At 44.0% G+C, this 121,896-nt stretch overlaps 3 protein-coding genes across 9 annotated transcripts; 2 read left to right on the top strand and 1 right to left on the bottom strand.

Annotated features, from left to right (window-relative positions):
* Nucleotides 1–14,367: 14,367 nt before the first annotated feature.
* Nucleotides 14,368–78,797, top strand: LRRN4 (leucine rich repeat neuronal 4). 4 transcript variants are annotated; one of them, XM_083730261.1, is made up of 5 exons: nucleotides 14,368–14,573; nucleotides 74,143–74,918; nucleotides 75,107–75,311; nucleotides 76,643–76,780; nucleotides 77,528–78,797. In XM_083730261.1, the coding sequence occupies exons 2-5, from the start codon at nucleotides 74,231–74,233 to the stop codon at nucleotides 78,771–78,773; spliced, it is 2,277 nt and encodes a 758-aa protein (XP_083586387.1). In that variant the 5' UTR covers nucleotides 14,368–14,573; nucleotides 74,143–74,230; the 3' UTR covers nucleotides 78,774–78,797. The 4 variants fall into 4 exon arrangements, with proteins under 4 accessions (XP_083586387.1, XP_083586386.1, XP_083586385.1 ...); XM_083730260.1 differs by lacking the exon at nucleotides 14,368–14,573 and adding an exon at nucleotides 69,489–71,225 and having other exon boundaries at nucleotides 74,201–74,918; XM_083730259.1 differs by lacking the exon at nucleotides 14,368–14,573 and adding an exon at nucleotides 72,261–73,031 and having other exon boundaries at nucleotides 74,201–74,918.
* Nucleotides 16,413–62,839, top strand: FERMT1 (FERM domain containing kindlin 1). Its single transcript, XM_083730318.1, has 16 exons — nucleotides 16,413–16,675; nucleotides 20,074–20,273; nucleotides 21,415–21,648; nucleotides 27,602–27,742; nucleotides 30,557–30,770; nucleotides 31,379–31,481; nucleotides 32,894–33,001; nucleotides 34,517–34,648; nucleotides 36,199–36,248; nucleotides 43,294–43,418; nucleotides 48,911–49,017; nucleotides 51,739–51,960; nucleotides 55,363–55,487; nucleotides 58,893–59,034; nucleotides 61,060–61,787; nucleotides 61,884–62,839. The coding sequence occupies exons 2-15, from the start codon at nucleotides 20,123–20,125 to the stop codon at nucleotides 61,231–61,233; spliced, it is 2,028 nt and encodes a 675-aa protein (XP_083586444.1). The 5' UTR covers nucleotides 16,413–16,675; nucleotides 20,074–20,122; the 3' UTR covers nucleotides 61,234–61,787; nucleotides 61,884–62,839.
* Nucleotides 78,798–81,105: 2,308 nt separating the features above from the next.
* Nucleotides 81,106–121,660, bottom strand: MCM8 (minichromosome maintenance 8 homologous recombination repair factor). Of its 4 annotated transcripts, XM_083730220.1 has the most exons (24): nucleotides 121,509–121,625; nucleotides 119,793–119,953; nucleotides 119,040–119,114; nucleotides 118,360–118,442; nucleotides 116,688–116,837; nucleotides 114,571–114,674; nucleotides 114,037–114,235; nucleotides 113,402–113,487; nucleotides 112,083–112,234; nucleotides 109,923–110,121; nucleotides 105,427–105,457; nucleotides 104,266–104,406; nucleotides 103,585–103,726; nucleotides 101,051–101,246; nucleotides 99,667–99,886; nucleotides 97,165–97,374; nucleotides 95,883–95,959; nucleotides 95,258–95,447; nucleotides 87,699–87,836; nucleotides 86,746–86,875; nucleotides 84,411–84,496; nucleotides 84,112–84,180; nucleotides 83,080–83,171; nucleotides 81,106–81,434 (listed from the first exon to the last, which is right to left on the bottom strand). In XM_083730220.1, exons 2-24 carry the CDS (start codon nucleotides 119,932–119,934, stop codon nucleotides 81,347–81,349), a joined length of 3,000 nt encoding a protein of 999 aa, XP_083586346.1. In that variant the 5' UTR covers nucleotides 119,935–119,953; nucleotides 121,509–121,625; the 3' UTR covers nucleotides 81,106–81,346. The 4 variants fall into 4 exon arrangements, with proteins under 4 accessions (XP_083586346.1, XP_083586345.1, XP_083586344.1 ...); XM_083730218.1 differs by lacking the exons at nucleotides 81,106–81,434; nucleotides 83,080–83,171; nucleotides 84,112–84,180; ... (1 more) ...; nucleotides 86,746–86,875; nucleotides 87,699–87,836 and adding an exon at nucleotides 92,962–94,585 and having other exon boundaries at nucleotides 121,559–121,660; XM_083730217.1 differs by lacking the exons at nucleotides 81,106–81,434; nucleotides 83,080–83,171; nucleotides 84,112–84,180; ... (1 more) ...; nucleotides 86,746–86,875; nucleotides 87,699–87,836 and adding an exon at nucleotides 92,962–94,585.
* Between the last annotated feature and the right edge of the window lie 236 nt (nucleotides 121,661–121,896).

Genomic DNA, 121,896 nt, shown 5'->3' on the forward strand with positions numbered 1-121,896 from the left:
ATCCCTCTTGCTGTTCTGGTTTCTGAGATTCATAATATTTCTTTTCTTGTTTTCCTCCTCCAAAAATTAGGTGCGTCTTGTCGTCTGGTGCGTCTTATAGAGCGAAAAATACAGTACCTTTAGGCGCCAGGCAAAAATGTTCCTCTTTAACCAGATCTTTGGCTGACTGACATCCAATGCCCTTTTAAAATGTGTTGGGGAAGGGAAGGAATATTGGGTTGTTTTATGATGTATTTTGTTTTTTCATATTGTGATTTTATGTTGCAACCACTCTGCAGTGATAGGGCAGTATACAAATTTTAACCACTACAACAATTTCCTCACCACAAAAGGTCCAGTATTTGGGGGCAGGGGGAGCAGGTTTGTTGCAAAATTACTCCAAAACAACTTCGATTGTGCAATCTGGATTTGCTGGCATGCGATTGAATCCCACCACAAGATATCAACAGTCTAGAAGCATCCCATTGTTCCCACTAGCACAATATTGTATTTGCTGGCTGGCAACAACTCTTCCAACTCTGGGACGCGGGTGGCTCTGTGGGTTAAACCACAGAGCCTAGGGCTTGCTGATTTGGAATTTTTTAAAAGGAATGGTTTCACACTGGTTTACATGCTTCCACCTTGGGTGAAGATTGTAAGGTAGAACATGCACCAAGCAATGTGAAAACTGGAAATAATTGCAGCCTTTTTACAGATGATCAGGTATTGGCAGCTATTTGAATTTGTGAACAATTTGCTACAAAGCAGGTATACAAACATCATGTAAATAAATGAAACATAAATTTATATAATTTTTTTATATATTAAAACCAGTGAAGTCATTGGTGCCACATGTTATCTGAGATGGAGAGGAAATATCTTGAAACATGGTCAGTTCAAACAGCACACCTTCACTGCTCCATTTTTGTTACTTTTGATTTCTTATTCCTCATCAAACAAAAAACCTCAGAATGCTACCTTTGTACATGTGGTAAGCAGTGAAATATGCATGCATGTGTATATGTATGTAATGACTAGATTAGAATGATACGGTTTTATTGTAAGTGTGTGTTTTTGTTTTTTGTGTTTTTGTTCTTTTTTTTGTTTTCCTTTTTTGTGTCCTGATTTTTTTTGTTTGTATGCTACAGTGGTACCTTGGGTTAAGTACTTAATTCATTCTGGAGGTCTGTTCTTAACCTGAAACTGTTCTTAACCTGAAGCACCACTTTAGTTAATGGGGCTTCCTGCTGCTGCCGCGCCACCGGAGCCCGATTCCTGTTCTTATCCTGAAGCAAAGTTCTTAACCTGAAGCACTATTTCTGGGTTAGTGGAGTCTGTAACCTGAAGTGTATGTAACCCAAGGTACCACTGTATTATTTTGGATTCAACGTTTGTAATTTTTGTTATAATTTTGCATTGAAATTTAAAAAAAAAAAAACCAAGGGCAAGTCTAGACAGATAATAAAAGGATATATACAATTTTTTTTTTAAAAAAAGAAAGAAATATTCATGGCAGGAAGTTGTTTAATGGAAAGCTCCCCCATTCCACATTGCCTTATCACAAACAGAGCCGGCCCAAGCATGAGGCAAGGTGAGGTGACTGCCTGAGGCAGCAGGATTCACCAGGGCATCAGATCCCAATGTCAAGCTTCCTTCCCCACTTGTTCCTGACGCAGATCTTCCCTCACCCTGTTTTCCCTGGTGAGCAGGAGGTCGCCATTTTGTAGTCTGCCTCAGGCGCCCAAATGTCTTGGGCCAGTCCTGATCACAAACTCCTCTATTTCAGAAGTGGTTTGATTTTGTGGCTTGGGAGGCTACTGTTTCTGAAACTCCAGCCCAAAGACTCCTTGGGCATGTAGAATTAGTTGCACAGTTCCTTGGATCTCAGCCATGCATTCCATGGAATTTAGGACAATTATTGATGTGGAAATGCTTGCTTATTTCCCAGTGTAGGGAAAGGCAGTAGGATCCCGTTGCTCTCAGGCGCATATCATTTGTGTAATAAAAGTCATCACCCTGAGTTATGGCAGAAGGAAGGAAACTGGCTCCATTCTGATCAGTTCTGTGATCTCAGTTTGAATAGTTTCTACCAGAAATCCTAAAGGGCTCAGCAAATATTTGTACAGCGCAGCAGTTCAGCAAAGATTTGCCTTCCTTTCTGAAGCAGGTCCGAGTGAGGGAAATCCCCGACACCTGCAGAATGACTGTATTACTTGTTAAAAGAAGCAGAAACCAAACCAAATAAGGGAATTGTGAATCAGCATTTAAAAAAAGAGGAAAAATATATTTGGCTAAGTGTCTGGGCATGAAATTGAGGAAAGGACATGCACTGATTTAAAAAACACCAGAGAATTAAGATAACGAGGTGTTTTCAAAAGGCAAGAAACTCTTCATGCCAACTTTATCATTGCCCACATTTTCCAGTTTTGTGGTGGTGTTTTCAAAGTAGGGATGTTTTTGGACCTGTAACATTGGCCATAGCTCACTGTCAGCGTTTAAACTGCCTGCTGAAGTTTTACATTGCTCTTAGAACTGAATATGCAGAGAGAAGCCCCACCTGTTTACTTGTTGTAAATGACTTCTATTAGCTACTGTTTTCAGAAGGCTATAGGCTAAAATACAAAGCTATTGTACTACCAACTGTACCATATGTTTATGAAACATGGACTCGAAAGATTCCATCAACAGTGTTTCTGAAAATTTTTACACATCACTTGGGAAGGCAGGCGAACTAATACCAGTGTACTGGAAGAAGCAAGGATCACCATTGTTGAAGCAATGATTCTTCAACATCAACTTCATTGGACTGGTCATGTTGTGCGGGTGCCTGATGATCGTCTTCCAAAGGATCTACTGTATTCCAAACTTAAAAATGGAAAGCGTAATGCCTGGTGGTCAACAAAAGAGGTTTAAAGACTCTCTCAGGGCAAATCTAGAAGAAGAAAAAGCAGTATAAGCACTTGATAACTGGGAAACACTGGCCTGTGAGCTCTCCAATCAGAGAACAGCCTTTACCAAAGGTGTCATGGGTTTTGAAGATGCTCAAATTTGGGACGAAAGGGAGAAATGTGCTAAGAGGAAGGTACACTTGGCAAACCCTCACCATGATCAACTCCTGCCTGGAAACATATGTCTTCACTGTGGAAGGACGTGGGGATCCAGAATTGGCCTCCACAGTCACTTACGGACCCACTGTTAAAACTGTGTTTATGGAGGAAGAAGAGGAGGAGTTTGGATTTGATATCCCACTTAATCACTACCCGAAGGAGTCTCAAAGCGGCTAACATTCTCCTTTCCCTTCCTCCCCCACAACAAACACTCTGTGAGGTGAGTGAGCCTGAGAGACTTCAGAGATGTGTGACTAGCCCAAGGTCACCCAGCAGCTGCATGTGGAGGAGCAGGGAAGCGAACCCGGTTCACCAGATTACGAGTCTACCGCTCTTAACCACTACACCACACTGGAAGACAATCGTACTCAGCTACAAGTGATCACCAAAGAAGAAGGTAGGCTAAAGTGGAGGAGAATTAAATGGCTGCACTGGTGGGTTTCATTGAGACCCCTCTCCCCATCCTACCCCACTTCAGAGTGATGTAATAGTTGATTCATCTTTCCAGGGGACTCTGTGAATTATATCTCTGTGAGGTCTCCTAGCAACTCTCAACACTATTAACAAATGACAGATCCCAGGATTTTTGGGGGGGGGGGAGCCAGGACTGTTTAAAGTGGTATAATACTGCTTTAAACGTATATTGCAGGTGGAACCTCTCTATCACGCATGCACACAAACCTTCCAAATGAGAATTAAAAACTGCTTGTTCAGAAAGGAAATTTCCAGCAGGTCGCTTATCACAGAGAGTCCAAATAAACCTGTCATCTGATAGAAGTCACAACCCACTTCTGAGTCCTGCAGACATTTCCTGTTCCTCTGAACTCTTAATCTCTTGGCATCGAATAAAGATGACATCAGGGCTTTGCTGAAATGTGTGACCTACCAACTGCACACACCTATCCACAGCAATTTCCCAATTTCCCCACCTATCCACTCTGAGGCCCTATTAGTATTAGTATTAGTATTAGTATTAGTATTAGTATTAGTATTAGTATTAGTATTAGTATTAGTATTAGTATTAGTATTAGTACCTCGGGTTACATACGCTTCAGGATACAGACTCCGCTAACCCAGAAATATTACCTCAGGTTAAGAACTTTGCTTCAGGATGAGAACAGAAATCGTGTTCCGGCGGTGCAGCAGCAGCAGGAGGCCCCCTTAGCTAAAGTGGTGCTTCAGGTTAAGAACAGTTTCAGGTTAAGAACGGACCTCCGGAACAAATTAAGTACTTAAGCCGAGGTACCACTGTATTAGTATTAGTAGGCCGCCCTATACTCACAGATCTCAGGGAGGTTCACAATATAAAAACACAAAATACATAATAAAAATAAAAGTAAGAACAATCCAATACCCCCCCCTTTTTTAAAAAAAGCAGTTTCATGCCTCTTTAAACAGCCATGGCTTCAACCAGAGAGTCCTGTGAACTGTAGTTTGGCAAGGATACTGAGAGCTGTTAAGAGATGCATGCGCCCAGCCTATTTTTCACACAGCCCTACAATTCTGAGAGTGGCTATAACAGCCAACCCCTGTTCCCAGGGGTCCCCGAGAACTGTAGCTGTGTGAAGCTGAACAGGGGGGTCCCCTTACAGTATAACTCTCAGCAGCCTTAACAAATTATGGTTTCCAGAATTATTTGGGAGGAAACCATGGCTGGTATTCTAGCGCTCTAAATGTGTATCAGTGCCAGATTTACGTATAAGCTAAACAAGCTATAGTTTAGGACCCCACCCCACAAAAAAGAGAGAGAAAAACCTGGATGTACATTTCCAAAATATAATATAAAAAACAAATAAAATAAAAGCTACATACAGCAACAGTGTTTTGTGTTGTGTACGCTCCTATTTGTTATGTGCAAATGGCTTTAGATACCTGTTAGGTCCATAAATTACCATATAGCATATGTTCAACACAAACAGGGACAATATAAAGGGCCCCATTACTTTCAGTAGCTTAAAGGTAAAGGTATCCCTGACCGTTAGGTCCAGTCACGGACGACTCTGGAGTTGTGCACTCATCTCACTCTATAGACCGAGGGAGCCAACGTTTGTCCACAGACAGCTTCTGGGTCATGTGGCCAGCATGACAAAGCCGCTTCTGGCGAACCAGAGCAGTGCACAGAAACACCGTTTACCTTCCCGCCAGAGTGGTACCTATTTATCTACTTGCACTTTAATGTGCTTTCGAACTGCTAGGTTGGCAGGAGCAGGGACCGAGCAATGGGAGCTCACCCTGTCGCGGGGATTTGAACTGCTGACCTTCCAATCGGCAAGCCCTAGGCTCTGTGGTTCAGACCACAGCGCCACCTGTGTCCCTTCAGTAGCTTAGGGCCTAAATCCGGGCCTGTGTGTAGTGCTGATGAGGCCGAGTGTGCTGGGTTGGTAGAAACAACTTTAAATCAAAGGCTGCTAGACAAAAATAAATAGCATGATTAAGACACTACAGGAGACAGGGGGAAATCCTCACTTGTCATTAGGGATACAGTGGTGCCCCGCAAGATGAACGCCTCGCAAGACGAAAAACCTGCTAGACGAAAGGGTTTTTCTGTTTTGGAGGCGCTTCGCAAAACGAATTTCCCTATGGGGTTGCTTCACAAGACGAAAAAATCTTGCATCCCCCAGCGTTTTTTTTTTTTTTTGTTTTTGCCCTTTTCCTAAGCCGCTAAGCCGCTTATCAGCTATTCCGCTGATAAGCCGCTTAACAGCTGATCGCTGGAAGCCGCTTGACAGCTCTAGCACTAATCCGCTAAGCTGTCAATGGGCTTGCTTCGCAAGACGAAAAAACCGCTAGACGAAGAGAATTGCGGAACGGATTAATTTCGTCTAGCGAGGCACCACTGTAGACCAAAGCCAAAAAACTATCAGTTTCCCTGCCTTCTTTGGCAACTGGCCACTGTAGATGTTCCTTGTCAGTGGAATGTGCCATTGAGCACCACTGAAGACTGGAAGACCATGTAAGTCTGTGTCTGTAGAAACTGACAGCCCTTCAGGTCTTCTGGCTGATTCACGCGGCACCCAGTCAAAGTGACTTATACGCATGAATTCACCACCACAGATGAGACGCCACAGGTCAAACATTCATATCATCCCACAAACAAAACACAGTTCTGCGGGATCAGCTCATAGTCGGCTGTGAGGGAAGGCTGAGTAACAAAGGGATATTAAAATGCATCGATGAATTTTCCTTTGGGCACAAGCTGATAGCGACTGGCATACGTGGCTAAACGGTTGACATGGGCACAGTGACATCTACTGGCCATAATGTGGGAATGCCGTTTTATTTATTTTCTTTTTTGTTTCTCATTCCACGAATCCCTTTCTCCTCCCTTATTTGATTGTGCCAAACTGTTAGGACACACGCAAGGCTATCCAGAGAGGCTCCTTCTCTGTTGTCTTTTCCGTGATTGATGGTGCTGACCTTTAAAGCCTTAAATGGCCTCGGCCCAGTATACCTGAAGGAGCGTCTCCACGCCCATCGTTCAGCCCAGACACTGAGGTCCAGCTCCAAGGGCCTTCTGGCGGTTCCCTCCCTGCGAGAAGTGAAGCTACAGGGAACCAGGCAGAGGGCCTTCTAGGTAGTGGCACCCGCCCTGTGGAACGCCCTTCCATCAGATGTCAAGGAAATAAATAACTATCTGACTTTTAGAAGACACCTGAAGGCATCCCTGTTTAAGGGAAGTTTTTAATTTCTAATGTTTTACCATTTTTTATATGCTATAAGCAGCCCAGAGTGGCTGGGGAAACCCTGGGGTATAAATATTATTATTATTATTATTATTATTATTATTATTATTATTATCATCATCATCATCATCGTCATTGTCATTGTCATTATCATCATCATCATCATCATATTTATTTATTATTTAAAGCCGGATAGTGTGTTGTATTTGAGCTCAGGACCTGAGGTTCCCCACCTCTGATGAGAGCCCTGCAACTGGGCATTTGAGAGTGGCTTTCATATCTCTTTTTTGCACAGGAGAAAGAATAATAATAAGAATAATTTATTATTTATACCCTGCCCATCTGGCTGAGTTTCCCCAGCCACTCTGGGTGGCTTCCAATCAAGTGTTAAAAACAGTACAGCATTAAATATTAAAAACTTCCCTAAACAGGGCTGCCTTCAGATGTCTTTTAAAGAGAAGATAGCTGCTTATTTCCTTGACGTCTGGTGGGAGGGCGTTCCACAGGACAGGTGCCGCTACCGAGAAGGCCCTCTGCCTGGTTCCCTGTAACCTCACTTCTCGCAATGAGGGAACCGCCAGAAGGCCTTCGGCGCTGGACCTCAGTGTCCGGGCTGAACGTTGGGGATGGAGACGCTCCTTCAGGTATACTGGGCTGAAGCCATTTAAAGGTCAGCACCAACACTTTGAATTGTGCTCGGAAATGTTCTGGGAGCCAATGCAGATCTCTCAGGACCGGTGTTATGTGGTCCCGGTGGCCACTCCCAGTCACCAGTCTAGCTGCCGCATTCTGGATTCATTGCAGAATCAAACATTACCCTTCCCAAAGCTACATGGAAGCACAGCTTAGCTTTGGCCTAAGTGTATCTGTTTCCCAAAAGTGAGCAATCAATTTCCCCACACCTCCTTTTTTTTGCCTGCCCCTGGGTATGATGGAGGAGCAGGATGTAAGCCTCCCTGCTGCTTTGGCAAGACCAAGAAGTGGGGGAGGAGGGTGATGGGAAAAGACCTTTTAGACAGGAGGCTCCATGAGATGCTTCTTTCCAAACCTGGGCAACAAGCATCCCTTCCTGGCTTCTCCTTGCATCCTTTCGTCTGCCTCTCACACACATGCCCAGCCAGAATGACTCCTTCCCTGGCTTCCTCCTCTGGCTGGCCTCATCGCTTGGTGCATGGCATGTTTCAGCTTGTAGCCTTGATCAGCAAATAGCAACACCGCTTGCCAGGTAGGATGGCTTGGCGGAAGTTGTTGCCAGCAGCTGGGGATAACCCAGAGGCTTCTCAGGGCTAGCTGCAGATAGAGGAGGGTTTGCAGCATAGCTGTCAGCCGTCCCTTATTTGGCGGGAAACTCCCTTATTCCAGCGCCTTGTCCCGCTGCTGTCCCGGATTGATGATGTCCCTTAAATTTCCCGGGTTTCATGCTCGACTGGCTTGGAAGGAAGCAGCGGCTCAGGGTCCTCCGCCACAAGAGAGAGAGAGTGTGCGCGCACGAGCTGCCGCATCTCCATCTCTCCCTTTCCCCCCTGAGGGGCACGTCGTGAGGAGACGGGTGGCAGCGGGTGGGCAGGCAGCCCCTCTCTTGCGATACTTCCGCCGCGCTGCCAGGGGAAGCCAGAGGTGGTGGCGGCTGAGGAGGCAGCCTGAGGGAGGAGGAAGAGGAGGGGATGGGGGGGGATGCAGAAGGGCGGCGCTTCAGTGGCTGCGGCGGTGCTGCAACCGCCTCATGCCGGACTCGCGGGCGGGAGTCTCCCTCCCTCCCTCCCTCTCTCTCGGGCGGGGAAGGGTCGATGGAACTCCTCGCGCCAGGACGATGGCAGCCCTGACGTGCATAAGCTAAGCAAAATCCCTTATTTTGGCTGCTGATCCCTTTTTTTCGAGCCTGCTGGTCCCTTATTTTCAAATCTGTAAGTTGACAGCTATGGTTTGCAAGGAGATGTAGCCTGCATGCATGAACAGCCCAGATTGGGATGGCGGCTCACAAGCGGTGAGTACGCACATGTACCATATGTAGATAGAATTGAAGCTATCTACATATATAAAATATTAGTGTATACTTATCTCTTTGATTGTTTTTTTATTATTATTATAGCCCATCAATATTTGTATGGCTATTGAGAGTTGGTTGATATGTCTTATAGTTCCTGGTGAGTTCTTTTGAAATGTTGTTATATTTTATTATGGAAACTCCCAGTGCTTGTGAACTGCTTTGAGAAAATAGCATACAAATGTTGTTGTTGTTGTTAAAATGTATATACTGCCCCATACCCAGAGGTCTCAGGGTGGTTCACAAGATAAAACCACAATATCAAAGCGCAAAATACATAATCAAAATATAAACTAAAACAACCCAATAATCACACACACACACACACACACACACACACACACACACCCCTTAGAAAGGCATTGGATGTCAAACAGCCAAAGGCCTGGCTAAAGAGGAACGTTTTTGCTTGACACCTAAAGATGTAAATAAAGTGGTGATGATGAGAATTTTCTTATTTGAGATATAAACTCCTCTGCCAGTCATATAGATAGGAAGCCTGTGGGCCTCCAGATGTTGGTAGACAGTAGCTCCATCTGACCACTGGTGGTGCTGACAGCAGCTGATGGAGTCCAACATCTGGAGAGCCACAGGTGCCCCATCCCTGGTGTAGATGATCCTCTAAAACAGCCTTTCTCAACCTGTGGGTTCCCCAGATGTTGCTGAACTACAACTCCCATCACACCTAGCTAGCAAGGCAAGAGCTCAGAGATCATGGGAGTTGTAGTCCAACGACATATGGAGACCCACAGGTTGAGAACCGCTGCTCTAAAAATCACTTTTTTGAGAATTTGGAATGGGCATCTTGGGAAGATCCCAGTCAGTATAACCAATTCCCAGCCCTGGTCAGTACGACCAGTTTTCAGGCACGATGGGAGTTGTACTCCAACAACATCTGGAGGGCCAACAGTCCCCCAGTATATAGGGTTGCAACCTTGCTGCCTGTACAGGTTCTTCTGAGTCACTGTAACTTCCATGAGATAATATGCATGACTACCCCAGCACCAAGAAACACCTTCAGAAACAAATAGCTGAACAGATAGCCTTGGAGGGGAAATACATTTGTCTCCGACTGTTGGCACACATCTTCATTCCAAGTAACCAAGCAGAACACAGGTGAGAGCATCCAAATCTGAAGAGGTATCTTGACTGACGTTTGGGGGTTACTCAAACAAGGAAAGTTTTGATGTGATTTTAGAACTCCTGGGAAAGGAAGATGCCTGGGCCTTTGCTCACTCCCATAGCCCCATCACAACAGGTGTTAAGATGCTTTCTGGAAAGGGATGTTGCTGCCCCAGTGTCCTGGCCAGTTCAAACCTAGATTTGCAGACCTTCCAAGTGTCCCAATTTTCTGGGTACAGTCCTGGATTTACATAAGCCGTCCTGGTTTCTGATTTGATCCTGAAATGTCCCGCTTCCAGTTGTTGTTGTTGTTTAGTCGTTTAGTCGTGTCCGACTCTTCGTGACCCCATGGACCAGAGCACGCCAGGCACTCCTGTCTTCCACTGCCTCCCGCAGTTCGGTCAAACTCATGCTGGTAGCCTCGAGAACACCGTCCAACCATCTCGTCCTCTGTCATCCCCTTCTCATTGTGCCCTCCATCTTTCCCAACATCAGGGTCTTTTCCAGGGAGTCTTCTCTTCTCATGAGGTGGCTAAAGTATTGGAGCCTCAGCTTCAGGATCTGTCCTTCCAGGGAGCACTCAGGGCTGATTTCCTTAAGAATGGATGATAAATGAAGTCTTTAAAATGGATAAGAAAATCGGTTTTCAAACAAAAAAATCCAAACTGGAAACAGAATTATTAGATACAAAAACAAAAAACCTATCTAAGATGTACAGTTTATTGCTGGAATGGCATACAAAAGATGAACAAGTGAAATCTGTAATGACTGAATGGGCCAGGCACAATATCATGATGGTGGATTGGGAGAAATTGTGGAAAAAAAGGAATTAAATTTACAGCTTGTAATGTAGTGATGTATGGAAGTGAGAGCTGGACCATAAAGAAGGCTGATCGCCAAAGAATTGATGCTTTTGAATTATGGTGCTGGAGGAGACTCTTGAGAGTCCCATGGACTGCAAGAAGATCAAACCTCTCCATTCTGAAGGAAATCAGCCCTGAGTGCTCACTGGAAGGACAGATTGTGAAGCTGAGGCTTCAGTACTTTGGCCACCTCATGAGAAGAGAAGACTCCCTGGAGAAGACCCTGATGTTGGGAAAGATGGAGGGCACAAGGAGAAGGGGACGGCAGAGGACGAGATGGTTGGAAAGTGTTTTCGAGGTTACCAGCATGAGTTTGACCAAACTGCGGGAGGCAGTGGAGGACAGAGGTGCCTGGCGTTCTCTGGTCCATGGGGTCACGAAGAGTCGGACACGACTAAACGACTAAACAACAACAACAACAACAATGTATTAAGAGAGAATTTGATGAAAATGATGTATAGATGGTATTTAACACCAGGGAAGTTAGCAAAAATGTATCATACTCATGATAATAAATGCTGGAAATGCAGAGAAAAAGAAGGAACCTTTTACCACATATGGTGGACGTGCCCCAAGGTAAAAGACTGCTGGGAAAGGATTTATAATAAACTGAAAAAAGTGTTGAAAAACACATTTATTAAAAAACCAGAAGCCTTTTTACTTGATATAGTGGGGGGTGAAATCCCCAAAAAGGATGTTACTTTTTTTCTGTATGCCACAACAGCTGCGAGAATATTGCTAGCAAAGAACTGGAAGAAACAAGATTTACCAACTATAGAAGAATGGCAAATGAAGATGATGGACTATATGGAACTTGCCAAACTGACCAGGAGACTCGGAGACCAGAGAGAAGAGACAGTGGAAGAAGATTGGAAGAAGTTTAAGGAATATTTGAAAAAAATATGTTAATATTTAAATCTTAGAATAGCTTTGGAAGTGGATTTAGGCTGTAGGGTTAGAAGTAGAAGATAGTGTATTTTAAAATAGTATTATTTGCAAGTGATAAAATGTGAAGATTTTTTTGGTTAAAGTAAGTGTGATTTTACTGCTAATGAGGTAAAATGAAAATCAGATAGGGGGGACTTGGGGAAGCCCACCTAACAATCTTTAGAAAAAATAAGGATAAGACAAGAATCTGTTTCTATTGTTTGTTTTCCTGTTTGTTATAAAATGAATTAAAAAATTTGGAAAAATATATATGAAATGTCCCGCTTTTCCTGAGGACACCCCCATTTTCATCGGAGAAATGTTGGAGGATATGGAGTTATGTAGGATATGGAGTTATGTGACACCCACCCTAAGCCAAGGAGATAAGTAACTATATAATCTTTAGAAGACATCTGAAGGCAGCCCGGTATAGGGAAGTTGTGTATTTTTTAAATGCTGAATGTTTTATTATATTTTTATGTATGTTGGAAGCTGCCCAGAGTGGCTGGGACAACCCAATCAGATGGCTGGAATATAAAAATCCACAGATTATTTTCCAGTCTTCTCCAATACGCATCTGGTTCGCTATTGAACTCCTGCCCATAGAGAGAACGCCTGTATTTGCCACTGCTATCAATCCATGACACAGGAAGGTCTGCAGGAAGCTGAATCAACGAGACACCTTTCTGAGCATGACAAATGATTCCATTACCATCTAACAGGGTCCGGATTTGGGAGTTCATGTTAGGAAGCATGACAAAGACCTGAATCATTAACCCAGACTGCATAGGAAACTCCACATTGTTGTGATACGTTTGCTTGTATTACTGATCTCCTTTGAATCGGAGAAAGAATTCCGTCCAGCCACACACATCTCATGTTTACTCACTGGTGACTTCATGCAGACATTTCTGGATTTTCATTGGTTATCCAGCCATATGATCATTTATTGTGTGTTGTTGTGCGTCAGGGCATAACATGGCACTACCATGTTGGCTACCTCAAGCAAGAGATTTGGGGTAGCAAGTATTGGCTTAATTTATTATTGTTGTACTTTGGCTACCAGAGAACGGAAGGGGGGAGTGTCAGTTTGCGTTTTTTAGTACAGAAAGTATCAATCTGATGTGTAGATATTGTTCCTATTCTACTTAATTCTGGAAGCTTCTAGAAGCTTCTCTGTGTGAAAGAAGCTTCATGATACAGTGGTACCTCGGGTTACAAACGCTTCAGGTTACAGACTCTGCTAACCCAGAAATAGTACCTCGGGTTAAGAACTTTGCTTCAGGATAAGAACAGAAATTGTGCTCCGGTGATGCGGCAGCAGCGGGAGGCCCCATTAGCTAGAGTGGTGCTTCAGGTTAAGAACAGTTTCAGGTTAAGTATGGACCTCCGGAATGAATTAAGTACTTAACCTGAGGTACCACTGTATTTGGGTTATTCCTTATGGAAAGCTGAGTACACCTGGCTGAAACTGCTTGTGTTCAGTCAAGGTCATGCTGCCTATAATAGTAAGGCCAGAAGGAGCCTGGGTTTCACTCTCTTTCTTTTTCTATCTCTTTTCTGTCTGGTTTGGTGTTCTGTGTGCTTAGTGTTAAGTTTTAGTCTTGTTACAGTAGTATTTTTCTCCAGATAAGTGTGTGATATATCTGTCAGCTGTTGGCAGTGGGAAAAGGCTCAGCGGAATGATATATTCCTGACATGCAGAGAAGTTGCCAGGCTCAATCCTGTCTAAACCACTGAGCTTCTTGGGCTTGCTGATCAGAAGGTTGGTGGTTCAAATCCACTTGACAGGGTGAGCTCCTGTTGCTCTGTTCCAGCTCCTGCCAACAGTTCAAAAGCATGCCAGTGCAAGCAGATAAATAGGTACCACTGTGAACGGAAGGTAAAGGGCATTTCTGTGCGATCTGGCTTCCATCACAGTGTTCAGTTGCACCAGAAGCTGTTTAGTCATGCTGGCCACATGACCCAGAAAGCCGTCTGCGGATAAATGCCATCTCCCTCAGCCTGAAAGCGAGATGAACACCACAACCCCATGGTCGCCTTTGACTGGACTTAACCGTCCAGGGGTCCTTTACCTTTTACCTTTACCTACCTTTTGTGTACAAATAAATGTGGTTGATTCATTACCTTGTTATTATAGACCTCTGGTAAGGGAACCTAATATGCAGGAACAGGAGAGTAAAAGCAAGTTAAGAAACCCCAGTTTAGTCCAAGGTGCAAAGGACATAATTCTCATGAACATGGTGAGCAATGTGTTGGCGTGCCGGGCAGTGTCTCCTTGTTATTCAGGTGAACAACAGTTGTGGACTGTTACATTGGCCAGTTTCTCTCTCCTTCAGCATCAGCTGTGTCTCTCCTTCTGGTTGGACACATCCATGTGAGGATATAGTGGCCAGTCTGTCCAGGGGTCCTTTACCTTACCTTTACCTCTCTTTTTCCCCTACCTTATCTCCAGGTACAACTGGGAGAAAGAACTGCATGAATTCCTTGAGGAATGCTGGCAGTTAATGTAGATCATACAGAGCCAGAAAGCCTATGTGTCGCAATAAACCTACTGGGCTTTTAAGCTGCCACAAAACTATTTGTTTTTGTTGCAACAACCAGAACTTAGAAATCTGTATTTATCACTGTAAAGTGGTACCTCGGGTTACATACGCTTTAGGTGACATACACTTCAGGTTACAGACTCTGCTAACCTAGAAATAGTGCTTCAGGTTAAGAACTTTGCTTCAGGATAAGAACAGAAATCGGGCTCCGGCAGCGTGGCGGCAGCAGGAGGCCCCATTAGCTAAAGTGGTGCTTCAGGTTAAGAATGGACCTCCGGAACGAATTAAGTACTTAACCCGAGGTACCACTGTATACACCTGAGCTTCCCATAGACCTATCACTGGAACTCTTTCATTTTTTTATAGTGAATATGAATATTTTTTATAATGTGAATATGAAGTCATTAGCTAAGCATCTTGGACCATTATTAGCATAAATTAGAAGGGAACCAACTGTTGTCGAATTAGTGTGGCTCTTGTTTGATCAGGATTCATGTAGAACACCAAAAACCTGTGGCAGCACACATTTGAAATGATAGGTTCTAAATAAAGCTATGTTTATATTTTAGGTAGACATTTGTTTTCCCTCTGCAATCATCATAGGAACAAGCAGATTATTTAGTATCCTTACGGGAAATGCTGTTTCCTCAGTTTAGAATGTATGGTTTTAGTCTGGGAGGAAACATTTTGAAAGTTCTGAATGTATTGAAATTGCACAGCAGCTCACTGCTTAGAATGCAGTAGCACAGCTCTTGAAATTCATAGAAGGATGTATTTATTTTCTGTGCTGTTTAGCCGAAAACAACAATACAGAAGAATAACTTTTTAATAATTCTATATACAGTGGTACCTCGGGTTACATACGCTTCAGGTTACAGACTCCGCTAACCTAGAAATATTACCTCGGGTTAAGAACTTTGCTTCAGGATGAGAACAGAAATCGTGCAGCAGCAGCGCAGCAGCAGCAGGAGGCCCCATTAGCTAAAGTGGTGCTTCAGGTTAAGAACAGACCTCCAGAACGAATTAAGTTCTTAACCCGAGGTACCACTGTATGTGTTTGGGACATAGGAGCCAACTCCTAGATGCAGAGCTCATTTCAGGGCCCCCAATAAAATATGAGGGGGCCAGCCCCCCCAGTCGGTGGGCAATGTGATTGATAGTATGCGTGCCCCACATCTTGTGATTGATTATGCAGGGAGGGGCTTACCTGCCACCCCCCATATTTTATTCAAGTTTGCACCCCTGCTTTGGGGGTTTCCCTCTGCTAGTTTGCCATTTTTGAGATGGGAAACTGAACCAGACGAGGCCTTGGCCCGATCCACAGAGGGGCTCTTCTTGCACGCAACATGTGCACATGGGGAAGTGGAGACCATGACGCTTCCACCATGCGCATCCTTTGTTGTTGTTGTTGTTGTTTAGTCGTTTAGTTGTGTCCGACTCTTCACCCCATGGACCAGAGCACGCCAGGCACTCCTGTCTTCCACTGCCTCCCGCAGTTTGGTCAAACTCATGCTGGTAGCTTTGTGAACACTGTCCAACCATCCCGTCCTCTGTCGTCCCCTTCTCCTTGTGCCCTCCATCTTTCCCAACATCAGAGTCTTTTCCAGGGAGTCTTCTCTTCTCATCAGGTGGCTAAGTATTGGAGCCTCAGCTTCACGATCTGTCCTTCCAGTGAGCACTCAGGGCTGATTTCCTTCAGAATGGAGAGGTTGGATCTTCTTGCAGTCCATGGGACTCTCAAGAGTCTCCTCCAGCACCATAATTCAAAAGCATCCATTCTTCGGCGATCAGCCTTCTTTATGGTCCAGCTCTCACTTCCGTACATCATTACTGGGAAAACCATAGCTTTAACTATACGGACCTTTGTTGGCAAGGTGATGTCTCTGCTTTTTAAGATGCTGTCTAAGATGCTGCGCATCCTTACCGGGGAGCAACAAGCCTACTCCTTGACCCCAGCGCAATTTCCTTCGGAGTCAGCGCGCAGAGAACTGCAGGAGGCGCATTCCTTGGCTTCGACGACGTTCCTCTTCGCTCCAGCCAGACGCTGGGAAAGACCCGCGCGCCTTTCGCCGAGGCGTCTGCAGGAAGCTCCGCCCGGCGCGCTCGCTTGTTCTTACCTGCCTGCCTGGCGGTGCCAGACAGGGAGGAGACTGAGGAATCTCGCGTCCGGGCCAGGCGTGCGTCTTTGCGCACGGGGCCCGACGAGAGCGCAGGTCATCGGCGCATCTGCGCCGGCTCCTCGGGGCCCCGCCGCCTCGGAGGGTGGGGCTGGCGGGGAAGGAGGGAGGCACCTCCTGGGCTGGCGCTGTCGGGACCTGCACCCAGCGGCTCCTCCGGGACGGGAAGAGGCGGTGGCGGCGGCAGCAGCAGCAGCAGAGACGGCGCCCGCCTTGGGAAGGAGCGAGTGAGTAGCGCGTGGATTTGGGCACCATCAAAGACTTATCGGGTGGGGATCTGGGGCAGCCCGGGTGGCCGGGGCTGGTGCCAGCGCGCTCGCGATTTCCCAGGCTGCTTGCGGAAGGGGAGCCCGCGATTCGGAGCAGCTCAGTCAGTGGGAACACCTGCGCCGTTGCTATGCTATGGGGAGTGGGGAGCGCGCGGGTTACTTCCAGAGGGCGGGAAGCGGGCGACTCGAGAGTTGCAGCAGCACGTCTGCCAGTCCTTAGGAAGGCACTAGAGGAGGCCGTGCGCACGTATTGCTGTTTAGATTGTTATTAAAGCTTTTTGCGTGATCTAGAAAACTTAATGTAAACAAAAAACAAATACAAAAAGTATCTGAATGGAGTCCTCTCTTAAAGATAGTTCTTAACGCTTACGGCCCACAGAAGTTAGTAGACCCTCCCAGCTTATATATATATATATATATATATATGTGAGAGAGAGATATGTATATATATACATATACTCTGTGTGTGTGTGTGTGTGTGTGTGTGTGTGTATTTCAACTTATGTACCGCCTTTATCAAACGATCCCAGGACAATGTACAACATTAAAAGCACACAAACACATATATAGGTAGGTGCTTGTAAACTGCTGGGAGAGCTTTTCTTTCCTTTTCAAATGAATAAATATTCCAAGCAGATCAAAAAATATGTATAGCATATCAGAGAATGTCTTGGTCATGTGTTTATACACACACACACACACACACACACACACATATATTTACATATATACACACACTGATATGCTATCCATATTATTTGATCTATTTAGAAGATTTATTCATTTGCATATATATCTCTCAGAGCTGGACTTTAATATGATGCCTTGAGCAAGGACAAAATTTGGTGCCACCACTAAATATTTATTAGTTTCACAATAATTCCTTTAGGCACAGTTTCTTTTTTCCAGATCTTCTCAGCTGGTACTGATATAAATATAGTTGTTGTTGTTGTTGTTATGTGCCTCCTTGGCTCAGCGCCCTGTGCGGGGAAACAACCCACGCTGCCCTGAAGCCAGCGCTAGATAGATAGATAGGTAAAGGGACCCCTGACCATTAGGTCCAGTTGTGGCCGACTCTGGGGTTGCAGCGCTCTTTTCGCTTTATTGGCCGAGGGAGCCGGCGTACAGCTTCCGGGTCATGTGGCCAGCATGACTAAGCCGCTTCTGGCGAACCAGAGCAGCGCACGGAAATGCCGTTTACCTTCCCACCGGAGCGGTACCTATTTATCTACTTGCACTTTGACGTACTTTCGAACTGCTAGGTTGGCAGGAGCAGGGACCGAGCAACGGGAGCTCACCCCTTCACGGGGATTCAAACCCCCGACCAGCAAGTCCTAGGCTCTGTGGTTTAACCCACAGCGCCACCCGCATCCCATGATAGATAGATAGATATAATTGCTTGTGCACTGCCTGAAGAGCTTTTTCTTCTTTTCTTCACGGTTTGAGCTTATTGCACTGATCCTAGCCTGACTGCACTGGCTGCCAATTAGCTTCTAGTCCCAATTCAAAGTGCTGGTTTTGACCTATAAAGCCCTAATGGCCCAGGACCGCAGGACCTCAAGGACTACCTCTCCTCTTATGAACCAACCAGAGGACCCTGAGATCAATCTCTGAGGCCCTTCTTTGTGTGTCTCCTCCACAACACAAGACTGGGCCTTTCCTCTGGTGGCTCCCTTCTTGTGGTGACTCACCTGGTGCCAATCATTACATATCTTTATGTGCCAGGTGAAAGTGCTTCTCCTCCACCAGGTGTTCAGCTGATTAACACTCTATGGCTTTTTAAATGTGTTTGTGAGAAGGAGGTGAGAAGTTTTTGTTTTATTCCGTATTTTGTGTTCTCAACAGTGGCGTAGCCTGGGTTGTCAGCACCCGGGGCAAGGCAAGTAATTTGCACCCCCTAACCCATGGATTTGCGCCCCCTAACCCGTGGATTTGCACCCCCTAACCCTAACCCCCAGGTGTTGCGCCCGGTGCGGCCGCCCCCCCCCCTGCAACCCGCACGCTACACCACTGGTTCTCAATTTGTATTTTTCTGTTGTCAGCCTCTCTAGCATGTTCAGATGAGGGGTAGTCAAATCATCAAATATAATTGATGATGATGAATGAATCTTCTAAGCAGATTAAATAATATGTACAGCTATAAGGATGATTGCTCTGACAAACATGGTTTCCTGCACCAAAATTTCCTTCCAGAGGAGCACCTTAAAAGATTGCAGATATAATGGACTTTCAAGTCTTGAATAAACTATTGGGAGGGGGGAGTGTGTGTGTGTGTGTGTGTGTGTGTGTGTGTGTTTGGAGGGAGGGGAGTGTTAAAGAAAAAGACAAGACCTTGAAAACAAGAGACATCTGGCATATTTATTGAGTTTGATGGATAGCAGGGTATTTTCTTTTGTTGTTGCTGGGTCATAGAGTTCAGGAAAATAATAGTTCATAGAAGCTCATTGGAATTTAATTAGTGGTTCTTCCTGTTTATTGGTGGGGGGAAGATTCCAAGGATTGCTTTGAATGGCATGTATCCACAGAATCTCTCCAAAAAAGGCATCCCCATTGAAAACTATTGAATGCACTTCAGGATATAATATGATTTAATAATAATAATAATAATTTTTATTTATATCCCACCCTCCCCAACCGAAGCCGGGCTCAGGGCAGCTAACAACAATAAAATAATGCAACATTCTAAAATTATTTAATTATAAAATTAATTCAAATCAAATTGATGACAACCATGTTTTTGGTTGTAACCAGTGATTATTTAGAAATAATTACTGTTATTTATTAAATTTGCATGCCGCCCTATACCCACAGGTTTCAGGGCGGTTCACAACATAAAATCACAATATAAAAACACAAAATAAATAATCAAAACAGAAACAAAAATAACCCAAGAACACACACCCCCATCACATTTTAAAACGGGATTGGACGTCAATCAGCCAAAGGCCTGGTTAAATAGGAATGTTTTTGCCTGAAGCCTAAAGGTATATAATAATATAATAATAATAATAATAATAATAATAATAATAATAATAATAATAATAATAATAATAATTTTTTATTTATACCCCGCCCTCCCCAGCCAAGGCCGGGCTCAGAGCGGCTTACAAGCAATAATAAAAACAAGATGAATGATTACAACTTAAAAACAAAAATAAAATACAACATTAAAATAATGGAACATTAAAATATTAAAATATTAATGAAGTATATAATGAAGGCACCAGCCAAACATTCATGGGAATATCTTTAGTTGGCTTCAGTCATCTTGGTCCTAAACTAGGTGAAGTGGCCTTCACAGCCGGGTAAAAAAAATGCCTCTCTTTTTTCCCTTCGCCTCCTTTCTTTCTGAACAGATGTTGACTTTTCTTCCATTCTTGAGCCTCTGGGATTTTCAGTAGCAATATGACTTCGTCAAATGAATATGGTTCCAGTTCCTGGGAGCTCATTGTTGCTATCGATCACCAGTGTGGAGGGGAGCAAAAGGAAAGCACCCTCCAAGTATCAGGAGATCTGCACATTGGAGGAGTGATGCTTAAGCTCGTGGAACAAATCAGTGAGTTCAAAGATATATACTTTTCTGTATATGCACCAAAGCAGAACACTTTGGTTAATTTCCTTATATGGGCAGTTTCTTCAAGTGTCACTATACAACAACTCTTCATTGGTGTTCATGTTTTTTGGGGGGAGGGGATAGGATGTGTCCTGTTTAAGCAATTGCAGGATAAACCCTTTTTGTTAATAAAGGGCTAGATTCAACTAAATAGTTGCATTAGTGGGAGTTAGTACAAGAAGTCCCATTAGTGCAGCAGGGCTCCCGCTACCCCCAAAATTGGCTGTGAGGGGTGGGGGGTGTCAGGAGAACCCCCAGAATGGTGTGCATGGGGAGAAGAGGGGAGATTATTCTGTGCGACAAGCAGAAATGTTTGCACTGACAGAATGACTCAGTAGTGGAACACTTGCGTTCCTCTCAATGCTTTTAATCTTTTGCTGCATTCTAATTTTGTATTGTACGTTTTGTTATGCTTTTAAATTGTAAGCCACTTTGTGAGAGAAGGAGAGAGAGAACTATTTGTAGCAAGTGATAAACAAATATAATTAATAGTAATGCTTGGATGATTGCAGTAGACCAGTGATGGCTAAACTTGGCCCTCCAGCTGTTTTAGCACTACAGTTCCCATCATCCCTGACCACTGGTCCTGTTAGCTAGGGATGATGGGAGTTGTAGTCGAAAAACAGCTGGAGGGGCAAGTTTGGCCATCACTGCAGTAGACGGTCAAGAGATTCCGGCTTTCGTTGATTAACAAGAGCAACAACCAAAGGCTTGTTCTTCCTTCTTTCAAATTAGGCTTTCAGCTGATTGTTGGGGCTTCCAACTGTTGTGCCCCACATGTGGCGAAAAGAGATCACTTGAGGTCAAGGTGACATCATGGGATAGACAGATAGGCAGCCGCACCTACCTATCAAACTTGGGGAATTGGGAAAAATAAGGATCCGGCTCACCAGCCTAGGTGCAAAGTAGAGCCAGGTGGATACATGTTTACATAAGAAGGCTTATAATGGTACCTGTTCTTTCAACTCTGGGATGAGAAACCCGCAGCCCTAAAAATGTTGTCGCACTACAACTCCCATCATCCCTGACCAATAACCTTGAGCAGGTTGTTAATACTTGTGCTTGGTTTCGTTGTTTTTCCCAGGAGTGTCTCAGGACTGGTCAGACTATGCCCTTTGGTGGGAGCAGAAGCAGTGCTGGCTTCTCAAAACTCACTGGACGCTGGATAAATATGGGGTTCAAGCAGATGCCAAGCTGTTGTTCACTGTTCAGCACAAAATGTTGCGCCTTCGCCTGCCGAGCATGAAAACGGTGAGGCTGAACGTTAGCTTCTCGTCTGTGGTCTTCAAGGTAGTTGGAGACATCTGCAGGACCCTTGGTAAGTGTGGACTCTCCAAGACTCTGGGTAGTTATACTTGGTGACCTGAATATGTGCTGCTAACACAATTGTTGTTGTGGTTTAGTCGTTTAGTCGTGTCCGACTCTTTGTGACCCCATGGACCAGAGCACGCCAGGCACTCCTGTCTTACACTGCCTCCCGAGGTTTGGTCAGATGCATGCTGGTAGCTTCGAGAACACTGTCCAACCATCTCGTCCTCTGTCATCCCCTTCTCCTTGTGCCCTCCATCTTTCCCAACATCAGGGTCTTTTCCAGGGAGTCTTCTTTTCTCATGAGGTGGCCAAAGTATTGGAGCCTCAGCTTCACGATCTGTCCTTCCAGTGAGCACCCAGGGCTGATTTCCTTCAGAATGGACAGGTTTGATCTTCTTGCAGTCCATGGGACTCTCAAGAGTCTCCTCCAGCACCAGAATTCAAAAGCATCAATTCTTTGGCGATCAGCCACCTTTATGGTCCAGCTCTCACTTCCATATATCGCTACTGGGAAAACCATAGCTTTAACTATACGGACCTTTGTTGGCAAGGTGATGTCTCTGCTTTTTAAGATGCTGTCTAGGTTTGCCATCGCCTTTCTCCCAAGAAGCAGGCGTCTTTTAATTTCATGACTGCTCTTTGCTAACACAATTAGAAGTATACAAAGATGCATTATATACTGAGTCAATTGTTCCTTCTAACTTAGTACTCCCTGAACTGACTAGCAGCTGATTGATATATTAACATATAAATTATAAAATGTACCACAAAACGTATCACTTATACAATCTTTTTAGACTTCCATCAGCACCTCTGATGATCCACATTTTAACCACTTCTTAAGCATTTCTTATTTGTTTCGCCAATTAAATCCGGATTTTTTTAGTGTTTTGGAGTCTACTGCTATGCCGAACAAGCTTGAGGCTGCGCTTCTCAAGGGTAGAAAATGGCGTCCCGCACCGACGTCTCAATCTCGCTCCTCTTTTTGCTCCTTAAAGGTGCTTTTTTTGGCAGCAGAGAGACCGCTCTATGGCTCGCAGGGATCCTGTCCTCAGCATCTTCCTCTTGAAGCTTTTGGGGGCTTGAAGCACCCTTGCAAAACCCCTGTTTCCCCCCGAAAAGCTGGATTCTCCCCAGAGGGCTGAATCCCTCTTGCAAATTGGCTCCGCGGTAAACCGGAAGTGTGACTAGCAGCAGTTCTGCAGGTTTGCAGACAGGGCTGCCTCCCAATGCCTGTGTTCTGCCATTGACCTATGTCCCTTCCCACAATTGCAAACCCTTCCATATCTTTTGCCTTGTGGTTGGCTTCCCATGAAACCGCTCTTTGCAAAGGATGGAAACAGAACAACATCTGGCTTTGGTAAATTCCGCCCTATGTTGTTCGGTGTGGGTTATAATTCCTAAGGCTGTTTGATGATCTAAGAATGAGCTTTCTGCTTCTGTGATTAAAAGAAAGAGTTGCTTCCTCAGTTATCAGTGTTACCCATATATAGATATTCTATACAGTGGTACCTTGGTACCCGAACCTTGGTACCTTGCCTCGTGAACAAATTGGCTCCTGAACGCCGCAAACCCGGAAGTGAGTGTTCTGGTTTGCAAACATTTTTCAGAAGCCAAACATCCAACACGACTTCCATGGCTTCCAATTGAGTGCAGGTTTCGGGAGTCAAACGGACTCCCAGAACAGAATAAGTTTGACAACCAAGGTACCACTGTACTGTTTGTTAATCCCAAGCTAATTGGATGAAAGCCCAATACAATGGTACCGCGGGTTACATACGCTTCAGGTTACAGACTCCGCTAACCCAGAAATAGTACCTCGGGTTAAGAACTTTGCTTCAGAATGAGAACAGAAATCATGCTCCAGAGGCGCGGCAGCAGCAGGAGGCCCCAATTGCTAAAGTGGTGCTTCAGGTTAAGAACAGTTTCAGGTTAAGAACAGACCTCCGGAACGAATTAAGTACTTAACCCGAGGTGCCACTGTACTTGTCAGAGTTGCTACCATCATTCATTGTCTCCTCTGCATTCTCCAAGGCTTTTCATCCATTCACCTTTCAGTTGCAACTCTCATTGCTCCAGAAAAACCTTTTCCAAGTTGCCAGGGTCAGGGGGAATTTTACAGAGCAACACCCCATGTGGAGCTGTCACAGGAAGGAAATATGGTCCTCCTCACCCAGGGTGGATAAAAATCATAGATTTTTTTTTTTTAATCAAGTAAAAAAATTGGATTTTAAAAATTTAAATCGATTTTTTAAAAAAATCGGATTTTTAAAATAAAATGCCTTTGGAGGAAAAATCTTTCTAAAGATACTTTTCTATTTAAGTTACGTTATAGTCCAAAGGCTATATCATCAGGAAATAAGGATTTGTTTTAAGTTTTTAATGTGTGTTTAATGTGTGTTAAGTCTAATGGGTTTTTTTTTTAAAAAAAAATTATTTAACCACATCAGTTAACAAACATGGATACATATGCTATAATGTTTTATTGCTTTAATTAAATAAATTGTTTAAATTGTTATTAAGGAAATGGTTATTTTTCTCCTTCCAATAAAGTACAGCAGAAAAGTTTTCCAAATATAAACAGTTAACCTCACAATCATTTCGTAATTTCTGTCAACGTATTTCTAAGAGTATAACCAAATAAGTCATTTTTGATATAACTGTAAAAACTAATGTGAAAATTTATTATTCCAAAAATGAAACCTTCATCTGATTGCAAATATTAAGATTATACCAGCAAGAATGAGTCTTTCTGTAAAAAAAATAATGTTTTAAATCAAGTCTTACTGACTTGTGATTTAAATCGTGATTGATTTAAATCAAATCGATTGATTTAAATCAAATCCACCCTGTCCTCACCTGTGCATTATTATTATTATTATTATTATTATTATTATTATTATTATTATTATTTGAATCTATATAAGCACTTTCTGCCCATATACTGTATTTTTTGCTCTATAAGACTCACCTTTTCCCTCCTTAAAAGTACAGTGGTGCGCGCAAGATGAATGCCTCGCAAAACGAAAAACGCGCAAGACGAACGGGTTTTTCGGTTTTTGCGTCGCTTTGCTAGACGATTTTCCCTATGGGCTTGCTTCGCAAGACGAAACGTCTTGCGAGGTCTGGCAAGTTTGTTTCCTTTTTCTTTAAGCCGCTAATAGCCGCTAAGCCGCTAATAGCCGTGCTTCGCAAGACGAAAAAACCGCAAGACGAAGAGACTCGCGGAATGGATTAATTTCGTCTTGCGAGGCACCACTGTAAGGGGAAACGTGTGTGCGTCTTATGGAGCGAATGCAGGCTGCGCAGCTATCCCAGAAGCCAGAACAGCAAGAGGGATTGCTGCTTTCACTGCGCAGCAATCCCTCCTGCTGTTCTGGCTTCTGAGATTCAGAATATTTTTTTTCTTGTTTTCCTCTTCCAAAAACTAGGTGCGTCTTGTGGTCTGGTGCATCTTATAGAACGAAAAATACCGTATGTAAGGTTGGTTGTGATCTACAATCAGCTTTTCAAACAGCCCAGGAACCTCTTTACTTTTCTGAACAGTGTTCCTCTTTTCTCCACCCGACGCTGCATTGCAGGCGGCTTTGGGTGGTATTTCAATTATGGTTTATGTTGTGGGGCAGTTATCCTTTGTTGCATGGAAGGAGCTGCTGTATGCACTTCTTTAGATCACAGGTTCTATCTGTAGAAAAGGGACGCGGATGGCGCTGTGGGTTAAACCACAGAGCCTAGGACTTGCCGATCAGAAGGTCGGCGGTTCGAATCCCCGCGACGGGTGAGCTCCTGTTGCTCGGTCCCTGCTCCTGCCAACCTAGCAGTTCGAAAGCACGTCAAAGTGCAAGTAGATAAATAGGTACCACTCTGGCGGGAAGGTAAACAGTGTTCCTGTGCTCTGCTCTGGTTCACCAGAAGCAGCTTAGTCATGCTGGCCACATGACCCGGAAGCTGTTTGCCGGCTCCCTCGGCCAATCAAGCGAGATGAGCGCCGCAACCCCAGAGTGGGCCACGACTGGACCTAATGGTCAGGGGTCCCTTTACCTTTATTTAGCGAGCATATAACTTAAGTCTAAAGGCATTTTTCACCCTCCCACAACTCTGGGAAGATTTTGGACTATATTTGGCAAGGATACGGAAGCACCTTGTTGTTGATTTAACATTTGATTGTCCCACACTTGTTTGTTTCATTTGTTACGGGTATTGTTCTATGTGTTTTATTTTTATGTACCTTAAACTTGATGTAAAAACGTAATAATAATAATAAGTTATTCCAAAAAAGAAAGAAAGAAAGAATAGAAACATTTTCTCTCAAAAAGGAAAGAGGATATAGTCTAAACGGTAGGGACCTATTATATCCAGAAAAAATCTCATATATATATATACCTTGGTTAATGTGAAGCAGAGATGAATATCAGACAGATAGAGTATACACAGACACACACTAGGATTTCTGCCCCTGCTCGCTTCGCTGCCCCACCTACTTGTCAACCCCATTGCAAACTATCCTTCCCCATACTTAATCAACCCCACTCCCTTTACACTTCAACACACCCACCCCCGGTGAGCAACTTTGGATTTGTTTTTGAGAAGAAAAATGGAATGCACCATTGCAATAAAATTATTTACCGTATTTTTTGCTCTATAAAACTCACTTTTTCCCTTTTAAAAAGTAAGGGGAAATGTGTGTGCGTCTTATGGAGCAAATGCAGGCTGCGCAGCTATCAAGGAAGCCAGAACAGCAAGAGGGATTGCTGCTTTCACTGCGCAGCGATCCCTCTTGCTGTTCTGGCTTCTGAGATTCAGAATATTTTTTTCCTTGTTTTCCTCCTCCAAAAACTAAGTGCGTCTTGTGGTCTGGTGCGTCTTGTAGAGCGAAAAATACGGTATCTATCTTTAGAGAGAGATGAGGAGGAGTGGTTCTGAAACTGTCAAAATGGCAGTGATAACACACCATCTTCCTACTGGTACAAATCTCACAGAGTTAATGGCGTTTGCATCGACACGGCAGCTTGAGGTTGCTGCCTCAACGCAATAAGGCTGTTTTAAGGTCATGAATTTCGGAACGACCGCAGTGCATATCATTCACATCTCCTGTGGCATGTGAATTAACGCGCACGCTCCCCAGGGATGGAATTTGTCACCCCGAGCCATATTAACAGCTGTGCAATTCACTATCTAAATTCCTAGCGCATGACTGTAAACCTGTCTTGAGTGTCACAATTACTATGATGAAAGCCCCAGATATTGCTCAACTGGAATTTGGCTCTTCAGTCTTCCTAACCACAAATAACAGTTATAGAGCAGATAAATTAGTTCAGCCTGCGGAGAATATGTGTGACCAAATTAACTGAATAAAAGCATTGTTTGGCTATAAGACCGTAATTAAAGAAGAAGGGAAAGCAGGAAGCGCCTAATGCAATTGATTGTGTTTTCAGAACACTGCAGTACTTCTGCTACAATATCAGCAGTTGGTTCTATTGCTTGAGTTAACTAAGAAATAAAATTGGGTCAATCATACACATCAGACCATGTTTGTTCTACACATGCAGCCCTGCTGGTCTCATCCCTACACCCTGGTCAAGCAAGCAAGGAGAATGTTCCCATACACTGGGAAAAGGAAAGAAAACAACACACAATATTTCTTGTTTGAATTGCCAGCTCGAAGGTAGTCAGGTTCATTTTTATTTTATTTTTATTCATTTCCAAGGTTTCCCCCTCCCCTAAAAATAACTTTTATTAATATAGAAAATTTGAGGAAAAGAAACATAACGTTTACGTGCTGCCCTTCGGTATAATAAATTTGTCCAGGGAGGATTGCAAAGGAAATATTGTAAGCATAGGCAAGGCTGCAAGAGCTCAACCAAATTTGTCAAAGCTCAGGAAGCACAAATGAGGGAAGCCTTTTCAGCCTGTTCTCATCAAAGATGTTTCCATTTTTACCTTCTGAAACTCCATCCCAGGTATCCGACGGCCAGAAGAACTCTCTCTACTGAGACCATCGGAAGACGCGAAAAAGAAAAAGAGAAAAGACAAAGACAAAGAACCAGTCATAGAAGATATTTTAAATCTGAACAACTCTCCTGTGAGTTTGGGATTGCCAGGTAAATAACCCAACAGACACTACTGAGTTTATTTACTTACTTATTTGGTAAGTAAGGCACTTGTGATCTTTCAATTTGTCACAAGCAACAGAGGAAAGAGAGGGAAGGAATACGTGTTGACTTCATAAGAAGGCTTACTTTCAGTAGTGGGTGAGCATTATGGGGGTTGTACCAAAACCTGAATTGGTTTTTCAAACTGTTTTTTTAGCTTTTGAAATCATGTTTTATTTGATTTTACAAATGGAAATTACCGTAGTTACAATACCAAATACATATCCGTAAAATGAGATTTCTCTGAATCTCGAGACTCCCCCCCCATCCCCTCCGTGGGTCCTATTGTCAACATTTCTGACTGCATATTATTTCATAATCTATGTTTTATAACCATCCATATTGTCCATAGTATTTGTGGCATTACAAGTGAGATTAAAATCCTGCTAATGTTTTCATCTGCTTAAAGTGGTCTCCTAAATAAATTATAAACTTTCCCCATTCTTTCTTGAATTTCTTCTTGGTCTCTGAGTTTCCCAGTCCATTTTGCCATCTTAGCATAGTCTGACAGTTTAGTTTCCCATTCCTCTCTGGTGGGGCCTCTTTCTTCTTTCCATCTCTGGGTGGTTTTTCAAACTTTTTTATGGTGAAGAAGGGCAAAACCATTCTCCACCATCTGCATTGTGACACCCATAAAACTGATAAAGGTAAAGGGACCCCTGACCATTAGGTCAAGTCGTGGCCAACTCTGGGGTTGCGGCGCTCATCTCGCTTTATTGGCCGAGGGAGCTGGCGTACAGCTTCTGGGTCATGTGGCCAGCATGACTAAGCCACTTCTGGTGAACCAGAGCAGTGCACGGAAATGCCGTTTACCTTCCCGCCAGTAAAAGGTAAAGGTAAAGGGACCCCTGACCATTAGGTCCAGTCATGACCGACTCTGGGGTTGCAGCGCTCATCTCGCTTTATTGGCCGAGGGAGCCAGCGTACAGCTTCCGGGTCATGTGGCCAGCATGACTAAGTTCTGGTGAACCAGAGCGGCGCACAGAAACGCCGTTTACCTTCCTGCCAGAGTAGTACCTATTTATCTACTTGCACTTTGACATGCTTTCGAACTGCTAGGTGGGCAGGAGCAGGGACTGAGCAATGGGAGCTCACCCCGTCAGGGGGATTCGAACCGCTGACCTTCTGATCAGCAAGTCCTAGGCTCTGTGGTTTAACCCACAGCATCACCCGCGTCCCTATAAAAACTGGTACCCAAGTCCAAAAAGGCATCAATACATTCTGGAGGGAATCAATGGTCTCTGCAGTAACAATTCTTGCCAGCTGTGCTGGATGACGGCAGTGAAGGCCTCTGAGCATCTTTCAGTCTGTTGAACAAGGAGAAAATGGAGAGAGAAGCTGGTGGGATAACAATCTGTCTGTGGGAGGCTATCTCTGGAGCTGTGCACAAAATGGCCTCTTGAAATTCTCCCCTCTGTGGGCAGAAGGAAAGACTGAGGCTACATCCACACCATATATTCAAAACGCATGGCTTCCCCCAAAGAATTCTGGGAACTGTAGTGTGTTAAGGATGCTCTCAGAATCCTGCTATCAGGATTCTTGTGACCTGTTTCTCCAAGGAAATGGAAAGCTCTTCAACAGTTTCCCAGGGATGGGGGCTCACCATTGGCAGCCTCTGTCACCAAGTTTGGCTTTGTTTATTCTGCTGCTGTTGGCAAAGTGTCCGCCATTTTGAATCCACACCAGTGCCTCAGGCCTAGCATCCTTCTGGGCTATTGGAAGGGTAGGAAATAGTGGCTGCCGAAGCGAGCAAAACACAAAAACCAAGCAAAAAGTGGAGATTAGTCTGCAGTGTAGCCTTCTTTATTTGGGTGGGGGAACGTGACAAAGGAAAATCTCAGGAAGTTTATCAGAAAAATGTTTCCTGAGAAATGGTGACCCTGCTCTAGTTTGATCCTCCCATTTCAGTCTCCCACCAAATCCCCTCAGGATCAGCCTGCTGAAAAGGGGACAGTTGTAGTATGATAGATTGGTTGTCAAAGGGAGTGAGTTTTCCTTGGTGGAATGGGCTCCTCTTCACCCCAGCAATGTCTTCTGGCTTGCGTCACTTATCTCTTGCCTTAGAAGCCACTTACCCTGGAAAGCTATCAAGAGGAACGAAGGAGATTCACTGAAGGGACCTGGCTGGGAAAGAAGGGACACAGTTTGCAGTCTTGGCTAATGAAACACAGTCGCATGGGAGCTGTTGCTCTAGCTGAGTCTCAAAGTGCCTTTCTCAGGAAAGCAAGGCTCTGGCTGATATGAATTCGGTCCTGGGGTACCGGGCACGTGAAAGTCGTCTGCTCAAACCACCCCAGAACAGCCTTTTAAAAAATGGTATTAAGGCTGCCATTCTGTACCCCTTTACGTGAGGGTAATCCCCATGGAAATAAATAGGTCTTGCTTTTGAGTAGACATGTAGAGACATTATGCGGTCAGTAACTGGGAGCACCTAACTCGTTCCTCATTCCTTCACCACAGTATGCTCTTAGCCTTAAATAGACTTTGATTTCTTCAATTTCCATGAGCAGCTCCCATCAGGGATGGGACAAACCTGCACCCCTCTAGATGTCACTACAACTCCCATGATCCCCAACCACTGGCCATTCTGCTTTGAGCTGATGGGAGTTGGAGTCCAGCATCGCCTGGAGAGAGCGGAGTTCTCTATACCTGTTTTATAGAAGGTCACTTCTGAAATCAGCCAGGCTTTAGGAAAAGCCACCTTCCTTGTTTTGATACTGGCTGTGCTGTTGTAAACTCAATTGTTCATCTCCTCTATTTCAGCAAGCCCTGGCTTCTATAGCAAAACCATGACTCCCATCTACGATCCTGTCAGTGGGACACCTGTCTCCTCTGCAGTTGCCTGGTTTGGTGACAGTCCTCTGGCCAAGCAGAGCTGGAACAACCTCGCCTTCAGCCCTTCGAACTGCACACCGGAATCACTTGCCAAAATGTACCAGCCTCGGACTCTGGTCGACAAAGCAAAGCTGAATGCTGGGTAAGAGACTCCTCCACTGGATATCAGGATTAGCCACTTTGGACAAGCCAGGATAGGTCATGAGTGTGTGATGTCCTTCCGTGGGCTTATTATTATTATATCTTTATTTATGCCTTGCAATTTTCCCTGGCAGGGACTCGAGGCAGCTTACAGTATTACAGTGGTACCTCGGGTTACATACGCTTCAGGTTACATACGCTTCAGGTTACAGACTCTGCTAACCCAGAAATAGTACCTCGGGTTAAGAACTTTGCTTCAGGATAAGAACAGAAACCGTGCTCCGGCAGCATGGCAGCAGGAGGCCCCATTAGCTAAAGTGGTGCTTCAGGTTAAGAACAATTTCAGGTTAAGAACGGAGCTCCAGAATGAATTAAGTACTTAACCCGACGTACCACTGTATGGGGGGTTTTTTATGGGGGGAAGGGAGACTGAAAATCAGTGATACAGCCAAAAGTTCTTGATTTAAACCCCGGGATCTCCAGGTAGGTCTGAGAGACAGTGCCTGAAGCCCCGATTGCATGGTTATATGCTTCCTTGTTTCTCCCAGACAACTTGCAAATTAACAGGTTCCTTCCTGCTCTGTTCCTTTGTCTCCCGTCCTCTTTCAGGTGGTTAGATTCCTCTCGGTCACTTATGGAACAAGGTATCCAGGAGGATGACCAGCTTTTGTTACGCTTCAAGTACTATTCTTTCTTTGATCTGAATGCAAAAGTAAGTAACTCTTAAAGAGTCGCTTCCCTTCACGGTCTGTCGTGACTTAGGGCATGTTGGATAAAGATCAACTGCGAGGATCTTACTAGGTTTCCTGTTTGTTCTCTGAGTTTTGGCCATCTGCGACTCATGTAGCAAATGCATATCTACATAAATATAGAAAAACTAGCAGCTGCCACCCCTCCTCGCGGCACTTGCCAACTCTGCAATGGATTCAGCTAACTCATTCCACTAGTGGAAGTCAGTGCAATGACTCCTGCTAGCATCTTGCAAACCCACCCAGGCACCTGCCCCAAATCCGCTCTGGAGAGTTCAGAAAACTGCAGAACATCCCAGGAAGGAGAAGAGAGATGGTTTCTGTACAATCTCCACAGCACTCCATTGAATTCCACCATCTATATAATACATTGCTATCTCCCACAGCTATAAATACCAGTATTATAAATATCACAATGCAATAACTATAACACATTACTAATTTACCATGTAGAAAAACTGCTGTAATTATAATATAAGAATCATAATTTATTGCTTATATCCTGACCAAAGCCAAGCTGTGCTTCCATGTACCTTTGGGAAGGATAATGCTTGATTCTTTCTCCTGTGCAAAGAAAGATGAAAGTCACACTCAAATGCCTAGTTGCAGGGCTCTCATCAGAGGTGCATTTGAGCTCAGGTCTGGAGCTCAAATGCAACACACTATCTGGCAATAATAATAATAATAATAATAATAATAATAATAATAAGTAATAACTAATAATATAATTTATTATTCATACCCTACCCATCTGGCTGCATTTCCTCGCCACTCTGGGTGGCTCCAAACAGAATATTAAAAACACAATAAAACATCAAACATTAAAAACGTCCCTAAACAGGGCTGCCTTCAGATGTCTTCTAAAAGTCAGATAGTTGTTTATTTCCTTGACATTGATGGGAGGGTGTTCCACGGGACGCGTGCCACCACCAAGAAGGCCCTCTGCCTGGTTCCCTGTAACCTCACTTCTCGCAGGGAAGGAACAGCCAGAAGGCCCTGAGAGCTGGACCTTGGTGTCCAGGCTGAATGATGGAGTGGAGACAAGGCCATTTTGGGCTTTAAAGGTCAGCACCAACACTTTGAATTGTGCTTGGAAACGTACTGGGAGCCGATGTAGGTCTCATCAACGTTAATGTTCTACCTATTCTTCATGAATTCTATTAAAGATTTCCACTTATCTTTTAACGTTTTCTCACTCCTGCAACTATCTCTGTCTGACTCAGGCTTCCTTCCTATTAGAAATGCATTGTGTGTTTGTGTGTTGCACTGCTTAGCTGTACATAATGACAGGCTCACTCAAGATGTTGGCCACCGCTGGCTGAGAGCCTTTGGCCGCCTCTGACACAACATGGCCTTGTTTGTCTTCTTCTGGCAGTACGACGCGGTGCGAATTAACCAGCTCTATGAACAAGCCCGCTGGGCCATTCTGCTGGAGGAGATAGATTGCACAGAGGAAGAAACCTTCATATTTGCTGCACTGCAGGTACATACTTGATCCTCAAGTTGACAAACCAGTTTCCCCATCTGCGGCAGGCAAACACCTGCCAGGACACGAACACAATGAACCGAGCTCAGACTGGTTCCCCTCTGCAAGCCCTTTCCTTCTCCTGCTCCAACCCCGCCTCTCTCGGCAGTGATTAACGGGTTGGCTCTTTCAAGCTCCGTTGAGACCCATGTAAATAATTGACAGGTGCCCCCAGTCTTTTACTGCCAAGTAACACTTTGGTAGAACGAATCTAACCACACGAAATGCAAACAAGACCATCCCTCTCAAAGCATTGTTCTATGTTTGCCACTTCCCAGCAATTGGTCATTTCAGGAGGAGTGCTACAGGAATCAGTTTCTTTCTGATGAGAGAAGAGTGTTTCTATACTTTTTTTCCGCTTTGCTTACAACAGTGCAGGCAGAGTGGAAACAAACAGGCAGCTGTCCTGCTAGCCCCTGCAACAGTCCCAGAAAGTGGGAGGCTCCACATTCATTGTTAAAATGCACAATAAAACTATCTGCTTGAAATGTTGAAATATTAAGGCCCATGGTCAAAATATGCAATAAAACAGAGCTGGTGTGGAATAGTGGTTAGAGTGATGTCCCAGGACCTGGGAGATTAGGGTTCAATGCCTGATTTGGCCATGAAGTTCACTGGGTGACCTTGGGCCAGTCACTGTCTCTCAGCCTACCTCCCAGGGTTGTTGTTCGGATAAAATGGAAAGGTAACAGAATTGAGTATTGAGCTCCTTGCAGGACAGGTGGGGTGTAAATATACAATGTTCCCATTAACACACGGTGATTAAAATGGAAGACTTTGGTCAAACAGGAGACTCCAATCTCCTGTTGTGCTTGGCTGTTGTTACTAAGACTTTCTGAGAGCTGATCCAAAAATGGGACAAATCTAATGCATGCATTTTTTCCTGTTTCTTTTTGTATAATTTTTATTACAACCTTAAAATATCAATGATATTTTCCATGGCTCATTTTGCATAACATAAATCCCTTCATATTTTATATAAACGAAACCATTCAGTATTTCCTTATTACATCCATCAAAACTTATTTACACTGTAGAATTTATTAATGCTGTCCACGTTTTCAAATGTTTCACAATTTTCCCCCATATATTCAATAAACATTTTCCAATCTTCTTTAAACGTATGTTCTTCTTGTTCTCTTATTCTATATGTTAGGTCCTCATTCTGCACATATTCCATCAGTTTAAGTTGTCATTCTTCTTTGGTTGGGACTTGGCTCGTTTTCCATTTGGGGGCTAATGAAACATTCATATGCATTCATAGAATCATAGAATCATAGAGTTGGAAGAGACCACAAGGGCCATCGAGTCCAACCCCCTGCCAAGCAGGAAACTTTTGTAATGCATTCATCTTTTAAAAGGACGGCTTCATAAGATTTTGTTACCGGCTCACAACAAATCCCTCCTGGATGTGAAGCCAACGTACCATCTCTTGCTCAACTCTCTGTCTTTATCTTGTAATCTTTCCTGTAGTACCACATCAGCAAGTTGACACTGTCATCGGGGTCACAAGTTTTCACAACCGAAGCAGAAACGGATGAAGTGGAGGCGGCCCTTTCTAACCTTGAAGTCACTCTGGAAGGGGGGAAAGCAGAGAACATTTTGGTATACCATGCACACGCATGCTTTTAGAGGTCAAAGTTGAGAACATTGGGTGGGCAGAGGAGTGGGGTCGGTGACTTGTCACTAAGCATTTCTCAATCTACATCCAATAGGGCAGGTGTGGCCAACACAGGAAACCCTCCAGAAGTGGTAGACTCATAGAGTTGGAAGAGACACTCATGATGATCTCTTCCAACCTCCTGCAATTCAGGAATATGCAGCTGTCCCTTACGGCAATGGTTTTCAACCAGTGGGCTATGGCACCCTAGGGTGCCTTGAATAGTGATCAGGGGTGCCACGGGCAACACTAGCCTCCATCCCTCTTTCCTTCCCTTCCTCCTTTGATACCCTCTCACATCTCTGCCTCCCAAAGGCTTGCACAGCTGTTTGTTGCAGCAGCCCTGGCTACAAGCTCCCCAGGTGAATGGTGCCTTTGGGGCTGGTCAGAGCGTGCTGGTTGCCAGGAGCTGAGGCGGTCTTGGAGTAAGCAAGCAAGTGGGTGAGGGAGCCCAGCCAGGCAGTCCTCCAGCCCTTGCTGTTGGGAATGGACAGTGTGAGGAGGCACCTCTCTTCGGGGCAGGGGGCAGCAGCAGCGGCTGCCCAGAGGACTCCCAAGGAGAGGGGAGAGGAGGCTGAGGGAACACCCCACAAGGGAGGTTGTTTGAGAAAGGGTGAGAGGTTGCCAGCTCTGCAGGCAACAGGTGACATAACTGGATTCCTGAGCCCCACAGGGCTTCCACAGAAAGAATGTAGGTGGTATGGGGAGCCCTGGACTCAAAAATGTTGAAACCCTTTGTCATGCAGGGATCAACCCTTCAATCTTGGCTTGATCAGCACCATGCTCTAACCAACTGAGGTATCTGGGCGTTGGACAATGACTTCCATTATCCCTGTCCATTGGTCATGATAGTTGGGGTTGATGGGAGCTGTAGTCCAGCAACATCTCAGGGGTTCCATTTTGGCCATCCCTGTAATATGGGGACACAAACTGACTCCATTCCAATGACAGTCCATCTCTTGTATGGTTGCAACTCTTCTACTGAAATAAATGTTCTTTTTGTGGGGTGGAATTCAGCTTAAGTGTGTGGGTTAATGCACATGGGGAAGGAGGTCCACTAGCACAACAGGACTTTCTCCCTCTCTTCCCCTCACAAGTCCCCTAAACCTGTCCTGGGCTTCCCACCTACGCTCCAGAACAGATTTAGGGAGCACAGGTGGGGTGCTGGGAAAGTCCTTTGTTTTGCATATGCAACAACTCAGTTGAATCTCTCCCAGTGTGGAGATTGCTCCCCAATTTCTGACTGGCTGAGATTGTCCTAAAGAGAAACTTTTTCTGTCACCTTGCTATGCTCTGGAGAATACCTTTTGGATAGTCTAATTCTCCCAAATGTGAAAAAGCTACCTGTTTGGTGGCATGCTTTTCAGTTGGGATTCGAGATATACCGCAAGGGAATTAAAATAACAACACATGACTTTATAACCAAGTGCATATATATGATAGTATCAGCAAATTACAAGTGCACTGCACTAAAACAATTCTTGACTGTCTTTAGGAGGATATCACAGACATACCAAAGCTTGCAGATAACCTCAAACTATTTAGGTAAGTAAAAAAAGCAAAACAAAAAAGCACATAAAATTTCTTTGTTTTTGTTTTGTAAATCGTAAAATTAAGATACGGGCTGTAATGGACACCAGTTAGCACTGAAAGGTTTTATGGCTATAATTTATTTTAACATTCCCGCTGAGATGCAGAGTGTACCAATGTAACACTATAATGTGATGAATGCCATTAGCCACCTCCGTAAAATAGCTTTCTTTAATCTTTATTTCTTTTAAAGATTGTGCTGTGAACTGGAATGGCCACATGGTTGGACAAGTCTGTCTTGTTGCACTTTAAGCCTTTCACGGTCTAACCTTGTTTGCAGCAGAGACTTCTGTATTCTCACATGGAAGTACTATGTCTCTACGTTCCTAATAAGTGGGACGCAGGTGGCGCTGTGGTCTAAACCACTGAGCCTCTTGGGCTTGCTGATCAGAAGGTTGGTGGTTTGAATCCCTGCGACGGGGTGAGCTCCTGTTGGTCTGTCCCAGCTCCTGCCAACCTAGCAGTTCAAAAGCACGCCAGTGCAAGTAGATAAATAGGTATCGCTGTGGCGGGAAGGTAAACGGCGTTTCCATGCGCTCTGACACTTGTCAAGGTCCTCTATGCACCAGTAGCAGTTTAGTCATGCTGACCACATGACCCAGAAAAGTGTCTGTGGACAAACGCCAGCTCCCTCGGCCTAAAAGCGAGATGAGCAACCCCATCGTCACCTTTGATTGGACTTACCGGTTAAAGGGGTCATTTACCTTTTTACCTTTTATCTAATAAGTGTGGTTAATCTGCATGGCACCTCTTCCATTCTGTCTTATGACTGTTAGGAAGACTGGAAGCTGACAAGTCACATCCTTGGCCCATCTATCTCAGAAAACACCTACACTGACTGTCCACAGCTTTCCAGAATTTCAGACCAGGGACTCTCCTTGTACTACCAGAAGGTGCCAAGAATTGAACATGGAACCTTTTGCATAGAAAGCAGATATTGTGCCACTGAGCCCTTACCACACCTTGCAAATTGCAGACTAGGTTTTTTTCCCTCTTATCATGCCAGCAACATATTTTTCTCTCACTCTCTTCCTGCCTCATTTTTATGTGTGCATTTCTTTTGTGCTTAACATCTCCCTAGATCAGTAGGCTTAAGAAACACCAAGGCTGGCTTCTTGGTGACTTTTTAGTTGGTCTTAAAAATAGAACAAATACTACTGTTGCTATTTTGGATTCCCCCCCCCCCCATCCTCCTAGTAGACCAGGCATAGGCAAACTCCGGCCCTCCAGATGTTTGGGACTACAATTCCCATCATCCCTGACCACTGGTCCTGTTAGCTAGGGATGATGGGAATTGTAGTCCCAAACATCTGGAGGGCCGGAGTTTGCCTATGCCTGTAGTAGACCAACACAGCTAACGGCAACATTTGTCTGCATACTTCTAAGTACAGTCATACCTTGGAAGTCTAACAGAATCCATTCTGGAAGCCTGTCCAACTTCCAAAACGTTGGGAAACCAAAATACGGTTTCTGATTGGCTGCAGGAAGTTCTCGTCAAACCCGTCAAATTCCAGAAATAGTTCGCAAACCGGAACACTCACTTCTGGGTTTGCGGCGTTTGGGAGCCAAAATGTCCGAGAACTAAGCTGTTTGCAAACCAAGGTACGACTGTATATTGTTAAATGAGCATGAATTTCAAGTAGGAGCACCGACCTGTGTCACTATCAGTTGTGTGTGTTGGCGATCAAATTGAACATTCCAGTGACTCAGATAAAGCTTTGCTATTGCCTGTCTTATTTGCACTGGAAAGTCTCTGGCATATTTCTTCCATTGAAGTGACTGATTCCAAATGTTTAATTCTATGGAAAACATAAGATAAGAGATTGCCTATAGCTTTGAACTCTGATTAGAGTGTTTAGTTTTGCTAATGGGTGGCGGCATTTCCCCCAGAAATGAAGCAGTGTGCTTCAAAGGGAATTTGATTATTTTTGAAACCTCTAATAAAAGATCGTTTCGATTCATATGCAAGTGGCAAAGGGCAGGAGCTGTGCTTTCAAGATTAAATGCCAGTTTTCAGCATCAGTCTGTTCCCTGCCTGTCAGGGCAATAGCCCCAAAGGACTTGTGTGAGCTCCTTCAAAGGCAACAGTGCTATAGGGACCCATTTCTGTCACTGGACCAATGTCATTCTTATTAAGACATTCTTTTTTTTTTTTTAATAAATTTTTATTAGGGGTTTTTACAAAATAAAGTACAAAGATAAACAACCTTTCTTTTATCTCAACAGAGTTTCATAACTTCTTTGGACTTCCTCACATCTCCCGCTGCCATTTTCATCATCATAGATTTTTTCCATGCAATTTATCATCTAATTTGCAAATTTTATAACCACTTATTTAAATATAATCCTCTGTAAATTAATTTCTCTTAATCTCACTTTACATCCCATTCCGATCCGATTTTGTGGTGGCCAATTATTTATGATCAAACATCCTACTTAACTTTCCACCAAATCACAATATTTTTGTAAATAAGTCTTAAATTTCCTCCAATCTTCTTCAACCCTCTCTTCTCCCAGGTCTCGAATTCTGCCAGTCATCTCAGCCAGTTGCATATAGTCCATCAGCTGCATCTGCCATTCTTCCAGAGTGGGTAGATCTTGAGTTTTCCACTTCTTGGCGATAAGTATCCTTGCTGCTGCTGTTGCATACAAAAAGAATGTTCGGTCCTTCTTTGGCACCATCTGGCCGACAATGCCCAGGAGGAAGGCCTCTGGTTTCTTAAGGAAGGTATACTTAAATACCTTTTTCAGCTCATTATATATCATTTCCCAGAAGGCCTTCACCCTGGGACAAGTCCACCAGAGGTGAAAGAATGTTCCTTCATTTTCCTTACATTTCCAACATTTATTGTCTGGCACATGGCATATTTTGGCTAGTTTAACTGGGGTCATGTACCACCTATATATCATTTTCATTACATTTTCCTTCAGAGCATTACATGCCGTGAAGTTCATCCCCGTGGTCCACAACCTTTCCCAATCCTCAAACATAATATTATGCCCAATATCCTGTGCCCATTTTATCATGGCCGACTTAACCATTTCATCTTGTGTATTCCATTTCAACAGCAAGTTATACATTCTTGAGAGTACTTTAGTCTTAGATTCTAACAATTCTGTTTCCAACTTCGATTTCTCCACCTGGAATCCTAGCTTTTTATCCTTTTTAAAAATTTCTTGAATCTGAGCGTAATGTAACCAGTCTCGCACTTTGTCTTTCATTTTTTCCAAACTCTGCAGTTTCCAATTATTGCCCTCTTTCTCTATTATTTCCCAATATTTCGGCCATTTGGCCTCCATATTGGGTCTTTTTCGGGCCTTAGCCTCCAGAGGTGATAGCCATCTTGGAGTTTTATTTTCCAATAGGTCTTTGTATTTTGTCCAGACATTAAACACTGCTTTCCTGACAATATGGTTCTTAAAGGCCTTATTGATCTTAACTTTGTCATACCATAAGTATGCATGCCAACCAAATGCATTGTTAAAACCTTCTAAATCTAACACATCAGTGTCCTCTAGAAGTAGCCAGTCTTTTAGCCAGCAGAAAGCTGCGGCTTCGTAGTACAACCTTAAGTCTGGCAGGGCAAAGCCCCCTCTTTCTTTCGCATCAGTTAATATCTTAAACTTAATTCTGGGCTTTTTGCCCTGCCAGACAAATTTAGAAATATCTCTCTGCCACTTCCTGAAGCACTCCGTCTTATCCACAATTTGCAATGTTTGAAACAAAAACAGCATCTTAGGCAATACATTCATCTTAATAGCAGCAATTCGGCCTAACAAAGAAAGCTTCAATTTTGACCAACTGTCCAAGTCTCTCTTAATTTCAGACCAACATTTTTCATAATTGTCCTTAAATAGACTCAGATTTTTTGCTGTTATGTTTACCCCTAGGTACTTTACTTTTTTAACCACAGTTAGTTCTGTTTCTCTCTGAAACCGTTCTGACTCTGCATCTGTCAAGTTTTTTCCCAACACCTTAGTTTTCTGTTTGTTTAGTTTAAAGCCCGCTACCCGACCAAAGTCCTGAATCAATTGTAACACTCTTTTTGTGCTAGATTCTGGCTCTTGCAATGTCAAAACAAGGTCATCTGCAAAAGCTTTAAGTTTATATTGTTTCGCTCCGATCTGAATCCCTTGCACCAACCGGTCCCCTCTAATCAAGTTCAAGAGCACCTCCAGGACAGAAATAAACAGCAAGGGGGAAATCGGGCAGCCTTGTCGTGTCCCTTTTTCAATCTTAAACTCTTCTGTAACCACATTGTTGACTATCAGTTTTGCCTTTTGTTCTGAGTAAATCGCGTCAATCCCATTTTCAAAACCCCGCCCCACTCCCATTTCTTTTAAATTCCCTTTCATAAATTTCCAAGAAATGTTATCGAAGGCCTTCTCCGCGTCTATAAAAATTAGAACTGCTTTAGTGTTAATATTTGTTTGCAAAAGTTCCAAAATGTCAATAATATTCCTTGTATTAGCAAACAAATGTCTTCCTGGGAGAAAGCCTGCCTGGTCTTTATGAATTGTCTCATTTAAAACTCTTTTGAGTCTTCCTGCCAAAACGTCAGCAAATATTTTGTAATCCACATTTAAAAGGGAGATGGGACGGTAGTTCTTAAGTTGTGTCTTTTCAGTTTCTGATTTTGGTATCAATGTGATGAAAGCTTCCTTCCACGATTCAGGCGCCTTCTTTCCCTCCATAATTTCATTGCTGACCTCCATCAGTGGTTGAATCAAATAGTCACTTAATATCTTATAGTACTTGGAGGTCAAGCCATCTGGCCCTGGAGACTTGCCCAACTTCATATTCTGAATGGCCTGTTCTATCTCTAATCGTGTTATTTTACTATTCAGGAGTGATCTATTTTCTTGTGATAGTTTTTTAAGTCCATTTTTCTCCAAAAATTTTGCAATCTCTTCCTCCTTTTGTGGCCCTTGAGTGTATAATTTCTTAAAATATTTCTGGAAACATTTTCTAATTTCCACCGGGTTCTGAATATTCCTTCCTTCTATTTCCAAATTTGTTACTATGTTCAGCTTTTGTCTCTTCTTCAACTGCCAAGCCAGCAGTTTCCCACATTTATTAGCCGATTCAAATGTTTTTTGTTTCATTGATTTAATCTTCCATTCTATTTCCTGATTTATCAGTTTGGAATATTGTGCCTGATGAAGTTTAATTTCTCTCAAGATCGGCTGTGACTTCGGGTTTACTCTTAGTTTCTTCTCTAATTCTTTAATTTTCCCCAAAATCTTATCCTTTTTCTCATTTTGTAGTCTTTTCTTTATGGCGTTCTGTTGTATCAAGAACCCTCTCATCACAGCTTTGCTTGCGTCCCAGATTGTTCTTTTTTCCACAGCAGTGTTCAAATTTATCTCAAAATAGTCCTTTATTGTTTTTTTGGCCTTCTTGATAATCTCCTGATCTCTAAACAAGTTGTCATTCATCTTCCATCTAAAGGAGCCGGTTGGTAATAATGTCATGTCCATTTTCAACGCGTTATGATCGGAGCAGGTCTTTGGGCAGATTTCCACTTTCTTCACCTTAGGAGCCAGACCTCTAGAAATCCATATTTGGTCAATTCTTGTCCAAGTCAGTTGGGCTTCAGAGAAAAATGTTCCTTCTTTCCCCAAGGGGTTCTTTGTCCTCCATATATCAATCCAGTCCATATTGTCTGTCTATTCTTATTAAGACATTCTTAATAAGAACCGCGGAACCTCGGAAGTGACCTTTGAAATGCAAGAAACTAGAGCGAGGGAAAAAAGCAGCCAAATTAATGTGCACACAGTCAGGATGGATTTCATTTGAATCTTATTGATTTAAATCACTAGTCAGTAAGACTTGATTTAAATCATTTTTTTTTTTACAGAAAGACTCATTCTTGCTGGTATAATCTTAATATTTACAACCAAATGACGGTTTCATTTCTGGAATAATAAATTTTCAGAGTAGTTTTTACAGTTATATCAAAAACTACTGATCTGTTATACTGTTTGAAATACATAGACATATAATTATGAAATTTTTGTGAGGTTTAATAAGTTAACTACTGTATTTTTCGCTCTATAAGATGCACCAGACCACAAGACGCACCTAGTTTTTGGCGAAAAAAAATATTCTGAATCTCAAAAGCCAGAACAGCAAGAGGGATCGCTATGCAGTGAAAGCAACAATCCCTCTTGCTGTTCTGGCTTCTGGGATAGCTGCGCAGCCTGCATTCGCTCCATAAGACGCACACACATTTCCCCTTACTTTTTAGGAGGGAAAAGGTGAGTCTTATAGAGCAAAAAATATGGTATTTTTATTTGGACAACTTTTGGAATGAGAAAAATAATCATTTCTTTAATAACAATTTAAACAATTTATTTAACTAAAACAATAACATCGCACATGTATCCATGTTTGTTAACTGATGTGGTTGCATTTTTAAAAAAGAAAAACTTAGACTGAGTTTTAGCACACGTGGAAAACTTAAAACAAATCCTTATTTCCTGATGAATAGCCTTTGCACTATAATGTAACTTAAATAGAAAACTAGAAAGATTTTTCCTCCAAAAGCATTTTATTTTAAAAATCCAATTTAAATCTTTAAAAAATCTGATTTAAATAAAAAAATTTGATTTATTTTATTTTTTAAAATCATTGGTTTTTATCCACCCTGCTCATACTATACACAGAACTGTAGTGTTGGAAGGTACTAGTCCAATGTAGTCCAATCCCCTACTATGCAAGAATCTCAGCTAAAGCACCCATGGCCCTCCAAACTCTGCTTTAAAAACCTCAAATGCAAGAGAGTGCACTGCCCCTCATGGGAGTCTGTTCCACCCTCAAGCAGCTCCTACTGTCAGAAAATTCATCCTGATGTTCAATTGGAATCTCCTTTCTTACAACTTGAAGCCGTCGGTTTAGGTCCTAACCTCTGGAGCAGGGGATAACAAGCTTGCTCCCCACCCCCACACAGATAGTTTGTTAATTGGCAGGTTTGTTAATTGGTTTGTCAATTTGCAGGTCCAAAAAGCTGGCGCTGAAAGCCTTCAAGCAATATTGGTTTGTCTTCAAGGACACATCCGTCTCTTACTTTAAAAATAAGGAGGCTGAACATGGAGAACCCATTGAGAAGCTCAACCTAAGAGGTATGCAGTGCTGTTTTTCAGACTGCCTTCATTAAATGCAGCTCTTGGCTGACTGCCTACTGAGGAATTTCTATTTTTTTTAAATAATATTTATTGAAATTTCCAGAAGAATCCAAAATATAAAAGAAAAAAGAAGAAAAAGAAAAAAAGAACATTTACATTTAGGCCTTACTTTCATTAACATCTTTCCAGGACTTCCCCACCCCACCCCCTTTTGTATTCCATTTCCATTAACTTAGTTCCACAAGTTCTTGCCCCAAATTTTAAGCTTATTATCATTATTATCATTATTACCATTGATCCAATGTTCAATTTAATTCATCTTATATGACCACTTTCCCTTTGTATTCCACTGTCCTTTCACTTAAAAATATTTTCCCCCCTAAGATCGACCCCTGTTCCCTTCCACGAATTCCCCTCTTTAATACACAAAACAGAATGAAATAACAAAATAAAGAACAAAATATAATTTTACACCCTTTGGATTCCGAATTTCCCTCCTCCCCCCTTTCCCGGTTTCGATCCCCAATGTCCATCAATCTATCTGTTGTCAGCCTGGAAACCCCACTTCCATGTCCGAATCTCGCTCAGCTTCACTTTGCCGTCTTTTTAATAGTCTTTAGTTTCGAACACCCAGTCTTGGAAAAGCTCTATCTCAAGAAGGTCCATTTTTTCTTTCATCCAGATCTCTATCCTTTTTAAATCTGAATGTCCCAAATGCTCCCACTTCCAGCTTTATCCAATTCTTGTTGTTCTCTTTCCTCACTTTCCTCAGGTTTCCTTTCCTGTTCCGCTGCGAAAACATTCTAATTTCAAAAACTTCTAGTTCCACTACAGAGACTTTATTTGTTCAGGAACAAAAACTTGCGTCAAGTCCCTTCCGTTCTTCAATAGATATATCTATTGTCTCCTTTAGTGTAGAGACCTCTGTAGACAAAATAGTGTTTCATTTCTGCAGCTTTCCCAGGAGATAAAAAGTCCTGATCAAATCCATGAGTATTTTTCCACTTGCAGCGATTCTTGTAGTGTCCCAAAGCCCCATCTAGAGGGATTATGGTAACTTTGTTTCCTTCCAGATCACACCCAAAAGTCAAACTAAGTTGTTATCCCTTGTTTTCAACAATTTGTATCCAAATTGTAACGAATCTAAGCGGCAAAGTCATCGTAACAAAGTTCCCTTTTTATTCTCCAACTTTGACAGCTACTTTGACAGCTGTCAAAATCTTTATATCTCCTCACCAGGCTCTCTCACGGATCACTCCCGGTTCCCGGGGGGGTTGCACTTTAGCTCACACAATCCACTTTTCTCCTCCAGCACTATCTTGTAATTTTTCACCGTGAAATTAATCACTTTTATCAATAAAAAACAGACCCTTCTCTCGATCTTAATTGTCAGATCCTTGCTTTAAATCCTCTACAACAGGGGGGAGACGGACTTCCTTTTTGCACCTCCCCCGCTCGTTCCAATTTTTTAAAAAAAAATTCCTTTTAAGTCCGGATTCCCAATTACTCACGGGTTGTTGTTTTTAGTCCAAATTTCAATGGAAGAAGTCAGCGCTCTCCGCCAAATGGCATGCGGCTTCGCTCGGCAGGGGAAGCGGAGGACTCATAGCACCACACCACCCCCCATCCCCCGCTCCGTAGCCTTTAAAAAGGCTCCTTCACGGGTCGGGGGCGCAAACAGTGCCCGCCGAGTCACCAGGTCCATGGGCATCTGCGCCCATGGTTTTTGAGGGTCCCTGCGTCGCCGGCGCGGCGGGACCCAGTCCCTGCCGAGCAGGCTCCCTCCGGAGCTTGGAGGGAGTCCGCCATTCGGCGATGGCGCCAACCCGGAAGTCCCCCTACTGACTGCCTACTGAGGAATTTCTAGCCCAATGCAGCGCTCCCCTTTGCTCTTCACTTTTGGTGCATGTGTGCACAAGCACTGTGTAATCTGCTTTCTTTTCTTTTATTGGAAATCATTTTTATTGGTTTTTCAAATACAAAGTTATAAACAAAGAATCAAAAAGTATATTCTAATAATAATAATAATAATAATAATAATAATAATAATAATAATAATATATTTATACCACACCCATCTGGCTAAGTTTCTCCAGCCACTCTGGGCAGCTTCCAATCAAGTGTTAAAAACAATACAGTGGTACCTCGCAAGACGAATGCCTCGCAAGACGAAAAACACGCAAGACGAAAGGGTTTTTCGTTTTTTGAGTTGCTTCGCAAGACGATTTTCCCTACGGGCTTGCTTCGCAAGACAAAAACGTCTTGCGAGTTTGCTTCCTTTTTCTTAAAGCTGTTAATACCCAGGGAATCCGCGCTCCGCAAGACGAAAGAATCGCAATACGAAACAACTCGCGGAACGAATTAATTTCGTCTTGCGAGGCACCACTGTACAGCATTAAATATTAAAAACTTCCCTAAACAGGGCTGCTTTCAGATCTCTTTTAAAGATAAGATAGCTGCTTATTTCCTTCACATCTGACGGGAGGGCATTCCACAGGGCAGGCGCCACTACCAAGAAGGCCCTCTGTCTGGTTCCCTGTAACCTCGCTTCTCGCAATGAGGGAACCGCCAGAAGGCCCGCGGTGCTGGATCTCAATGTAAACAGATTCCTCCAAATCTCAGGGCTTCCCCCCATCCCCTCTATGGGGTCCCGTTTTGAACATTTAATACTGTACAGTGGTACCTCTGGTTATGAACTTAATTCATTCCAGAGGTCCGTTCTTAACCTGAAACCATTCTTAACCTGAGGTACCACTTTAGCCAGGGGTCAGCAAACTTTTTCAGCAGGGGGCCGGTCCACTGTCCCTCAGTCCTTGTGGGGGGCTGGACTATATTTTGAAAAAATAATGAACAAATTTTCCTATGCCCCACAAATAACCCAGAGATGCATTTTAAATAAAAGCACACATTCTACTCATGTAAAAACATGTTGATTCCTGGACTGTCTGCAGGCCGGATTTAGAAGGCGATTGGGCCAGATCCGGCCCCCGGGCCTTAATTTGCCTACCCATGACTTTAGCTAATGGGGCCTCCTGCTGCCACCGCGCCACCAGCACATGATTTCTGTTCTCATCCTGAGGTAAAGTTCTTAACCCAAGGTACTACTTCCAGGTTAGCGGAGTCTGTAACCCAAAGTGTTTGTAACCCAAGGTACCATTGTATATTCTTTCATACTTCGATTTTTATATCAAAGCGTATTATCCATGGTAATTGTTAAACTACAAGTGAGATCAAACCCTGCTAATATTTCCATCTGCTTGCAATGGTCTCCTAAACAACTTACTGTATTTTTCGCTCTATAAGATGCACCAGACCACAAGACGCACCTAGTTTTTGGAGGAGGAAAACAAGAAAAAAAATATTCTGAATCTCAGAAGCCAGAACAGCAAGAGGGATCGCTGCGCAGTGAAAGCAGCAATCCCTCTTGCTGCTCTGCCTTCTATGATAGCTGCACAGCCTGCATTTGCTCCATAAGACGCTCACATATTTCCTCTTACTTTTTAGGAGGGAAAAAGTGAGTCTTATAGAGCAAAAAATACGGTATACATTTTTTCATTCTTTTATAAAGTTTTTGTCCTCTTGGTTTCTGAGCTTTCCAGTCAGTTTTGCCTTCTCGGCATAGTCCATCAGTTTGGTTTTCCACTCCTCTCTGGTAGGGACTTTGTCTTCTTTCCATCTCTGGGCCAGTAACATCCGGGCAGCTGTTATTCCATACATAAAAAGTCTCTTCTGTTCCTTTCGAATATCAGTACCTGTAATTCCTAATAGAAAAGCTTCTGGTTTATTATTAATAATAATAATAATAAATTTTATTTATATCCCTCCCTCCCCAGCCAAAGCGGGGCTCAGAGCTACAGTAAAAGGATAAAACGTTTCTTAACAAAAGTTATTTTAAACATTTTCTTCATTTCACTGTATATCATCTCCCAGAAAGCTTTTATTACCTTACAAGCCCACCACATATGATAAAAGGTACCTTCTTTTTCTTTACATTTCCAAGAAGAATTTGTGGAGTCGCCCATTCAGACATGACACTGGCCATAAACCAGGGTTAGGGAAATTAGCCTGTGCAGGAACTATGTGCTGCTGCATTCAGGTCCTCCCTTCCTAAACCAGGTTGACACACGGCGGAGCGGCTGGCTTGGTGTTATGTGAAATGAAACTCTTGTGACTTACTTTCCCCCAAGCAACCCGCAAGCAGGAAGCCAAGAGCAAACTTTGGCTTCCACATTTAATGCTAAGACAGCTGCTCCGTACTGTGTTTTTTCACTCTAGGAAGGGAGGAGAAAGCAAGGAGGGTCCCAAACTCTGTACTATCATGCATCTCATGCACAGACTTAATTACCTGACTGTGGTCTATTGTGTGCAAACAAAGCCCAATGTTTTGATTGAATTTGCTGTTTTCTGAATCACTGCTTCTGCTTTAGAGCATGGGCTCTTGCCAAATGTAGGGTTTTGATGTTTACGATGACTACATTGCCTGTCAGCACTGTGACTCTAAAGCGGGGTTTCTCAAATTGGATCTCCAACTGTTTTTGGACTACAGTTCCCATCATCCCTGACGACTGGTCCTGCTAGCTAGGGATGATGGGAGTTGTAGTCCAACAGCAGGTGGAGATGCGATTTGGGGAGACACTGATTTAGAGCGTTACTTTTGGCCTTAAATTTAACTAACCTCTATGGCACGCATCCCCAACCTTCGGCCCTCCAGATGTTTTGGACTACAATTCCCATCATCCCTGACCACTGGTCCTGTTAGCTAGGGATCATGGGAGTTGTAGTCCAACAGCAGATGGAGATGCAATTTGGGGAGACACTGATTTAGAGCGTTACTTTTGGCCTTAAATTTAACTAACCTCTATGGCACGCATCCCCAACCTTCGGCCCTCCAGATGTTTTGGACTACAATTCCCATCATCCCTGACGACTGGTCCTGCTAGCTAGGGATGATGGGAGTTGTAGTCCAACAGCAGATGGAGATGCGATTTGGGGAGACACTGATTTAGAGCGTTACTTTTGGCCTTAAATTTAACTAACCTCTATGGCACGCATCCCCAACCTTCGGCCCTCCAGATGTTTTGGACTACAATTCCCATCATCCCTGACCACTGGTCCTGTTATCTAGGGATCATGGGAGTTGAAGGCCCAAACATCTGGAGGGCCACAGGATGAGGATGCCTGTTCTATGCTGTAATATTAATAACATGTCTTCTCACACCTAACACATGGAAGGAGTTAAGGAAATTAATTTCAGTATTTCCTAAACCAGCTATTTGGTAATAGTCATTGCATGGGCATAGGGAGACCATTATAGTAATACAATATTCAATCACCTGCACAACTTGAAATCATGTTACCTTCTTTTTTATATATGCCTTTTTATTCTTATCCTCTTCCGGTTTCCTTTCAAGTTCTCCTACCGTAATTCACCCTTAAAAGTAGGCAAAGCATAACTTCGCTTCTGACTTTTTGTGCCTTCTGTCAATCAGGATGTGAGATTGTTCCGGACGTGAGTGTGTCGGGCAGAAAATACGGGATTAAGTTACTCATCCCTGTAGCCGACGGAATGAATGAAGTGCACCTGAGATGTGATAACGTGAGTAGCAGAAAAGGGTTAACCCAAATTCTATAGGAGGGTTTAAGGTCCATTGCGTGCATTGCAGCGAAGTTTAGGAATACTCTTTAGAGGCTGGCATTGCAAAGCACGGGGAACAACTGCAGGGCCTAAATATTGCCAGTGAAGTGAGGTGTTAAGTTGTGGGTGAACATATCAGACGACACAGCGATTCTTCAAACAGTTCTTGTTTATTCAGAGGCCAGAACAGAACTGAACTGAAGGGTTCAGTCTGCCTGCTTATATAGAGCTCCAGTACAACGTTACTGTAACAACTTTCTAAAACTATCCAATCACTGAACGTCACTTTCGATCCTTCATTTGCATAACTATCTACAGTATCCCCCTGCTGGCCCATGGTGAGAACTTCAGTACATAACATGAGGCATATGCACAGAAATGGGGTTTGTGCAGGGAACAAGTTAACAACACAGAAGGAACAACAGTGAACCAGGCTGCAGGTTGGCTTCCACATATCAGGAGTGGTTCACCTGGTGGGGAGGCAGAGCTCAAGCAATAGCTTCCCAAAAGGGTATACACAGCCCTGTCCTCACGTCGAACTTCTCCGTTAAGCAACAGCTTGCTGGAAAGGCTCTAGCTGTTGCTGGGAGGCTGTTGCCCCCCTGGGCGAACTCCTTTCCCCACTTATAGCCTTGGATTTATGTTCCTTTACAATGCAGGCCAGCCTGTGAGCTGGGAGATTTATGGGGAGGCCAGTGTAAACAAGGGAGTTAGCACAGTGTCTGGGTGAAATCTGTCTTTCAGATAAGATCTGGAGTTCACAAACCTCTCAGCAATAACCTCAACCTTGTCCGTTCAAAATACCCTGAATTCTCCAGACTTGGGAGTGTTGTTCAACCATTGTCCTATAAGAGCCTCCTAGGGACATGGGTGGCGCTGTGGGTTAAACCACAGAGCCTAGGACTTGCTGATCAGAAGGTTGGCTGTTCAAATCCCCGCAACGGGGTGAACTCCCGTTGCTCGGTCCCTGCTCCTGCCAACCTAGCAGTTTGAAAGCACGTCAAGTAGATAAACAGGCACCGCTCCGGCAGGAAGGTAAACGGCGTTTCCATGCGCCGCTCTGGTCCGCCAGAAGCAGCTTAGTCATGGTGGCCACATGACCCGGAAGCTGTACGCCGGCTCCCTCGGCCAATAAAGCGAGATGAGCGCCGCAACTCTAGAGTCGTCCGTGACTGGACCTAATGGTCAGGGGTCCCTTTCCCTTTACAGTGCAGACCAGCCTGTGAGCTGGGAGATTTATGGGGAGGCCAGTGTAAACAAGGGAGTTAGCACAGTGTCTGGGTGAAATCTGTCTTTCAGATAAGATCTGGAGTTCACAAACCTCTCAGCAATAACCTCAACCTTGTCTGTTCAAAATACCCTGAATTCTCCAGACCTGGCAGTGTTGTTCAAACTTTGTCCTCTAAGCACCTCTTAAGAAGAAAACTGTTTGAGCTTCACAAAAGCTGAAAGCAAGGCACTCGGTTTGCCCCTCTGGAGCAAAGGAGCTATAGCACCAGGCAAGGAAGAAGTCTCAGGTTTAATCTCCCCTGTAAATCCAGAACCGTCCTTGGAAAATAGGGACACCTGGAAGGTCTGCACCCAGCCTCTTGCCCTAACGTCACCACCACCACCACTCTGAACCCCATATGTTGCATTGCTGGATAGGTAATCAGTAATTCCTCATTGGATCAGGCCAATGGCTACATCAGCGATGCCAAGTATCTTTTGGAAGTTTACATTGATGTGAAGGAAATAAGCAGCTATCCGATCTTGAAAAGACATCTGAAGACAGCCCTGTTTAGGGAAGTTTTTAATATTTAGTGCTGTATTGTTTTTAACACTTGATTGGGAGCCGCCCAGAGTGGCTGGGGAAACTCAGCCAGATGGGTGGAGTATAAATAAATTATTATTATTATTATTATTATTATTATTATTATTATTATTATTACAAGGGGCAAAGGTAGCAGCTGTTGTTTGGAGACAGAAAGCCTCTGAACCTGAGTACCGCCATCATGACTGGTAGCCATTGTTTACTGATCCTCCTTGAATTAGTCCAGTCTCCTTGCAAAACCGGGACGCAGGTGGCGCTGTGGGTTAAAGCCTCAGCGCCTAGGACTTGCCGATCGAAAGGTCGGCGGTTCAAATCCCTGCAGCGGGGTGCGCTCCCGCTGCTCGGTCCCAGCGCCTGCCAACCTAGCAGTTCGAAAGCACGCCAAAGTGCAAGTAGATAAATAGGGACCGCTTACCAGCGGGAAGGTAAATGGCGTTTCCGTGTGCGGCTCTGGCTCGCCAGAGCAGCGATGTCACGCTGGCCACGTGACCCGGAAGTGTCTCCGGACAGCGCTGGCCCCTGGCCTCTTGAGTGAGATGGGCGCACAACCCCAGAGTCTGTCAAGACTGGCCCGTATGGGCAGGGGTACCTTTACCTTTACCTTTTACCTTGCAAAACCACCCAGAACTCATGCAAGTGAAGTCTAGGCTCTATCCTCTTGCTTTCAGATTAGGAGCTGTGTCTAAACTTAACCAAAGAAAGGGAAGGTAACGTGGGGCCCTCCTCCATCCTTTACCATGAGAGGGTACCACTTGGCGGCCCTTGGTTCGAGCAACTGTTCAAGGTAGGGGAGAAGGAAGCAAACGATGGTGCGGTGCAAGGGTTCTTTGCAGAAGTTTATTCTTCTTCGCTGACTGTCTTCTTTGCAGGAAAACCAGTATGCCAGGTGGATGGCCGCTTGCGTTTTGGCTTCCAAAGGGAAAACGATGGCCGACAGCTCCTACCACCCAGAGGTCCACAACATCTTGTCTTTCTTAAAAATGAAAAGCCGAACTGCTGCTCCCCAGGACGTTTCTGACGTGGAAAGCATGGATATGAAGCCGGAATGCTTTATCTCGCCACGATATGCAAAGAAATACAAGTCGAAGCAGGTAACCGGGGGTGGGGTGAGGGGTTGGGAGAAGGAAATAACAGCGGGATCTAGAGCAGATTTTCCTTGTCAAGCTGACTCAAGCCTGATTCAAATGGTTCTTGCTTAACAAAGCCAAAAGCATGTATTTTTCTTCAGCAAGATCTTAGACTGGGATGAGAGTCAGAAGCATGACACTCACGGGTGCAATGACCGTTTGAGGTCTTTCTCTGAACCCATGAAGCTTTTGAAGATCACTGTGATAGCCTGGGATTTAGACTCGGAGGCTGAACCTGAAGAATCCCAGCCTGCACAGGAGTCCCCGCCTCCAGAACCAGCTGAGCCGGGGCTGGGGCATGAGCATGAAGGGTCCTCACCTGGGCTGGGTCCTCAGGTGCAGGCGTCAGCTGAGTCTGCTCTGGCTCCTGAGGTGATGGGGGACCCATTGTCTGCAGGTGCTCCACTCTCAGCCCCGTCCGAGAAAGCTGAGGTTGCCTCTGGGTCCAGTAACCCTCCAGCCTCTCCTGAGCTGCAGAGGCTCAGAGCAGAGAGGAGGAGGGAACTAAGTTCCCGCAGGAGGAAGGAGTGCTCACCTCCAGGCGAGGAGAGGCTAATCACCAGAGGATCAGGGCCGCCCTGTGCCTCAGGGCAGATAAAAGCCAGCCAGCCCCAGTCCCAGGTTGTGGGAGCAACATTGTTGGTAGCCTGTCCCTGCCTGCCCCCTGTCCTGCTCTTCTGCCAGAGTTCCTGACCTCACCCGACTCCCTGCCTTGGATCCTGCTTCAGCCTTGCTGGACAGCCTCCATACCGCACCCTCGACCTCAGACTGGACTCGGACCTTGCCGCACAGTTAACCCTCGGGACCAGCACAATCACAAATACACACACACACACACACTTCCCTGTTGGTCATAAAGTGGTGAGGGTAGTTTCCCTTTTCTCCTTTGAAAAGCACATCGAGATGAAGTTGGAAAAGCAACGCTCTTTCCCATTTCCCTTTCCAGTTCTATATGCTTTGCCAGGCTCAGATTAATTGTACTGGATCTAACCTTTATTCAGAGTCCATGGCACATACTCCCAAATCCAAACATGCCCACAAACTTTAAAAGGTTGGTCACAATGTTTAAAATTACCATCTACCCGAAACCAGAGTCCTTTCTGTTGAGCATCATTCAGACTGAAATTCCCCAGGTGTCGGAAAACGTTATGTATGTGTGCAACAACTGCGGCCCATGTTTTGTTAGCCCAAAAATGGAAAATGGAAAAAGATTGACAACTTAGGCTGACAGAATATGCACAGCTTGCAGCCTTAACATATAGAATAAGGGAACAAGAATAACATATGTTTAAAGAAGATTGGGAAACGTTTATTGAATATATGGAAAATAATTGTGTTCAGCTGAAAACTCTGGCAGCATTAAGATAAATTCAACAGCGTAAATAAGTTTTGATGGATGTAATAATGGAAAACCGATTGGTATAGTTTATGTCAAATATGCAGGAATATATGTAAAATAAACCATGGAAAGAGATGGGAAGTCATTGATATCTTAAGTATGTAAAAGGTTTATCTGAAATTGTAAAACAGAAAAAATTATAAAAATCATACTTAAAAATAAAAAGGTTGGTCACCTCCCTGAACTATGAGATCTGCATGTAATAACCAAAGAGCCAGCTTTATACAACAGATACAGAGTATTGAACTTGAATTTGAGAGGTGTGAGTTTCTCATGTCCTCACTGTATTGACCCTGTATAAATCAGTTTTCCTTCTGCAGAATGGGTATAAGAGAGTAGAGTAGGACTGGGCAAAATTGCAAGCATTTCTGTGAGGCCTCAGGTTCCATTCCCTGTGCCCAGGATGGCCTGATCCAGCACAAGGCAGCCTCAGCTACCCAAATCCTGTGTACTTAACTGGCCTCAAGAAATATTACGGACAGAAAGATCCTTGAATCATTAAGGACACTTGAGAAACAGTCCTTAATTGCTGCATTGTTCCTAATAGAGGAAGATTAAAATGCAGATTGCCAGGGTCAGTTCAAAACTAACCAACCTGCCTTCTCTCTAACGTTTATTGCTTTTAAAAATATGCTCGGTTCCTTGTTGCATTGTGTGTTAAAGTTTCTTTAAAAAAAAATAGTTTTTTAACATATCATTTTCAACAATTATTAAACATACTTTTATATCTTACACAATTTTTTTTACTTCCACCAATCACATCTGAAAATTTTCCAATCTTTTCACTTAATATACATTTCTTTGTTTCACTATTACATTTACATCTCATAACTAATGTCTCTCTTCTTCCTCTTTTTTGCAATATTCCATATATTTCTCCTTATAAAACTTCTGGTAGTCCTACTTGTGTAATTTGTTGATTACAGTTCCTCTTCAAATTGTTTGTATATTTCTACCAATCTTCTGTAAATCTCTGGTCCCGCAGGTTTCGAATCCTTCCTGTCATTTTATCCAGTTCTGCGTAGTCCATTAATTTTGTCTGCCATTCTTCTTTTGTCAGTATTTCTTCTTGCTTCCATTTCTGGGCCAACAATATTATTGTCGCTGTTGTTGCATATAGGAACAATTTAACATCCTGCCTATTAATATCCTCACCTATAATACCAAGTAAAAATGCTTCTGACTTTTTTAGAAATGTATATTTCAACATCTTTTTCATCTTATTATATATCATTTCCTAGAAGTTTTTTACTTTCTTACATTCCCAGCATTGTGTGTTAAGGTTTCGCTTCTAACAACCCTAGATGGTCAGTTCCCTCACCTTTGGATTCCATTTGTTGTTGTTTAGTCGTGTCCGACTCTTCATGACCCCATGGACCAGAGCACACCAGGCACTCCTGTCTTCCACTGCCTCCCACAGTTTGGTCAAACTCATGCTGGTAGCTTCAAGAACACTGTCCAATCATCTTGTCCTCTGTCGTCCCCTTCTCCTTGTGCCCTCCATCTTTCCCAACATCAGGGTGTTTTCCAGGGAGTCTTCTCTTCTCATGAGGTGGCCACAGTATTGGAGCCTCAGCTTCAGGATCTGTCCTTCCAGTGAGCACTCAGGGCTGATTTCCTTCAGAATGGATAAGTTTGATCATCTTGCAGTCCATGGGACTCTCAAGAGTCTCCTCCAGCATTGGATTCCATTAAGATTGTCTTGTTATGTATTGCACCAGGCAGCCCTGTAGTAAACCACAGTCACCAAGTCCTCTTGGGCATCAAATACCATTCATAGTTCCCCATCCACGCCCTGGGTGATAAAGAAAACAAAAGCTACGGGAAATCAAAGCCACCTGTAGCCGTTTAAGGCCTCTTGCCCATGTGATTAGGGGATACCAGTTCTGCCCATGTGTGCAACGTTTCTGGGGATCGGGATCAGTAACTGTCAATTGAAACCTCTATTCCCCTCCTTGTTTTCGCAGCTGGCTACTCGCATTTTGGAGGCGCACCAAAATATCGCCCACATGTCTCTGGTGGAAGCCAAGCTGAGGTTTGTCCAGGCGTGGCAGTCGCTCCCTGAGTTTGGCTTATCGTACTACATTGTGAGGTAAGTGCAATGTGACCATTTAATGGCAGGTGGCTCTCTAAGCTCTTCTTCTTCCTTTGTTTTGACTGAGCGCCAAGTGAGTTGGCAATTAGATCAAGGAGAGGTGACTTTTAACAGAAGCTGTAACAGTTGCAGCATGATTTCTGGTGATCCAACGATGTTCTTCAAGATGCATCGATTTTTCTCCCAGGTGGAATTAGATAAAATACAGCAGTGTGGGTGAACCAGGTCATGAGCTGTGGGCCACTTTGACAGTCATCTGACTGTTAGAATTCCCGGCTCCATGATTGCAGTCATGGGATATTTGTCTTTCACATGACGGTGTATGTTTTGACTCCACAGAGTGGGAAGTGACGGAGACAGGATGTTTGTGTTTCTGTGTTCCGTGAAGTGAGACTATTGTCCTTTGTTCTTTTCCTCTTTGCTGTCTGATGCTAGAGAGAGAGGGAGCCACGTTGCAGTGCTCAGTGTGTGTTCATATGTAAATAAAGTAGATTAGCCAAAATGCTGAGTTGTTGAGGTCTGTCACACATGAGGGGCACAAACTCTGTGGATCCCTAAGTGTGCCGCTGTCAGTTGGCATCGGTTGCTGTAATGTTCGGGCTGAAGAAAGCTTATGAAGCTCCCGAACGATCAACCAGGAGGGAGGGAACATGCCAGTTGGGCATGTGTCTCTGCCAGGGTCCTACTCGAGTGTAGGCTGAACTCCTGACACTGACATCACGTGACCCAACTGCAAAGGGAAGCATTAAGAGCGCAGTCCTAATATTATCCTGCTGTTTACATACATAAATGAATATGTTTTTCTAGGGTTCTTGGCCCACGTTGCTAGAGCTCTTGACTGGAATGCCTTTGAGTCTCAGCTGTAGGGTTGTGGAGCAGATGTGAACTTTACACTTTTGTATTTTTAAATGAAGCCGGTAATCCTTTGTGCACATAGATGGGAGGAAAACCGCAGGCAGCATTTAGCATTTAGTTGATCAGGCGTCAGTAAAGTGGTGCTCATCTTCCTGTGTTCTGACCAACATTGGAATGACTGACAAGTCCGTGCTAAAGAAAAGAAAATACAGTCAAGTTACATTGCGTGGGGATTATGTTCCTTTTTTGCACCCGGACCTCGGCTGGCACAGGGATGCGGGTGGCGCTGTGGGTTAAGCCACAGAGCCTAGGACTTGCCGATCAGAAGGTCAGCGGTTCGAATCCCCGCACCGGGGTGAGCTCCCGTTGCTTGGTCCCTGCTCCTGCCAACCTAGCAGTTCAAAAACACGTCAAAGTGCAAGGAGATAAATAGGTACCGCTCTGGCAGGAAGGTAAACGGTGTTTCTGTGCACTGCTCTGGTTCGCCAGAAGCAGCTTAGTCATGCTACCCACATGACCCGGAAGCTGTACGCCGGCTTCCTTAGCCAGTAAAGGGAGATGAGCGCCACAACCCCAGAGTTGGCCACAACCGGACCTAATGGTCAAGGGTCCCTTTACCTTTACCCTTGGCTGGCATGTGAGTGAAGTCGCAGGGGGAGGCCAGAGGAGGAGGAGAGAGAGAGGAGGGGGCAGCCAGAAAGAAAGGGAAAGGCAGAAGAAAAAGGCTGGAACGGGGTGCAGCCAAGCAACTGTTGAATTTATGCAAGTAAAAAAACTGAGCCACTGGGAAATTGTTTAGAAGAAGAGTTTGGATTTGATATCCTGCTTTATCATTACCCGAAGGAGTCTCAAAGCGGCTAACATTCTCCTTTCCCTTCCTCCCCCACAACAAACACTCTGTGAGGTGAGTGGGGCTGAGAGACTTCAAAGAAGTGTGACCAGCCCAAGGTCACCCAGCAGCTGCATGTGGAGGAGCGGGGAAGCGAACCCGGTTCACCAGATTACAAGACTACTGCTCTTAACCACTACACCACACTGGCTCTCCCACTTGTTTATGTGTCTCCCACATGCAATTAAGAGGTTGCTGCTTCACACTGACTTGGCTGTCGCATATTTTCTCCCGCTCCATCCTCGGTGTCCCTTAGCTGACTCCCATCATAGAATTCCTGACTTTGGGTCTGGAATTATGATGCGCTAATCTTTATTGTCATTGTCCCATACAGAACAACAAAATTGAAAAAATCTACATCGGACATTCAAAAACCAACAAGCCTGCTATCCCAACTATCCCAGCCTGGTTAGCCCCTAAAAACTCTGATACCCCATAAATGAATACAATATACTCCCATAGAGACTACTTTACACTGTGTTTAAAACCAAAATCACATTTGGATAAAAACTGTTTCTCAGGCGGCTAGTCCTAGTCTTTATAACCCTGTATCTTCTTCCAGAAGCCGAAAGAGATCATTTCTGGGGTTCTATCCTGCGCTATCTCTGTAGCTTTGTTATGGCACCTGGAAGCATAGATTTGATCCAAGGTGGGAAGAGTGCACCTAATTATTCTCTCTGCAGACTTTACAACCCTGGACAGCATTGTTTTTTCCCCTGACCATGCAGCTCCCAAACCACACACAGAGACCATGAGTCAATACACTCTCAACAGTACAATGGTAAAATGCCATCAAGAGGTCCTTTGAGAGATTCTGGCGTTCAGTCCCTGGGCCAATGCTCCAAAACTGAGGGTGAGTCCTGTTTGGGCAGAGAGCAGCACCAACATTTTTCAAATTCAGAGCGCATGAGATCAAGTAACCCGGCCAGAGGCCCAGTTCTCTTTCTGTTGTCATGTGCTCTTAACCAGAAAAAAAAAATGCCAGCGCCATAATGAGCAGATATTACTCAACCACGAACACCCATGAGGCTAAATCTGCTTCCTTTACCACCGTGCCTTTTTGGAAACTGTTGCTGGTGTGTGAGGGAGCTTCAGGTCTTTAAATACTGCGTTCTCCCTCTCTTGGGTCCTGTGTACACATCTTTTTCTGGCTTTAACGTTTAACTGTTACATACAAGTGCCGATTTCAACCACAACAGGCTTTCTTCCCTGCAAAAAAGGCTACAGTCATTTCAGGGTTTGGGCCAAAATATTTTTTATTCACAATATGATTTTTTTAAAAAAACAAACACCTGGAAAAGCCTTCGGAAAGTTTAATGCTTAGCGATAACTATTTTCATAACATCGTTTACCATTGCATTTCTGTGCTTGGCCAGTAGAGGGAAGCGCAATCCCATCATAAACATTGATATTCTCATTTCATCCCTCTTTACATTAGTTACTGACTTGTAGGCTGGAGGGGAGGCAATAATAATAATAATAATAATAATAATAATAATAATAATAATACCACTCTACATAGGTCCTCTCTCCCGTGCAAATCCTTATGCACACTCTTCACAGAACCTCCAAAAAGGACTGTGATTTTTCTCCCTCTGTTGCAAACTGCTTTTCAAGAGACTTGCTGAATTAATTGACTGGGTTTTCCCCCTCCTTAGATTTAAAGGAAGCAAGAAGGATGACCTCTTGGGCATTTCTTACAACAGGCTGATAAGGATAGATACAGCCACCGGGGACCCAATTACGACATGGAGATTCTCAAATATGAAACAGTGGAACGTGAACTGGGAGATACGGCAGGTAAAGACAAGGGTTTCCTAGAGAAAACCTGCCTCTTGCGCTGCGATTTAACCTTTTGCACAAATAAACCTGGCAAACAGCCCTTTTGTGATGTATTTGAAATTGCAAAACAATGTACCTGCTGTACATAGAAACCCTTATATGCAAGCAAGGAGGAGGACCCCGTGGCCCTACAGCAGCTATTGGACTACAACTCCCATAATCCCTTATTGTTGGCCATGTCAGCGGGGGCTGATGGGTATTGTAGTCCAATAACATCTGGAGGGCCGCAGGTTCCCTATCTCTGCATTAATGTGTTTCCTAATATGCATCACAGAGGGACGCGGGTGGCGCTGTGGGTTAAACCACAGAGCCTAGGACTTGCCGATCAGAAGGTCAGCAGTTCAAATCCCCGCGACGGGGTGAGCTCCCATTGCTCGGTCCCTCTCCTGCCAACCTAGCAGTTCGAAAGCACGTCCAAGTGCAACTAGATAAATAGGTACCACTCCAGTGGGAAGGTAAACGGCGTTTCCGTGCGCTGCTCTGGTTTGCCAGAAGTGGCTTAGTCATGCTGGCCACATGACCCGGAAGCTGTACACCGGCTCCCTCGGCCAATAAAGCCAGATGAGCGCCGCAACCCCAAAGGCGGTCACGGCTGGACCTACTGGTTGGGTCCCTTTACCTTTACCTTATTATGCATCACATCCCCATTCACAGTATTATACTTTATTATATTGGGTGGTTTTTCATCATATTGGGCTGTTTTATTCACTACGTTTTTTATTTAGGGACTTCACGATCTCCACCATGATATAAAATATCGCTGTGGAGTTTCTTTCTTTAACAGTCATTTGAAGGAAAACTGGGAGTGTGGGAGACATAAATGCGATGAATGTGAGGGGATAGAGCATGGCGTAAACTCAGCTGGGAGTCACAAAAGATAATCTCTGAAATATGTTCATACTTTCAGGGCAAAGAATCAAAAACACTTCGCAGAATGCATAATTCACTTGACAGAATTTGCTGCTGCAAGAAGCATTGGTAGACACAAGCTGTCAAGGGGACCAAGGCAAATTCATGAGAAAGAAGTCTATCACAGTCTTTTAGCAGTTGCGGCTAAACAGAACCTCCAAGTGCAGGGGCAGTCTAGCCTCCTAATACCAGTGACTAGTGGGAAAGGTTGGGCCTTTGTGCCTTCAGGCCCTGCCTACAGGCTTCATGGAGGCATTGGATAAAAGATGCACGGTTAAATAGGCCATTGGTCTGATCCAAACAAGCTCTTCTGATGCTGTAATGTTTCAGGAACCAGTGTGCTGGAACTAGGCCTGGGTCATGTGTCAATACACTATCCTCCAGAACCGGGCTGAGGGCAGTATATTGCAGGCTTCCTCTCTGGCTTTTTTTTTTTAAAAAAAAAAGATATTTATTAAAGTTTTCAAGAAATTATATAGAGTAAAAACAAAAAAAGAGAAAAAAACAGAAAAGCAATAAAACAAACATACATACAAAACAAATACAATAACAAGTATAATTTCAATCCCTTATATTCATATAACTTTCTTTCCCGACCTCCTCATACCTCCCCTCTCTGTATTCCAATCTCTAATTAAACCAATTCAGCAAATCCTTCCCCTAATTTCTGTTTAATTTTTGATCTTTCTTATCTTGATTACATAATCATTACAGCTAACAACCCCTTAATTTCTAAATCAACATCGTTCTAACATTCAATAATCTTACAATGTTTCTTAAGATAATCCTTAAATTTCTTCCAATCTTCTTCCGCTGTCTCTCTCCCCTGGTCTCGGATTCTGCCGGTCATTTCTGCCAGTCCCATATAGTCTATAACCTTCATCTGCCATTCTTCCACGGTGGGTAAATCTTGTGTCTTCCAATACTTTGCGATAAGTATTCTTGCTGCTGTTGTAGCATACATAAAAAATGTTCTATCCTTCTTTGACACTCTCTGGCTATCCCCTTTCTCCCTCTATTATTGGTTTAATTGTGCTTTATATATATATATACCTCTTTGCATTTCCCCTTCAGGTTGCAATTGAGTTTGACCAGAACGTGTCTATTGCTTTCGCTTGCCTGAGCGCAGACTGCAAGGTGGTCCACGAATACATTGGAGGTTACATCTTCCTGTCCACCCGTTCCAAAGACCAGAACGAAACGCTGGACGAGGACCTGTTCCACAAGTTAACTGGAGGGTGGGAATGAGGAGAAGCAAGGAGCCAATCGACAACTCCAAAATGCGAGTGCCTCCTCTAGATTCATCTTGGTTTTGAACCTGAGAAGTTTAAACGGGTAACCTTTTGAAAAAGAAACATAAGCTTACCTCAAGGGTTTATCTACATTGGATGTAAATACTTGGCGCAGGGGTGGCTAACCTGTGAATGCTGTTCAACCCCCATTTTTCCTGACCGCTGGATGTGCTGGCAGGGCCGATGGGACTTGTAGTCCATATAATCGGGAGGCCCTCACGCTCCCCATCCCTGACTTGGAGCCTACTGTGCAACAACAAACCTAGAGTCTACAGTATTGCAACCACGTACCTGCGGCAGAGACGTGGAGCCTGCAGTCTTCCAGGTGATACTGCAATCCAAGCTGCATCAGCCCCAGCCAGCATGATGGGAGTTGTAGTCCAATAGTCCTCTATCCCTGATCCCTGTAGAGCACATGGTTTTGGCTTATCCGTAATCTTTATTGGCGTGTGACGCTAGGGAGCCTGTGAGATCCAGTTAAGGCTCCAATGCAGCAAATACTTTAGAGCAGTGTTCCCCAACCTTGGGCCTCCAGCTGTTTTTGGACTACAACTCCCATCATCCCTCGCTAGCAAGACCAGTGGTCAAGGATGATAGGAATTGTAGTCCAAATCCAGCTTCCTTCTGTGCCTCCTATTCCTCACCTTAGGCATGGCCCATCCGTCTCAAGACACATTGGAGTGCTCCGTTGGGGGAGGAGTCAATCCTCTGGAGAATCACAGCGTCTGCTGTGGCTGCAGAGACAAGTAACTTGTAATCACTGCCTTCTGCGTTGTTTTTGCTGTATCGGCAGCACCAAAGTGATCTCTCTGGGGCGCAGGGCTGGGCAGTGTGTATGGAGGACCTGGACTGCCCAGATAACAAGACTCGGTCCAGTGGCCTCGCTGATGTGGTCCAAAAGAAACCAGAATGATATGTTTGGCACCAGTTTGGCTGCAGGAGTTGCCAGAAGGAGGCATACAAGATGACATTCAACTGTCTCCAGATGTGCGCTTAGCCTTTCCTTTTCCTAAATATGTCCCACAATGCATCAGGTATGGATTTCCCCTTGGGGTTCACTCCCGAAGACTACGAACTGTCAGACGCACACAAGCATGGCATACTGTGAAAAGCATTTATTTGAATTGATTAATTCCGATGACTTACTGCTTAAATAAGTCCAGAAAACAAGTGCCACCAAAAGATTTAATGTTATTTTTAGGGTGTTGTTGCACCTGGACATTTTGTTGTTGTTCTTGTTCTTCTCATGGAAAGGATTTTATCAACATCCTCCCAGTTTTTGTCGCAATTGCTCATATTTTCATAAGCCATTAGTACCTGCTTTTTGTACAGTGCTTTTTGCATTTTGTAAAGCTTTGCAACTAGTGCCTTGCTGTAGGGAAATTACAGTTTTAATTTTGTGTCATCTTCTGAAGTAATTTAACTTCCAGCTTGTTTTTAACGTTTAGTCATTTTCATATTTTATATCAAAACTGTTGGCGTGTAGTAATGAACCTACTGAAACCATAATTTTTTAAGCTGTGTAATAGAGATTTTAAAATAAATACATTCTTGCAAAACAATAGTATCCTAGTGATGGTTCTGGGACTTCCATGAAAGCCTCTTCTTCTGTACTTATTCTATTCTGCCTTCTTTTTTTAAAAAAAAAACTACTTTGAGATGGATTCTTGCTCTAGTGCTTTCTTCTGTTCATAGTTATTTGGTTCCAATTCAGTGCCAAGGATGCTAGGTGAAAGGTAAAGGACCCCTGGACGGCTAAGTCCAGTCAAAGGGGATATGGGGTTGTGGCACTCATCTCGCATTTCCTGCTACATGAACTATATTCTATGGAGTTAAAGCCAAACTAATTAAAGCATAACAGATCTTTTGGTCCTCTGTAGAAATCACCTTGATTTTAGGTGTCAGAATGCGCGGCAGAGAAGAAAACGGCATGTTCTTTCTCTTTGAAGTATATTTTATTTTCCTTCTTTACAATTAGTTGTATGCAGGGGTCTGATTCAGTCTGGATTGAATATGTCATGCTATTTTTATGGAGTGCAAAAAAATAATAATTCCTCAGCCTTTGCTGAATATTTCAGTTCTTATCATTCTCTGTTTGCTAAAGGAGGAGCTCATCTCTGGAGCCTGGTACCATCTCCTCTTAGGACTGCTCTGGTCTGTTTATCTTCCTGTGTCAGTAAGGAATTCAGCTTTCAGTCTTCACATTCCAACCTGGATGATTTGCAACCAGCGTTGATTCATCCCTTTAGAGATGGAGAGGAGGAGGAGGAGGACATACGCTGGTTGCAGCCTTCAAGGTGCTGTTATAATATACAGAGTGCAACATGCTTCTATTCTGCTTCTGAAGCGAACACACATCTGTGTAGTCTACTTGCTGTATGTTTAGGACAGTGGTGTCCAAACTTTTTTCAAAGAGGGCCAGATTTGATGAAGTGGAGGGCCGTGAGGGCCGACCAAATGGCCAGCCAAAGTCATTGACCTTTTTCTTAGGGTTGAAGTTGTTGAACTTTTTTTACGGTTGACGTTGTTGAGGGTTTTTTAAGATTTTACCCTAGGAAATAAACTTGGAAACTGCCACAGGGGCCAGATTAAATCGACCAGCGGGCCAAATTAGGCCCACGAAATGGATTTTGGACATGCCTGGTTTAGGAGATCTGGGTTTAAATCCCTTTGAACGAGTCAATTTCACCCATTTTTATCCAGTAGTAAATGAGATAATGATTCCAATGCTAAAATGGATGAGGGAATGCTCATCATATGCTCAGTGCTTCACAGACCGAGAACCTGCAACTGTTTTGCACTTCCCAACAGTGGTAGTTAGGGCAGCAAGTGGCCAATATGACTTCCGCAACTTGTTAAGGGGTTTCAAGAGTAGCTGTGTGGTGAAATCAAAAAATGAGACACTTCTTAAAGGCACTTTAGATGACGAAACCACCAGCTTATAGTGCAGCAGCAGTTTTACAATGACTTTTAAAAATAAATGATAATGGTTTGTATCTAATGTAGCGCTTTGTGAATGTTTGGTTAGTGTGAGGATTTCTGCTTGTGCAGGGAAATGTTCTCCCACTCTTTTCCCACTGTGCGCCTCCTAAATCTGTTCCCCCTAACCTATCTCTGGAGCAGATGTGGGAAGGGACCAGGACACAGGCGCATGCAGAATTCCCCCCTTTAATGTGAACATGAGGAGGAGCTCATTTGCGTCGGAAGATGCTGGTATAGTTCTAAGCCCAATCACCAGTGAATATTTGTTGTACCTTTATTGGAAATCAAAATAGATCCCTTTATTTAACTTTCAATCTAACTTTGTTATAAGATTTGTTCTCTAAATTCTGGATCAAAATTTGAAATGTCACAGGTATCAGGGTCACCCCAAACGCAGGTGATTTATTGCTTGCTTCCGCCTTCCATCTTTCTTCTTTAATATCTTGGCAGTGTGATAAGAATTTTGAGGTCTTAGATATATGGTAATGTTCATATGCATACCAACCAAGCACGTAGATCAGCACAGGAAGACCGACCTGGGTCAAAGTGGGAAACCTCCTCATTGTCTCTTTCCTCACAAATCCTGTCTTAAGGGCACATTTAAGATATGACATGGGTGTGAGCCTGTGATATGGCCCAGGAACTAAGTATTTATCATTACAAAAGACTGGCCAGGCTACCAAGGAAATCCAATCAAGTAACCTGCCAGACAGGAGATAAACAACGACAGAAGAAAAACAACATTCAAATTTCTGTTTTAGACCGCCTTTTCTGTGATGTAGGTATGATGTATCTGAGGGGTGGTCTTAGGTTACACCCCTTCTGTGATGTATGTATGATGTTTCTGGGAGTGGTCTTGATCTACAGGGTGCCAATTTCAAAAGTCTTTATAAGGCCTTGCACACCATTTTTTGGGGTTCCGTTTCCTCTCCTGCGGGTGAGGGGAGCACCCTGTTGCGTGTGTAGGTCCCCAGGCCACCCCTCAAATAACTTCACACATAACACGTAATTTTAGTTTTGGTTTTTGGGCACTATTTTGGCCACAACTTTATTAAAATACAAAATCAGTGAGTGGTTGTTTAGACATTGGTTATGACTATCTGTCCCCCCGCCTGGGACAGAACTGACATCCCGAGGTCCAATCGGTAGCCAGTAGAAGAGAAAGTCAAACTGGGGGGTCATTTGAGCTAAGCGTCGGACCCACGCCGCTCACCCCAGCAGCTCCCCGAAAGCTTGCCTGCCCGGTCCTATAACAAGGATTCCCATAACAGGGATTGGGCGGCCCTGGTCCCATAACAGGGATTGGACGAAATCGTGGCAAGCCCCAGGATTCCTTTAACGGAATTCCCTTCAGTGTAATAGGAGGGGCAGGCACCACCAGCATATTATAACCAATGCCTAACCACAACCTTACAAGTTGTGACGAATTGCTGAGTAGTAGGCAAAAACCAAATGGCACAGCCAATCACCAAATGGCAAATTCCTACTAGGCCCCTGCTCCAAAGCAGACGACCCCATGACAGGCAAAGCAAGGTCAACCGGAAAGAGGGCGGGCGGGCGGGCGGGTGATCCGATGCACTCTGCAAAGAGAAAGAGAAACCAGAGTGCACCAATATTTAAAGACTATGGTCCCACCCACCCAATTTGCAACATACAATTTGCCCCAGCAACCCGGTTACCCAATCATGATGCCAGGCAACAACTATTAACCTGCCTGGCAACAAGAGGCCTGGCCTGGTGGCCCACACCGCAACACGTGCTCTCATTTATTGGAGAACACGCTTTGCAACAGTTCAAGTAAAGATCAAGCTTACTAGCTGCTTTGCTTCTCAGTATTCTCTGGTTGGCCTCTGTTATCTTCTTCTACCAATAGGGAACCTATGTAAGGACTCTATATGGGCTCTTGGATACCCCATAAGGGAAAAGGGCAATTTTTGTTTACAACAGCAGTTTGTGTCATTTCCTGATGAATGAAATGATAAGCTTGAGATGGGCAGGCACACTCTCACGTGCTTTTTCTTTCATGCTGTTTTTTAACCTGTGCTTTTAACCTGTGAATTCAGGAATGTGTTTCACTTACAGAAGAGGTGCTGTTAAGATCATGAGATATGAGGCAGATGTCACTAGTTCAAATCCCAGTTTAGCCATTAACGCTTTAGATAGCCCTAGGTAAACTCTGAGCTCTCAGCTTCCTTCTCCTTATGCATTAGTGGGATAATAAAACCAGTCAACCTCATCAAAGCGACATCTAAGGAACTAACAGTATTTGTGCTTGCAGACACTGGAAAACTGCAAGAGCTTTATACCACAAACTACTTGCGAATAGCCATGGCAGAAAAAAATTGACTTGCCCATGTAGATTAGCTAAAGACAAAACTAAAATAACTAATTTTCATGGAGTGTGGTGTGGTTTTATCTCCTATACAAATCAGGGACACGTATCAAAGGCTTTCCACAGATTGTGGGAAATAGCTTAAGTAGAAATTGCAATATTACGAAGAAATAGAACAAAATCTCCACGTTGCCAGCGCATATTGGATACCTAGATATCTACAGAGGAAAAATATGTTAAAGGCATCATCACCTTCTGTTAGTATTTATATGGTGTAACTTTTTGATTTTTGTTGTTTGTTTTGTTTTGGAAATAAAATAATACTTGTTTATTTCAAGCTGACTGGATTGCCATAAGGACCTCTGGGTAGTGCTGAATGAAGCAACTTGAGCACTTAGGGCATGTGTTTTATAAATATAAATAAATATATTTTAAATCAGACAGTTGGGCATTCTGAGGTAATCTGAGGTACGCCTCTTTTTGCCCTACTTCTGCCTGGGCTTTGTTTTTCCAGAATTGTTGCTGCAAGAGAAATTACCTTTCAGTATTCACCAGAGTTGAACAGCATTGGGCAATACCTGATGACGCTCCTTCGCTTGAAAGGGGTTTTCTAAAAGTACACGCTGATCAGTTTGTAACAAAGGAGGCAGAACCCAAAAGGGCTCCAGACCAGACAGTCCCATTAAGAAATCTGTCTTACGTTTCTGCGAAGTCTGGTAGATCTCAAAGCTGCCTTGATGCTGAGTGACATGTGCAAAGATAAGCCCAGCATGCGTTCTCGAGGCCCTTTGAAAAGCATAGCTTTAATTGCTATAGTTGTTGTAGGGTGTGCATGGTTTTCCTTGGACAATGATGCCTGCTGCTTTTCACTCGCTTGCCTTAAACTGAGTTGTTGTTGTTGTTTAGACATTTAGTCGTGTCTGACTCTTTGTGACCCCATGGACCAGAGCACGTCAGGCACACCTCTCTTCCACTGCCTCCCAGTTTGGTCAAACTCATGCTGGTAGCTTTGAGAACACTGTCCAACCATCTCGTCCTCTGTCATCCCCTTCTCCTTGTTGTTGTGTATTGAGTCAAAGGATTTTATATCTGTATTATTATTGTCTGTATTGCATTAGGGTAAAGTAACTGCCTTTTGGTTCCAGAGGGTACAGCTACTATTGGTTCATTTAAGCTGCTGTATTTGGATCCTCTGTCTTATTGGTTTCCTCCAAAAGGCAGGACTGTGATTGCCTGAGATTGTTCCCTCCAAAATGTATCCTTTCTAGCTTGTTCCCTGTCCCTATAAATGTAGCTCTCCCCTCCTCAAGTCTCAGTCTTGTTTGCTTTAATAAAGAAGTGTTACTAGAGAACTGTCTCCAGCATATTATGTCAAGAGAGCTGAAATCACAAACCCCACGTCACAACACTTGTGCCCTTCATCTTTCCCAACATCAGGGTCTTTTCCAGGGAGTCTTCTCTTCTCATGAGGTGGCCAAAGTATTGGAGCCTCAGCTTCAGGATCTGTCCTTCCAGTGAGCACTCAGGGCTGATTTCCTTCAGAATGGATAGGTAGCAAACTGAGTAGCAAACTGCTAATTTTCACAACAATAATTAAGCCTTGACACCGGCTTGTTCCTTCTTCATTTAAAGAAAAGTGATTTTGTAGTCTCTCTTTCAATTGTGATTTTGTAGTATCTCTTTCAATCTGTCATAGCCAACCTATTTAATAGCTATATGAAACTGCTGGGAGATGCCTCCCAGGGATTTGGAGTGTGATGCCATTATTATTATTGTTGTTAGCCGCCCTGAGCCCGGCTTCGGCTGGGGAGGGCAGAATATAAATAAAATTTATTATTATTATTATTATTATTATTATTATTATTATTATTATTATCATCATCATTATCATTAAAGGATTTTCCTAGAACAGCAAGGGTACATAAAGCATCTTTGTTCTCAGTTCATTGAGTTTTCCATTCTTTTGCTTAGTGTATGCATAGGCTTTTTGTGTCAGCATCACAGGGATAGATTCTTTGTCTGTCTGTCTGTTTTGGCGGACCAAGAGCCCAGAGCATGGTTGGTTGCAATGAGTTTTGTTTGTATGTGAGAGTGGGAGGAAGGTGGTTGGGTCAAGTTAGCCGCATCAATTGGTATGCTGTTGCAGTGTTTATGTTGTCTTGCTGGGCTATATATGTAATAAAGGGGAGCCATACCAGTGTTACGGCATCTTCTTTTGTTTGTCTCTGTGCTAGTTTCAATTTGTTGCTTAACTTTTCTAGTAGGGCCGTTTCCCATACAGTTCGGGAGCAGTGGCAGGTCCCTCTGTTGTTTAGTTATGACGCTCCTCGCTGCTGAGAGTAGGTGGCTTATGAGTTCTTTGTAAGGTGAGTGTGCATTGTTGTCTTGTCAGATGTTTACTAGGGCTAGTTCTGGAGTTGCTTCTCGTACCCGTTTCATTATTTGGCAGGTTTCTTGTAGGACAGATGTCTGAAAGGGTTGGGTTTGGGGGCATTTATGCTGCTAACATGGGACGCAGGTGGCGCTGTGGGTTAAACCACAGAGCCTAGGACTTGCCGATCAGAAGGTCGGTGGTTCGAATCCCCGCGATGGGGTGAGCTCCCGTTGCTCGGTCCCTGCTCCTGCCAACCTAGCAGTTTGAAAGTATGAAGTACAAGTAGATAAATAGGTACCGCTCCAGCGGGAAGGTAAACGGCGTTTCTGTGCGCTGCTCTGGTTCGCCAGAAGCTTAGTCATGCTGGCCACATGACCCGGAAGCTGTACGCCAGCTCCCTCAGCCAATAAAGCGAGATGAGCGCCGCAACCCCAGAGTCGGTCACAACTAGACCTAATGGTCAGGGGTCCCTTTACACTGCTAACAATCCGCTCTACATAGAGCCTACAAAGCAATGGAGTTCCATTGTTGCCGAGCCAATGAAAATTCTCTGTTACGGGTGCCCACCAACCTAATCATCTTCACAGGTGGACACCTGAGTAAGTCTTCCAACTCTGATTTCAGTAAATGGACAGGTTGGCATGAGTGCAGGTGGTTATTCAAGTATCCTTGGCCCAATCGGCTCAGGGCTTTTAATGTTACAGCTTTTAATGTTTAATCCACATTTCTTCACGGCTTCATGTCTTAACAGTAAGATGTAGTCTAGGAGACCACTCCAGAGTAGGCCCTTGGGATGACTGACACTCATAGGACCCTACTAGCGTTAGTTACTCAGTTTCTAAGCCTGTGTTTAGGGCTACTACATATGTAGGACACATGTGACAGGTCCTATGTTGGATTTGTTGGATTACGCTGTCATGGAAATAGGCAGCCTGAAGATGGGGGATGCAGATGTCACCCTTATGATCAGATCATTACATCACAAAGGGTGTACATTTTCATGACACAGTCTCTGAAGGGAGGCAGAAGAGAGATGAGATGCACAGGCCAAAGGATGGCCCAGACTTGGAGATTAAAAATTCCAGTGGGTTTACAGAATCAGAATGCTCTGGGAGATTTTGCTGATGCCTATAGAGGCTGTGTCAATACTGGACCAGTGTCTGCAGGTACTGATGAGCTGGATAAGGTTTAAAAAAATGAAGCTGAACACGGTGCTGTGGATAGGAGGTTCCCAGGTCTGGGAATTAGGGAGACAGCCTGTTCTGGAGGTATTGCAGTCCCCGTGCAGGAGCACATATGCAGCCTGGATGCACCACAATTCTGTGCAGTGACTGGCGACCAAAGTGGCTTCAGTGAAGAGGAGTGTTTATCCCCAACTCTGGTTGGTTCCCCCGCTACAGCCATCTGTGGACTGGGAGAGCCTGGAACCCGTGATCTACACTCTCAGCTGGACTACTGTAATGGCTGCCACATGGGGCTGCCCTCCAAGATAGTCCAGAGGCTGGAGCTAGCACAGAGTGCCACTGCCAGGTTGCTACATGGGATAGCAAACAGGTACAAAGGTAAAGGACCCCTGGACGGATAAGTCCAGTCAAAGGCGACTATGGGGGTTGTGGTGCTCATCTTGCTTTCAAGCCGAGAGAGCCGGTGTTTGTCCACAGACAGTTTTCTGGGTCATGTGGCCAGCATGACTAAACCGCTTCTGGCGCAACAGAGCACCGTGATGGAAACCAAAGCGCATGGAAACGCCGTTTACCTTCCCGCCGCAGCAGTACCTATTTATCTACTTGCACTGATATGCTTTCAAACTGCTAGGCTGGCAGGAGCTGGGACATAACAACAGGAGCTCACCACCATCGCGGAGATTCGGACCACTGACCTTCTGATCGGCAAGCCCAAGAGGCTCAGTGGTTTAGGCCACAGCGCCACCCACGTCACTATTGATAGAGATCCCATTACACTGTTTCTTAGAACTCACAGCACTGGCTGCCTAGGCTCAATTCAAAGTGTTGGTGCAGAAGGTCATTTATTATCTGCAGTCTGAGCGCAGGTACTCCTTAAAGTACTCTTGAAGACATTAAAGCATGGGCCAGAGAGGCCCTGTTCTTGGTACCATCAGTGGAGAATCCTGTAGGGCAATGGCACAAGGAAGGAACTTCTCAGTGGCTGCCCCCAGACTATGGAATTCGCTCCAAACTGAAATTGAGTTTTTAACCACCATCCCCATGCCTTTGGTCATTTGCTGCAGACATTTTAACAGGTAAGAGCTTATTATCTGCTGCCTTGTCTTTTAAAGGTCGCCATTGATTTGTTTTAATTAACGTTGTATACTGTTGTATTGCATATTAATTAATGCTGTATACTGTTGTATCGCATATGTTGTATTGCATATTATGATGGTTGGTAGCTGCCCCGGGCTCTAGCAGGAGGGAGTGTGGGATTTGGGAACAATTAATAAAACTACAAGGGGACGCAGGTGGCGCTGTGGGTTAAACCACAGAGCCTAGGACTTGCCAATTAGAAGGTCGGCGGTTCGAATCCCCATGACGGGGTGAGCTCCCGTTGCTTGGTCCCTGCTCCTGCCAACCTAGCAGTTCGAAAGCACGTCAAAGTGCAAGTAGATAAATAGGTACCGCTCCGGTGGGAAGGTAAACGGTGTTTCCGTGCGCTGCTCTGGTTCACCAGAAGCGGCTTAGTCATGCTGGCCACATGACCGGGAAGCTGTACGCCGGCTCCCTCGGCCTATAGAGCGAGATGAGCGCCGCAACCCCAGAGTTGGCCACAACTTAATGGTCAGGGGTCCCTTTACCTTTACCGTTACCTTTAATAAACCTACAAATGGCATGTAAATGAGCTCACAGGGGTGCCTGACCCTCAACCACTTCCCTTCTCAGAATTTCTCCCCAGAATATTTACCCTTCCCAAAGGCACATCTGGGTCACCATAGAGAAAGGGAGCAGTTAAAACGACATGAAAAGCTCCTTTAGGGAGGGGACCATTTTGAGTGGCAAAGTCCCAGGTGAGGCTGTACCACTTGCTGTTTTTTCCAGTCCAAACCTGCCCCACTCAAATTGCTCTTTCCAGAATTGCTGGTGAGCAATTCTGAGCAGGGAAGTGGTTGAGGGTCAAGCAGCCCTTTCTCCCACCCCTCCTCCTTCTCCTCTTCCTCCATTCGAAACCGTATATTCCCAAGTCCACTTCTTTTAAAAATAAATGGTGGAGCTCCTTAAATAGATAAAAGGTTCAGAGAAGTCAAAATTGCCTATTTCTAGAAGGAGAGGGAAGAAGACATTGGCCTACTTATCAGCAGTCTAGCACTCTCCATGGACCTTTCACCTTTGCAAAAAAAGAGCAATCTTCTCTGCTGGCAATAAAGATGTTTTTTTCAGCCCACCAGTATCACCCCAGCCTCTCCCTCGCCCCCCCCCCTCCCAGCTATGCAGGGAGGAGCAGACAGTCCACTTGTGTAGCTTGGAAAATAAATCTGCCCACTTCCCATAAAGGGATGGGGATAGGTGTGGTGTAGTAAAAAAAGGAACAGCCCTTTCCCTAAGATGGAAGGGGCAAACTGGTATAAGGGACCTGACTTGGAATCAGCGGATCTGGTGAGAGAGGACGGGAAGAAGGGAGCAGACAGGGGTTCGTGCTTGAGCTCTGAATCATCGGAATGTATAAAGGAAGTGCTGGAAAACTCGGGGAGCCGTGACACGGAGCAATCTGCCTGAGAAGCACCTTGGCGGGTAAGTGCTTGCTGATCCTGAAAGGGCGAAAGGGAGACGGATTTGCTCTTGGGAGGTTGGGTGTCCCCTCCCCCCCCCCAAATGAATATTAGCCAGTTCAGCACAGAGAAACCAAGTTAAGTGTTTTGCAATAGAGGGCAAGATGGCAAGCGGGGGTGATTGGGTTTAGCCACTATACCAGCATCACATTAATGGGGGGAATTCTGCATGTGCCATTTCTTCTCCCACTGGGGTTTCTGTGCCTCAGCTTTTAAAAGACCAGAAGACCCCCCCCCTTTTGAGTAAACAAGTTAGAACTGAGCTCCCTGATACCTTCCAAGCAAAGAGTAAGTAAAAAATTGTGCATCTAGGTAAAAGAGGTGTGTGTTTTTCTTAGGGTTACAATGTGATAGGAAAAAAAACATCAGACTGTAGGGTAATGGGTGTAGCCAGGATTTATTTGGGGGGGGGGCAGGCTTTATATGGGAGGGGGCAGAACTGAGTTATCTGCCACGCAGTTGGTCAGTTAGTTAAGTATTTCTATTTATTTACTTGTTTGGGGGGAGAGCTGCCATTCCCTGCTCCCCCTTGCTAAGCCCATGTTTAGGCTTGCAGTGGTCTGGTGTAAGGACTTCGTGCCACTGTTGTCTCTGGCCCTCATCCATCAGTGCCACAAAAGAACACTTGCATGGTGGTGCCTAGCAGCCAGGGTACAGGAGGCCGATATGAATGTTTGTAGCCTTAGGCCATGCGGTCTACTACTCTCACTGTCCCCCAAAACAGTGTTTACCAAATCCAGACACAGGCAAACTCGGCCCTCCAGATGTTTTGGAACTACAACTCCCATGATTCCTAGCTAACGGGACCCAATGGTCAGGGATGATGGGAATTGTAGTCCCAAAACATCTGGAGGGCCGAGTTTGCCTATGCCCGACCAAATCCTTAAATTCACAGCAATCCTTTGCGGTAGGACACATTATGTGGAATTATCAAAAAAGCTTTCTGCAGCCAGCCCAGTGAACCTGAGAACTGCACCCAGGCGAGTTTCCAACACACTTGCCTCAGTGTTCTCTTGTCACTTCAGCTTCTTGTGATATATAGATTATTATTAGGATAATGGAGAGATTATTTTGTGAACATGGATATGGGCTGCGCAGCCATGTAGGTCACCTCATATTGTGGCCCCTTGAAGGCCCACATAAGATGCCATAAGATGCCATATGCTTTTGTGGACTTGCATGAAGTTAATACAGTGGTACCTCAGACGCTTCAGGTTACAGACGCTTCAGGTTACAGACTCCGCTAACCCAGAAATAGTACCTCGGGTTAAGAAGTTTGCTTCAGGATGAGAACAGAAATTGTGCGGCGGCAGCGGGAGGCCCCATTAGCAAGAGTGGCACTTCAGGTTAAGAACAGTTTCAGGTTAAGAACGGTTAAGAATTAAGTTCTTAACCCGAGGTACCACTGTATTTGGCTGCACTCAACATCACTGCTTTCCTTCTCTTTCTGAAAACAGGCCTCTCATCTTCTTGAGGGAGCGGTTACCATGTTCTGCTTCCTTGCCTGCCTGTTAGTCCTTGTACGGGAAGTGCCAACCATGCCAATGAAGGAAACGGGATCTGCAGCTGCTGGAGATGCGAAAATCCTTTTCCAGTTGAAGCCGAACACTTGGGAGGAAAATGTCAACCTCAGTAGCCTGTCCTGCAGGGATCTGCGTGCCCAGACATGGGCCTACTTTCGCCACAGAAATCAGAGCCTGACTTCTTTCCCTGCCTGCCTGCCTGAGCTTCTGGAGCATTTGGACCTGAGTGTCAACCTCTTGCCTGAATTCAACAGCCAGGAGGTGGCTGACTTGCCAATGTTGCAATCCCTCTCCCTAAGGCAGAATAAGATTCAGCAAGTGGCATGGGATGCCAGGAACCTCAGCCGCCTCCAGTTCCTGGACTTGAGCTTCAATTTGCTATCAGTTGTGCCCGCATGCAATGCATCTGTTCTGCAAAACCTCGAGTGGTTCTCTCTAGCTGGAAACCCCATTGTCGAAATCCAGCCATTGGCTTTTTCCTGCTTTCCTCAACTGCATTTCCTGAACCTGTCTTCTACTTGGCTAGGGAAGGATGGGAAAGAGGGGATTAAGGAATCTGCCTTTGCAACCATCTTCCTGCCTGGGGACGCCACCGAAAATGCAGGAAGTGATATCCACGTGCTGGACCTGAGCGCAACCTATCTGGAGAGATGTAAGTACCGAAACCTAAGAGGAAAGCATCAAGCGCCAAACACTTAGGGTGTGGGGGAAAGAGAAGACAATGGCTGTAAGGATTTCAACTGTTTTGCCAATGTGGTGATGTCATGAAGGCTGCTTGTATGTGAAATGGGAGTTTCCTCTGTAATTTGTTTGTTTGTTTGTCTTCCGCTTGACCCTCAGTGCATCAGAACTGGACCAAAGATCTGCCCAGGCTCACATCCCTTTATTTAAGAAAAATGAGCAGGCTGAGAAGCCTTGATGTCGACACCTTCCTGCATCTTCCTGAGCTGAGGGTATTGGACTGCCGATATTCCCATGCCCTCAGTCTGGTGGAAACAGAGTCTTTCAGCCACACGCCTCACTTGGCTTTCCTCATATTCCAAAAGTAAGTTGTCCTATCTCTGAGGATTCTGCTGACACCAGGCCTCCTTTGTAAGCACAGGTGGACATTGTTAGGACTTGAATTCAGTTGTAGGACTGTGGACTGATAATCTGATAAATTATTACGACATTAAATGGACTGATTTTGTAATTGTGGAAGGGAACATAGGGGGTAAAAAAACACACACACACAGCACTTTTCATTACAGAATTTAAACTGATGTAGACCTATAAAGTAGTCATTTACGATTCAGTTTTCCTTCTGTATGCAAAATGTTTCTGGAGCCAAAAAGTATTCAAAGAAAACCAATTATGGGGATCTCTTTTGTCCCATCAAATGAAAAGTGTAAGGGCCCAGGCACAGTTTGCTTTCAGGAAACAAAAAGACCTTAGGACAAAAATTGTCTAAAAATAAGAATATTGATTTTTTTGCCACTGTGGTCCCATTCCCCGCTCTCCTAGCTAATGTTAAGGTGTTTAAAATGCCTTTCACAAAAACTAAGACCGATGCAGGGAAGCAGGCGTGACCACCTTTCTTCTGACTCTAGCACATGGCTTTGTTTGCGGACATTTTGCTACCTAGAGATGCATTGAAAGTTAACTTCGGGTAGGAAAGCCACCCGTAAAAACGTTTGTTCAGTTATTTATTGATCTGGTTTTAAGCTGGTTTGTATTTTCTGGATAAGGGGCAAGACTGAACTCTGCATCCTGAATGAAAACCAAATGTTGATATGTTTCTATCAGAATGATTTAGGGTTCATACATTGTCAGACATTTTAGATTTTCTATTACTCCGTTTCAGCGTGCATTCCTACGCAGGTCTTTGAACTGATCTGTCTCTGTGTGTATGTGCATACATGTGTGTGTGCATGTGCTGGTCCAATAGTCTGGCACCTGAGGTAAAGAACAAAATGGCACCATTTTGAGTGAAGAACAAGGGCAGCAGGAGACTAGCAGAGCCTCCTATTCGTCAAGAGGTTGTTGTAGAAGCGGCATGGAGTGAGTCTGCCCAGGAGGTGGCAAATCCAGCCTCCAAGGAATGTGCTGCAGCTGAAGAATTCCTTGGAGGCCAGGTCTGCTGGCCCTGTGGATCCTGCCGCCTGAGGCAGTCGCTTCACCTTGCCTCATAGGTGGGCCAGGCCTGATGTGTGTTTGATCTAATACATTGTTAGCTGTCTTGGGTGTTTCTGGAAGGGAAGGTGGAATACAAATGGATTATAAAAAAATATTTAAAAAATAATCACTGCTCTGGAGAAGGCAGAAACTGCATGTAATTTGAATTAGCTATTTAAATGACAGCCCATACGTTGGTTGACCTAGTTTCTCTTATTCCAGCTGCAATTTGAGCTCTTTCAGTCCATGGAATCTCAGCTCACCGCAAAACGTAAGGATCAACCTCTATGGCAACCCTTTGGTGTGTAGTTGTGATCTTTCCTGGCTGCTCTCCAAGCCAGACAGAATACTTCTACAGAGGTAAGGAGAAATTTAGAAGCTGGTTCAAGCTGCGTTGTTGGCAGTCTGTGGTGCTGCTTGTAAACTCCTGCTCTCATCTCTTTCCTTTTGATATAAAAGAAATGTCTTACTCTAGTGGCGGCAAAGATAAGACCGAGCATATCATATCAATAAGCGCTACAGGTGAATGAAAATTGCCTTCCCAAATCTATTGTCCTCCAGATGTTTTGGAAAACACTTATCGTCTTCCCTCACCAACATTGGCTATGCTGGAGTCCACAACATCTGGAGGCTAGCAAGTTGGGGAAATGCTGGTTTATTTATTTTTAAATCTCTCTAATATAGCCTCATTTCAGTTTTTGTGGGGCTAGCGCACATATTTAAGAGCACATATTTATTTAAGAATTTAAGAGCACATATTTAAGAGCATCAGCTTAATGATATGTGTTCAAATGTCCATCAGTTTCACTATATCTTTCAGGAAAATGACATGCAGGCTAAGTTTAGGCACCAGAAATATGCACTGGAATATTGTTGATGAGAGGATTACAGTTCTTGGATTCTAGAATTATTACAATTAGGTTACATTTCTAAACTGAGTTGTCAGCCTGTGGCTGTCCAACCTGGTATAATGGTCTGAAACACTCATGCATGCAACTCATACATAGCCTCAAACTATGGATATATCTCTGAGTGATGTTATGTTGAGGACAATACTGATCTCATTCCACTTCCTAATGACAACTGTTCTTGTTTCTCATATATTAGGGCATCAGAAACTTTGTGCTACCCAGAGGCCAAAGAAGCATCTGGACCTATGCCGCTGCCCGAGTTCTACACGGAGTGCCAAAGGCAAAGAATTTCCAACTCCACTCAAGTCAAGCTTTATGGTACGTCTCCCAGCTTCACGACAGACACCCTTCCAGACTCCAGTACATTTCCCCAAGAATGGCCCAGCAGCCCGTCTTCTCCTCAATGCCCTCATTTGACTTGGGGGGATACAGCAAAGGAGGCTCCAACCAAAGCAGACATTCTTGCCTACAAAGTTAAAACATTTGGCAGATCTACTGACGGCCAACCCACCACAGCAGCTCCTTCAAGAACTCTGGAGGAACTCTCTTCTGATCCAACCCTAGTGAGCATGACTGAAATGTATCAAAGGAAACACGACACCACAGTAGTGGATGGTTTTATTGGCCACAAGGACGAAACATGGTCCCACTTCGCTCCACTCAGTCCTACAGCTGAAGAGACAGCGGCAGATTCTTCTGTGTTGATCCCACACAATACGGTAAGGCCAGCTCAGTCTACACCACCGTTGCAAAGCCCCACTAAGGGAGTCCCTCTTCTGAATCTTGCAACCACTCGTAACAGTCCAAGATCTTATGAAGATTATTATGACTACGATAAGCAGGAGGAGGAATTTGTGGCTCAGGGCCTTCGGCCTTGTGATTACGATCCATGCAGACACCTCCAAAAGCCTTGCTTTGATCTCCAGTTGTTGTCTCCTTGCCTGTGCCCGGGGATCTCTGATGAATTCACCATCCCAGATCCTCCGAGGCTCCATGAGATATCTGAAATTAGGGACACTTCAGCAGAGATCTGCTGGTGTGCTCCTTATTCAGCAGTAAGATTCTACCAGCTTGTTTACCGCCCTCAGGACAGCCAGAATTTCACTGTATCTGGAGAGATTTATGCCACGGCTAGGCGATACACACTGTACAATCTCCTGCCTGGCTCAACATACCAAGTATGCATAATGGCTTCAAACAAGGCAGGATTGAGCCAGACTGCAGATTGGAATGAGCCCAGTTCTCCATGTGGTTCCTTTAAAACAAAGTCCAGCTACAAATCTATCTTTGCCACTTTGTGTGCAACAAGTGGATTCTTTCTTATTGCTACCATCTTGTTGTCAGTGTGTCTCTGCAAAAAGTGTAAAGGACCCCACATTGAACATTATAACACACACCTTGTCTCGTATAAAAACCCTGCTTTTGATTACTCCTTAAAATAAAAGTGAACAGGATTGGCAAAAAAATTAATCTATTTGATGGCATTTGCCTTTTCGTACCGCGAAAGGGAAGAAAACAGTTTAAAATACCTTTCCTGCTCTGTGAGCTTCTTTCCAGAATTTAAATTGTTGTTTGGATAAGTACAGTAAGTAAGTAAGTAAGTAAGTAAGTAAGTAAGTAAGTAAGTAAGTAAATAAATAAATAAATAGGAGAAGTAGGCAACAGGAAAGCATTTCTTTGCTTCTGAAAGTGTCTTTAAAAACTAAAGTATTCATTAAGAATCTAAATTTGCATGGGGGGGATTCCACCCCCATTATTCCTTCTCCCTGCAGCTCCCTAAAAGATTGTGGGCAGCAGGGGAGAAAATCAGCAAAAAGTACCCGCCACTTCCTCCAATACTGGCCATGATCCTGCTATCAGAAAATTGAGCTCCAGTCAGATGCTGCTACCACCTTCTTTAACGTGACTCATTAGTGGAATCCTGCCCATTGTGTCCCTTGCACAATGCCATGTTATGAATTTCAATCCTACATCAGGTTTCAGAACAAAATATTGAGCGTGCAATTTTTCATCACTATATCGGCTTTGCACGGGCTAAAAAAGCCTTTTTGCAAGGTTGTTGTTCCTAGCAGCACCCTCTATTTATCTGGAACAGCCTGGTTATGTGATTATGATGTTGTGATCTGCAGTATCAAGTAAGTGATCAGGCTGGAAGCAGATGCACACAGTAGTGAAGAGAGACCAGGCTAAGTTAATACTAGCAGCAGCTAAATTAATCTACCAGTGAGATAAAGATACTAGAATAAATGTGTAGAAGCCACATTAGAAAGCCAATCCATCTTCACATTATTCCTACCATAGGAGTTGGATAACAACTAGCAGCACAATTAGACACCAATAGTCGAGTCATAGAAAAATTTATTTTAAAAGTGCAGAGGCACTGACTATGGAGAAGCCTTCACATCATTTTTCAGTTCTCTTTAAAACATTTGAGACATGTGGTATCTATTCTTGTCCAGTTGAAAGAATGTACCTGAGTGCTTCTACAGTACATCATGCTCTATTTTATCTTGATAAACTTAAAAAGCTTCTTTATCTTCTTACACTGCAACACAATTGGACTGCAGCATTCTGAGGTTACATAAACTATCAAGTATCTTCAATATACCTTCTTTATACAAGTTAGAATATATCAAACATATTAAAATTGTTTTAATACTCCATCAAGCCTTTGATTCCACAATAAATTCACTTCAGGTGAGATAGATAGCAGCATAATCCAACATGCAAAAGTTCATTTTCAGTTTATAGAACCTTTTTTACAGGTCATCTTGCTTACCATATGCAAAAGACTACATGCCCATAGAAGGACTGTGCACTGACAGGCCATCATTTATCTTCCATGTCTGATGTTTTAAACAGGAAATTTAAAAACTGCCTCCTACCGTTTTATTAAAAGAACTAGCATATTCATTTCATACTGACCACTAATGCAGAATACTTGCTTGCTTGAGCTACAGAAGTCCTAGAGATCACCTGTGACATTGCCCAGAATTTTATCATTAACTTCCATTAAAAGCCTAGGTTTTTAACAAAACCCTGAAATTGAAATTTGTATGTCCTAATCCCTTCATGTTTTTTTTCCATCAGTGGACTTTTCAACATCCTATAAGCTAACCACGCTGTAAGTCCTTTCTTAGTTTTAACTTCACAACCTTTATTTTATTGTGTTATGTTGAACATTGTGTGTTGTGCTATTTGTTGAATATGGGCAACCAAACTCTTTTGCCATACAGGTAACAAGAGAAGCATCTGTTCTGGCTCCATCCACTACTTCATAGTCCAGTTTCTTATCTACTACGCTACACCAACTTTTTTCATTATTTCAACACATTTAATCATTATGTCTAATTTGTGAAGAGACCATTTATATCTGGTCAGGGTTGCCTTGCTTAGTCAGCAATTCAATTCTAAACAAGAATTGAAGAGTCTAAACAAGAATACAAGAGTCGCAAGGTTAGTGCACATCATAATTTACTATGTCCTTGCATAACAAAGGCTGCCCTTTCCTAAACATTAGACTATAAACATTTTTATCAACAGTGTAGGGAAGATAATCAGGAAGACTTATACCAAAGGACCGTGACTTTCAAAAGAGTAAAGATGTAGGCTTCCGTTTGCCCCACATCCTAAAAACAATGAAATGGAAGTAGGCTGTGATGTGTTGAATTCAGATACAACAAAGGAGTGTAGCATAGCAACCCCCCCCCCCAATAAGGGAAAACTTCAGAAAAGCAATGAGCAATAACCATCAGGTGATCATCTCTGCAAGTGTTTGTGCATTAAGGTAAAAAATTATATTTTATTTGTAACAAATTGAAAAAGTACATTGAAAATTCTGCATATTTACATGATCAAAACTTCATTTTAACTTCTGATTAGCTTCAATGTGAAGACATGGTTTCCACTGAGACAAAGCTATCAAAAAGTGTTATTTATCCATAGTCCAAATATAATGAAGGCAATGCCATCCCAGCACAGACTGAGCAAGAAGTAAGCAACTCACTCAGAGCCTTCATTTGCTGTTTAGTACCTGAACTGTTTTTCGGCCATAATGATAGTAACTGTAAGCAGATGCTGTTGTTGTGAAAGCTGTGATGCACCTTCAGGGAGGAAACAATCGTATTAGTTTCCTAGGAAACACATGGAGAAAAAAGTACCGTAGCTCGCTAGTAAAGAAGGTAGGTAAGGGCAAGGGATGTTCGACTTGTCGTGAATAGAACAAATTTCTCCTACAGCAGCCAAAGCTGATTTTTAACACTGAGCTCTCTGGAAGCCCAAACAAAAATCTAGTTAAGCCAAAATATGAACATCTGAATCCACTGGTGAGAGTCTACTTTCACTGGCTGCAGCTCTTGTAGGTCTTTCGCAGTCTACTTACCCAAGAGCTGAAGAGGACTGAACCAGAGACCTTAGTATTGCAGGGTTAAGTATATGGTCCAGGGGCCTCTCTATCATAATTCTAAATTGATTCATGCATATCATCTTGCTACCCCACTTTAAACTCTTCCATCTAGAGTCCCAGATGTTGTTGAACTACAACTCCCATCACCCTTAGCTGGCAAGGCCAGAGCTCAGGGATGATGGGAGTTGTAGTCCAACAACATCTGGGGACCCACAGGTTGAGAACCGACCAACCCCTACAATGAGGGAATCTTTAGGTCAGTACAGTGGTACCCCGCAAGACGAACGCCTCGGAAGACGCAAAACTCGCTAGACGAAGGAGTTTTTCGTTTTCTTAGCCGCTTCGCAAGACGCATTTCCCTATGGGCTTGCTTCGCAAAACGAAGCTTGCCCCGCAAGCTCCGGGGATAGCGGGGAAGCGCAGCGCGTCCCCGGACCCCTTTTGAAGCAAGGGGCGGCGGGGAGAAGATCGCTTCTCCCCGTTGCCAGCCCCGCAATCTCCGGGGACAGAGGGGAAGGCGCGCGCGCCTTCCCCTCTGTCCCCGGACCTGTTTAAAGCAAGGGGCGGCAACGGGGAGAAGCGATCTTCTCCCCGTTGCCGCCCCTTGCTTCAAAAGAGGGGACAGAGGGGAAGGCCCGGACCCCTTTTGAACCAAGGGGCGGCAACGGGGAGAAGCGATTCTCCCCGCTGCCCCTCCCCCTGCTTTAAAACGGAGGAGATTGTCCCTGGAGATTGCGGGGCAGGCAACGGGGAGAAGCAATCTTCTCCCCCCCCCGCCCCTTGCTTTAAAACAGGTCCGGGGACAGAGGGGAAGGCGCGCGGCACTTCCCCTCTGTCCCCGGACGGTCTCCATAGGAACGCATTGATTGATTTTCAATGCATTCCTATGGGAAACCGTGCTTCGCAAGACGAAAAACTCGCAAGAAGAAAAAACTTGCGGAACGAATTAATTTCGTCTTGCGAGGCACCACTGTATTATTTTACCTCATATTGCATGAGGAGCCAAGGTAGTGCTGCTTGCCTAGAGATAATTCAAGTCCTAAATTTGTTGACCACATACCAACTCAGCATAAGTGGTAACTCTGCCTATAGGAATATAATCCCATGTTAGTAGGGCTGCAATCCTATGCACATGATTACCTCAAAGTTTAAAATGCCCAGAATTGAGCTGCAATTGCTTTAACTTGGGCTTGCAGCCACTAGTAGTGTGATTTCAGCAACCATACAAATCCGTGATGTCCAAAACTGCTCAGGATCCCAACTTTCATTTGCATCCTATTCTTTCAGAATTGCCTGTTCCCCCACAAATCAGTTGTATCGTAACAATTATAAGGTCTACATACCATAAGGTCTGAAGATACATACTGTCCACATAATTGAAAACCGGAGCTGCTAAAGAAGCTGCCACTAAGATGAGCTGGACTACCGTGTTCATCTGGTGGGAGATTATGTGAAAACTGAAGTCCCACATTAACATTCCTTTTCCACCCTGAAATCAATGGGATCTAAAAGTGCTACACTTTTAGCAGTAATGAAAATTTGTAAATTAAAGGCGAAACATTTGAAAAATAAAACCAAGAATGTGAGAAATAATTCCTGCAGTTTTCCTCTGACACCATAAAAATTGGGAGGCCCAGTTCAGTTTTTAAAAAGTGTCAATTTCCTGTTCAAACTCGGGAAACTGCAGATTATTGTAGTTGCTTAAATAAATCAGAATTAAATGGTTGTGTGAATGACCCAGAGTTTCCAAAGTTCAGACATTAACAGAAAACTTTGTATGATTTAAAAAAGAAGCATTCACACCTCCTTACCTCATTGTAAAAGGAGTTCACCAACTGTGACTCACGCAAGTAATGATTAAAACATGGTTTATTGTTATGTTTGAACCAGGCCAGGAAGTAAACTCCAGCTGAAATTAACTTCTCATAGAGAACAGGATTCTGCAAAGTGAAGGCTTAAATCAGGCATAGGCAAACTCCGGCCCTTCAGATGTTTGGGACTACAATTCCCACCATCCCTAGCTAACAGGACCAGTGGTCAGGGATGATGGGAATTGTAGTCCCAAACATCTGGAGGGCCGGAGTTTGCCTATGCCTGGCATAAAGAAACATTTTTCACTAGTGAGAAGTTGAGGCAGCACAGATATCCCCTAAAGGGATCCCATATTGGTCCCTTTACAAGAGATGTCAGAATTTAAAGGAAGAAAACCCACACTGCCAAATCAGAACTTGGAGCCCTCACCCAAGTCCTCTCTCATACTTCCACTGGGGCTTGTTGACGGTAGAGAATAGTACAAAAACATCCATACCCAACTGTGCTGCATGGTGACATAGACTAGGTATCAAATGAATAGCAAGATGTACAATTGCTCTTACCTTGCTGATAAATGTTGGCTTTAACTGAGCAGTGGCATAACATGGATTGAAATATCTACTAAGTGTTTTCTGTGGAAGACAAAAGTTTGATTTGTAATACTATCGAGGAGAAAAGTCTAATAAGCATGTGAGCTGGTAAGAACCAACTAAGGTATTTAGAAAGGCTACATGATCATTTTTCATCTTCATATTTACTAATATAATAATTTAAATAGTAATTTTACTATTTATATCCCACCCTCCTTGGTACAAATAAGGCGTGACTGATTTAAAGTCAAAACAAACACCTGCATACTTACTGGTGGAGGAAGAGTTCTGTATCGCACGTAAAAAACAGCAGCAATTAATGCAATGTCCCTTAAAATGATCATAGATGTAAGAGGAACTGGAAAAAACCCATGATATTTGTTAACATAAGCATGCAGAAAGGCAATTCAAATCCTAATATATACAAGTGTACAGTGGTACTTCGGGTTACGAACTTAATTTGTTCCGGAAGTCCGTTCTTAACCCGAAACCATTCTTAACCTGAGGCTTGCTTTCGCTAATGGGGCCTCCTGCTGCTGCTGCGCGATTTCCGTTCTCATCCTGGGGCAAAGTTCTCAATCTGGAGCAACTACTTCTGGGTTAGTGGAGTTCGTAATACGAAGCGTTTGTAACCCGAGGTACCACTGTATAGCATCCAAAGACCCATCAGACATAAAGTAATTTTAAAAAATAATTTGCTTTCTTTTATTTAGTCTAAATTTAGGGCATTTAGTTTGCTGTCCACCTATTGAATACCACACATTTAAAGCACAGTATCTTGAGATCAGGTAAGGAATACAAAAACCCATTGTTTAATATGCACTGGCTGCTATAAAAGTACAATTGTAAAGTGGATAAAAGTCAATTATTTTTTAAATAAAACCATAAAAAGCATACATTTTCCTTAAGTAATGTCTTGACTAGTACTAAAACCCAGTGGTTTCACAGCAATCAGCTTCTCAGTCAGCTACACTGTTAATGGAGGCTTTTTCTTGGCTTTTTTTAGAATACTATTTTAAAATGTGTGCTTGCATACATAAATAAATTTATTTATATATGCCACTACTGCGGCCCATGTTTTGTAAGCCCCAAAATGGAAAATGAGTGATGTCCCAAGTAAAGAAGAATGGCAACTTGGAATATGCGCAGCTTGCAGACCTAACATATAGAATAGAACAAGAAGAACATACGTTTAAAGAAGATTGGAAAATGTTTACTGATTATATATGGGGGAAATTGTGTACAGTTGAAAACATTGGCAGCATTAAGATAAATTCAACAGTGTAAATAAGTTTTGATGGATGTAATAATGGGATACTGAATGTTTTAGTTTATATAAAATATGCAGGGACTTACATTGTTCAAAATGAACCATGGAAAGAGAAGAATGGAAGTCAATGATATTTTAAGGTTGTGTAAAACAGAAAATTTAATAAAACTTATAGATAAAATGTTTGTTTGCCGGTGCTTTTAACTGTTTATCTTTTGTTGTGTTTTTCATTTTGGTTAGTTACTGTTTTTGTAAATATTTCTAACTTGCATCCTAGTAAGGTAGGACAGAAATCTCAGAAGCCAACAAATGCAACAGAATTCATGAAGGAATACCAATTATCATTTAAAGCCACCACTCTCTACGAATATGAATTCAGTAAGTGACTTCAAGGAAGGACATGGATTAACTTTACTTACTTTTCAACATACCGTATTTTTCGCCCTATAGGACGCACTTTTCCCCCTCCAAAAATGAAGGGAAAATGTCTGCATTCGCCCCATAGGACGCACAGACTCTCGCGGATGCCTGGAGAGCAAGAGGTGTCGGTGTGCACCGACCCCTCTCGCTTTCCAGGCTTCAGGAAGCTATCCGCAAGCCTTGCAAGCCCGGCGGGAGGTCCCGCGGGCTCGCAAGGCTTGCGGGCAGCAGCCTGCAGCCCACAAGCTCGGGGGACAGTGGGGAGGCGCAGCACCCCGCTATTCCCGGACCTGGTCTGGAGGCTGGCGGGGGGGGGAGCAAGCTTGCTTCTCCCCATCACCAGCCCCACAAGCTCGGGGGACAGCGGGGCAAGCCGCTGCCCCACGGAGGCTAGAGAGGCTGTCCCTGAAGGCAGAAGAGGGAGGCGGAGTGCTCCGTCTCCCTCTTCTAGCTTGGGAATGGCTGCGCAAACCTGGGGGGGGGGGGAAATCAGAAATTTTTCCTTGATTTCCCCCCCCAAAAAAACTAGGTGCGTCCTATGGGCCGGTGCGTCCTATAGGGCGAAAAATATGGTAAGTCTTAATACACTGCTCTGCAGGTGGGTGATTAATGTGAACTGTGTCATCACACTGTCTGGGTACTATATTGTGAGGGCAAGCCGGGAAGCAATGGGTGTTCTCCAGATAACGTGCTCCATCAGCTTGTGCAATGTAATTCCCTCCAAATCTGTTCAGGGAGTTCCCCCAACTCCCTGGAGCAGATTTGGGGAGGGCCAGGGTCTCACACATAGGAAGGGGAAAATTCTGTTGTGCAAGTTGCTACCCTTGTACTGACAGAATGAGTTTTTTGGATACTGCCCTATAGAATTAAAGTGATTAACTATTCAAGCCATTCAGCAACAATACTCATCTGCTTACCTGGAATAAGATTTGCACAAGTCAGGCTAATGTACAGGACGCTGATGAGAACTTTATCAGCCAGAGGGTCCAGGGCACTTCCCAAAGCAGATTTTTGGTTGGCCCAGTTTCGTGCAATAAAGCCATCCAACTGAAAACGCAAGTTGAACAGACAGCTAAGACAAACTAACTCTTTTAATGCTACTATTAACCTTGGCCAGAATTGAAAGAGCTTATTCAGAAGTGCCCAGAGGCTTAGACATGCCAAGTGAGATTTCTGACTCCCCTCAACCCTTTGAACAGCAGACAGCTGAGCATGGCAGCATGCCACATCACAAATTGCTTTTGAAAGTCTCCTTATTTCGGGAAGATTAGTACAGGCATGTTCAGGCAGGACTTGGGTGGTGAGGACTGGCAGGAATGGAATCAAAATGGGGCTACTGAGAAACAATACGAGACTATTAGCACAACAGAGGTACCCTAGGCTTGCAGAAATAACAAATATATATATTGGGCTGAGCATACTCAGTAGCTATGAAATTTTTAGTATTGGTTGGAAAAGAAAAACATAAACCAGGGGTTGGGGAGGAGAAGCAAGAGAATGAAATGACCTCCTTAAATTCCTTACAGCAATCTGAAAGAGGGCAGAGTTGGCTGGCATCCTGAATAGAAGCACCCCTTGCATACAATAATGGCCAAGTACAAAACACAAGCATTTATTCTTAGGGAAATGGTTTGTTTGTTAAAGTCATGCTTAAAATAAAAAAACCAAGTAGAGATTAGAAGCTCACAGTCAAGAAAATTGTAAAAAGTAGGTTTCAACATAGCCAGTCTCTTATCTTAAGCTGCAATGAAAAGAACGGAAAATTCTCTCTTTACCTATTGAATCATATTATTCCTATAAAGATGTATAAAAACTAAAGACATTCTCATTTCTTCTGTAAAACGTTTCAAAATGGTATGCTAAAACTTACCAAATCTGTTATTCCAGCCAGAGTAAATACACCCAATGCAATATTGAAATTTTCTTCAACAATCAAGTAGCCCAAAACCGGTGCCAGACCAATCCTTGCCATTGAGAGTAAATTAGGAATTGTCCAAGGGTTTTCATACTGGAAAGAACAAAAGAACAGGAAGTAAGCTTATTCAAAATCAAATACGCATTACCTGAACTCAATCTGCTTGGGTATTGATTTTAGCTTTTAGAATGAAAAGCAGGCGAGGAAAGGCTACACATAAACAATACCCCCCAAAAATGGGAAAACACATTCAGATGGCTAAAACTGCAGTCCTAACCCTGCTTACCTGGAAGTAAGCTGCACTGAAACAATAGGACTTACTTATAGGTAGACATGGCTAGGACTTTACTATAAGGGACACATGTGAAAATAATGCCCTAGAGAAAGTCTTCCCGGTTTAGAATCTGAAGTGATGTTTTGACATAAAAATATTTTCAAATAAACAAATCCCAATGTAAAGAATGACAATTCACTTCAGAGCCAATTCGCACACTGCTTTCTTTCTGATTCAAAATGGAATGTATGAATTGGCCCCACTGAAAATAGCAGGCTGGAAGAAAGGAAGTTTTCTGTAGTGATCTATGAGGTCTTCTTATGTTCAAGCTACTACTTAAACACAGTGGTCATTAATGTACTCTCCTTCACTGGAGATTTTTAAACAGAGGTTGGACGGCCACCTTGTGAGAGATTTTTTAGCTGTGATTACTGAATTGCGGGGGATTGGGCTAGATTACCTTTGGGGTCCCTTCCAACTCTATGATTCTATGTACGTTTGAAACAGGCATCTGCAACCACCTATATGCACAGCAGCTTGTAAAGAAACTGCTGGGTTGATGTTTACACATCATTACGTCACTGGTCAGCCTGTAATTGCAGGTAGGCATTAACACTTCTACTTCTTCACTCCATTAAAAGGTAAAGGTACCCCTGCCCGTATGGGCCAGTCTTGACAGACTCTAGGGTTGTGCGCTCATCTCACTTAAGAGGCCAGGAGCCAGCGCTGTCTGCAGACACTTCCGGGTCACGTGGCCAGTGTGACGAAGCTGCTCTGGCGAACTGGCACCAGAGCAGCACACGGAAACACCGTTTACCTTCCCGCTATAAAGCGGTACCTATTTATCTACTTGAACTTAAGGGTGCTTTCGAACTGCTAGGTGGGCAGGAGCTGGGACCGAACGACGGGAGCTCACCCCGCCGCGGGGATTCGAACCACCGACCATGCGATCGGCAAGTCCTAGGAGCTGAGGTTTTACCCACAGCGCCACCCGCGTCCCGCTCTTCACTCCACTGGTATATTTCAATTCTCCATATGGAAACAAGGTCCTGCACATGAATAAGTCTTCCAAAACATGAATGGCCTATATCCATAATAATATAATTTCTGAATATTTGAAATGGGGAAATAAAGGTCGCAACAGCCATTTTTAAGATCTCAAAATGCTTTTTTTTTTTTCACTGAAGCAGCTGCTTCTTTCTTCCATCTCCACAAGCTAGTATAAGCTTATACAGTGGTACCTGGGGTTACATACGCTTCAGGTTACAGACTCCACTACCTATCTGTAACCAGAAATAGTACCCCGGGTTAAGAACTTTGCTTCAAGATGAGAACAGAAATCGTGCTCTGGCGGCATGGCGGCAGCAGGAGGCCCCATTAGGTAAAGTGGTGCTTCAGGTTAAGAACAGTTTCAGGTTAAGAATGGCCCTCCGGAATGAATTAAGTTCTTAACCCGAGGTACCACTGTATACGGAAAGCTAAGCATAAAACTTTCCAAACTTAACAACTGCAAGAGTTCTTAATCACATGTGGTTGGAACCTGACATGATTATGGAGTAGTTTGAACCCGCTTTCTCTGTGGATCTGCACCAGATTGCAAAGGGAGCACTTGGTACCGCTGATGTCAGTCTCCATCAGGCTATCTGGCAGACCTACAAAGGAAGTCATTTCAAGCACAGGTGGAAACAAGTCCAGGACCAACACTGCAGAACACATTATTAGAATTTGCCAATGAGGAGATCCTGGATTGTGCCCAAAATAGTAAGGGAAAGGAGTTTCTCTAAGGTCAGTGGGAAAGACGTTTTCACTCATCACTACAGTGAGACTAGTACACGATAGAAAGGGAAGCCAAGCTCTTGCTGAAGCAGGCAGCCCGTATACAGGCCTGTGTGTTCACATACCCTCCAATATTTCTCCAATGAAAATAGGGATGTCCCATCCCAGAATAATTCTACTATTCCTACCCCACACATCTTACTGGGTTGCCCCAGCCACTCTGGGCATCTTCCAACATATATAAAAACATTTAAAAAAGACACTTCCCTAAATATAAGATAATTAGAAGGTACTTGAAAGTATCAAATAGGCCTAGGATTAGAATAAGAATGTTGTATAGTAATATAGATTAGGTCAATAAGAAAAGAGATGAAGATAGTAAATTGAAAGAGTAAATTGTAGTAGAAAGATGATTTAGGAGAACTGTTACAAGGTGATACAATGAAATTCAGTTAGGGGGGATTTGAGGAAGTCAGTTAAGAATGGAATTTAAAATAAACTTCAGAAGGAATATGTGTTTTTATTTTTGTTTTTTCTTTTGGGTTTTTTTCCTCTTAGTATTGTAATGTTCTCTCTTTTGTATGTTTTATATATCTGTTAAAAGCAATGAAAAAAATGAAAAAAAAACCCACACATTTCCCTATACAGTGGTACCTCAGATTAAGTATTTCATTCCGGAGGTCTGTACTTAACCTGAAACTGTTCTTAACCTGAAGCACGACTTTAGCTAATGGGGCCTGCTGCTGCTGCCACGCCGCCAGAGCCCGATTTCTGTTCTCGTCCTGAAGCAAAGTTCTTCACCCGAGGTACTATTTCTGGGTTAGTGGAGTCTGTAACCTGAAGCGTATGTAACCTGAGGTACCACTGTACAGGATTGCCCTCAGACGGCTTGGGGATCAGATAACGCCATACCCGCCAACATTTCTCCAACGAAAATAGGAACATCCTAAGGAAAAGTGGAACATTTCAGGATCAAATCAGAAACCAGGACAGCTTCTCTAACTAAGGGCCGTCCCTGGAAAATAGGGACACTTGGGAGGGTCTGCTGTATCCGATATCCTGGACCTATACAAAAATAAAACCTTCCGAGGCCACAGGGAAGGTAGCATACAAAGGTAGCAACTCTTTCAACGTTGAAGAACATTCCTGCAGAAGCAGTCCAGCCCAGACCCTCCTTGAGCCCGACAGGCTAGTTGCCCCACTGTAAAAAAAAAATAAATGGGGATCTCCTTGTCTTCTAACCATCGCAGGGATCCCAACGGACCCATTCGATCCACGCGCTGACGCGCGCTAAATTAAATGCCATTTCACATAAGGAGGGAGGAAAACAAAAACCCCTCCAAAACCTTTTTTGAACGTAGTAAAACCTGGGCGAAACGTTCCTCGGGTTTGCCAAGTGCCGGGAATTCGGTTTGTGGGGGCAGTGTGGGGGTTTTTTTGTGCGTGTTCCCCGCGACCGCCCCCTTGACCCTGTTGCTGTGGAGGCGCTATGGGCCGCATCCGGGGCCTCGAGTGGCCACGAAGCCCCAGGCCCAGGCCGCCTGCTTCGGCGAGGGGGGGGCGCGCTTCTCCCCTTACCAGTTCGGCGTATCCGCGGGGAGGCCTGGCTTTCCCGGCGCCGCGCTCCGAGTTCCCCGCGGGCCCTCCGACCCCGCAGCTGGCCCGCTCGCGTCGCGGCCAAGCCCAGGCCAGCAGCTGCTGCTGCCGGGAGCCCGTGGGGCGCAGCAGGCGGTGAGGGGAGGCGGCGGCGGCGGCGAGCGGCGCCCGGGAGAGGAGTCCCCGTCGCGCCCTGGCGGGGTTGGCGCCCCTCAGGAACCGCCAGCCGCAGGCGCCGCCCTTGGCCAGCCAGGCCGCGGGCAACATGGCTGGCCTCTCCGCCCGCTCAGAGGAGAACCACGGCGACGACGCTGAGGGGCGGCAGCGGCGGCTCCTCCTCCTCCCCGGCTGCTGCCCCCACCGCCGGCCGCCGCCGCCTCCTCCTCGCCCTCCATTCAACTTAGGCCGGGCCGGGCCTTTCGCCTCAGTGAGGCGTTTTACGTTGCCTTTCGCGACAGCGCCGCGCTTTACGGCCAAGCTCCCGACCTGCAGCTCTCAAAGGTGGCGGGCGGCGACGTTGCTTAGGAGACGGAGCGTCGCAGCACGTGGGAGAACGTCAGGACGCAGCCTGTGCGGGGCAGCGCGCTCTTTTGACGCTTTTCCGGTCGCCAAAGCCAGCTGGTGGGGGTGGTTTTTTTTTAGGTATCCACAGCTTAACGCCTAAAATGGAAGCCATGATAAAAAATAGCTTTGTGGCATGCAAACCAATAAATGACTATTTAGTCAAAGCAGTAAGTGGTTTGGGTTTTTAAAATAGCTTTACAGTGGTATCTCGGGTTAAGTACTTAATTCATTCCGGAGGTCCGTTCTTAACCTGAAGCACCACTTTAGCTAATAGGGCCTCCTGCTGCTGCCGCGCCACTGGAGCCCAATTTCTATTCTTATCCTGAAGCAAAGTTCTTAACCTGAAGCACTATTTCTGGGTTAGCGGAGTTTGTAACTTGAAGCGTCTGTAACCTGAGGTACTACTGTATTGTACTCAAACCACGGGACGTGGGTGGCGCTGTGGGTTAAACACAGAGCCTAGGACTTGCCGATCAGAAGGTCAGCGGTTCAAATCCCCGCAACGGGGTGAGCTCCCATTGCTCGGTCCCTGCTCCTGCCAACCTAGCAGTTCGAAAGCACGTCAAAGTGCAAGTAGATAAATAGGTACCGCTCCGGCAGGAAGGTAAACGGCATTTCCGTGCGCTGCTCTGGTTCGCCAGAAGCGGCTTAGTCATGCTGGCCACATGACCCGGAAGCTGTACGCCGGCTCCCTCGGCCAATAAAGTGAGGTGAGCCGGTCACGACTGGACCTAATGGTCAGGGGTCCCTTTACCTTTACTGTGATACCTCAGGTTAAGTACTTAATTCGTTCCAGAGGTCCGTTCTTAACCTGAAGCACCACTTTAGCTAATGGGGCCTCCTGCCGCCACGCTGCCGGAGCACGATTTCTGTTCTCATCCTGAAGCAAAGTTCTTAACCTGAAGCACTATTTCTGGGTTAGTGGAGTGTGTAACCTGAAGCGTATGTAACCTGAGGTACCACTGTTTTGTACTCAAACCATTGAACAAATAACCAATAAACAAATGGTTAAAACAAAACAGAATAGCTTTATTGCACACAAATAAATAGATGAATGTAACAGCAGGTTGAAGGGGGGTGTTGACTCTGTCCATAATTTTAAAATGTCAGCAGTTTGGTTTTTTTCCTGAATTTAAGATACTTTTAAGGACGCAGCAACAGTACCTGATCAATTCAAAGGCTACCAGGCTGTCTACATGAGTAATCTTAAAACATTTGAAGACAAGGGCTGCAGCTTTAACCCAACCATGCATCCCTGAACTTTTTACTGTATGTTTGTATGGTGGCAATGCTGTTGTTGTGAGCCGCCTTAGTTCAGGCTGTGATTCACTTGAACAGCAATGGTCTACTATTCCCAAACGATCACGCAAGACCCAACCCTCCTCTTCCACCTAACCAGCAACAGGTAGGCACAACATGGGGAACGGCACAAAAGTGTTCCTATTCTACACATAAGCAAATTCAATACATACATGGGTGTAAGTCACAGCTGATACCTTCCTGTTCTATACAAATGTAATGGAAAAATAATAGCATTCTAAAACAGAATTAGTGCCCTGTGCTGGAAATTTCTCCGGTATTCCCAAGCCTACAGTTGATTGTAACCTTTAAAACCTGCCTATGAAACTGGCTATCAGCCAAGGATAAATTCAATACAAATTCAATACAATATAGAACTATTTCAAAATCACGTTTCCTTCACTTGACAGTTTCCCTTTTTTAAAACCATGCTAAATATGGGTTTCATCCAATATTAGCTACACTTAGAATAGATTCATTGAAATGAATGGACATGACTAACTTTAAATCCAATTAATCTAACCCAAGCATACCTTGGTTGGATGCAACCCAATATAATTACTGAGCGAATTAGTTGTTGTATTTAAACAAAATATCAATATTCACTACTAGTGTGCCCAAGTTTTCAGAATGAACGTTTTAAAAGGCAATCACTCATACAAGAATCATGAATGAGTTACACACTTTCATACTCCCTTCTCACATATGGCTTCTATGTCCACCTCCTGTTTATTGGTAACCAGTTTGCTGTCATGTTTGAATCAGTGAGCTACAGTTCGAACTGAGATAAAAACTGAAAAGGAAGCAAAAAGAAACCTTTTGTGAACACAAAACACACTTGTATGCTTCTGCTTGTCTGCATAGAGCCAATGTGTTTACTGCAGAATGCAACATGAGAATCTGCTAAGCATTTTTAATCATTGCAGTTGCAATTAAACATATTGGATTAACATTCTCTCTTGTAGTGCCTTATGAAGATGGCATCTTAAAACAATGCATAAGTTTCACTTCTTGTTTAAGTTTTACTTATTTACATGACTTTGAAATGACAGCTGAAGTCATTTTCTCCATAATAACCTATCTGAGCAGGTTTCTGCACATATTTTGTAACACCTGGTGTAACAAAGTACTGATTTTTAAAAAGGTCTTGCATATAAGCCTTGGTAGCCTTAACAGAGTATTGTGTTGTGTTCTACTGATCCTCTTCCAAAAACTTAGTTACTTTGGTTGCTGAATTCCTTCACATAGTTTGAAGCTGATACAGTCTTGGACCTTTTTTCAAGAAATAACCCTGGTCATTTAAAGATCCAATGAAGTTTTCAAAGTCAGCTACCTGGAAGAATCACACAAAATAAGTTTATTTTCTGGAGAGACAAGACACTACACATTATGCTACAAGCCTCTTTCCTCACAAGAAGTTGATATTAAAACTATTTAAATATTTTTCATCAAGAAGGGAATTTCAAAAACAGTTTGTGTCACAAGTATATGCTATGTGAAAGGGTGGAAGGATCAAAAAGTCACCTAAGCTTATACAAGGCCTGAAGGAGCACCTTGTTTAATTTTTAATTTTTTTTTAAAGAGATCATTTTCTATTCATTCTCTAGTTAAAGTGCAGCACGGCAGAACTCTCTCTGACTGTCCTAAGTTATCTATACAATTGTCAGTGTTCACACAGCGAAATACTGCAGAAAAAAATACAATCTGCAGAAATTGCAACAAACTTCAAGATAGTTCACAGGTGTCAGGCTGTTAAAGAAGAAAGGCAAGTTTCAGTAACAACAAAGTTTTGCGGTGCTGATGTTAGATATATTAGTAGGGCAACCAATCTCAAATACAATTTTTAAATACATAGGCAAAGTTCAGCCATCAGAGCTGGAGCAATATGATTAAAGTCCTCTGAACCATGGAAGTACAGATGCTGGGATCGGAACCTGTTTTTCCAACTGATAATTCCAATACCAAACTTAATCATTTCCAAATACAAAATTTTATTTTTACTTACTTTTACATTTACCTCTTTTGCAATCTGCCGGAGCTGCTGAACCTCAAAAAGGCTGTTGTAGGTTCTTTCTGCAATACGATGAAGGGCAGAAACAAACCTCTTTGCTTGTGACCTGTTGCTCATTCCGGAACCGTGTTGCGAACGATCAAAATCCAACTTCCCAAACTCATCAGAGTAAGTTCCCAACATGCTTGAAGAAGAAACACACAGAGACATCAATAAACAATGAAGGCATAAAACTAGGCAGAGAAGTGCCTTTGGAAGAGTTAACCATAAGAGCAAGCTTGAAGCTGTTGTTCATTTTCTGCAGGGAATGGAGGGAATCACCAGTGGATTGATCAATTAGAGCTCTCTCCCCTCCCAATATCCATGGATTCTCCCTCTATTCTAGTGTAGAAAACAGCTCCCTGTACCCAATGGGGAATGTGACATTGGACCTACTGTGATCATTGGAGCCATTGAATTTGAGCAGCTCAATTTGCATATTCCTGCCTAGTACAGTGAGTGGAGGGACAGGAAAATGTGTACATATCACTGAAATAAATAAAAGCACCACCAGGTGTGCACTAGAGCCCCGCAGACCTTTGGTTTGCTGTAAATTGAGTTTTATTCTGGTGCATACTACCTGTATTTCATTATTTCTATGACATCTTCAGCATCTTCTTTGGTGGCCTTTTCTTTTAATTCTAACCTTGACCGTGCCTTAAACAAACAAACAATAATTAAAATTAAAATGGGTTTTATCCAAGTCACACTCGAGAGTAGACCTGCTGAAATAAAGGGGCCTGATTAACTTAAGTCCATTGACTTCAATGGGTACTCCAAGTAGGATTTATTCAGCAATAACCCTTTGCAATGACCAACCTAATTTATTCAGATCAGAAAAGTTACGTGAAAGGAGTTTACATCAGCAGCCGAAAAATACAGGCAAATGCACGCTACATTTTTCAGTTTGAATGTAGATATAGTTCAGCAAAGCATTTAGTGACATTTAGGAAAGAACAGAACAGAACTCCATTCGTGCTGGCAGAGAACACAAGCTTTGTACACACAAGGCCCCAGGTTTATTCCCTGGTATTTCTACATAAAGGACATCAAGTAACCAACCTGGGAAATGTCCCTGTGCCTAGATCTTGGAGAACCACTGACAGATGGAATAAGTAATGCTGGACTAGAGGATTCAGTGGCATGACTAGAAGATTCAGTGGCAGTTTCATATAATTTAAAATTAAAGAGGAAGAATGGGGATTGTTCCATTTGGCGAGCTGAAATGCTTGTGCTGAAGAAATGATTAAAAAGAGCACATCACTGAACTCCTTCCTTGGAACAAAGGCAACTTAGAGTATCAACGTAATGGATTGGGGAGAGAGAAGTAAAGTTGAATCAGCCACAAGACATTGAAAGAACGGATAATCCAGGTCACACCAGAAAAATCATATTTAAAAAGTGAGATATCCAGTGGAATATCTCTGTTTGCGAGATCTTTTCTGGAATAACATCCAGCATCAGACATTAAATTTTAAGGAGTATCTCTACTTTGAGGCTAAAGTTACAAGGGAGCCATTCAAGAAACGGAATGGCCCAGTTTGTTAACTTTTAGTATCCTCTATTTTATTTACAGAAAAAGATGGTAGCAGCATTTTTTTAAAAAAACAAAAGATGGTGAGAGTTTTCCTTGCTCCCCTGGAATCTCAAGAATCTGGCAACTCAGATTTGATCCAAATCCAGTCCCACCAGGTTGATGGAATTACATCTATTTATTTAAATTAGTTTTTTTTTAAAGAAAATATTTGCGCTGTCTCCCAACGCCCACATTAAAATCACTAGCATTTGGGCAGTCTGTCACTTGTTGAAACTTTCCTCCTGCAAGAAATCCAAGTGGCAAGAAATATAAAATGAAAGAAAACCTCGGTAAGACGTATCAAGGACTCCAACTGCCGTGTGGTGATAGGTGTGCTGTCTGCTCTTTGGCTTTGTTGTCGGAGTTGAAGGTAGAATTCCTGGAGGACCTGAGCAGCCTCTGGAGATAGTGTGGGGTGCACATACTGACGGGCATAGCCAACATACTTCCTCAACAGCTGGTGCGGAACGGGGTCAAAATTTTCTCCCGGAATGACCTGGCGATTGAAAACACGCTTTAGGTATTACGGCATTCCGGAAGTGGACAGTGCCATCAGATTTGAACCACTGTGGCTCCCACAGGTAAGAGTGGGAGTGAGAAACTTGGGAGACCCAGGCTGAAGTCACTCACCTCATGTAAGTCACTCTGCCTCACAGATCCTCACAACACAGGGTAGATTTTGAGAATGGCTGTAACATGTAAAAATGCTTTGAACGCTGAAATGCTATATAGCAAATGCAATGGCTGAGAGCTCTACCTCTCTTTTAAATCAGAACCAGTGAAGGTGGTGAAGGTCCTGTGTGAGTGTCTGGAAGCGGTTGGAGGATGGATGGTGGCTAACAGATTGAGGTTGAATCCTGACAAGACAGAAGTACTGTTTTTTGGGGGGGGGACAGGAGGCAGGCGGGTGTGGAGGACTCCCTGGTCCTGAATGGGGTAACTGTGCCCCTGAAGGACCAGGTGTAATGGGAGTAATTTCGGGAGTAATTTTGGACTCACAGTTGTCCATGGAGGCACAGGGCAATTCTGTGTCCAGGGCAGCTGTTTACCAGCTCCATCTGGTACGCAGGCTGAGACCGTACCTGCCCACGGACTGCCTCGCCAGAGTAGTGCATGCTCTGGTTATCTCCCGCTTGGATTACTGCAATGCGCTCTACGTGGGGCTACCTTTGAAGGTGACCCGGAAACTACAACTAATCCAGAATGCGGCAGCTAGATTGGTGACTGCGAGCAGCCGCTGAGACCACATAACACCGGTCTTGAAAGACTTACACTGGCTCCCAGTACGTTTCCGAGCACAATTCAAAGTGTTGGTGCTGACCTTTAAAGCCCTAAACGGCCTCGGTCCAGTATATCTGAAAGAGCATCTCCACCCCCATCATTTTACCCGGACACTGAGGTCCAGCGCCAAGGGCCTTCTGGTGGTTCCCTCACTGCGAGAAGCCAAGTTACAGGGAACCAGGCAGAGGGCCTTCTCCGTAGTGGTGCCCGCCCTGTGGAACACCCTCCCACCAGATGTCAAAGAGAACAACAAATACCAGACTTTTAGAAGACATCTGAAGGCAGCCCTGTTTGGGAAAGCTTTAAATGTTTGATATATTACGGTATTTTAATATTTTGTTGGAAGCCGCCCAGAGTAGCTGGGGAAGCCCAGCCAGATGGGCGGGATATAAATAATAATAATCATCATCATCATCATCATCATTATCTCACCTCATGTAAGTCACTCTGCCTCACAGATCCTCACAACACAGGGTAGATTGTGAGAATGGCTGCAACACACGTAAAAACGCTTTGAACGCTGAAATACTATATAGCAAACACAATGGCTGGGATCCAGCTTCCCATCCTGGGTGTAAGTGGAAAGTGTTTTTGTGCAAGCAGGGGAGGGGGAGAGACTTCCATCCACTGGCAGATCTTTGTACTTTATGGGATATCATCAGAGGAATTGGGAGTTGGCGAGAGGGGCAGTTGCCCCACCCACCCACCCTTTGGCAGTAGCTAACCAGAACAAAGCAAAAGGAGTCTCTTACCAGTTAGAAATTTTAATGATCACAGCGAGAGAACAAAGAATCCATTCCTAGGGATGAAGGTGCTCCCAATTAAGGGCTCCACCCACTTCCCCCCTAGTCATCCATGTCACTTCCGCATCTGGCAACCTGATCTCACAACCACTGTGCTTTCTGTGCTGCCGCCTTATCTGCTCTCCTTGATCTTGAGCTGAGCGGATGGATGCTTTCCAGTGGAAGTGAGTCTGTTAACTCTCTCTTTCCCAGTTCTTCTTCTCCTAGCTGTTCACCACCCAGTTCTTCCCAACTTCTGCCTTCTGAACTATGTCCCTCTGCAAACCGCTGTTCCAAATCTATACTGTCCCGCTGCTTCTGGGAAGATTCAGGATCAGGGAGAGGGGGAGGGGGGTCTCCCACCATTTCTCCTCAGTGCAGCCCTCCTCAGCACGGTCCCTGACAAAGGGTCTCTCAAAAAGGGGCTTACAAAAACCCTCACAATAAAAATTATATCTAAATCTGGTATTGATAACAGAAATCTCCCTGTGGTGCCCAGTTTCAGGAAGCACTTCCATCCCTCAAACTTCACCTTTCTTTTTATTACAACAAAATTCAGACTTGGATGTGAAAACCCCATTTAGATACAGTAGCACCCTAGATACTTAACAAAAACAGGAGAAAATTTGAACAAGCGAGCTCCTAGAATTCATTTCATGGCAGCCTCTGATTGCCTAGAGAGATAAGATGGTATAGGGCCAGGAAATCTGAACAGTATGTACTACCTTTAATCTTTCCAACAACGGTTTGTCTGAAACGGCTTCAAGGACTGATATGTTCGAATTCTGAGAGCTCGAGCGAAGCACTACTCCACTGCTGCATCCAGTCTGTTTTCCTGCTCGCATTGCCATCACGTGTTCGGAAAGCAGGTAGTCATGATCTTCATTCGGTATATCCAGCAGTATGAACACCAAGTCAAATCGCGACAATAAAGCGCTCCCCATTCTACACAAAAAGAAAAACCCGCAAGTACAGTGCATGTTCTTAAACACACACACACATACCCCTGGGTACACTCTTTCTATAGCATACCTGAAAACATAGTGTGGAGAATTCAAAATAATTTGAGGTCTCTTCAGCAGAAGAAATTCTATATACAAGTTTACATCAATTTGAACATGCCGTACTTTTCCGTGTATAAGACTAGGTGTTTTTACTGAAAAATTATGTTTAAAATATTGGGTCGTCTTGTACATGGGTAGTGCCTAGGGGGGAACGTGGGATTGGTTGATGCCACGAGCTGGAGAAGGTATGTAGCGTGTTATTGGTGTCTGCGGCAAGGGGTGGTGTTGACTGGGTGTTGCTGCGGCAATTGGTTGGGCAATAGGCTGTTTCTGCCGGCGAGGGGACAGACGTTAGGAGGCTGTTGTGACGCATGCGAGTGTTAGCGTTGGCCAGGCAGGTGAGTAATTTTCATTCACAACAATAAAAATACAGTGGTATCTTGGGTTACATATGCTTCAGGTTACAGACTCCGCTAACCCAGAAATAGTACCTCGGGTTAAGAACTTTGCTTCAGGATGAGAACAGAAATCGTGCTCCGGCAGCACGGCAACAGCAGGAGGCCCCATTAGCTAAAGTGGTGCTTCAGGTTAAGAACAGTTTCAGGTTAAGAACGGACCTCTAGAACGAATTAAGTACTTAACCCAAGGTACCACTGTACAACATGTAGGCTAATAGTAGAAAATATATAATAGAATAATGAATATCATTATTCTATTATATATTTTCTACTAACTATTAACCTACATGTTGTGTTTGTATTGTTGTGAGGAAAGTGGTTTTTGGCAACCCCCCCCAAAAAAAGCTCAACAACTCTCCCCCCATTTTCTTAATTTTTAGTCCCCAAAAATAGGGGGCGTCTTATACATGGGGGCATGTTACACACTGAAAAGTTATTTGTTTGCTTTTTGTTCAAAATTTTACAACATTCAGAAAAAAGGGTGGGGAGAGTATTCACATTGAACATTTAAAAGGATAAATAAGTAATTCCCTCCAGAAAGGTCACCTTTCAGACAAAATCAGTGATGCAGATTTAAAAGTCATTTTTAAAATGAAAAAAATTCCCCTCTTCTTTCTTTCTGATGCATGCATTTTAGAAGTACTTACTTTAAATTCTCAGATACTGTTTTGGCCTTGTTGTAGTGTCCCCCAACTGGATTTGCAGCCGCTATTATTGACGTCCTCGCTGGCAAACTGCAAACAATACCAGCCTTGGCGAGGCTGATGCTTTGCTGTTCCATAGCTTCCAGCAAGGCTTGGTGCTGGTTACCCATCTTATCAAACTCATCTATTCCACAAATACCTGAAAAACAAAACGACAAAAAGAGAGGTGTCATTTGCGTACTCTCATAAACTTGATAAGTGAAAGGCAGCGGAGAGTGAAGACGATGCGCCAAAAACTTGTTTGAACCAGCACTTTCTACAACTGGAGCTAAGCAATCTCTATTTGCATGTGTGTGTTTTTAAAAAAGCATGGCAATAGGTTCTGGCATACTTTAGCATTTGCCATTGTCAGGGTCCGCAGGCATTAAAGTGGGCTATCATATACAGTCATGCCAACCCACCCATCAGATTATCAGTGCCAGAAGTAAAGCCAGTAGTGATCATCTACTTGAAAAGAAGGGGAACTTGATGCAGACTAGAGTGGTCCGATGCAGAAGAGGAAAAGGTTCCTGCCTGCATGACAAGCTATGCCTTATGAAATTCCCTCATTTGCAAAACTATAGAAAGTGGAGAAGACCTGGAGATGCAAAGAAGTAGAGGGAACGTTCTTTCATATGTGGTGGACTTGTAAAAGGGTAAAGGCGTATTGGGAAATGATCCATAATGAATTGGGGGGAAATGTTTAAAAGTAAAGGTAGAGGTAAAGGGACCCCTGACCATTAGGTCTAGCCGTGGCCAACTCTGGGGTTGCGGCGCTCATCTCGCTTTATTGGCCAAAGGAGCCGGTGTACAGTCATGTGGCCAGCATGAGTAAGCCACTTCTGCCGAACCAGAGCAGTGCACGGAAACACCGTTTACTTTCCCGCAGGAGTGGTACCTATTTATCTACTTGCACTTTGACGTGCTTTCGAACTGCTAGGTTGGCAGGAGCAGGGACCGAGCAACGGGAGCTCACCCCGTTGCGGGGATTTGAACTGCCGACCTTCTGATCGGCAAGTTCTAGGCTCTGTGATTTAACCCACAGCGCCACCTGCGTCCCTAAAAAGTACTTTAAAAGTACTTTCCCAAAAAAACCAGAGTCCTTTCTGTTGGGGATGATTAGGGCTGAAATTCCCAGGTGTAAAAAAAGGTTGTTTATGTATGCCACTACTGTGACCCATGTTTTGTTAGCCCCAAAATGGAACACGAGCAAGGTCCCAAACAAAGAAGAATGGCAACTGAAGTTGACAGAATATGTACAACTTGCAGACTTAGCATATAGAATAAGAGAACAAGAAGAACATACGTTTAAAGCAGATTGGAAAAACGTTTATTGAATATATGGGAAATAATTGTATATAGGTGAAACACTGGCAGCATTAAGATAAATTCAACAGTGTAAATAAGTTTTGATGGATGTAATAATGGAATACTGAATGGTATTGTTTTTGTAAAATATGCAGGGATTTATTATGAACCATGGGATTAAACCAGGGATATACAGTGGTGCCCCGCAAGACGAATGCCTCGCAAGACGGAAAACCCACTAGACGAAAGGGTTTTCCGTTTTGGAGGTGCTTCGCAAAACGAATTTCCTATGGGCTTGCTTCGCAAGACGAAAATGTCTTGCGAGTTCCTGCAGGGTTTTTTTCCTCCCCCCCCCCTTTTTCCCAAGCCCCTAAGCCGCTTATCAGCTGATCCGCTAAACCACTTAACAGCTGATCCGCTAAGCTGCTTAACAGCTGATCCGCTAAGTCGCTTATCAGCTGATCCGCTAAGCCGCTTAACAGCTGATCCGCTAAGCCGCTAAGTCGCTTATCAGCTGATCCGCTAAGCCTGCTAAGCCGCTAATAGCGCTAATCCACTAAGCCGCTAATGGGCTTGCTTCGCAAGATGAAAAAACCGCAAGACAAAGAGACTCGCGGAACGGATTCTTTTCGTCTTGCGAGGCACCACTGTAACCAGGGATTAAAATGAACCATGGAAAGAGAAGAAAGGAAGTCACTGATATCTTAAGGATGTAAATGAGTATCTTAAATTGTAAAACAGAAAATTTAATAGTGTGTGTGTGTGTGTGTGTGTGTGTGAGAGAGAGAGAGAGAGAGAGAGAGAGAGAGAGAGAGAAAGAAAGAGAGAGAAAGTGTAGACCTGTCCTCATTTGCAACTGGCCACCCTAATTCAGCCAACCACCATGGTACTGTAAGTATTCTGCCCACCCTGTGAGCTGGATCATCTTCCAGTAGAGTATCAAATACCCAGACGGAAAAGGTAGGGAAAGCAACTAGCTTCCTACAAGATCACAAATGAGGAATGGACTAGTTATAGCCTTCTGTGTTGTGGTACCAAAGTCAATGTGAAAAAGTGCTTTGAAGGCTACAGCCACAGTTTTTATAAGATTTCTAGAACTAACAAGGTAATGTACCATATCAGCTACCAGCTGAAGGGATTATGCATCAGCTCAAAGTTTCCAGCTACAGAGAGGATCACTTCTATAGTACCTTGATCTCCAAGGACAAGGGCACCAGCTTCCAAGGAAAAATCTCCAGAAGAACTATCTCTGGACAGAGTTACAGTCAGACCAGCTGCAGTCGTCGCATTGCCACACACATACACACCACGAGGTGCAATATTGCATACAGCCTAAGAAACAAATGGTAAAGGCTAGTTTTGCATATTATGCAAACTATACTATGCACACTATACTACACTATACTATGCACACAGCATCCCCATTGAAGAATACAGTGGTGCCTCGCAAGACGAAAAGAATCCGTTCCGCGAGTCTCTTCGTCTTGCGGTTTTTTCGTCTTGCGAAGCAAGCCCATTAGCGGCTTAGCGCTATTAGTGGCTTAGCGGGCTTAGCAGATCAGCTGATAAGCGGCTTGGGAAAGGGGGGGGGGGAGGAAAAAAAACCCGCAGGAACTCGCAAGACATTTTCGTCTTGCGAAGCCAAGCCCATAGGAAATTCGTTTTGCGAAGCACCTCCAAAACGGAAAACCCTTTCGTCTAGCGCCTTTTCCGTCTTGCGAGGCATTCGTCTTGCGGGGCACCACTGTATACATCTTTTCCCTGCATTCAGATTGATATAGCTGGCGCTAAAGTATACTTTTAAAAAACATTTTGGATGTCGGTAAGAAAACAACAACAAATAAATGCTATTTATTAATAAATGAATATACTTGCAACATCTGACTCTTCCCCAGTCCTGGATCTCCAACCACCAGAAGATGAGGGTCTCCTCGAATAGGAATCCGATTTTTATCATCCATATACTTTTGACAGCCTCCAAACAATGCCAACACTAAGCCAGCTTTCACAATCTGTTAAATGGAAGCATGATGCATAAAGTATTGGAATGGATTAGCTCAAGGCAGCGGCACATAGTCCACATGTGTTCTGTTCATACCTCATACCTTGAGAATCCCAGCATGAAGAGGTGCAGGCACAATGGCAAAATACTAAGTACACGCAGGTCCTGCTCTTAAAATGCTCATTATCCAAAATTTCATCTGAACACAAAGAATTATACCCAAACCTCACTACACAAACGGCTGATTCAGGTATCTGAACAGCCGGAGTTTGTCCACTTCCTTACTTGTTTTGAGTTTTGCTGGTAGGCAGCAGACATTTTGGGCAGAAACCAGGGAGGGAGGGAAGGAAATCAAACAAATCAGGGAACAGGAGACTAATCAGACTAATCAGTTCTTCCTTTGTCTTTTGCTGGTTGCCTTAAACAGTTCTGGGCAGAAACTATGGAGGAAAGGAAAGAGACTAGACTAGAAACACAGACTAGAAATGTCACCATTAGAAATAATGGAAATTGTCAGCTCATTACGTGAAAACTTGCCTAACAAACCATTTCCTGGGAATAAATGGTGTTCAAAAAGCAGGACCTGCATGTATCAAAAACAAGGCGATAAAAAGATTGATGGCTTCATTGTTTTAAACTCACATGCAATCTATTTATTGAAGATAGAAACAAGAAACGCCTATAAAAATAACTACAAACACTTCCACCGTAGCATAACAACTGAAAAGTGAAAACATATGTTTTTAAAAATGAAAAGGCAGCCAATGTACAATTTGTCAGGAGGCTTCAGAACAGGCCTAGGCCATATGAGTAAACATGGGATTTATTTTTTTGTAATGCTAACATAACTGACTGAATCCTACAAGGGGCAGGGAAACAAAAGAACGAAGAACATCCCAATCTTATATTCCAAGTTACTCATTCTGGATTGCCAACCAGTTGACAAAAACTAGACTACGGGGGGACGGTGGACGTTTTCCAGTGAGCATTTAGAACAGCCATCATAATTTTTCCATTGGGATGCACTTACCTCATGACCGTAGATAGTAGGACAAAGAGAACTAGAAGGAAGAGAAAAACCAAATTAACACATAATTTAAAACAAGTACCCAGGGTAGTATGGGACGCAGGTGGCGCTGTGGGTTAAAGCCTCAGTGCCTAGGACTTGCCGATCAAAAGGTCGGCGGTTCGAATCCCTGCGGCGGGGTGCGCTCCCGCTGCTCGGTCCCAGCGCCTGCCAACCTAGCAGTTCGAAAGCACCTCCGGGTGCAAGTAGATAAATAGGGACCGCTTACCAGCGGGAAGGTAAACGGCGTTTCCGTGTGCGGCTCTGGCTCACCAGAGCAGCAATGTCACGCTGGCCACGTGACCCGGAAGTGTCTCCGGACAGCGCTGGCCCCTGGCCTCTTAAGTGAGATGGGCGCACAACCCCAGAGTCTGTCAAGACTGGCCCGTACGGGCAGGGGTACCTTTACCTTTACCTTTTACCCAGGGTAGTGCATGTTCTGTGTCAATAAACCCCCCCCCAAGTGTTTTGCTAAAAGAATATAGATTTCATAGCATAAACTGAATTCTACATACATGGTGCTATTTAAGCAAATCTGCATGAACAGTTCACGGTTTATGCTGCTCCTAGCAGTCATGGATAGGGGCAAGGTGCTATGTAGGGCACTGAGTTACTAGACACACACCCCTCCTTTGACTTCTAATTAAAAGGTAAAGGAACCCTGGACAGTTAAGTCCAGTCAAAGGCGACTATGGGGTTGCAGCGCTCATCTTGCTTTCAGGCCAAGGGAGCCGGCAATTGTCCACAGACAGCTTTCCAGGTCATGTGGCCAGCATGACTAAACTGCTTCTGGCACAATGAAACACCGTGACAGAAGCCAGAGTGCACAGAAACACTGTTTACCTTCCCGCGGCAGCGGTACCTATTTATCTACTTGCACTGGTGTGCTTTTGAACTGCTAGGTTGGCAGGAGCTGGGACAGAGCAATGGGAGCTCACCCCTTCGAACGGACTTGAACTACCAACCTCATGATCAGCAAGCACGAGAGGCTCAGTGGTTTAGACCACAGCACCACCTGCGTCCACTTCCTGTAAGTAGAGAGGCCTGTAACAGATGGATTGCCTACTTGCCAGCTCTTTGCTTTGACTGCTGCTTCTCTGTCCACATGCTGCTGCCCATTTCAGTGAGATGACCACTACACTCATACTTCTGCTGACCACCTCACTAAGAGAAGAACATACAGGGTCCACCATCTGCTCCCAACTAAGCCCACCTCACTGAGAAAGAGATTGTGCTGACATGTACCTGCTTTTGGCAGCTTACGCAAGAGAAATAAATATTCTGTCCACATGCTACTGCCTGCCTGAGTGGAAGAGGTATGAAGATGAATGAATGCCTCTCCCCACAAGATGAAGCTCCCTGCCTGAAGGACAGGGGCTGCCCACTGTGGCCCATGCTAGCCACCCGAGGGAGAAAAACTGGCCACTGTGATCTCATGCTGCCTATTTCACAGACTGGCCACTGTGTTCTCACACGGATGTGTCCAACCAGAAGGAGAGACACAGGCCATTGTGATGTCATGCTGATGTTGAAGGAGAGGGAAACTGGCCAATGTACCAGCCCACAGTTGCTGTTCACCTGAAAAACAAGGAGACACTGCCTGGCACGCCAACACATTGCTCACCATGTTCATGAGAACTATGTCCTTTGCACCTTGGACCAAACTGGGGGTTTTCTTAACTTGCTTTTTGTGGGAAAATGATTGCTTGTACATAAGAGCATGAGCAAAGTTCTTATTACTGCAGGGTGATTTCATAGCTAAAAGCATCATTGGAGCATGAACAGCGCGTGAATAGCTCGTGCTGTCCCAAATGATTGGTCCACGTAACATAGCCTGATCGTCTGCATGGTCTAGTGCGATGGCCCTTATCTGCTGGCTGAGAACAAGTTGCATTCCTTGTATTTTGTATCTTTCTGACTTTACACAATAAAGGCTGTGCTGCAGCAGCTCTAAGGCAGCCAGATTTCTTCAACCCATCTCTGTGTGAGACTGATTCTTACTGATGGCAAGCAGGATCTCGTCAGCTTTTACTCTCCTGTTCCTGAATATTAGGTTCCCTTACCAGAGGTCTATAATAACAAGGTAATGAATCAACCCCATTTATTTGTAAAAGGTAGGTAGAGGTAAAAGGTAAAGGACCCGGGGACAGTTAAGTCCAGTCAAAGGCGACTATGGAGTTGTGGCGCTCATCTCGCTTTCAGGCCGATGGAGCAGGCGTTTGTCCGCAGACAGCTTTCTGGGTCACGTGGCCAGCAGGACTAAACTGCTTCTGGCACAATGAAACACCATGACGGAAACCAGAGCGCATGGAAACGCAGTTTACCTTCCTGCCACAGCGGCACCTATTTATCTACTTGCACTGGCGTGCTTTCAAACTGCTAGGTTGGCAGGAGCTGGGACAGAGCAACGGGAGCTCACAATGTCAGGGATTCGAACCGCTGACCTTCTGATTGGCAAGCCCAAGAGGCTCAATGGTTTAGACCACAGCGCCACCCTAACCCGGCTTCTAATTAACAAGAGTTGCCTACACATTTTCAAATTTCTTCCTGCATCTATAACAGCTGGTAACAAAAAAAGATATTTTTTAAAGAATGTTGAGATTTTTAGATCTCAATGATCATATCAATTTCCTTACACAGAATTATGAAATGCCCACTGCTCTGGTAATAGCTTGATAGCAATTACAGAAATAGAGAGGATGCTTAGGTTTTCTTACCAAGTTTCACAACTACCACTCCTACGCAAGCGTCGAAACCTAAGTTCTTAACAATACAATGATCCTGCGGAAGTTCAGCACTTTAAGACCCATTGAGTGGAATTGACTAACTTTTACTCAGAGCAGACCTTTTGAAATTAGTGGACTTAACTTAGACATGTACATGTTCATTAATTTAAATGTGTCTACCCTGTGGGACGCGGGTGGCGCTGTGGGTTAAACCACAGTGCCTAGGACTTGCTGATTGTAAGGTCGGCGGTTCGAATCCCCACAACGGGGTGAGAGCCAGTGTGGTGTAGTGGTTAAGAGCGGTAGTCTTGTAATCTGGGGAACCGGGTTCAAGTCTCCGCTCCTCCACATGCAGCTGCTGGGTGACCTTGGGCTAGTCACACTTCTTTGAAGTCTCTCAGCCCCACTCACCTCACAGAGTGTTTGTTGTGGGGGAGGAAGGGAAAGGAGAATGTGAGTCGCTTTGAGACTCCTTCGGGTAATGATAAAGCAGGATATCAAATCCAAACTCTTCTTCTCCTGTTGTTTGGTCCCAGCTCCTGTCAACCTAGCAGTTCGAAAGCACCCCAAAGTGCAAGTAGATAAATAGGGACCGCTCTCCAGCGGGAAGGTAAACGGTGTTTCCGTGTGCTGCGCTGGTGCTGGCTCACCAGCTGCAGCTTCGTCACGCTGGCCACATGACCCGGAAGCTGTCTTTGGACAAGCACCGGCTCCCGGCCCCTTGTGCGAGATGAGTGCGCAACCCCAGAGTCGGTCACGACTGGACCTAATGGTCAGCGGCCCCTTTACCTTTACCCTGGTTAAAACTTCATTGAATACTACCTACTGATTTCAATCACTATATCTCTTCTGTTGAGATCAAGATAAGTTAATATCAGAACTGTTTTAACATTGGACACTTATCAATGTGTACTAGTTACACAAACAATACCTGAACTCAGTGTCTCCCCTACCAAAGCATCAGATAATTCAGAACAATGTCCTAGATTCCAAGGAGCGTAGAATGAGCATTTAAGATTCCTCTTCTAATAGTAAAGGTAAAGGTACCCCTGCCCGTACGGGCCAGTCTTGACAGACTCTGGGGTTGTGCGCCCATCTCACTCAAGAGGCCAGGGGCCAGCGCTGTCCGGAGACACTTCCGGGTCACGTGGCCAGCGTGACATCGCTGCTCTGGCGAGCCAGAGCCGCACACGGAAACGCCGTTTACCTTCCCGCTGGTAAGCGGTCCCTATTTATCTACTTGCACCCGGAGGTGCTTTCGAACTGCTAGGTTGGCAGGCGCTGGGACCGAGCAGCGGGAGCGCACCCCGCCGCAGGGATTCGAACCGCCGACCTTTCGATCAGCAAGTCCTAGGCGCTGAGGCTTTAACCCACAGCGCCACCTGCGTCCTCCTCTTCTAATAGCCACCCCCAAAAGAAATCCTGTACAATCTGCTTCATGTCCTAAACTTAGCAGTCAGCCATCTAGTTCCAGATAAGTAGAATGGAGAACAGAACAAGTTGTTCCAGCTTAGACCAAGTTGTGTGCTTCAAGGATTATTTTAAAAGGAGATTCTTTTGTAGAAAAGCAGATTCATGCACACACTTCCTTCTTTCCTTACATTAAATGAATCAAGGGGTCTGGAAGTGGAAAACTGAAGAGGAGAGGGTGTCACGAGTGGATCATCTGGGATTGTTGAAACAAGATAATATGCAAAGTCTAATATTCACAATGACATGCAAGAAGTGACATACTTGACAATGAGCTTAAACAGGTTCTCTTCTGCTTGTATTTCCCGGACAGCATAAAGATCTTTAAGTGAAAACTCCATGCCGGCTTGGTGATTTATTCCATGTTCATAGTCCTTGACTTTCTGTCCTTTAGTGTTGCTGATAGAGTTTGCTTCGATGTATAACAGGAAGACACATTTATCATTTTTATTTCTGGATGCTCCTGTTAAAATATCACAGCAACAATCACATTATTCTCTCTATATGGGGGTATTACAGTTAAAAAAAAAAAACCCCAAAAACCACTAGTTTCAAACACAGGGTGATAATTCCTGAATACAAGATATATACAAAAACTATAACACTTTCAATAAAGGTAAAGGGACCCCTGACCACTAGGTCCAACCGTGGCCGACTCTGGGGTTGCGGCGCTCATCTCGCTTTACAGGCCGAGGGAGCTGGCGTACAGCTTCTGGGTCATGTGGCCAGCATGACTAAGCCGCTTCTGGAGAACCAGAGCAGCGCACGGAAATGCCGTTTACCTTCCCGCCAGAGCGGTACCTATTTATCTACTTGCATTTTGACGTGCTTTCGAACTGCTAGGTTGGCAGGAGCAGGGACCGAGCAATGGGAGCTCACCCGTCGCGGGGATTCCAACCGCCAACCTTCTGATCGGCAAGTTCTAGGCTCTGTGGTTTAACCCACAGCGCCACCCGCGTCCCAACACCCGCGTCCCAACACCCGCGTCCCAACACTCGCGTCCCAACACTTTCAATATACTGACCAAAATCAGTTTTGAAATCACACCACAATAACGATCTTGACCTGGCAATATGCAGCAATATATCGCTCCTCGCATGAGAGCAGCCGATTTCAAGGCACCGCTGATATTGCACAATGATCTCAGCGATAACGTTGCTGTTCTAAGCTGCCTTTCCTCACACTAAGGGAGTGAGGGCAGCTGATTGAACTCACTTCAAGGTACCGCACAGCAGCTTTTCTCAGACAGCAGGACAGTAGTAGCGGCCAGGGTGGATGTGGATCTTCTCTGGCTGCCCCCACAGACAGTGGCTTGATGCAGAACCCCCCCCCCCATCCCCTCCCACTAAAATCATGCAGTGGAGGTGACTCTGTTTCCTCTTCTCCTCTCACCCATCTGATCTCCGCAGCTGCTCCTTCCCTCATCCCCACGCCTGATCTCCAATTTCAGACATCGTGATATATCAGATTACAGTGGTACCTCGGTTTACGAACTTAATCCGTTCCGGAAATCCGTTGTTAAACCAAGGCACGCTTTCCCTAATGAGGCCTCCCGCCGCCAGTGCCCTTCCTCTGTTCGGATCCCATTCTTAGACTGAGGTAAAGTTCGCAAACTGGGACACTACATCCGGTTTTGCGGAGTTTGTAAACCGAATCGTTCGTAAACAGGGATGTTCTTAAACCAAGGTGCCACTGTATTGCAATGTTTAAGTGCCGATATATCACGAGATTGAAAACCATCTATTGCTCAGCCCTAATCTGTTTTCTAGTATACCTAAAATCCTTTGCTTATTAGGGGCTACCTAATGACCTTGCCGATTGAAAGGTCGGCGGTTCGAATCCCTGCGGCGGGGTGCGCTCCCACTGCTCGGTCCCAGCGCCTGCCAACCTAGCAGTTCGAAAGCACCTCCGGGTGCAAGTAGATAAATAGGGACCGCTTACCAGCGGGAAGGTAAACAGCGTTTCCGTGTGCGGCTCTGGCTCGCCAGAGCAGCGATGTCACGCTGGCCACGTGACCCGGAAGTGTCTCCGGACAACGCTGGCCCCTGGCCTCTTGAGTGAGATGGGCGCACAACCCCAGAGTCTGGCAAGACTGGCCCGTATGGGCAGGGGTACCTTTACCTTTACCTTTAATGTTCAAAAAATTACTTTGCAGAGGTAACTACCATAGAGCAATCAAAATTTTCAAATATAGGGGGTCCGTAGCTTGGCTTTTGAAAAATAAGGGGTCCTCACTAATTGAGACCCACTGCACTACACTATCGCAGCTCTCCCTAAAATAATTTCTTATTAGATTAGATTCACACACATAGATACCATTGTCAGGTAGTTGGATTACTCTGGTCGCCTCCCCTCACTCTGCCAAAAACAGAGAAAACTTGCACAAATGTCAACATACAAAAGCTATGGCCAGTTATAGTGTACCTTCCTCAGTGTTTGACACTTTGACAATGCCTGTGACGGTAATCACATCTCCCGGAACGCAGCTGTCTACCAGATCCTGTGCCAGTTCACATTCTATGGTTCGAGGAATTCTTCCCGCTTCTCGCTGATCATCGGACATGAGCTCTTGAATCCTAGAATTATGTTATAATACTTTTGTATTCGTGATATTAGTCAGTTGGACTGAAGACTGAAGACGAATGGTGGGGGCCGTCCCCTGTTCTCCTGAACCTTCCCAAGAACAGGAGGACAGTATAGATTTAGAACAGTGGTTTGCAGAGGGGCATAGTTCAGAGGTTGCAAAGGGCAGAAGCTGGGAAATATTGGAAGAGGAACAGCAGGAAGATGATGAAGAAGTAGGGAAGAGACAGCTGACAGACTCAATGCCCTCGGAAAGCATTCCTGACCCCCCCCCCCGAACCAGGCAGGCATTATGGGTAGTAGAAGAGAGAACTCAGAGACAGAAAGCTCAGATTAATCGGTGCGGGGGGTGACAAGGAATAGAGATGATGTGGGGGGTGGGACTTTACTTGGAGCAACGCCATCATGGCATAAAGACTAAATTCCTTTGTCTCCCTCTATGAATACTGAATAAATTCCGTGGTAAGGACTCTTCGTGTTATCTGCTTTTTTGGCTGCCACCAGGAGAGGGAGAGGATTCCCTGAGCCTTGACAGGTTACAGTAAAGATAGACAACATTTACACCCCCTGGCCTAAATCAAAGGAAATATGCTAAACAGTTATGGGGGATGAGTATCAGTGACGAAGGACAATCTAGGCTATTCACAATAGTCATCACTAACATCCCAATTTGCAATGGTAAGGTATTAACCATGCCCATTTGGGGGCCTGTGGATCCTGGGATCCCCCCGCCTCGCTCAAACACTTTCAGTTTCAATCCCCACCACCAGCAGGACATCTATACCCAAGAAGCCTTCCACAGACATATCAGGGGGCCTCTATTAGCATAAGAGTGGGCCAGGCCTCCCTGTCCCCCAGCAGAGCAGCACTTCCTAGGGTCTCTCAGCTGAACAAATAACAGCTTTAGGACTGCAGCCTTCATTTGTGAATGGCTTTTTATTCAGCACAACTTAAAAAGAAGAGGCATATTACAATGAAATTATTTGATTCCCTTAGAAGAACATGGCCATTTCCTCTTACATGTCAACTTTTAATAAGTACATCCCACCTTTAATTGCAATCTGTATCATACACACACATAAACAAATCTATTTCAGTTGATACATCTAAAATATCATAGGTTAAAAAAAACACACAAAGCAAAACCGAAATATACTTACTTAATAGACTGCCAGTCCACAGTAACTGTATAAGAAGAACTTCTGTCAGGAGTGAATGATCGTCCATGACATTCAGGCAAAGGACACTAAAAAATGCACAAAAAAGTTTATATTAAAGTACTTAAACAAAATATATTGTGGCACTTTAAAGACTAAAAAAAATATTATGGAATAAGCTTTGGTGGACCAGAGTCCACTTTATCAGTTGCACTTCATCTGCTTTACAAAAACTTATTCCACAATATTTTTATTAACCTTAAAGGTGGCACAAGATCCATCATTTTTGCTGCAAGAAACTTAACATGGCTGCCACCCTGGAAACTATAATACTTGACGTTATCCCATTTGTTTTGGAGGAGCAGAAAGCTCATCCACGCTAATTCTCAGAGGCTTCTGCTTGCATAAATCCTTCTTTGGCAAACAATGCTCTGAAGATAAATAATGCTTTAGCTTAATTTATGAACCACATATATAAACTGTGAGTAAACCAGAAGACGTGACAGGTTCATTTTCAGCAATTCGGCCTAGTTTTTTTCCGATGTTAACCCATTTCCCTTTATTGCCTGATGTTTTAAAGTCCCAGCAGTGTAATAATAAACAGTGACTTTAAAAAATGGTTTTAAAGTGTTCATTACCTTTGTAGGAAGAGTATATTTGCTGTCAGGTAAAGGGAAACTCTGAGTATTTCCACAGGCACTGCATATAAATGCCATCTTAGTGCAGATAGGCCTAATGTTACTGACACGCACCACAGTCCCACGCAAAGCCACAAATTTCCCATAGCAATTGGCTCGAATATTCCTAAGCTGAGTAAGCGGGTCATAGTTGTACACTCTAAAATAAAACAATATGGAAAATTAGATGACTGTCAGGGAAAATTAATCATGTTAAAATATACAGTGCTACTATGCACACCTACTTGGAACTAACTACTACATAACACAAAGGGATTTTCTTCAGAGAAAACATGCATAGGATCAGACTGAAAATCTCAGTCTGGCAGTGGGGCGGGTTAGAATCAACATGCTATTCATTCTAATTTGTGCCATTGATTTTAATGGAACTTAAGCCTAATTTACCCAATATCTGGGAAATGCTTCGCAAATAACATGTGGCATGTGGAGTTTGAGCCTTTCAAGAAAACTTGTTCTTTTTAAAGCAGTAGCTACCTTGCGTGAATATATGGGACATTAATTATGGGTTCTTCATCAATGGACAGTCCTTCTTGTTCCTGAAGTTGTGCTGCATGTTTTTCAAGATCTTTGCTTAGCACCTGTAACATAAAAAAAATACAATACTCAGGAAGCCTCGACCATCATATAAAGATGCTGGTAACACTGAACAGCATTTTCCAACCAGTGCAAAAAAAAATATCACAAAGGTTTCAAGAATCAAAACTCTGCATTCTTAATTGTCATTTTACACACACCCCTTTCTTAAATACCATTTTCTGATCCTTTTGTTAGGCACAATATTGGCTCTGAGGGTAGTTTTGTTTAATCCAAGTAAGAGGCTTGCTTGCTTATTTATTATATTTATTTATAAAGATCTCAGGGTGATTCATAATATAAAAACAGGAGATGAAAGCAGAAATAAATAGCTGAAAGAGAAACAACAAAATAATAACCCCCCTACCACAAACACATTTAAAAGGCTGTAGAATAAAAGGCTTGGTTGATGGGGAACATTTTCAAGAAGGACACTGACAAACTGGAACGTGTCCAGAGGAGGGCAACCAAAATAGTCAAAGGCCTGGAAACGATGCCTTATGAGGAACGGCTAAGGGAGCTGGGCATGTTTAGCCTGGAGAAGAGGAGGTTAAGGGGTGATATGATAGCCATGTTCAAATATATAAAAGGATGTCACATAGAGGAGGGAGAAAGGTTGTTTTCTGCTGCTCCAGAGAAGCGGACACGGAGCAATGGATCCAAACTACAAGAAAGAAGATTCCACCTAAGCATTAGGAAGAACTTCCTGATAGTAAGAGCTGTTCGACAGTGGAATTTGCTGCCAAGGAGTGTGCTGGAGTCTCCTTCTTTGGAGGTCTTTAAGCAGAGGCTTGACAAGCATATGTCAGGAGTGCTCTGATGGTGTTTCCTGCATGGCAGGGGGTTGGACTCGATGGCCCTTGTTGTCTCTTCCAACTCTATGATTCTATGATTTTTACATGGCACCTAAAGATAAGGAAGGCACCAGCTGAACCTCCTTGGGGAGAGCATTCTACAAACAGGGAGCCCCTACAGAAAAGGCCCATTCTCATGTTGCCATCCTCCGGACCTGTCATGGAGGAGGCACACAAAGAAGGGCCTCAGATTACAGTGGTACCTTGGGTTACATAAGCTTCAGGTTACAGACTCCGCTAACCCAGAAATAGTAACCCAGGTTAAGAACTTTGCTTCGGGATGAGAACAGAAATCGTGCTCCGGCGGCGCGGCAGCAGCGGGAGGCCCCATTAGGTAAAGTGGTGCTTCAGGTTAAGAACAGTTTCAGGTTAAGAACGGACCTCCGGAACGAATTAAATACTTAACCTGAGGTACCACTGTATAAACAAAGGGTCCAGGTCGGCTTATATGGAGAGAGGTGGTCCTTGAGGTACAGTCATACCTCATGTTATGTTTGCTTCATGTTACGTTTTTTCAGGTTGCGTCCTGCGGTGACCCGGAAGTACCAGAAAGGGTTACTTCTGGGTTTTGCCGCTTGCGCATGCGCACAAGCGCTAAATCGCGCCACGCACCTGCGCAGATACACCGCTTCAGGTTGCGGGCTTTTTGTGTTGTGAACGGGCCTCCGGAACGGATCCCGTTCACAACCAGAGGTACCACTGTATTGCGGTCCTAAGTCATTTTATGTCAAACATGCATAAAATCCAAGTTATAACACAAAAATAGACTTCAGACCCCTGAAACCAAAAGGTGAGGTGTCTTATGATTTCATAAGCTTTGTATTTCAAAGAAGCAGCCAAGTTAGAAAATCAAAAACTTGTTAGCTGTTTATTTCTTTGAAAGCACTCCAACACAGTCACACACAAAAAAGTTTTTTTCTGCTGGCTCACAGAGAAAAGTATTTGGTTATCAAAATATAAGAGTCATGGAGAGGGAAGTTCCCTGACTAGCTCTATGAGAAATCTAGAAGTACGGGTTTCTCTTCCTTTCACACACACTTGTTAAAAAAGAACCTTAAATGACACTTTTTGCCTCTTCCTCCCACCCAAAAGTATATGCATTCAAGTCTGTGAATGATTTAACATTCAAAATTTTACTGCTCACCATGTGCTTGATGTATTTACCTGATGTATGGCTAGGCCCATGCAGTCCAATATCTTTTGTGGCATATCTCTTAATTCAGAAGCAATATCAGGCATTGATTCCATTAATTCTTTATCATGTGCCAGCTCTTTATAATCCACAAGAATACTTCCTTTTCTTTCTATTTCATCCTATAGAAGAGAACTGTGTGAATTTGTCACAGTATTTTCAAAGCCTTGTCTGAATTGTTTTCAGAAAGACTGCCAACTCGGGATACGAGTCAGAACAAGGAAGCAGACAATAACTTGTTCAGCTCCCCTCCAGTCCTGAAATCGTATTGAGTGCTAATAAAGTTTGCTAATTGATTGCACACATATTAATAATAATTAATAGAAGCCTCGCTTTATGCCCACCAAGGCCTTCAAGACACATAAGAAAATCATAAAGGTAAAGATAAAGGGACCCCTGACCATTAGGTCCAGTTGTGGCCAACTCTGGGGTTGCGGAACTCATCTCATTTTATTGGCCGAGGGAGCCAGCATACAGCTTCCGGGAGGTCATGTGGCCAGCATGACTAAGCCGCTTCTGGCAAACCAGAGCAGCACATGGAAACACCGTTTACCTTCCCACCGGAGCGGTACCTATTTATCTACTTGCACTTTGACGTGCTTTCGAACTGCTAGGTTGGCAGGAGCAGGGACTGAGCAACGGGAGCTCACCCTGTCGCGGGGATTTGAACCGCCGACCTTCTGATCAGCAAGTCCTAGGCTCTGTGGTTTAACCCACAGCGCCACCCGTGTCCCTTCAACAAAATCATAAATGCATCCTAAAAATATACATTTGAACACTATAAAACTTAGTAAGGACTCGGTTAGCAGCAAGGATCCAAACAGACCACAACCTCCACATCTGACAGTACAGGGTTTTACATATCTTCTAAATGCCACTGCAGAACTTGTTAAGCCTTTCCAGGAAAGTCATCACCATGGAAAATATTACTACTTGTGGTTGTGATGGAAGCCACAGAAGGGAAAGGTATCCAAAAGAAGGTATCATTTACAAACTTGGACTACTGCAATGCGCTCTACGTGGGGCTACCTTTGAAGGTGGCCTGGAAACTACAACTAATCCAGAATGCGGCAGCTAGACTGGTGATTGGGAGTGGTCTCCGAGACCTCATAACACTGGTATTAAAAGACCTACAATGGCTCCCAGTATGTTTCCGAGCACAATTCAAAGTGCTGGTGCTGACCTTTAAATCCCTGAACTGCCTCGGCCCAGTATATCGGAAGGAGCATCTCCACCCCAATCGTTCAGCCCAAACACTGAGGTCCAGCTCCGAGGGCCTTCTGGCGGTTCCCTCACTGCGAGAAGCAAGGTTACAGGGAACCAGGCAAAGGGCCTTCTCGGCAGTGGCACCTGCCCTGTGGAACATCCTCCCTTCAGATGTCAGGGAAATAAACAACTATCTGACTTTTAGAAGACATCTGAATGCAGCCTTTTTTAGGGAAGCTTTTAATGTTTGATGTATTTATTGTATTTTTAATATTCTATTTGGAGCCGCCCAGAGTGGCTGGGGAAACCCAGCCGGATGGGCAGGATATAAATAATAAATTATCATTATCATTATCATTATTATTACAAATTATAAGATAGTGGAGGGTGGGGATAAGAGATAAGGAATGAGAAAGAGATCACATTATGAAGACTTACCTTATCATAAAGCTCTATTCGAGACACAAAAAATTTCTCAAATGCTTCAATCTTCTGAACAAAAGGGGAGTTGTCATCATATGCTGAATTGGACAATTTTCATTAGTAATTTAACATTTTTGCTGCAGCTTTAAAACATCTTGCTTAGAATTCAAAAACACAATTTCTCTATTAGAAATTACATTTCCTCAAATGCCATCCTAAAAAAACTGGGCACAAACCAGCTCATTCTTTCTGGATTTTTTTCATAGTACACAAACATAGGCTTAGGTTAAATGACAAGGAAGCTGTTGAACAAGTAGCATTCATGAGGGAAATGGAAAATATCTGGTCACACTGGAACCACCATATAAAAAAGGGTTGTTTGCATACTGACTTACTGAACACAGCTCACATAAACCATTTATTTATATAGCACCATAAACATTCATAATGCTTTACATACAAAGTGACAAGATGATAAACTACTGGCAAATATGTACAAGTAAGCTCATTAACCTGAAATTGTCCTTTTTGCATAAGTATGTATTTTATAACATACAGTATCAAGGATTTGGCTTCATCAGGCATTGATGAGAAGAGGAGGAGAATTAAATGAGGAGAATTAAATACAAGCCAAAATGTTATTCTATTCTTAAGCCATCAAGTCAGTTCTGTATTTATCTACAGAAAAAGATTACCTTCAGAGAAATATAGTTTCCAGCCTCTATAAGTAGGAATCTGATCCAGAGTCATCTGAACGAACTGAGGCAGAGCTGAAAAGCATTCCCCAAGAAAGTTAGTGATATTAGTGAATTTTCAGTTCTCAATTTTTCATAGATATATCTGCCTACATATGCTGCTTTCAACTGATGTCTGCAATATATTTCCATATAATATCTTTTTTATTAAATATTTAAATATATAGCAATATAAAAAGATCCACAAAAATGCAATAGCAGAAGGTAAATACACAAAGCAAGAACAATCATAACAAATGTTCCTGTTCTGTCCACAGGGTCATATTTACCACATATGACATTTATGCCTTCTTTCGTAGCATACCCTGTGGAATAAGAAACTGGCTCTGCCTGTAATATTTCATAATGTTTTATGCAGTTTTATTGTTTAAAGGCTCACTGGGTTCCCCTTAGGAAGGCAGGACAGGCTATAAATTTATAAATTCAAAGCAAATAGATAAAATACAGTTTAGAACTAAAGTTATTTTTTAAAAGATAACAGTTGCTCATACAGTACACAGAGGCAACATTCGCAAGGGGTTCAGATTTTAAAACTTCCCTCCATCTTAAGACCACGATATGGCAACCCCAAGCTCCAGGCCTTGCATTATCTTATCACAGGACACATTTTCTTTATGCTATCCTTCCAACAACAAACACCTTCCTTTAAAAAATAATAATACAAAAGCAAATCACCTTGTGGAATTAACATACCAGACTCTGACTTCCCAGCACTTTTCCCTTCCCCTCTCTGTCCACGTCCTTTTCCTCTCCCTTGCCATGCTCCTCTTCCTCGCCATCTCTGAAAGCTACCTCTTCCTCGCCCAGAACCTTTTCCTCTGAGTTCACTGCTCATCTCAGCACTCTTAAGGTACCTGAAACCAGAGTTAAACCAAAGGACGTTGCTTTCAATTCATGTGTGGCAAGTAACATTACACCTTGCAAGTAATCCATATATGAAATGAAATGATGACCACTTCTTGTAGGTAAAACACTTGGAGTGAGCTAGCATGAAAATCTAATGATCCAATGTACAGTGAGTAGAGAAGACGCTTAGGTTGCAATCCTATGCAAATGTCAGAGTAAGTCCCATTGAACATAAGGGAATTTTCTGTTGAATCAACATACATTAATTACAAAATCCAAGCACACCACTACCTATTGAAGACATTTTCATTTAAGAAGGTGCGACCTATGGAACAATTATATATCTGAAAAAAATGTTTTTTTAAAAGAGTTTGTTTATATGATTATTGTTTGAAAAGATCTGCATTTTAGCCTGTTTCTGTGCTGAGCATCACTTTGAAGGCATTAAGCTGTGAAGCAGCCTATACATTTGTTTAAAAATAATGATAATAAATACTTAGCAGCAAAGGGATTTTAAAAAACACTCCATAGATAACAGCAGTACTGTACACTGGATAGGATACCTCACATCCCTGGGCCACAAATGCTCTCATTAGAGCCAGAGTTAGACATTATGCAGTTCTCAAGCATGGCCAGCCTATAATGTGGCCTACACCCATTCAGACTACAGTACAGGTACTACATGTTCATAAAATCATAGAGTTGAAAGGGACCTCTAGGGTCATCTAGTCCAACCCCCTTTAACCAATAATAATAACAACAACAACCACCATCACCTCTTCTCATAGAAATCTAGCATGTCAGGGAGATATGCCTCATTTTCATTACCAACACCCTCACCCAGGGCTGGATTTAGGTTTGATGAGGCCCTAAGCTACTGAAGGCAATAGGGCCCTTTATATGTCCAGCTGTCCTTTGTCAGGAACAAATTGTCGCTGTTTTTTGTGTTAAATATATGTTATATGGTAATTTATGAACCTAATATATATCTAAAGCCATTTGCACATAACAAAATATGCATTTTATCAAAGTAATTATAATTCTAGAAAGTCCGTTTCAGATCGTATGCTTTTCAAATAGTTTAATTGCAATCTGAGTGATTTCTTTACACTCTCTCTCTCTGTTTCTTCTGTTCTTCTATCTTCCCTTTACTTTTGTGGTAGCGTTGTTCTCCCTCCGCTATTTTTACTCTTTATTTTGCTTTGGGTTTACTCACTCCGCGAGGGGTTTTTTGCTCCTCCTGAGTTCCCCGTTTTTCTCCTTGTCTTATTCCCTTTTGAGTTTTGTTGCTGCTGCTACCACTTTACGTTTATTTTGATATAGAAATAGAGATTTTACCGTCTTGTCGCTGCTCCAGTGATGTCTATATGGTAATTTATGGACCTAATAGGTATCTAAAGTCATGTGCACATAACGAAACATGTATTTTATCAAAGTAATTGTTGAACTGAAATACAATTAAGAAGTATATTAATAGTGAATTTTTGGGGGGGTCTAAAAGAGTGGGGTCCTGAGCTATAGCTTGTTTAGCTTATACATAAATCTGGCACTGCCCACACCCACCTGTCGCCTGGTGTGGGGCAACCCCAGAGCTGAAAGCAGCAGCTGCTCACCAAACCCCTCTCCACTCGTTCTTCCCTCAGGCAGCTTCCGCTTTTCGAATTTTGGCGCGCGCTTGACGCGTCACCTTCGTCGCCAGGCCGTCAGAAGACCAATGAAAAGCGCGCGCTCCGGTTTCTACGTCACCCAACGCGCCTGGCTTTTAGAAAGCCCATGAAAGGCGGCTGCCCGGTTGCTATGGGAACCGCCTCCCTTCCCCTAAAGACGTCAACAAAAGGGAGACGGCTTCTGCGCCTGCGCCCCCAAAGGGAGAGAACCCTTTTGCTTGGCGGGGAAGGGGGAAAGAGGCAGAGGCTGGGCTCCCGGTTCCCCGCGCAGGGGCAGCCGGTAG

Source organism: Podarcis gaigeae (assembly GCF_964106915.1).
Source record: "Podarcis gaigeae genome assembly, chromosome: 3".
Taxonomy (NCBI): Eukaryota; Metazoa; Chordata; class Lepidosauria; order Squamata; family Lacertidae; genus Podarcis; species Podarcis gaigeae.

Bases quoted from the DNA above. Each gene is read 5' to 3' on its own strand.
- FERMT1 (XM_083730318.1), top strand. From the start codon at position 20,123: ATGACTTCGTCAAATGAATATGGTTCCAGTTCCTGGGAGCTCATTGTT. The intron at 33,002-34,516 runs GTACATACTTGA...TCTTTCCTGTAG, and splicing joins TCATATTTGCTGCACTGCAG to TACCACATCAGCAAGTTGAC. The intron at 43,419-48,910 runs GTATGCAGTGCT...TCTGTCAATCAG, and splicing joins TGAGAAGCTCAACCTAAGAG to GATGTGAGATTGTTCCGGAC.
- LRRN4 (XM_083730261.1), top strand. From the start codon at position 74,231: ATGTTCTGCTTCCTTGCCTGCCTGTTAGTCCTTGTACGGGAAGTGCCA. The intron at 74,919-75,106 runs GTAAGTACCGAA...CTTGACCCTCAG, and splicing joins CGCAACCTATCTGGAGAGAT to TGCATCAGAACTGGACCAAA. The intron at 75,312-76,642 runs GTAAGTTGTCCT...CTCTTATTCCAG, and splicing joins GCTTTCCTCATATTCCAAAA to CTGCAATTTGAGCTCTTTCA.
- MCM8 (XM_083730220.1), bottom strand. From the start codon at position 119,934: ATGAGCAGTGAACTCAGAGGAAAAGGTTCTGGGCGAGGAAGAGGTAGC. The intron at 118,443-119,039 runs GTAATCTTTTTC...TGTCCAATTCAG, and splicing joins GAAACTATATTTCTCTGAAG to CATATGATGACAACTCCCCT. The intron at 114,675-116,687 runs GTAAATACATCA...TTTATGTTACAG, and splicing joins TGGGCCTAGCCATACATCAG to GTGCTAAGCAAAGATCTTGA.